The sequence below is a fragment of the Tripterygium wilfordii genome, chromosome 16 (genome assembly GCF_013401445.1).
Source record: "Tripterygium wilfordii isolate XIE 37 chromosome 16, ASM1340144v1, whole genome shotgun sequence".
Classification (NCBI taxonomy): domain Eukaryota; kingdom Viridiplantae; phylum Streptophyta; class Magnoliopsida; order Celastrales; family Celastraceae; genus Tripterygium; species Tripterygium wilfordii.
The window spans coordinates 7491405-7635583 of NC_052247.1; the positions used below are offsets into that span (position 1 = coordinate 7491405).

The 144179-nt window shown below is 38.3% G+C and overlaps 2 protein-coding genes, 1 long non-coding RNA gene and 3 other non-coding genes across 7 annotated transcripts; 2 read left to right on the forward strand and 4 right to left on the reverse strand.

Moving 5' to 3' along the window:
- Positions 1–29936: 29936 nt before the first annotated feature.
- Positions 29937–30042, reverse strand: LOC119981590. The gene has a single exon (XR_005464195.1). It is a non-coding gene; the product is annotated as a small nucleolar RNA R71 (small nucleolar RNA).
- Positions 30043–59569: 29527 nt separating this feature from the next.
- On the reverse strand, positions 59570–59675 carry LOC119981593. Its single transcript, XR_005464198.1, has one exon. It is a non-coding gene; the product is annotated as a small nucleolar RNA R71 (small nucleolar RNA).
- Positions 59676–65875: 6200 nt separating this feature from the next.
- Positions 65876–66982, forward strand: LOC119981371. Of its 2 annotated transcripts, none has more exons than XR_005464108.1 (2): positions 65876–66036; positions 66663–66982. It is a non-coding gene; the product is annotated as an uncharacterized LOC119981371 (long non-coding RNA). The 2 variants fall into 2 exon arrangements; XR_005464109.1 differs by having other exon boundaries at positions 66706–66982.
- An 18760-nt stretch (positions 66983–85742) lies between these two features.
- LOC119981167 (heavy metal-associated isoprenylated plant protein 39-like) lies at positions 85743–87120 on the reverse strand. Its single transcript, XM_038824211.1, has 3 exons — positions 86994–87120; positions 86346–86421; positions 85743–86260 (listed from the first exon to the last, which is right to left on the reverse strand). Exons 1-3 carry the CDS (start codon positions 87003–87005, stop codon positions 85920–85922), a joined length of 429 nt encoding a protein of 142 aa, XP_038680139.1. The 5' UTR covers positions 87006–87120; the 3' UTR covers positions 85743–85919.
- A 14623-nt stretch (positions 87121–101743) lies between these two features.
- On the reverse strand, positions 101744–101849 carry LOC119981578. The gene has a single exon (XR_005464186.1). It is a non-coding gene; the product is annotated as a small nucleolar RNA R71 (small nucleolar RNA).
- A 37760-nt stretch (positions 101850–139609) lies between these two features.
- LOC119980739 lies at positions 139610–142275 on the forward strand. Its single transcript, XM_038823535.1, has 5 exons — positions 139610–140115; positions 140232–140868; positions 140959–141522; positions 141759–141834; positions 142004–142275. The coding sequence occupies exons 1-5, from the start codon at positions 139610–139612 to the stop codon at positions 142273–142275; spliced, it is 2055 nt and encodes a 684-aa protein (XP_038679463.1).
- Positions 142276–144179: the final 1904 nt, after the last annotated feature.

The window sequence follows — 144179 nt, forward strand, 5'->3', positions numbered from 1 at the left end:
CCCTAACTAGTCTTGATCACGTAGGCGGAAGATCAGAGTTTGAGAGAGAGAGAGTTTACGTATATTATTTTGGTGTGTCAAATACAAAGGATTGACCTTCTATTTATAGGCTCATAAGAGATAAGAATTGATGTCTTCTAATTTGATGAGAAGTCTATCAAATCTCCCAGGATAATACCATTCAAAATCAAATACTTAATTTTGATTAATTCCAACTAGATATTATCCTTAATTATTAATTAAACAAATTAATTAATTATGTGGACGTTTATCCACAATAGAAAATTCGAATGTACGCACTCTTAACTTAGCACTCACTTACTCACTCTTGACACCCTACAACTCTATGCTTCACTCTTTCTCACTCTTAACTTGCTTCCCTCACTTGCACACACATCCTAGTTATACTAGATTATAGTCGGTGCTTTGCCGACTAAATTTTATAGACAACACATGAGAGTCAATGATAACACCATCTTCGATGTACCACTTCCAATCGAGGCTTCTTAAGCATTGACTCGCATCTTCTGTTCCAAATGAGTAGTCAGACTGAGTTGTCTTCTAAATTCAATAATCTTTGTGGCACTGAGTCTTTTGGTAAATAAGTCTAATATTTGATCATCTGTTCTGATTGCCTTCATTTCAATCTTTCCTTAAAGTACCTTCTCCCTATTGAAGTGATACTGGACCTCCACATGCTTTGTCCTTGCATGAAATATAGGATTTCCAGCCAAGGGTATAGCTAACGGATTCTCACAATATAATGGTATTCCATTGTCAATTGGCTGATAAAGATCCTCCATCAACTATACTAGCCACGTGATTTCCTTAGCTGCCATAGATGTCGCTCTATATTCAATCTCAATTGTAGATAGCGATATTGTAGGTTGTCTCTTACTACACCAAGAGATTGCTCCTGAACCAAGTTGAACACATACCCGATAGTTGATCGTAGAGTATCATGATCTCCGGCGTAATCAGCATCGCAATAGCCAACTATTTTGCATGCTTCACCTTTCTTATATAATAAATCATAATCAATTGTTCCATTGACATGCCTTAAAATTCGATGTACCACTTCCAATCGAGGCTTCTTAGGCTTCTGCATAAAGTGGCTTACTACACTAGCAGCAAATGCAATATTAGGCATTGTTTAGAGTGAGGTAGATTATACTACCTACCAGCTGCCAATACATGGCCTCCATTGGTATAGATATTGCCTTGTAGTCAAGCATCCCATATTTCTGTAACACGTCTTTTGCATATTTATGATGGCAAAGGAATAAGCCATCCTTGCTTCGATCTACCTCCAGTCCAAGAAAATGCTTCAATTCTTTAAATCCTTCATTTGAAATCAAGTACATAAATTTGCTCTAGTTCTCTATATCTAATCTACACTGTCTCCTTTGATGATCAAATCATTAACAAAGACTAGAACAACTGTCAATTTTTTTCCTTGATTTTTGATGAATGGGCTCAAGTTAGCTAGTGCAACTAAATAGCCGTTTTGGACTAAAAATTATGCAATACTGTCGTATCATGCTCTGAGTGCTTGTTTTAATCCATATAAGACTTTCTTCAACTTGCATACATGAGTAGGATGCACTTTGCTCTTGAATCCCCTTGGTTGCACCATATATATTTCTCGAACTAACTCACCATGAAGGAAAAAATTCATTACGTTCATCTGCCAAAGTTTCCATGACTTGTTAACTACAAGAGCTATCAATACTCGCATTGATGTAATTTTTACCATTGGACTAAATAATTCATCATAGTCTAATCCATACTACTGCAAGAATCCTCGAGCCACCAATCGTGCCTTATATCTTTTCACTGATCCATCAAGACGAGTGTTTACTTTATAAAACCATTTGCATGATTTTGGTTTGACATCCTTGCAGGGGCGAGGTAAGGATTTCAGACAAATGGAGCAAAAAAATTGTGCATAATTTTTTTCCAGACTAACCGCAAACCGCTACACCAAACGTTGAGTACCCGTCAACGGATCTGCTGACATAAACAGATCCGCTTAACAAAAGAACCTTCGGCTTATAGCGGGTGATCTTTTTTTTAAAATTTTTTTGTTAAAAATGTATGTGGGACCCACATCAATCATGATAAAGTTTATAAGTTTTTTAAATATTTTTGAAAACAGTGGGACCACGTTAAGGTTTATGTGCACAAGTTTATATTTTACTTAATAAATAATTGATTGTTATTATTGATAATATAATTATTCATTAAATTAATTTTACATAAAATAATGTTTATATTATATTAAGATTAAGATAAATATTATTATTAGATAGATTAGATTAAGACTAAAATAAAATAATAATGAAAAACTGAATTTATCTATAATAAAATACTTAAAATAACATAATATAAAATAAAATATTATTAACATTAAGATGATCATTTTATTTATAATTTATACTTAAAATTAATATTAATAATAAATTACAATTATTAAATTAAATTTATTGTAAAATTACAAAAATCATAAAATCTCGCTAGCGTAAGCTTTTAGTTCGTCAAACACCTCACAGCTTTAAGCTCAGTTTTTCCGCTAGCATTGAAAATTAATCCAACCGCTTTACCAAACGCATCGTAAGTGTTGTTTTGACAAACTTACAATTAACCTGTCATGCAATTAGGTTGTTACCGTCATTTGACTCACTTAGTCAGATTGTTATATTTGAGACTTGAGTGCTCAGAATCGAGATACGAAAAAGGGTAGAGAGCAATTCAACCAAGTTAAATGAGTCAGGGCTTTTGGTTTTTACGGATTTTGTAGGGAGGTTAAAGTGGGTTTTAAGAGTAAATTTAACAGACTTAGAACAAAATAAATTTAATGAGACAGATTTGGAAAAATAAAATAAAGGTGAAAGATTGAACGATAGATAGTATAAACGATATGTTTTAAAAACAATTAAGGGGGACAAAGTAGAAAAAAATGGTAATACAATGGTCTTTTCAGAGAAAAACTAATGGGGACCACTGCCCCCTTATAACACACATACCTCCGCCCCAGCGTCCTTGAGCTTAGGTACTAAATCCCATGTTTGATTTTGCTTTAGCTTCCAATTTCTTCTTCCACAGCCTTCTCCCATTTGATACCTTGGGATGCTTCTTCAAATGTTGCAGGCTCTCTTATGCTTTCTTCTTCGGCTAGAGCAACATTAATATACTTCGGATTAGGTTTTCTTGGCCTGCTACATTTTCTAGCTTACGGTTGAACTTCAACCTCTTCCAATTGGCTCGTGCAAACTTCTTTAGACATTCTGAGACTCGGCGATGACACCATCTTCAATAGGCTGTTGGCAGCCATACCTTGTTTCAAGGTACAGTTTGGACGAAGGTAAAATAGACAACAACAATTTGAATAACAAGTCCAATTAGATGCCTAAGCCACAGCTCATTGTCTTTAAGAGAGAAAGCAGTTATATATAGTGTTTGGGCCACCGAGTTGTAACAAGAGAAATCGAGCCCAAAATGTCAGAAATTCGGCTTTGTCTGAATCCGCGGCACGGTCTGAGTCATTAGATATGAGTCCAGCAGCAAAGTCTGGAGCTCATTCAAGGATAAAGTAAGTTAACCATATCAACGAGGTGGCAGAACAACATTTGGTTCGGCTCCTAAAGGGAGCGAACAATGCCCTTGATATTCCATAAATTTCAGAGCCTTTTAACGCCGTTAGGAAAGTGTACCATGTCTTATCAAGTGTCTTCTGATTGCGAGGCTGCATGCTTCGGCAGCGGAACCATGCTAACATTGTCTTGATTCTAAAAGTGGCAGGGGCTTCTCAGGTTGGTCAGTTGAGACCTATAAATTTGTGTAATGTCATATATCGTGTAATCTCAAGAATATTGGCGGATCGTTTGAAGATAATTATAGATAACTTTATTAGTCCTAATCAAGCAGCATTTATGCTAGGTTGAATTATATAGGAAAATGTGGTGCTTGCCCATGAGTTATTTCATACAATGAAGCAAAAAGGGCAAATGGAAGTCTAATGGCTATGGAGTTGGATATGTCCAAAGCTTATGACAAGATGGAATGGGCTTCATTGAAAGAAATGTTCATTTCATTTTACGGTATATTTCCACAATGTCTTTTTTCTTTTTTTCTGAATGGCAGCCCTTTAGGCTGGTTTTAGGCGCGTCGATGATATCGCAAGTGTGGAAAGCTAATATGATATCGCAAGTGTAGTAACCGATTTTTGTTCGGCTAAATTTTAAAAATTATAATAATTAAAAAAAAGAGATCAAAAAAGAAAGAACACAAAAACAAAAATAAAAAATTCAAACTCAAAAACTCGTTTCTTTGTTTAAAACCTATGAGTGTACAAACTTACAAAAAATTCAAGGCCTTTACATCCAAATAAGTCTAAATCTTGGCCCAACTACCCATCCAAGTCAAAACCCTAAAAAATATCTAGGGAATAAAAGAAATAAAAAAAAAATTAACATAATAGAAATAGGAGATGTGTGGTGTGGATCAAAAGGTAAGAAAAAGACGAAAAGGTAGGGTTTGTGGTTTCATTTGGTTTTATATAAAAGAGAAAGAGGAGGAATTTTTGGTTGAAAAAAGAAAAAGAGAGAGAGGGTCGCCGACAGAGGAGAAAAAAGAGAGAAGGGGAGGAGAGAGAAAAGAAAGGAGGAAAAGGGGAGGAGAAAAAAGAAAGAAGAAGAGAAAAAGGGCAGAGGAAAAAAAGAGAGTGAGTATTGTGGAGATTTGATTTTCATATTTGGGTCTTTAACTCCATTGTAAAGAGCTGGTAATTTCTTGTTCTCCTTTTTCTTCGTCTCTACTTTTTGTTTATCCTTTTTATTTCTATTGCTTTTGCTTGACTATGATTTAAGGTTTAGGTTTAGTTATTCAAGTATTCCATTTCAATTTCCATTCAATTTTGGTTTTGTTTCTAGATTCTTTTATTTGTATATTCCTTTGCTTGTGCTTTTGTTGTTTTTATTTGAGGTTTGGAAGGAAGAAAGTTGATGATTCTTGAAGGAGAAGGAAAAAGGTAGCTTAGGGATATTGGGTTTAGGGAAAAAGGAGAGAGTGGGCCGGGTAGTAGGATAATGATATTGGGCTTTAGGTTTAAGTGTGTTTTAGGCCGACAATGATTTTGTGTTGTATATTTATGGATCTTTGTTATATTATTGGGGTTTTGTATTAGGGTCTTTTTGTATATTTGTTTAGGACTTTTAAGTAGTTTGAGCTTTTTGGTTTTTGTTTTATTTCACATGTATTGGGCTCAACCCCATGTAAACTTTGTAATAGAGGATGTAAAATAGTAAAAATGCATACATAATACTTTTAGGGTGTTAGAAGCATATAAGCATTTAGGGTTTGATTTCGTGGATGATGAATGCATAGATTGCATGCGTAGGATTTTAATTTTCATATTATGTCATGATTGATAGATATATGTTAAGATTGTTTGTATATTGCTTGTCATACGTCATGAAAATAAAAATGCAACGCGCTAGTTTTAGGATTAATCCAAGCTGTCTAATCCTAATAAATGCACCAAGATTAATTATGCAATCCTTGTATTATGTTTAAATACCAAATAACCTTCAAGATATTGAGGTTCCATTGTGATTCATTCAGAATACTTGATTTTTGTGGAACCAAAACACAAACATGTTTTTAGGGATTAGGAGAATTTATTTGGGGTTCCAAAGGAGGGTTTAAAGATATTTGACTCATCCAATGGGTCCTAAATGAATTTTTTCTTTTCTCATAAAGAATTTGGTTGTAAGTATGGCTTGAAATGGATTTCTTCATTGATTGTGGATTCCTTTGGTGCATCAACTGAATCCCCAAAGTTCACGTTGATATCCCCTTTCAAAATTATCAAAACCCACTCCAAGTGGGATTTTTTATCCATTTCTAAACATTTTTCAACCAAGCCGGGAATGGCTTCAATGATCCCGTGCATCCCTTTTCAAAATCATCAAAATCCACTCCAAGTCGGCATTTTTTTATCCATTTCTAATCATTTTTGGCCAAGCCAGGAATGACCCCAATGATCCCGTGCATCCCTTTTCAAAATTATCAAAACACACTCCAAGTGGGATTTTTTTATCCATTTCTAAACATTTTTTGGCCAAGCCGGGAATGGCCCCAATGATCCCGTGCATCCTTTTTCAAAATTATCAAAAACACTCCAAGTGAGATTTTTTATCCACTCCTAAACATTTTTGCCCAAGCCAGGAATGACCTCAATAATCCCATGCATCCTTTTTCAAAATTATCAAAAACCACTCCAAGTGGGATTTTTCATCTACTCCCAAACATTTTTGGCCAAGCTGTGAATGACCCTAATGATCCCGTGCATCCATTTTCAAAATTATCAAGAACCACTCCAAGTGAAATTTTTCATCGATTCCTAAACATTTTGAGCAAGTTGGGAAAGCCCCAATGATCCTGTGCATTCTTTTTCAAAATTATCAAGAACCACTCCAAGTGGGATTTTTATCCATTTCTAAACACATTTTTGGTCAAGCCTAGAATGGCCCCAATGATCTCATGCATCCTTTTTCAAAATTATCAAAAACCACTCCAAGTGGGATTTTTCATCTATTCCTAAATATTTTTGGCCGAGCCGGGAATGACTCCAATGATCCCGTGCACCCTTTTTTTATTATCAAAACCACTCCCAGTAGGACATTTCATCCACTCCTAAATATTTTTGGCCAAACCGTGAATAACCCCAATAATCCCGTGCACCACTACTTTTTCAAAATCCAATTGTCACACCATTAATGGGTCAAGTCTCACTCAATTGAAGCATTGACTTCTAGCAAATATAGAAGCTCATTAAAATAATTGAGACATACAATCATTTTCTTAAAACAAATTAGAGCCAAATAGGAAAACATTTTTAAGGTAACCATTTACGGGAGTTATGGGGTGTTGATAAATTCTAGCTCCTAAAGAAGGAACAAGAAGGTTTGAGACTAAATCTCGTTTGATAAATTTTTATTTCGTACCTTCGAAATAATACTAGCTAGCTTATATAGCCTTCACTCTAGCAACATGCAACTAATTAGGAAACCAAATACTTAAAGGAATTCATACGTAATTATAGTAGCCTAATTACAAGGCTATCTTTTATTGGAAAGAACTACTATGCTAATTAATAGGTAATAACGAATTGGCTTCCTTGAATGGAAAGTCTTCCTTCAATGCAAAGTCCATGCTTCCATCAATTACTTGATTTGCGACAACCTCAGAATCTGTCAATTATTCTCTTCCTTGGGCAATATTCATGGCCTCATAACTATCCCCTACATGAATTGTCTGTCCACGTAATTCTTTGATCTTAAGTCTGCGAGCATGATTGTAAGCATTTTTCAAAAGCGTACCTTGATTCTCATCATTCCTCCCTCCATCAAGATTTTCCTTGTCCTCAAGGCTAAAAGTTGGAAACTGCAGCTTGATCATGGCAACATCTTCTCAAGTAGCCTCTTCATTTGCCAACGCATTCCACTGGATAGACACTTCCCACCTCATACGATTTCCATGCTTAATCTTCCGGTATTCTCAAGCTTTGTAAGGAGTTAGTATGATTCGCCCTTCTTGATCAACAGGTGGGAGAATTGGATCACTAATAATACCATCTCCTATGCGATGCTTCAACTGAGACACATGGAAAACCGGATGTATGTGTGCATCACTAGGTAAATCTAGCTAATAAGCTACTTCTCCTATTTTTTTAGGACCTGGTAAGGACCATAATATCTGCTACTCAACTTATGCAATGCTCGCTGAGATAGGGATTTTTGTCGATGTGGCTGAATCTTCAAATATACCTAATTTCCTGGCTCAAACTTTTCCTCACGCCTATGCTAATCGGCAAAGGTTTTCATCCTATTATTTGACTTCACTAAATTACTCTTAAGCTCTTTAAGCAATTCATCTCGTTCTTGAAGGTCTCTATCAACCTTATCATTAGGAGAGGACCCTTCGGTATAGCTAACCAGGACCGGTGGGGATTGGCCATATGATATGCCAATTATATTCATATAAGTGTGCATCCTTTTACATGAAATCTTGCATTGTTTAAGAGTTAATTCGAATTATATGCTGCTTAAAGAGTGTTATTTGCACATTTCAGGTTCCGGAGCATAAATGGAAGAAAAGCAGCTTAACGGATAGGAATGAGCAAGAAATTGGACTTGGAGGCAAAATCCGATCGATCGGCCCAAACTTCCGATCGATCGGACATTAACTGAGCTGAATTGGACAGTGGAAAATTCCGATCGATCGGGCCAAAAAACCGATCGATCGGCCAGAGCAGTCTCGCGAATTTTTAGGCCTTTAATTGTCCGAAATTAACCTAAAGTCAAGGAAGACCAGCTCAAAACGACATAATCCTGTGAGATAAACGACTCTGGGTCGTGGGGAGTATAAAAGGAATAAGTTGCTAGGTTTTGGGAGAGTTGGAACTTTGGAGGACATTCTCTCAAGCTTGGACGGCAGCACTTGGGAGCTCAAGCTGGAATTTCAGGGGTTTCATCTAATTTCTTCTCATTTCTTGTATTAAATGACTGCTAGTATGGATTTCAAGTTGTATTTCGTGATTATGAGGAACTAATCCTCTAACTAGGGGTCCTAATGGAACCCCTCTTTGAATGTTGAATGAACTTGATTGTTAGTCTTTAATCTCTCTTATTGTTGTTGATTTTCTATGGATACACTTATTGCTTTCAAATGCTTGATCACCATTTGAATGATTTTTAGCTTGGGTTGAGACCGGAAGGATAGGCCTAAGGTTGCAAGAATCCATAGAAAACATAAGTTGAATGAACCATAGAAATATAGGTTTATGACTTATGCAATTGTTAAGTGATTTTCATTGATCTTAATGGGTTTACAATGTACTAATCCGAGTGTTAGGAATAACCCGGATTTATATTGAAAACACATTCGATGTATCTAGGAATAGAACATTGAATAGAGTGGGAAATTGATTGTCAACAACTAATTTGAGAATTGAGAGTTAATGAATCAATGGAGTTCAATTGGATGAGAGGTGGTGAAATTAGGAACCCTAGTGCTTAACTTTCTTGGAAACTAAATTGTTAATTGTGGTTGGTTGATTGTTAAAATTGTTACTTACTTAGTCATCTTTTAATTACTTGTTAGCATTGCATAAACTATAATCAACAATTCGCATTGCCAATTAGTGTAATAATTATTTGAATCGACTTTAAATTGAAATTGCCAAAATATCCTCGTGGGAACGATACTCTACTCATTCTTTATTACTTGTGCGATTTGTCCGCTTGCGAATAATTTCACAACAAGTTTTTGGCGCCGTTGCGAATAATTGCACTTTGTTCTTGACTTGTATTCATTATGCACACAACGTGTTCGATGAAATGTCTCAACCATGTTTGAGTGCTTGCAATCATCACGTTCCACTTTTGATATGCTCTAGTGACCTGTATGAGTGTGTTCTTACCAATTTGAACTGTTCTTCACTATTGCAATATGCCCGCGCTCAAGTTCTCATTTTCATGCATAATGTGTTTAGTAAAATGTCTCACCAACCTTTCTTTGCTTGAAATTGCAAATTCACACACGTTTCTTTGTATGCTCACGTCCATTGCTCCATTATATACATATATATCATGTTGGGTCGTGCATTGAGGAATTTTGGTGTTTATTTGCCCATTATTGATTTTTGCGCACAGTTTCTGATGCGTGTGGTATTGGGTGAGATTATGTCTTCCACATTTGAGGTGCAGGGTTTGTTTGAATGATATTACTATTTTGAAATGGATGCCTGTGGGAACTTGAGCTTGTTAGCTGTATTCGACCTTGTTGTCCTTGTGTTCTCCATATTTTTGCATTGTGCTCTCATTTGTTTTCGTTTTTTGTAGAATGGGACGACGCAAGGCAGCTGAGGCGTCCGGTTCCACCACACCACCACCCTCCCCCAAGAGGGCGCGGGGCACTAAGAAGAAAACTTTGGCACCTCCGCGTCTGCGGCCATTGGAGGATAACTTTGCTTCTGCCCGTATTGAGCCAGATTGGAGGATTGATATTGCTATCATGATGCAGCAGCTGAACTTGTGGGCCAGGAATTATTTACATCGCGCCCGGTTAGATTTCTTATGGGACTATGCTCCGACCGCGATTGTTGCTTATCCCACCTTGATCCGGGCATTTTACCGTACTTTGCGCACGGTTGATTCCCGCGAGGGCGACGACGGCACCGAGCATTACACTGTGAGAATACCCAAGATAGACAGAGGAGCGGTTTCTTATACGTTCACTACTGCTGATATTTGTGCTGCTCTTGGCTATCCTGCTTCTTATTCAGAGGATCTTCCAGTCGGCCCTCCGGTAGAGGTGGATCACACTACCATGTTCCACACTTTAGTTCCCGATCTAGCGGTACGTCAGCGAAATAGGCATGCTGCCACGAGAGGCTCCATCCCCTCCCGCCTATGGGTTATTGACAGTATGATGAAGAAAAATTTAAGGCCCCATGGCCATAAATCTGAGAGACGCGGCCCAGCCTTGGAGTTCCTTTATTTCTTCCATCAGGAGTGCTGGTTTGATATTGGCTATTATTTTGTGCGCGCCATGCTGCAATGCACCACGGAGGTGCGTGAGGGGAAGAAGATGCAGTTGTTCTTTCCCCGGTTGATCACTCGTTTGCTCGGCCATTTGGGCCACCAGCTACCAGCCACCGGCGATGCTGCTCCTTTTCTTTCTGAGCTCTCCCCCGCCGACTGGAATCTGCGTACTGGTCATCTCCCTCCAGCTGTTGATCCGGCTGCTGAGCCGGCTGATTCCAGTCCCCCGTCCAGTCCGGCTGATCCATCACATGTTCGCTCTACTGAGGAGCGGTTAGAGGCCATTGAGATGTTTCAGATAGAGACACGTGACCAGCTGGCTGCTATTCGTGCTCAGCAGTCGGAGATGGTTGCTCTTTTACGCCAGCTGTCCATGCAGCCTTCTTCCGCGCCAGCTGCTCCTGCACCTGCTTCTGCTGGGCCATCCACTGTTTCTTTTCCATCCAGGCGTCGTTCCTTCTGAGATCGCCCAGGTTGTTTTGTTCCTCTCTTCCCTACTGTGTAGTCATAGTTTGAAACACTGAGGACAGTGTTCACATCCAGTGTGGGGGTGGGAAGGGAAAACTTTTATTAGATTATGTTAGTCCTTTTATTGTGTTTTTCTTCTCTTTTAGAACCTTTGAATTTTATGGTAGTGTAACTTTTTCTTTGGAAACTTTTAGTGTTTCTTTTCCCCTCTATGATGCTTACTATTGATGTGTTCATTGCATTGGAGATGAATTGATGAATTGTGGCTTAGAAAGTTGATATTGTTGCTTTTCAAAAACTTGTGGCCAAAGGATCAAATTGAAAACTTTTTGGTAGTGCACATCCATTATTTAGCAAATTGTGGAGACTTGAACCAATGTGAGTTTTTGAGCCATTCGTTTCTCAATGAGTGATATAAATCAACTCTATTGTTTTTATTCCGCTCACTATAATATTTGCTTGATCTCATTATTCTTCATCTCGGTTGCTTGCTAAGTACTCACTACATGACATTACATCCAAATCACTTTCATGTGGGAAATTCAATAGTGTTCTTGAAAGATGAGAGTAAGGCCATTTTTGGATCTATAAATATTTTTTTCCTTTCATCATATTTTATACATGCTATCCATTGCACCCTTTTTGAAGCCAAACACTGACCTTTTATTCATAACCAATTTCCCTGCTTCTTATTGTGGAGAAAGAATTATTTATGTTAAATGAAAAATTGGGATGATATATGCTGAATTTATTTTGGTCATCAAGGGAGTGTGGATGGATGTTGTAGTTTCTTTTGGAAGAAGTGTGGGGGGGTATTGACTGATAAAAAATAAGAAACAGGAGCATGCAATTTTATTGCTTTCAAAAAAAAAAAAAAAAAAAAAAAAAAAACCAATTGCAATTGCATGTGACTCTATATTTGTGAATTGATTGTGAATGTGAATTGATTGTGAAGGAAAGGGAATGATGGAAGAATGGAAAGATAGTGAAGTATGGAGAAAAATTTGAATGACATTTCTTTGTATAATGATCCTCCACTAATTCAAAATTCTATACCCTTTGCCCTTCTCATCTAGCCTTTACCCTACATTACAAGCTTTAAAAGTCCCACTTGATTTTGAGAATGCTTTGGGTTTGAACACAAGTTGGTGAATAAGGATGTTGGTCAATTGCTTGGTTAAGTGACATCTATTCATGAGATCATTTCAATTGTTTCTTAAGCTTTCATTGCATTATCGCATGTGGGAATTCTGATTTCTTGTTTACAATATTCTGCCCACATGCACTTGAGAGAAACACTTAGCCACTTCAGTGCGATTTTGCTTGCGAGTGAATATCTGTGAGGCTTGAAGTTGAAGCTAAGAACTTTGTAATGTGCTGTGTTTTCTGCTAGAGTTTGAATTATGATCCTAAGGCCACTTGACATTTTATAAAGATTATTGAGCTACAATTTTGTTGATGACACTCCTGTGGCTTTGAGCAACTTTCAATCCTGAGATTTTGGGGGGGGGGGAGTTTTAAAATTCCTTTTCTTCTTGACTCTAGAGTTACTCGAGGACGAGCAAAGATTAAGTGTGGGAGTGTTTGATATGCCAATTATATTCATATAAGTGTGCATCCTTTTACATGAAATCTTGCATTGTTTAAGAGTTAATTCGAATTATATGCTGCTTAAAGAGTGTTATTTGCACATTTCAGGTTCCGGAGCATAAATGGAAGAAAAGCAGCTTAACGGATAGGAATGAGCAAGAAATTGGACTTGGAGGCAAAATCCGATCGATCGGCTCAAACTTCCGATCGATCGGACATTAACTGAGCTGAATTGGACAGTGGAAAATTCCGATCGATCGGGCCAAAAAACCGATCGATCGGCCAGAGCAGTCTCGCGAATTTTTAGGCCTTTAATTGTCCGAAATTAACCTAAAGTCAAGGAAGACCAGCTCAAAACGACATAATCCTGTGAGATAAACGACTCTGGGTCGTGGGGAGTATAAAAGGAATAAGTTGCTAGGTTTTGGGAGAGTTGGAACTTTGGAGGACATTCTCTCAAGCTTGGACGGCAGCACTTGGGAGCTCAAGCTGGAATTTCAGGGGTTTCATCTAATTTCTTCTCATTTCTTGTATTAAATGACTGCTAGTATGGATTTCAAGTTGTATTTCATGATTATGAGGAACTAATCCTCTAACTAGGGGTCCTAATGGAACCCCTCTTTGAATGTTGAATGAACTTGATTGTTAGTCTTTAATCTCTCTTATTGTTGTTGATTTTCTATGGATACACTTATTGCTTTCAAATGCTTGATCACCATTTGAATGATTTTTAGCTTGGGTTGAGACCGGAAGGATAGGCCTAAGGTTGCAAGAATCCATAGAAAACATAAGTTGAATGAACCATAGAAATATAGGTTTATGACTTATGCAATTGTTAAGTGATTTCCATTGATCTTAATGGGTTTACAATGTACTAATTCCAGTGTTAGGAATAACCCGGATTTATATTGAAAACACATTCGATGTATCTAGGAATAGAACATTGAATAGAGTGAGAAATTGATTGTCAACAACTAATTTGAGAATTGAGAGTTAATGAATCAATGGAGTTCAATTGGATGAGAGGTGGTGAAATTAGGAACCCTAGTGCTTAACTTTCTTGGAAACTAAATTGTTATTTGTGGTTGGTTGATTGTTAAAATTGTTACTTACTTAGTCATTTTTTTTATTTACTTGTTAGCATTGCATAAACTATAATCAACAATTCGCATTGCCAATTAGTGTAATAATTATTTGAATCGACTTTAAATTGAAATTGCCAAAATATCCTCGTGGGAACGATACTCTACTCATTCTTTATTACTTGTGCGATTTGTCCGCTTGCGAATAATTTCACAACACCATACAAGTACTCAAATGGAGATCTTTTAGTAGAAGCATGAAAGGTCGTGTTGTACCAATACTCTGCCCAAGCCAAAAATCCTTCCCACTTCCGTGGGTTTTGATGAGTGAGTGCTCGTAAATATTGCTCGAGAGATCGGTTAGTAACCTCGTCTGACCGTCCGTTTGGGGATGGTAGGCCAAACTCATAGACATCTTTAACCCTTGTAATTTGAACAATTCACTCCAAAAATTACTAAGAAATATTCTATCTCTGTCAGTGATGATTGACCTTGGTATATCATGGAGCTTGATGATATGAGCCACGAACAACTGAGCCATTGATTTTACCGTATATGGATGCACCAAGGCCAAAAAGCGGGCATACTTTGTCAAACGATCCACCACCATCATGATTCCATCGAACCCATTAGAACGAGGCAATCCTACAATGAAATCTATCGTGATGTCTTCCCATACTCGTTTCGAAATAGGTAATGGTTGAAGAAGACCACTTGGCCTTCGCGAGTCGCTTTTTATCCGCTGACAGATATCACACGCTGATACATATCTCTACACATCCCGTTTTAACCCCTACCAGTAGAATACATGCGCGAACCATGCCCAAGTTCTATAAACTCCTGAATGTCCGCCTATGGTGGAGTAATGGAAATGGTGAAGGATTTTAGTTCGTAGCTCCTCCACCTCAGGAACTAAGACTCTACCTTTGAACTTAATCAACCCGTGTTGAAGCTCATAATCCAACATTTCCATGGGTTGGGCTTCCAATTTTGGTGAGAACTTCACACAATGATTACAGATGCGCGTGTGGTCCCGGATTTCGCTCCAAATAAGCCAATTAGGTCTAGTTATTGCATATAAAATGGGCCTGTCTTCTCTAGTGAAAGTGCATTTGCCACATGATTCTCTTTTCCAGATCTATAAAAGATCTCAAATTCATAACCTAGTAGTTTGGCAACAAATTTCTGCTGTTCTGGGGTGATAATTCGTTGCTCCAGTAGGTGCTTTTAATGGCACTGATCTGTCAGAATTTTGAGTTTCTGCCCAATTAAGTAAGGCCGCCATAATCGTACTGTCTCAATAATAGCCAACATCTCTTTAGCGTAGATCGACCAACCCTTCTTCTTGGGACCTAGTGCTTTACTGAAATATGCTAATGGTCTTTCTTCTTGGGTTAGCACCGCTCCTATTCCAAATTAGGTCCAGTTATTGCATATAAAATGGGACTGTCTTCTCTATGTGAAAGTGCATCAACCACATGATTCTCTTTTACATATCTATAAAAGATCTCAAATTCATAACCTAGTAGTTTGGCAACAAATTTCTACTGTTATGGGGTGATAATTCGTTGCTCCAGCAGGTGCTTTAATGTCACTGATCTGTCACAATTTTGAATTTCTGCCCAATTAAGTAAGGCCGCCATAATCGTACTACCTCAATAATAGCCAACATCTCCTTAGCATAGACCGACCAACCCTTCTTCTTGGGACCTAGGGCTTTACTCAAATATGCTAATGGTCTTCCTTCTTGGGTTAGCACCGCTCCTATTCCAAATTCACTAGCATCCGTGTGGACCTCGAAAGTAACTGTAAAATTTGGCATATCTAGAATGGGGGTTTGAGTCACAGCTTCCTTGAGTCTCTCGAATGCCCTTCCCCTTTTTTGGTCCAATGAAATCCTCCATTTTTTAACATCTCCGTGAGTGGCCGTGCAATGATCCCATAATGTTCTATGAATTTTTGATAATATTTGATTAGACCAAGGAAACTTGGTAGTGGTGAGATGCAATTTGGTTTTGGCCAAGATGTCATAGCCTTGATCTTCTTTTTATCTACTTGTACCCCCTGACGTGACATAACGTGGCCAAGGTATTCTGTCTCTTCTTGGGCAAAAGTACATTTGGATGGTTTGATATGAAATATGTGGAAATCCAAAATACCAAGGACTATGCGCAGATGTGCCATATGATCATCCCAAGTCTTTGAATAAATAAGGATATCATCCAAAAACACTAGTATAAATTTGCGAAGATGCTTACCAAAGATGGAGTTCATAGCAAATTGGAATGTAGATGGGGCATTGCATAACCCAAACGGCATTACCAAGTATTCGTAATGGTCGTGATATGTCCAAAATACGGTTTTATGGATATCCTTCTCATGGACTCGGATCTGATGATAGCTGGCGCATAGGTCTAATTTAGAGAATAACGAGCTCCACCCAATTCGTCTAGCATATCATCAATAGTTGGAATAGGAAATCGATCTTGTATTGTCGCTTCATTCAATGCCCTATAATCGTTATAGAACCTCCATGTTCTGTCTTTCCTTTTTACCAATAGTACGGGCGAGGAGAATGGGCTATTGCCTGGCCAAATAAGCCCATTACGCAACATCTCTGAAACCTGCTTCTCTATCCCATTCTTTTGGAAGTGTGCATATTGATACGGGGCCACGTTAACCGGTGTAGCTTCGTCTTTGAGTGGTATTTTGTGATCAAAAGCTCTTCCTGGTGGTAGAGTGTTTAGTTCCTTCAATACTGCCATAAATTCTTCTAATAATAACTGTATTGCCACGGGTACAAGTAAATCATATGCTATAGATTCGACGGTGTTGGTCGATGATGCTTCATGAATTGAGAAGCAGTGCCCGCCACCCTTGCATAATTTCTCCATAGCTTTGGCCTACACTGTTTTGGATTTACTTGGCAACTGCATCGTCAACTTAGCCCATCCATCTCCCCATACAAACTCCATGGTCATGTGATGATAATCGAAAATGACTCTTCCCAAACTTTCCAGCCATTGTATCCCCCAATATGATATCCAAACCTACCAGGGTGAGAACGAATAAATCCACAAAGTTGGATACCTTGTATCTTAATTTGCACGGTGTGACAAACTTCATCGCATACTAAGTGCTCTCCGTTAGCGACACGCACGTCAAATGCCTCAATTAAGTTAATTGGAAGATGGAACTTCCTGGCTACTGTCCCACTAATAAAATTATGTGATGATCCATTATCATTAAGAACGGACACGGGATGATTCTGAATGAATGCTTGGAACCTCATAGTTCTTGGCTCTTTTACACCCGTCAATGCATGCACCAATATCATGTGATTCATCTCTTGTTGATCTTGCTCTTGAGTTTTGTGATGCTCTCCTTCGTTTGCCATTATATCTGCTATCATTAGGTGTACTGATCATAAAAACTTAGGGTGTTTTGCACTTGTGTCCTGGAGTAAACTTCTCGGAGCAATTAAAACATAACCCCCTTTCTTTACGCTGTTGTATATCTTCCCATGAAAGCCTTTTAACTCCTGTTGGTAGCGGTTTGGTGATTGTACCAGTAGGTTTTGGGTATACAGACTTTGTTGTCTTTGAGGACTCTGGTGTAGTCATCATGGGCTTTCGTGGGTCGCTTCGTCCGTTTCTCTTCAAGTCAGTTAGATAGTTATCTTCTAATAGTGCTCGATCCATGGCCTTTCTCATTGTGCGGGGCTTACTTGCCTTGACTCCCCTAGCTAACTCAGGTTTCAAACCTCCCATAAAGGTCCTTAATAGAGCATTCTCAGACCAGTCATGAACCTAGTATGATAGCCGCTCAAACTCCTTCAGATATTCACGTAGTTCACCTGTTCGAACCCTTGCCAGCGTAACACCCTACCCTTCTTTTGGTAAATTCGTGTTACCCATTACCACCATAAATTGGCTTCTCCTTCAAGAAAAAAACGTGACATATTCCACCTTATCATCCTTAGGAATATCATGGAATTTGAAGTATTGATTGGCGCAGCTGAGCCACGAGATTGGGTCTTCTCCTTTGAAGGTTGGAAAAATCATTCTCGGTGTGCTATTGATGGGCAGTTTTATCGAATTACTTGTGGCAGTATGTCCTTCTTCCTTAGATGAACCCTCTCCTTGAGATCTAGACGAGGACCCAGGGTTGCTACCAGACGAGCGACTTGGAGTTCTTTGGGCAGTTTTTGTACTTTGGTTACTTCTGCTTCTTGACCCTAACCTCTTCATGATCGCCTCCTCGAGACGAGCCATCCGCTATTGGACATCATGAATTCCTGCTTGTACTCCTTGGTTGGGGTGCTGATAAATTCTAGCTCCTAAAGAAGGAACAAGAAGGTTTGAGAGTAAATCTTGTTTGATAAATTTTATTTCATACCTTCGAAATAATACTAGCTGGCTTATATAGCCTTCACTCTAGCAACATGCAACTAATTAGGAAACCAAATACTTAAAGGAATTCATACGTAATTATAGTAGCCTAATTACAAGGCTGTCTTTTATTGAAAAGAACTACTATGCTAATTAATAGGTAATAACGAATTGGCTTCCTTGAATGCAAAAGCTTCCTTCAATGCAAAGTCCATGCTTCCATCAATTACTTGATTTGCGGCAACCTCATAATCTGTCAACGATTCTCTTCCTTGGGCAATATTCATGGCCTCAAAACTATCCCCTACATGAACTGTCTGTCCACGTAATTCTTTGATCTTAAGCCTACGAGCCCGATTGTAAGCATTCTTCAAAAGCCTAGCTTGATTCCCATCAGGTGCCTAACACCTTCCCCATTCTCAATACACCCGCTTACCCATTTCCTTTTCTATGGAACAAAACGGGTGTCCAATTGCATCCTAAAAATCAATTGGTTGCGACTTCATCTTTTCGTGCCGGTTGCTTCAGCTGGCAACTTCACTGGGGACTTGGTTGTTGTACCAAAGGGTTTGAGCCTTTTTGTTTTGATGTTTTCTTATTTTGGTTCATTTGTTTACTTTGTTGTATAATTTTCTTTCAACATTGTGAGGAATTTAATGTGTTTGTTCATGATTGTAGATAAAAAGACAGGTTTATTGGTTTCATAAAAATTTAAATGTTTAAGTGTTGTTGAGGATATGGTATGATTCCTCTACACACACATCACTATTCACATGCACACAAATGGCCCGTAAAACCGGGTCCTACTAGTGATTAGTGAGGGTTGATCTTTGCTTTTGATGGATTTTGTCCTCACGTAAGCAAAGAAAGATATCCTCCTGGATTAACTTCCCTTTAAGATATTGGGGGATGGGCTCCACTTTTAGATATGGGGTGTGAGCTAACCTGATCCAGTGGTCTCTCGCATAGTCGCGTGGTAGTTAGACATGCCACCCATATGCACACTAGATAACCCCTAGATCTGGTTCGAGACCTTCAGAAGTTTGTAAGGACTTGACCCTGTTTAGGAACAATGGGAAACTCTCCTATCCTTAACTTTATTTACTTCCAGTACATTTATATACCTTTACCCTTACCCATCATTTACATGTTTATATATACTTGATCCATTAGTTAAATGGTACCTGTATAAATACATTCACTAAATCACACATGTTCATATATATCTTTTATGTACTTACCATGTATATATTAACTTAGGTTATACTCATGTGCATACTTGTTAATCGCCTATACATGTCCATATATACCTTTCATATACATTATTCATTACCTTTGCATATAAAATAATTCAATTATTTATGTACAATATTTCTTGCCCTTTTTCTAACATTGCTTGCATTTATACATCTATACTCATTCTTTTCATACTTTTATTCGTGCTTCCATGCATTCATACTTTTATTCGTGCTTCCATGCATTCACTAGGCACAATCTTTACAATTCAACAAGATGATGTTTACAGAAGCAGTGGGCTTTGGAAGATTAAAAAAGATGCACGGTTGCAATTTGACAAGATGATGTTTCCCCGTTGTTCAAGTATATTAAACTTAATTTTTTTGTATGCTTTGAATGAAATGAATAAAAGAATGAGGTTCTGCTTTTAATCATCTTGTCAAATTACAAAGATATTTAGGGTACACATAAATTCACAGTCATGCATAAGCATAAATAATAAAATTGGCCAACTAATAAAGATTGCTCTCATCGTTTAGGTGACAAGGAAGAAAGGGATAACACCAATTCACTCACATCAACGCCATCCTTATCACACAAGGTTACAATCGCGAATTGCTAGGACAATGAAAAATGATTAGTAAAAGGAGTTGATCCAGAGATAGAGTCAGGAAATTGTATATTTGAAAGAGCATATGGCCATGTTAATTAGCCAAATGTCATAGTTTATGAAGGGAAAGGCTACAGCTGAAAGTTCTTCATAGAAGGAGGATCCCATGTTCCTATCTTATGACAGCATGGTTATAAATTTGTCAGGGTGTGTACTAGCAGCTAACATCGGACTGACCTAGGATAGTGGTCTCCCATAATTTGATCCCCAACAGAAGATGTATGTTGTGCCCACAGTTGATGTAGAGGAAGAAGGGAAGGGTCTTACCTTAGAATAGTACAAGAAGATGGAGAAGTGGATGAATTCTAGGGAAGGATTCGAGCTGCTAGTGCTCTAAGACTTCAGAAGTTATGCATGGTGAAAGATTTGATCATTCCCCTCGATTTTAAGCTTTCTGCTTTCACTCTTTTTGATGGTACTGGGGTCACTCTCGATCACTTGACTATGTATTATCCAAGGATGCATCTGTTGGACAGGAATTTTATTCTAGGGTATAAAGAACACTGTCTATTCCATCTGCAACAGATCCAAGTTGTACTGTGATCTCAGTGATTGCTTCGTGCAATTTATCTGGGTCATGAGTACTTGCTTGTCTGCCCCATGACATATATCGAACACCTTGTATGGCATACTTTGAAACCATAAGTTGCCTTTTGTAGTTTTGAACTTTGTCGGTTGCTTTTTTAAGTCTCCTTTTGGTTTCCCTCAAAGCTTCTTGTAGAGATTCGATGGTTTTCTGGGGATCGTCTTCGTATACGTCTTCCCTTATAGGGGAGAGGTTGAATCTGGGATCATCTCCACCTTCTTCTTCTTTAGAAGTAGAACCTTCATCAGTTCTAGACCTTTTTGCAGGTGGAGAGTTAGGAGTATCCATCCTTGAAGATTTCTTGAGGAAGATATTGGTTTATGCTGATTCTTAGTTTTGAATATTTATACGAATGAAATATGAAGTGTTGGACTAAGACTCAGTGTCTAGGTCAACATTGTGTTTTTGATGATTGTGTATGATTGTATACTAAAATGTGTGTGAGCATGCTTGACTTGAACATATCCTAAAATGCTAGAAAACATGCTTAAATGGTTACTTGGTTAATTGTTTAATATCTTAATTGTGCATATACAAATGAAGGCTTATGTATATCTCTATGTGAATTTGGTATCTATATATTTTTGAGATAGTGCTGGAAATTAAGTTTTGGAAACAAACATACATGGACTAAGTTAGGGCATTAATCTTCTAATGATCATAATTTATCTTACTTAGGTCCAAATGACTTGAAACTTGAACCACATGCACACGAAGGTCTAATATATGTTCTAGGACTATAATCATGATAAATTAAGTGCATCACATATATATTTGGTCATATGCTTAAATTCCGCCAAAACTAGGTTTTACCTAATTTTGTGCATATGTGTTCTTTGTGAACGTGGAGAACCAAATGAACTCCGATTTAAATGAAATTTCGTGTGCATCTTAGTTTCATCACTATGAACATATTTGATTTAGTAAAGTTCAAGAGAAAAGGTCATTTACACTGAGTTTGTAAAATGACTTTGAATTTACACTTAGAATTTATCGGTTTCACTATTAGTGATCTAATTGCTTGGTTGAGTGACCAAACGATTTCCGATTGTTATGAAATTTTACCTGGACATTCTAATACATATAAAATGATTTATCATGCAGTAATATGAATTTTCTGGGTTGTTTTTCTAATGTAATTAATCTATGCGCTCCATATGAAGCTCCTTGAGCTTACATGCAATTGGGGAGTTCTACCTCCTATTTCTTTGTAGGTTAATCATCATTGTGGTCTCATATGACTCAGAATTCAGTATGCTCAAGTGAATTGAAGTCCGGTTTTCGAGTATGAGCTTGGATCTCTAGAAAACCAAGAAAAACCTATGTTCGTCAACCTTCCACTAAGGCATTTTGATTGATGATTGGAACTAGCCTTAGGGCTATATAATATGGATATATTGGTGCTGCCAAATTCAGAGTTTGAAGTCAAGATTGGAGGGGCATGTTTGGTCATGTGAAGGATCTCTTATCTTCATCAAACAAGATCTTGCACATGCTTCCTTTATTGAGGTCAATGATCAGATTTTTGTGAGAAGACAATTGATGAAGCTAAAGGACAAATGCAATGGTTGAAATTTGTAAGAGATGAGAAAGTATATTTTGCTACTAGATAAGACTTAGATTATGAAGATATTCTTGAAGACTACAAGCTCCAATGGTACACTAATCTATGGCTGAGATTGAATTGTTTTGAATTATGAATGGATCAGATTACAGAAGACTTGAAGGGTTAAGATGACCATTTAAAAGGTGAATCCAATGGTTGTGCATAAGACCATATTCTTGCTTGCAATTTTTGACTTAAAAGAAGATCTTACTTGATTTTTGGAGTCAAAGATGGTTGCAAGTTGCTACACATTTTGTAAGAAATCATTGGAGATACCAAGGCCAAGATTTGGTGTAAGTTTGATCACATGGTCAAAGATGACAAAATTGTTGGAGATACCAAGGTCAAGATTTGGTGCAAGTTTGATCAAATTGTCAAAGATGGCTGCAAGTGCACATGACAACTCAAATCTTGGAAAGCTAGACTTGGAAAATAATGCAAGTGCAACGGCTACATATTGTAAGGTCAAGATTTAATGATCTATTCATTAAATGGCCAAGATTTGCACATGTAATTGAAGGTCGAGATTTGAAGATGGAAAAAGATCCAATGGTGGAAATCACAAGAGCTTGGTAAATTATAAAGAGGGGTTCTTCCTCATTCCAACTTGGAGAAGCCAAAATTACATTGAAGAAATTCTTGTTCTCAAAGCTTCCAAGCTAGTTTGTGCCATTGAATCCAAGCTTCTACCCAAGCCACTCTAAAGGCTTCCTTACTATTTTGCTTTTGCAAAGAGGGAGTGCTTCTCATTTGGCTTCTTATTTTCAGATTCGAAAATCCTCATTATTCTTCATTTTCTATCCAACCCGTGAGGTGATATTGTGATTCTTGAGTGTTCCTCAACCCCATTGCTTAGTGCAAACCTTGAGTGAACCATTTATACCGAACACTTGTAAAAGTCCCTTCATTGGGCAAAAACCTTGTTGAGGTTGAGTTTAAGAGAGTGCTTGAAACCCTTGGTTGTAAAGTTTGAAGATTGTCTTGAAATCTTCAGTTTTAAGGGTGACCTAAAAACCCTTGTGAGTTTTGTGGAGCTCTTGAGAAAACCACATCCTTAGTGGAGGTTGAAAAATCCTAGGTTGGTGAACCTAGGTAGTAGATGTAGGAGAAGAGTCTCCGAACTACTATAAATTGCTGTGTGGACTTTCTTGATTGCATTGCTTGCTTGTTGATTGATTAAGTGTTTTGATTGCAGAATTTTCTGAACCACTAGTCTGTCCGTGCACTGTTCACATAGCTAAACTTTGAATTTTAATATGAATTTTTTATATAGTATTCATTAGGGTATTGTGATACTGCATACCAAATTTCATTGAATTCTGACTTGATTTGCTAGGTGAAATTTGAGTTGTAAAATCTGTGTGCAGTGTGTTGTTTGAAAAAATCTGTTTTTGCAATTCCTTGATTATTTGATAATTGATCATTCACCATATTGTATCACATCTTGCATTGAAATGAATATTGATTAGGATAATCATTAGAGTTCAAATTTGTGTGCTAATTGTTAATTGACATTGATTTCCTTTTAAATTATAAAAAGAGATTCCTATCAGAATTTGGGGACACAATTCACCCCCCTCTTGTGTTAAGTACGATCCATCAGCATCCATACGTACATTATGAGAAGATGTTAATTCACTTTTTCCAAGAGAGCCTAACAAGGGGTACGACTCGTTGGTTCACAAGTTTAGATCCGTCCTCCGTTGTGACCTGGGAAGATCTAACTAACCTATTTCTTAAAAAGTATGAGCACATTGTGGAGAAGGTCCCTACCATTTATGACCTTCAAGGTACTACCATGAAAGAAGGAGAGAGGTTTTGAGATTAGGCCCATCGCTGGAGGGACCTAGCATCTCAGATGCATCCCCCACTTGTAGAACAAGATCTGGTCAACGCATTCACCGATGTGCTTCGGGAACAATACACTTCAAAGATCGCTAGAGGGGGCATACAGGTTTAGGAGAAATGATTCGAGCCGAGGAACATATTGAACGGTGTATGTAGAGAGGAAATATCAGCATTAGTGTCCCAACTTTTGAAAAACCAGAATCCCAGAAGGGAGGAAAGATTAAAAAGAAAGAAAATGATGTGCACACCATCAATTATGGTTTCAATCCCATTTATAGCTCTCCTACTTCCGATTACAGACCATGAAACAATGCTCCCAGATTGTCTAGTCCATATAATCATTATTCGAGCCCAAATACTTACCAGTAGTCACACCAAAATTACCAGCCACCTCACCAGAATTACCAACCACCTCGCTAGAATTACCAAAACTTTGAAACCAACCCAGACCTCGAAGGCAACCTGAGCAATTTATCCCTATACCCATGACTTATGCCCAGTGTTACGCCAAGTTATTAGCCCAGTCAGTAATTGCACCTATTCCAGGAAGAGGACCCCAAAATCCACCTTATCCTCCTTGGTAAGACCTGGAGGCGACATGTGTCTATCATGGAGATTTGCCAGGACATTCAATTGAAGGTTGTTTGACCTTTAAAAGGATTGTGCAAAATATTATCAATTTTGGATGGTTGAATTTTGATGGGGTCAAGAAGCCCAATGTGACCCACAATCCTCTGCCTGATCATAGGAATGGAGGCACCAATGTTGTTGAGGATTCGGGTGAGTTTAAGAGGGCAATTGCTAAGGTAACCATGCCTTTGGGTTTGGTGTTGAATGCCTTGGAAAAGGAGGGATTTATCAAAAGAGAAGAATTGGACTTGATACTAAGGTATGATGGTTATGATGAGTCTAAGACCTACGAATTTCATAAGGGCATATGAGGACACTCTCTAGAAGGTTGTTTGCAATTTCAAAAAAGGTTACAAGTTTTGATTGATGGCAAGAAGATAGTGTTTGGGGTGACGTCAGGTCATTTAGAGACTGTCAATGTCATTAGGGATGAATTCTATAAAGGACTGAGGCCTAATGGGGCGCGCAAAGCTGATTGTTTTGTAATACTTTTTAGAAGAATGATCGATTGTCGAAAGTTCACTTCCTCTAAAGCATGCTTGTGCAGGTGACAAGGCTATTCCATGGATATATGAGAAAAAAGATCTTGAGGGTGTCGTGGATAACATTTCAGGAGTTAGTGGAATGACCCGAAGTGGACGTCTCTATTCTTGAGAAGAATCAAATAGTAACCCAGTGTTAGGAGCAGAAGATGAAAGAAAAAGGAAAGGAAAAGAAGTTGTTGGAGTAGATGAAATTTTGAAAGGTTCAAAGAATGATCTAATCGTATGTGAAGAAGTGAAGAAAGCAGTGACAAATGGTGAAATTCAAGAGTTTTTGAAGATTGTCCATCAAAGCGAGTATATGATTATAGATCAACTGAAAAAGACCCCTGCTAAGATTTCCATTTTGGAGCTAATTATGAGTTCAGAGCCACACCATAAGGTATTGTTTAAAATGTTGAATCAGGCTTATGTGTCGGAGAAGATATCGATAGAATCTTTTGATGGGATAGTGCGAAATGTGCTTATAGCTCACCTGTTGTCATTTATTGAAGAGGAGCTCCCAGATGAGGGGATGGGACATAACAAGGCACTGCACATTTTTGTCATGTGTAGGGGATTCGAAGTGGCAAGTATTTTGGTTGATAATGGGTCTTCGCTGGATGTCTTACCAAAAGAGACTTTTGATAGGTTGTTAATTGATAGATCCTATCTGAAGCAAGTACCAGAAGTGGTTAAGGCCTTTGACGGAACCGAAAAAGAGAAAATGGGGGAGATTGAGATCCCGCTAGAGATTGCAAAGGTGACCTTCAATGTTCCTTTCATGGTGATGGATATATCACCTACTTACAATTGTCTGTTAGGGAGACCATGGATCCATACCGCCGGCGCGGTCCCATCGTCTTTGCACTAAAGTCTCAAATTTGCTAATGAAGGAAGGGTCTACATTATTGAAGGTCAGTCTGAATGGATGGTAGCTAGCGTATCAAATTCACTCCACATTGATACACCATCGCAAAGGGATTGAAAGCTCATTTCAATCCTTTGAAATTGCCACTACTAGCTTTGTAAAGGAAGAGCAGCCTCTAATGCAGCCCCGATTGTCAAAGGTGGCTAAATTTATTGGTAGAATTATGTTGAAGATGGGATTTCGAGTAGGAGGAGGTCTGGGCAAAAAAGAGCAAGGGATAAAGAAGCCAATAACCATATTGAAACATGCTAAGCGCTGGGGCTGGGGTATAAGCCAAGTAGAGCTAACAAGATGCAGGCACAGGCTGAGAAACAGGCAAAGGGGACCGCTCATCTTGAGGGGCGAGAACTGGATGTTTAGAAAAAGCTGATCCACTCAATACTGGGGTAGTTTTGGGGGACTTGACTCTTAATCTTCATATGGATCAAGTTGGAATGGATCAAGCTGGGCCAACTTTTCGAGAGTTGTTCGAGCAGTTTAAGGAATTCCATGTTGTTGTTATAGAAGAGGATCGAAACTTTGCTGCTAAACCCTACCATGTGATCCCTCGTCCTCCAGGTTTTGAGCTCAACAACTAGACCAATTTGGAATTGCCAATTTCTATCAACAGTCTTCGAGAGTTATCTTCGTATGCACTACCATCTGTGGTCTAGCTCACGGCCACTGATTGAGTTTTTGTAATGAGCATGTCTTTACTTTACTTCGATGAATTTTCATAGTACGGCTTTTGCATGTTCATTATTTCTATGTTCCCATATTTTTGGTATTCTTGTTATGCTCATCATGAATAAAAGTCTTCATTCAGAATTCCCATATTTATTCACCTTTATTTGTCAATCACTTCGAAATTCCAAATCTCACACATTCCATTTTACAGGATTGAAATTGATGATAATGAAGAAGATAAACCTAATGAACCAGATTTTGGTGCACTCATTAACAATGTCGAATCTGACTCTGACGTCGAGGATGAATTTGAGACATCACCAGAAAAGTTGAGACAAATTAATCAAGAAGAAAAGATAATTCAACCGCACAAGGAAACGATTGAGGTTGTTAATTAAGGAATTGAAGCTCAGAAAAAAGAGGTTAGAATAGGTGTAGCTTTTGAAGGAGAAAATAGAAAAAGATTGATAGGTTTGTTACATGAATACCATGATATTTTTGCATGGTCATATCAGGATATGCCAAGACTCGACACGAACATAGTGGTTGATGTGCCAAATATATACATACATTTGTACATCCTTTACACATGAGTTCATCCCATTTTGAGTTGATTAAGAGTTGATATTGCCTAAGAAAACTATATTTGCATATTGTAGGTGCCAAGGCAAGAAAGGGAGGAAAAGAGTGCAAAATGAAGATTTGGACGAAACATTGCACGAAGGCTAAACTAGCGTGTTAGACTTCAAAGGACACTAAATAGAGTACAACGGTCTACTTTGAAGCTTTGGAATTGCTCAACTCTCTCTATAGACGAGCTTTTTACTTTTTGTGCAATTTCAACATAACTTGGTCTATTCGCATCTTTACCTCACGAAACCTTGCACGAAGCCTAAACTAGCATGTTAGACTTCTAAGAACACTAAATAGAGTACAATGGTCCAATTTGATGTTTTGGAATAGCTTAACTCTCTCCATGGACGAGCAATTCACGTTTTTGTGCAATTTCAAACATAACTTGGTCTATTTGCATCTTTACCTCGCGAAACCTGGCACGAAGGCTAAACTAGCATGTTAGACTTCTAGGAACAACAAATAGAGTACAACGGTCCACTTTGATGCTTTCGAATTGCTCAACACCCTCCATAGACGAGATTTACATGTTTTTGTGCAATTTCAACATAACTTGGTCTATTCGCATCTTTACCTCACGAAACCTTGCACGAAGACTAAACTATCATGTTAGACTTCTAAGAAAGCCAAATAGACTACAACTGTCCACTTTGATGCTTTGGAATTGCTCAATTCTCTCCATAGACGAGCTTTATAAGTTTTTGTGCAAAAATACCAAAAACATCGGGGAGGCAGATTGTATTTCCGATCGATCGGAGGTACTATTCACAGCACGCGTAGCTTCGTGAAAAATTTCCGAATTCATGTGTTTTTAAGCCAAAACGACCCCAACTTGTTTTGGAAACGACATAAGAGTTTGGGGAAGTATAAAAGGGCATAAAATAGGGTTTTGGGGGAGTTCTTGGAGCTGGGTTTCATTCTACCACCATTGGAGAGCTTGGAGCCACCATTGGAGCTTGGAGAAGAAGAGGGTCTACAAGGGGGTTTTCTTTCTCCTTTTCTATCCTAGTTTCTATGGTTGATTTCCTTTGTTTAATGATGTATTTTGCTTCCATGAGTGGCTAGATTTCTTACTAGGGTCTTAATGTAACCAAACCTTGAAGATTCAATAAACTCGGTTTCCTTATTTCTTGATTTCTCTCTCTCTCTTGATTGTCTATGGGTGTGATTAATGCTTTTGAAAGTTTGACCATCATTCAATTGATTTGTTGCCTAGATTGAGACCGGAAGCAGATATCTAGGGTTTGCCTCAAGCCATAGATGACATAGGGTGCATGAACCATAGGAATATAGGTTTGTGACTTATGCAATCGTTAAATGATTTTCATAGTTCTTAATGGGTTTTCGATATATTAATCCGATTGTTAGGTATAACAGGGATTTAAATTGAAAATACGTTTGATGTATCTAGGAATAGAACATTGAATAGGTTGAAAAATCAATTGTCATTAATAGAGGAATTAGGGATTAAGGGACCAAGGGAATTGAATTGGATAAGTGACGTGACGTTAAGTACCCTAGTGCTTTCCATCCTTGATTTCATACTTGTGTTTGATTTGTCTTTGTTCTTTTTAATTAGTTTAGTTAAAAATCAAAACAAACCAATCTCGAAACCTCTTCCCCAATTTGCATAATTGTTGCTTGTTTGACATTGATTTTTATTGCCAACACATCCCTAGTGGAAACGATAATTTACTCACCTCTTTATTACTTGTGCGATTTGTGCGCTTGCAACTAAATCCATATCAAGTTTTTGGCGCCGTTGCCGAGGATTGAGGCAATTGTTTTTTTGTGTCAAATTACGTTTTCAATTGTGTTAATTGGTTTTTATTTTTCTACAGAAATTACTTCTCTTGTATGAGCTTGGGAAGACGTTTTATTAATCCGGAATTAATTGCTATTGATTTGGAGATTGAAAGGACTCTTCTCAATCTTAGACGGGAGCTTATTAATAATCAAATGGAAGGGGTTGGATACAATCAAGGGCAATGTTGGTGATCTTGGTGGAGGCATGAATGCTAATGATGGCAATGGTAATGGTGGAGGTGCTAATGGAAGAAATGGTGGTGAAGCGGTTGAAAACCCTCCTAGGCAATTTGATCCTCGCTCTCTTGAGGATTGTGCTAGGCCTACTTGGGACACAAATCCTTCAAGCATCCGCTATCGTCCTATCGATGCTACTAATTTTGAGATCAAGCCGGCTATCATCAACATTATCTCTAACTCAGTGAATTTCTATGGTCTTCCCATTAAAGAGCCCAATGTCCATCTTCGCTCTTTCTTGCATGTGTGCACTACTTTTGGGATTAACGGAGACTCTAAGGATGCTATCTTGTTGAGGTTATTCCCGTTTTCTTTGAGGGACAAGGCTAAGGGATGGTTGATGTCTTTGCCTCCCAATTCTATCACCACTTGGGATGAGATGGCGGAGCAATTCTTGATGAAATTCTTTCCTCCGGGCAAGGTGATGCAAATTAGGGCGAATATCATGTCCTTTGCCCAAAAGGATCTTGAATCATTTTATGAGGCTTGGGAGCGCTTTAAAGGAATTATTCGAAGTTGCCCAGATCATGGTCTTCCGGAATGGGTGGTGTACCAAGCTTTCTATAATGGGTTGTGCATGCATACTAAGGAGACTATTGATGCGGCTGCGGGAGGTTCTTTTATGACCAAAAATCAAGAGGAGGCTCGGGAATTACTTGATAAAGTGGCCAAGACTACTAACTCTTGGTCCTCGGTGAGGGGGAATCAATGCAAGGGGGAAGTTGTAGAGATGATGAAGTTATGTCTACCTTGGCTATTACGGCAAAGAAGATTGATGCATTGACGCTAAATCAAGCTCAAGGGGTACATGCTATGCAAAGCACACCTTCCTACATTTCTTGTGATTATTGTTGTGGACACCATCCTACGGGGGAGTGTCTTATTGCTTCTTCTTCTAACTCTAGTGAGCAAGTGAATGCGATTGGTGGAGGTAATTTCAATCAACCCCGCAATGATCCTTATTCTAACTTCTACAATCCAGGATTTAGGAATCACCCCAACTTCTCTTGGAGCAATACTCAAAAATGTGTAAAATCCTCAACATCTAGTGCAGCCCCAAGAGAAGAAGAGGGATATTGATGAGATGTTCTCAAAGCTAGCCGGAGGCCTAGATACACTTACAACTCATTCCTCCCAATTTCTGACAAGAACGGAGCAATACATGAGCAAAACCGATGCCACTCTACAAGCTCAAGCAACTTTGATGCAAGACTATGGAACTTCTATCTGGAATCTTGAGGTACAAACGGGGCAAATAGCTAACACTTTGTCATATAGAGAAAGAGGTACATTGCCAAGCCAATCGGAGGTGAATCCAAAAGGGAAGGAGAAAGAGCAATCCATGGCAATCACTCTCCTGACTGGTAAGGTGGTTAAAAATGCTTCTGATCTAGATGCCGAAAAGGCAAAAATTTTGCAGAAGGAGGAGAACTACAGAAAAGAAGCTGAAAACTATCCAGGGGACATTTCTGATCGATCGGACCCCATCCCGATTGATCGGCCAGATGCAGAAAAGGGTGAAAAGTTGAAAAATATACAGCCATGATATGCAGTTGAGCCCGATTGGCCTGATAGTTCTCTTCCTGCACCTCCAGTCAAACCTTATGTGCCTCCAATTCCATTTCCTCAAAGGCTAAAGAGCAATAAGAAAAAGGATGATCAATTCTCTAAATTTTTAGAGGTATTCAAGAAGCTTCAAATGAACATCCCCTTTGTCAAAGCTTTAGAGCAAATTCCTTGCTATGCCAAGTTTATGAAGGAGATCTTATCCAAGAAACGGAGATTGAAGGACCATGAAAAGATACAGTTGACCGAAGAGTGTAGTGCCATTGTGCAAAGGAAGCTCCTAATTAAGCAAGAAGATCCGGGAAGTTTCACAATCCCGTGCACCATTGGAAACACCTTGATTGAAAGATCTTTATGTGATCTTGGAGCTAGCATCAATTTGATGCCATTGTCGGTTGCGAAGCAAATTGGAGTGAAAGAGATTAATCCAACCACAGTGTCCTTAGAAATGACGGATAGATCAATTAAATACCCTCTTGGCATAGTAGAGGATATCTTAGTGAAGGTGGGTGATCTTATGTTCCCGGTGGATTTTCTTATCTTGGATATGGAGGTCAATCCTACTACTCCCATAATCTTGGGAAGGCCATTCTTGAGCACCGGAAGAGCTTTGATTGATGTTGAAAAAGGGAAGCTTACTTTAAGAGGTGCGGGAGGTGACCAAATCACTTTTAAAGTATTTGACAGTAGAAGGCAAGAGGAGGTTTCTCAACAATGCCTCCAAGTGGAGCATATTGACATGGTCATTCCCGACACTATTGAGAAGGAAGCTCATTATATTCTGATAGAAGTTCTCCTAGGCCAAGACTCCAAAGTCAAGCATGAAGTTCCCAAGGCAGCCACCCAAGCTGAAATTGAAGTTCAAAAGTCTCAAGTTGAAGATCCCAAGGAGAAGAAAAAGTAGAGCAAGAAAAAGAAGAAGAGGAATACCAAGAAAATGAAGAAAAATGTCTTTCCTAAGGAAACGGTGGTGATGAAAGCTTATGCTCCTTACATGACACCTAAGCAATCAAATGTCAATCTCAAGAAGCCATCAAGGGGAGTCTACACCACAACCCTCAAGGATCCCGGTTGAATCCAAAAGGGAAGTCGGGCTGAAGACTTTAAATCAAGCGCTTTTGGGAGGCAACCCAGGTTTTATTACTCTATCTCTATCTTTTTATTTCTATTTTCACCTATTCCATGCATTGAGGACATTGCATATTTTAAGTGTGGGGGTGGGAATTTAGGTTTCTAGTTTTTGTAAAAAAATAAATTTTTTGACTTCAAATGCCTTATGCCATGTCATTCTTGAGTGTATTTGGATGAATTTTGTGATATTTGAAGCATTGATGGATCTTGCTATGGACATTTTTTCCAATTGAGTTTTCCTATCTTGAAAATTGTTTTGTCCATTGTGCTTTTGTGAATATGGAACACTTGATTGTGGGGTATGAAATATGACTTGACTTTGACATTTGTGGTTGTTTGAGATCAATTTGATTCTAAGTAGCACTACTTGAGCAATGAAAAAAAATATATAGAAAAGAATAGAAAAGAGAAAAAAAATTGTGTTTATGAATAAATGGTTTCTTTCATAAGTTTTCTGCTGAGTAACCGGGCCTCTTTCCTAGCAAGCAATGAGTTTCGCGTAAAAAGGTAGGAAATGAATGTTAGAGTGCCTTGGTGACTAGTTTAACCTCGTAGCCTTTTTGACTCGGGTAATTAGATCCGTTGGGATGTCTTAACACCTAGTGCCCTAAGCCAATTGGATTGGGAGTCATTGGTCGAAAGCTCATTACATGAGTCATTTAGAAAGCTTAAGGCGGTTGAGCATTGCACAAGTCACCTTTGAGAAGAAAAAGAAAAAAAATGTGAATAAGAATGAAGTTTGAATAAATGCTCAATGTATTTGCTTTTTGATTCTTATTGTTCTTGGAAGACTACATGGCCATTGTTTATGTCACTTTGAAGCCAAATATCAAGTGAAATCTATTATGTGCATCATATCTTGAATTTATAAGCAAAGTGGATGAGATAAGATTCTTGAAGGAATGCTTTTATTGGTTTGAATGCCCTAATGTTTGGTTTGTTAGTGTGGATAGGGTTGCCATTGTGAGTTCATTTTATACTCTTGTTGATGGCATGAATTTTGGCATTGAAGTTGTTTAATGTTTGTGGGTATCATTCTGGTAAACCCTCAGGAGACACAACTCCTCCTACTAGGGTTACCTAGGGGTTTAAAGGCTTGTGACACATGCTAAGTGTCATCGTGAGCCCTACGAAAGTGGCATAGATTAGTTACTTATTTAGAGTAGATCTTAGTTATTTTCTTTTTCATTTGAGCTTAACGAAAAATACTCTTTCCTTCCTCTATTCATTCTCAATTTGCGCGAGGACGAGCAAAGGTTAAGTGTGGGGGTTTTTGATGTGCCAAATATATACATACATTTGTACATCCTTTACACATGAGTTCATCCCATTTTGAGTTGATTAAGAGTTGATATTGCCTAAGAAAACTATATTTGCATATTGTAGGTGTCAAGGCAAGAAAGGGAGAAAAAGAGTGCAAAATGAAGATTTGGAGTCCATAACAGATTTCCGATCGATCGGAGCCATTCCCGATCGATCGGACCTGCCAAAATACCAAAAAACTCGGGGAGGCAGATTGTATTTCTGATCGATCGGAGGTACAATTCACAGCACGCGCAGTTTCACGAAAAAGTTCCTAATTCACGTGTTTTTAAGCCAAAACGACTCCAACTTGTTTTGGAAACGACATAAGAGTTTGCGGAAGTATAAAAGGGCATAAAATAGGGTTTTGGGGGAGTTCTTGGAGCTGGGTTTCATTCTACCACCATTGGAGAGCTTGGAGCCACCATTGGAGCTTGGAGAAGAAGAGGGTCTACAAGGGGGTTTTCTCTCTCCTTTTCTATCCTAGTTTCTATGGTTGATTTCCTTTGTTTAATGATGTATTTTGCTTCCATGAGTGGCTAGATTTCTTACTAGGGTCTTAATGTAACCAAACCTTGAAGATTCAATAAACTTGGTTTCCTAATTTCTTGATTTCTCTCTCTCTTGATTGTCTATGGGTGTGATTAATGCTTTTGAAAGTTTGACCATCATTCAATTGATTTGTTGCCTAGATTGAGACCGGAAGGAGATATCTAGGGTTTGCCTCAAGCCATAGATGACATAGGGTGCATGAACCATAGGAATATAGGTTTGTGACTTATGCAATCGTTAAATGATTTTCATAGTTCTTAATGGGCTTTTGATATATTAATCCGATTGTTAGGAATAACAGGGATTTATATTGAGAATACGTCTGATGTATCTAGGAATAGAACATTGAATAGGTTGGAAAATCGATTGTCATTATATATAGAGGAATTAGGGATTAAGGGACCAAGGGAATTGAATTGGATAGGTGACGTGACGTTAAGTACCCTAGTGCTTTCCATCCTTGATTTTAGGGGTGTTCGCGGTCGGTTTCAGTCTGTTTTTTGGGGTTTTTTTGACATAAAAGTAACCGATTAAACGGTCAGTTTTGATCGATTTTGTCAATTTTTTCGGTTTTTTATCCGTTCGGTTCGGTTTTTAGTAGAGAAATGTGTAACTTTGTATTATAAAAAACCGACCAAACATTTCGGTTTCCGTTTTTGCGGTCTTGTTTGAACAGCCCTACTTGATTTCATTCTTGTGTTTGATTTGTCTTTGTTCTTTTTAATTAGTTTAGTTAAAAATCAAAACAAACCAATCCCGAATCCTCTTCCCCAATTTGTATAATTGTTCCTTGTTTGACATTGATTTCTATTGCCAACACATCCCTAGTGGAAACGATAATTTACTCTCCTATTTATTACTTGTGCGATTTGTGCGCTTGCAACTAAATCCATATCAGTGATTCACAGATTGCCATTAAAGCCAGATTGTCCTCCGGTGAAGCAAAAGTTGAGGAGATTGAAGCTGGGGATGCTTTTGAAAACTAGAGATGAAGTAAAGAAGCAGTTTAATGCAGGATTCATTACCGTGGCAAGATACCCCGAATGGGTTGCAAATATCGTACCAATTTTGAAAAAGGATGGTAAGGTCCGGATGTGCGTGGATTACAGGGATCTTAATCGAGCGAGTAAGAAAGATGACTTTCCTTTACCCAAATTGACTAACTGGTAGACAACACTGCTAAGCATTTCGTGTTCTCCTTTATGGATGGATTTTCAGGTTATAATTAGATCAAAATGGCGTCAGAAGATTGAGAGGAAACCACTTTCATCACTTTGTGGGGTACCTTTTGCTACAAAGACATGCCATTTGATCTAAAAAATACAGGAGCCATCTATCAGCTGACCATGGTCACTCTGTTTCATGATATGATGCATAAAGAGATTGAAGTGTATGTAGATGACATTATTAAGTCAAAGTAAGATGAAGATCACATGATTAACCTTGAGAAGTTGTTCAAGAGGTTGAGAAGGCACCAGTTGAAGTTGAACCCGTCAAAATGCACATTCGGGGCAACCTTAGGGAAGTTGTCGGGTTTTATTGTAAGCAGAATGGTTATCGAAGTGGATCCAGACAAGGTGAAGGCGATTTTGGAAATGTCACCTTCTCGCATCGAGAAAGAACATGCTAGGGGCAACATGATTCATCTGGGAGGATAGAACATGCAATTTACTACTTAAGCAAGAAGTTCACCGGTTGTGGGACTAACTACTCCATGTTGGAGAAGACTTGCTGTTCATTGGCATGGGTGAAATATCGGCTCAGGCAATATATGTTGTATCACACTACTTGGTTGATCTTGAGGATGGACCCGATCAAGTACATTTTTGAAAAACCATCTCTTTCGGGGAGGATTGCGAAATGACAGATGTTATTGTTAGAATATGACATTTTGTATGTTACCCAGAAGGCGGTGAAGGGAAGTGCAATAGCGGACTACTTGGCAGAACAAGCAATTGATGATTTTCAGCCGATGAGTGCAGGGTTCCCAGATGGAGAAGTCTTGTCCTTAGAAATGGATAATCAGAAGAACCTGGGTAGATGGGTCATGTTGTTTGATGGTGCCTCTAATATCGTCGGTGGTGGGATTGGGGCTGTACTTATTTCTCCAAAGGGCAAAGTTACCTCGTTCACCGCTAAACTTTATTTTGAATGTACCAACAATGTGTTCGAGTATGAGGCATGTACCATGGGAATTCAGACTACTATTGATGTCGGGATTAAAAAGCTTCAGGTTTATGGTGACTCTCAGCTAGTGATCAGGTAGTTGACTGATGAATGGGAAACCAGGGATGTCAAGCTAGTCCCATACTATCAGCATTTCAAGGAGTTGATCAAGTTTTTCGATTGTATGGAATTTGATCATATTCCAAGGGAATAAAACCATATGACAGATGCTTTGGCCACTCTAGCAGCCATGTCTGATTTAGACGCCCGTGGTGAAGTTGAGGTTATCAAGATTGAGAAATATGAGGTTCAAGCACATTGTTTGAATATAGCCTGATGGAAAACCATGGTATTATGACATAAGGCAGTATTTTGAGAAAAGATAATACCCCCCAGATGCCTCGGATACTGACGAACACACCATGCGGAGGCTCTCAAGTTCCATTTTCTTGGATAAAAATGTGTTATATAAAAGAAGCCCCGGATTTATACTCCTTCGATGTGTGGACACGGATGAAGCCAAATAGATTATGGAGGAGATTCATGAGGGAATATGTGGTACTCATTCAAGTGGATATTCGATGGCAAGGAAGATACTGCAATTAGGCTACTATTGGCTAACCATGGAAAGGGATTCACTACAAGAACTGGATACTATTACAACGCTTTTTCAGAAGTGCAGACACTTGTTTATTATTACGGTGATTTTTTACGCAAGCATCGTAAAATTACAAAACAAATGCGATGCTTAGGAAAAACGTCATTACAATATTGATATATCAGCGCTTATATGAAAAGCGTCGTCGTATCAAAAAATAACGGCACTTGAAAACAAAACGCCGTAATAGCTATTCCATATAGCGATAACGATATGAAGCACCGTAACATTAACAATATTAACGGCGCTTAATTTCAAAAGCGTCATTTTTTGTAGTTAAATAAAATTTAATTTATAACACTTCAGATTAATTCTACTTCTATATATGTACAAATAAAAATCAGTATGAAACAATGAATACGATAGACTTTAAATCATACCAAAATATACACTTATTATATACGTTAGCCTTTTATTTACACACTAATAAGAGATAGATACATATAAAAATTTAGGGCTAACTTCGCACTATATAAGAGTAACTATGTACTTTATTTGTGCTATTTTGCAATGATAGATGCATTAGATCAATATTGATGTACAAAAATTAATAAGAGTTCTTAGTTTACGTCTAGGTCAAAGTCTACATAAGGGTTTGCGGTTTAATTAACGTAAGGGCTATGTTTAGGGTTTAGGATATTTGACATTCAAAGTTTAGGGTTTATGGTTTGGGTACTATAAGAGTTGTTTGTTTTCAGTATCTATATGTTTACATAAGGGTTTGTTTTAATTTCTTGTATAGCACTAAGGTTGTAATGTTCAGGTTTTAGGATTTAGGGATTGACATTTAGGGTTTGAGATATGAGTACATAGTACATGTACTAATTTAATAATTTAGAAACAATATATATAATATTTCTTAAAATATCAATGATAACAAAATTTATTATTACCTAATAGTTAAAATTTAAAACCTAATTAATCAAGAATTCAAGATTAAATGAAAAATAAGTTGATGTTAATATTAAACGACGCTTCTGTTGTAAAGGTCGTCGAGATTCACCTATAACCTACCTGTTTGGGTTTAGAACCTAACCAAAAACATGTTGAGCCTAATGGTTTTAGAACATGTGCAAGGCCCATTGTGCGACCTATTATGATTCGGATTGTTATGGCCCATAAGCCCATATTATTGAAGAAGAGAAGCCCATTTGATGAGTAACTACCAGGTAGAGTAGTGCTGAGAGTGGCCCATGAAAAGTGGAGGAAGTTATGGCAGTTAACATAAGGTGGTCCAGGTGGCAGCACATGAGAGAAATGAGGAAAATTGTTGTGAGAAGATGGTAGTAACTTCCAACTTACAAAACATGGAGTAAATCAAGGATAACTGCAACAAGATCATGGTTTATGGAGGAGGATTTCGTGCAAAGTAGATAGTATAAAAGCTGGTAGACAGACAGAGATAAAGGACACACAAACAACCAATCAAACAAACAAACTACTCAAGCTCAAAGACAATTTCAACTTTCAAGCTTCCTAGCATTCTAGCATTTCAATTAAATCTCCAAATCCTTGTCAATTTCAAGCTATGTCGTTCATTCCAAATTTTCTTGTATTTATTTCCTGTCAAGTTTCAATGCCAACCATCGTTGTGTAAATTGTTCTTGGTGTCTATCTATTTTTCTTCATTCCAATCTCAACAAAGCGCACTTCAGTGGAGTTAGGGAACCTAGAACTATTGAGGTCCCAAGATAGTTCGTTCAATTGTCTAGATAGAAGTCTTATTTACATTCGGTTCATTTCATTCACATTAGTGTAGGAAACTATAAGCCTTGGCACACCTGCAAATCATCATCACCTTGGGCCACATTTTGGTGACAACAACCTTTTTTGACACACCCAGTGCGACTAGAGAAGCAAAATCTCAAACTACCATGTCATCGCGCACTCGTTTGTCAGGAAAAGAACCAATTGCTGGGGAGAATCTGCAGGAGGAAAACCCACTGGTAGAAATGGAAGAGGTTGCCAATGATGGTAGCACTGAAGAAAAGCAAGAGCTCATTGAACGACCAGCTGGCTTATATGATGAAGCCGCCATTTTGTTTGAACATTTGGTCAAAACCATCAAAAATCTGAAGGTACGTTCTAACCAAACAATTGAAGATGCTATGAAACAGGTGGAGCGAAAATTGGAGCAGAAGTTTGAAGATATGACTATGGGGGGGCAATTCCTATCACAGAAAGGAGCAAACTACCAGGCTGATGGTGGCTATAGCAAGTACACTCCTCCCCCAATGCGCTCTCCATCTAGTAATGGTCAGAATTTCAACGTATGGGAATACTAATCCTATGAATAATCCAACTGCCTATGCAACCACTGAACCTGCTGGACCAGGAGGCAACGTTGCTGCAGGAGTGGATACTGCTCGTAGGATTCAACCTATTATTCCACCACAAAAACCACCTGTTGATCTGGAGATTCTCAGACAGTTAGTTTAAGATTTATATGGCCACAGCCATAGACAGGTTGGTCAGCCAGAGTATCACAAACCTTATCCAACTGTTGTGGATAGGGAGAATCCTTACCCAAGAGGATTTAGAGTACCTGATTTCACTTTATTCTCTTGAGAAGAAAGACTGTCCACCGTGGAGCATATTGGTCGTTTCACTGTGCAATGTGGCGAATTGACGAACTATGGCAACTTTAACAACCTTCGTCTCAGGTTATTTCCAAACTCTTTGACAGAAGCTGCTTTTACTTGGTATTCCACAATACCAAGAAATTCGATCCACACATGGTGGGAGATGGAACGGTCATTTCATACTCAGTTCTTTAGAGCCGAACCAGAGGTGTCTGTGGCTGAATTATCCAGATTGGTGCAGAAGGCAGTTGAAACCACCGATGCTTATATTGCTCGTTTTAAAAGGCTGAGAAATAGATGTCGCATCTATCTGTCTGAGTCAGAATTTGTCAAGATGGCCCAGCGAGGATTGGACATTAAATTGCGCAAAAAGTTCCAAGGTATGGAATTTTATGACTTTTATGAGATGGCAGCAAAGGTAGCAGAGTATGAAGAATTGTTGAAAGAAGAAAGTAGAAGAAAGAAATCTTCTATGGGAACTTATTACCAAGAGATGGAGATGGCTACTGCAGAGGTGACTTCAGAAAAGAAAGTGTGGGTTTGTCCCGCATTATCCAAACCAAAAGCAACTGAGCCAACAAAGAAGCATCCCATGGGTGGTAACATCAATTACACTTTTGATGTTACGAAAACGAAGGAGATTTTTGATTTTTTATGGCAAGAAAAGTTTGTTACATTTCTAGCTGGACACAAAATACCGTCTCAGGAGGATATGAAAGGGAAGGAATATTGCAAATACCATGACCGATGGTCCCATACCACCAACAACTGCTGGACTCTGAAGAACATGATTCAGGAGAAAATAAACAAAGGTGTCCTACGATTCCCTAATAAGGAGTCAATGCTGGTAGATGAAGATCTATTCCCTCCGGTGGCAACCACAATGCATGCAATTGATGTAGATCTTTGTGACTACCTGGAGCTTAAAAGGAAATTGAAGGAGAAATCTCAGGTATGGGAACCAAAAGCTCATAATTCTCAAAATTTTCAGGTCCACAAGGAGAAGAAGGGATGGAAACCGCTCTATGTGCAACCACCAGCTAGCACCATTACCAACAGATGACAATTGGTGAAACATAAGAAGTTTCCAGCACCTCTAACCAGAACTCAGTTGAGGAGAAAGCAGAGGCAGTATGCTGCATATATGAGGAGTTATTACAAGTCTCCAGTGGTTCAATGTAGAAACTGAACATGGATTCGCAAAGAAAAGAAACAAGAGGATAATCATCAAGTGAAAAAAGATCAACCACCTGCAAAGGAATTCATGGTGGGAGCAATTCAGGTACCATATGAATGTTCTACTACTACTTTAGTTTTGCCAGCTGCTTGGCAGACTAAGAAGCACATAAAGGAAAATCAAATGCCAAAGCTTGACCGGCTAGGGAAGGGTGATCAACCTCTCAGTTCAGTGATGGTACAGATAGTGGATGAAGAGACCCCCAAAAGGGTTATCTTGGAGAAACCTTCAATCCAAATGTCACAGCACATCAAGCCACTGTATGTCAGGCAAACCAATTGACAGAGTCTTAGTTGACAACGGTTCTGCAGTCAATACCATTCCACGATCGGTTCTCAAGATGCTAGGTAAGAAAGAAGATGATTTAATTCCAACTGACGTGACTATGGTAGGCTTTACAGGTGAAGTTACTAAGGCAGTTGGTATACTGCCAGTGGAGCTGACTGTCGGGCAAAAATCTTCCATGACTGCCTTCTTTGTCATTGACAGTCAGGCCAAATATCAAGCTCTATTGGGAAGAGATTGGATTCAGTCCAATTTGTGCATTCCATCTTCACTACATCAGCTCTTGGTGTGCTGGAGAGGAAATGATGTAGAAATCATTTGGGCAGACAACCAGTCATTCAAGACTACATCAGACCAGGTGGAAGCTCGCTATTACCATGCCCAATGTGGACCAATCCAGTTCGAAACCAAGAAAGAAGAGATGCAGAAAATTACAAGACAATTATTGCAACCAACGACCATTGTTCCTTATAGGCCGAGGGGGTTAGAACCAATCATTGAAGAAGATCCATGATGTGGTCGAAGGAAGAAGAGAAGATAGTGGCGGCTGCAATAAATAAGATTGTAGTACAAGCTGTCATTGATAGAATTGTAACAGAAGAAATTAGTGAAAAAGAGATGATATTAGAAAATGATGGCTGTTTAGCCACGAATAATAAAGGGGAGTTGAATTGGAATGATTTGCAAATAGCACCGACCAAATTAGATGATTTGAAAGCCGAAACCCAAGATCCTTTGGAAGAAGTGAACTTAGGGGGGCAAGAAGAGTCCAAAGTTACCTACATTAGTTCTACCTTGGATCCATCTATCAAGGTAAAACTAATAGCTTTACTTCACGAGATTCGTGATTGTTTTGCTTGGGATTACCAGGAAATGCCAGGATTGAATAGAAAGGCGGTAGAACACAGACTGCCTATCAAGCCAGGATACAAACCATACCAGCAACCATCTAGAAGAATGTCTTCAGAAGTGGAGTTGCATGTCAAAGAAGAAATACAAAAGTTGGTTAAGGCCCGCTTCATACGGCCAACCAGGTATGCTGAATGGTTATCTAATATTGTACCGGTAGTCAAGAAAAATGGCAAAATTCGTATCTGTGTCGATTTTCGTGATTTAGACACTGCTACACCTAAAGATGTGTATGTTATGCGAATTGCTGATATGCTGATAGATAGTGTGTCTCAACACAAGTTATTATCTATGATGGATGGTTACTCTGGATACAACCAGATATTTATTGCAGAAGAAGATATTTCAAAAACGACATTTAGATGTCCAGGAGCATTAGGGACATATGAATGGGTAATGATGCCCTTTGGCCTAAAAAATGCCGGAGCAACCTACCAACGGGCAATGAATGCTATCTTCCATGACATGATAGGCACGAAACTGGAAGTTTATATTGATGATATCATTGTCAAGTCAATCAAGGCCAATGACCATGTGGCCGATCTCAAACTTGCATTTGAAAGGACGAGGCAGTACCAACTAAAGCTCAATCCTTTGAAATGTGCCTTTGGAGTTAAAGCTGGAAACTTCTTGGGATTTTTGGTCCATCAAAGAGGCATTGAGGTTGACCAAAACAAAACCAAAGCTATATGCCAAGCTCAACCACCGAAGAACAAACAACAGCTCCAAAGTTTCCTTGGTCAGGTAAATTACCTTAGAATATTTATTTCTAATCTTGCAGGTAAGACCAAGGTATTCTCAGAGTTGTTTAATTTAAAGAAGGAGGAGGCATTCAGATGGGAGTCAAAACACGAAGAGGCCTTTCAAACCATCAAGGCCTACCTAAGAAAACCTCCAGTTCTCTTGCCACCCACCAGGCACAAACCATTGAAGTTGTATATATCAGCCACTGAATTAGGTGCCTACTAGCCCAAGATGATGATGGTGGAAGAGAAAGAGCAGTCTACTACCTGAGTAGATTATTGACAGATACTGAAGGATGATACTCTGTGGTGGAGAAGCTCTGCCTTGCATTATATTTTGCATGTACCAAGTTGAGGCATTACTTGCTTCAAACTAAGGTGTACGTGATCTCAAAGATGGATTTGATCAAGCACATGCTAACCAAGCCATTGTTGACAGGAAGGATAGGTCGATGGTCACTGGCCTTGACAGAATTCAACCTCAAATGGAGACCACAACAGGCAGTCAAAGGACAAGTACTTGCTGATTTCCTTACGGACCACCTATGTCTGGAAATTCCTGAGACCTTACAAGGCATGATAGACGCGCACACTACACCAAACTTTGAAGATGAAGGTGAATGGGTGCTAAAATTCGATGGGTCTAGTACAGAGATGGCTACTGGAGCTGGGGTAGTCATTCAATCTCCAAGAGGTACAAAAACCACCTTAGCTTTTAATTTGGATTTTGATTGCACTAATAACCAGGCAGAATATGAAGCACTCATCATTGGCTTGGAGATTTTGCTTGAACTAAAAGCCAAAAATATTCTGGTGGTTAGAGATTCTCAATTGGTGTTAAAACAACTGGCTGGAGAATTCAAATGTGCTAGTTTTACATTGGCACCATACTACAGTACAGCCTTGCAATTGCTTGATGACTTCCAGGAGGTGGAGTTGAAGTACATTCCACAAGATCAAAATCATGAGGCCAAGGGATTGGCCCAACTAGCTTCTGGTGGAAAGACGATCTCATCCATCTATCAGAGAAAGAGGCATGGCAGTTGAATGCCTAGCTCTTGACGATCAGATGGAAGATTGGAGGAGAGATATCATTAACCATCTGTCATATCCCAATGATCCAGCATCCAGAAAGGTCAAAGTGATGGCATAGAGCTATGTCATGATCGAGGGTGAACTCTTCAAAAAAGGAGCTGATGGTTTGTTACTTCGATGCCCTAGTTTTATTGAAAGTATGAAAATAATGCAACAGGTACATGAAGGTATATGTGGTGCACATCAAACCGGTCCAAAGATGAGATGGTTAATCAGGAGGCACGGCTATTATTGGCTGACCATTCTGGAAGATTGCATTAAATATGCAAAAGGCTGTCAACAATGCCAAAAGTTTGGCAACATTCAAAAAGCACCAGCAGCGGATATGCATCCTATCATTAAACCAAGGCCACTCAGAGGGTGGGCACTTGATATCTTTGGAAAAATCTTTCCTGCCTCATCTAAAGGTCATCATTTTATTTTGGTGGCTACTGACTATTTCACAAAATGGGTAGAGGCAGTACCCCCTGAAAAAGGTCGAGCAAGCAGAGGTAGTAGATTTCATCAAAGAACACCTTATTTTCAGATTTGGTATTCCAGAAACCATCACAACTGACCAGGGGACAATGTTCACTGGAGGGGAGGTCAACGCATTTCTGGAAGACTATGGAGTCAAATTGCTCACATCTACTCCATATTATACTCAGGCCAATGGGCAGGCAGAGGCTTCAAATAAGGTGATCATTTCTATCTTACAGAAAACTATCAAGGATAATCCCAACGCATGGCACAAGATACTACCAGAGACTTTATGGGCCTGTCGCATATCCAAGAGAACAACTACTACAACTAGTCCTTTTGCCCTCACTTATGGGCATGATGCACCTATGGAGCTGGTAGTTCCATCTTTGAGGATCATGAAACAACATGGTCTATCTGCTGGAGAATATTCAGAAGCAATGAACATGGAGCTGGAACAGTTAGATGAAAGTAGGATGGAGGCTCTAAACAGGATGATAGTCCAAAAGAAGAAGATAGCAAAGGCCTACGACAAGAAAGTGAAGAAGAAAGTGTTCCATGAAGGCCAAATGGTGTGGAAGGTGATCCTACCACCAGGAATCAAGGATAGAGAGTTGGGCAAATGGTCCCCAAACTGGGAAGGACCCTTCAAAGTCCATAGAATTCTCAAAGGCAATGCATACTGGTTGCAGACATAGATGGTCAGTCACATAAGAGATTTATCAATGGCAAATACTTAAAGCCATATTTCCCAAGCATTTAGGAATTCACATCTGTAATGGCATAAAGAATGTAAAAACAGGCTATTTAGCCACAGCCATGAGTTGGCCTTAGTGGCCGCATATTCTGAATAAAGAGATTAGATGGCCATGGGCCACACAAAAGAAATTGCAAATAAATAGTTAGCAATTTTAAAAAAGAAAATATCCAAAAAAAAAAGGCCAAACAATGGCCAAAACTAAGTACCAGCGGAATAAATAAGCTAAATTATTTCAAAGAAAACAACCAAGGCCAAATAGTGGCTAAAATCCATAAATTAACTCAGCATATGCTTTAAGGCCGACCAGGTATTCTGATGAGCTTGAAGACGAGCTTGAGTTAGATGCAAATCTGAAGACCAAGCTTGAGCATTAGGTAGTCGTGACTTGATAGAAGAACCCAGAGTATTGAGGCTTTGTTGAGCCTCTTGGAATTTTTCCTGCACCTGGCTTCTTGCATCATATTGCTGCAAAATCTTACCTTTCAAACCTTGGATTTTGAGCTCCAAAGCTTCAATTTCTTCTTGAGCAGCAATAATGTCCTTCTGAATCCCAAGGTCTTCAGCAGCCAGACTTTTAGAATTGGCAAGTAAAATTTCATAAGCAGCTCGGTCTTTAGATAAACCTTCCAACTTACTAGATAAAGTCTGTTCCAGAGAATAGTCTTGATGAAAAGTAGTGGGTAGATGATGCAAATCATGCTCCAAACGTATAAGCCTGCTTTTACTCTCTGGAGCTATCTGAGGATCTGTCAGCAAAGTCTTCACATGCTTCAAAGCTTCCTTACCATCTGATTCTTGAACATCTAGAAGGTTTGTCTCAAAAAGCTGGACCAATCTATTGGTTGCATGCTGCAGTTCTTCCTCAGTTGGCATTTTACTAGCAAGAGGAGGTGGAGTCAGGAAGGAGAAATCCAGACCTGCTAATGGATTTATCACATTGGTTGGAATGATGGAGGTAAGTACTTTGAATGATGTCGCTGCCTGCATAAAGTACTGTTATAAGTATCAAAAAATTGTTCGTGGTAGTGGAATAAAGAAAGTGAAAGATATCAACTTGAGAAGAGAGAGGAGTAATTGAGCCAGAAGGTTGGTTAGAAATTTTGGGAGTGATAATTGGCTAATCTGATGAGGGAACTCCTACATAGCTGGTGAAAATCTTTTCACTCTCATCTCCAGAAGCTTCACTATCATCATCTCCTAAAATAGTAACAGGCTCTGAACTGGATTGAGTTGTCTTCTTGATTCTAGTAGAAGATCGTTGAGATCTTCTCATAGCCATCACCCTCTTATGAGTTTTTGGCTTCTTCTTGGGGGAAATTGGCTCATTTTTAATGTTCAATTTTCTAGAAGAAATTGGAATAGCAGGAATAGCTGCATAGCATATTGCCAGATCAAAATTTCATAGACAGACAAGCAAATGAAAAGGAGGTAAAGAAACATACCAGGTGTAACATCTGCAATGTCTGCCTCAGATTCAGTATTGAGAGTAGGAAGTGGATCAAGTGGAAGTAGACTTGTGTAATATCTTTCCCTCCAGGATAGATAGTCAGAAGTACTATCAAGACTGAATGGTGGCAGCAGTTGGAACACAAATCTCCTCAAAGCGTTATAATTGGCAGCCACCTGGTTTTCAATCCTTTCTCTGGACTGAACACTAGTCCTCTCTTCTCCAGGAGGGTTGTAATGGAAAAGACGGTTAAGAGGCACATTTTGGGTATAACCCAACTGCCTAGCACAAAGTTGAGGATTGTAGGTCTCAAAGCCACAAGTAGGGTTCATAGGATTATCAATATTGGCATCTTTATAGAGATACCTAGGTGTAACAAGACTGGCCCAGAAATCAAGAAGGAGATGGTCCATTACCATAGAGATGGTAACTTTTGAAGACAACAATGGCATCAAAGGACCACCGGGCAAAGTATCAGTAAACAAGAAATATTCAGAATCAGGTCGATCTGAAGGCAAGGATAAGAAGAAATTGAAGACTTCTACAAAAGATCTATCACTAGTGTAAGCTAAGACAAATTGTCCATAGGAAGTGAATTTGGCAGGTAGTTGATAACCAGGAGAACGTAGAACAGGGAAATAAGTGAACAGTCAAGGCTGAAGAATCCAATGGCTGCTAGAAAAACGATGGTAAAAGGGTTTCTCAAAGGTGAGCAAAGAAAGACAGTGATAGATACAGCCTAGCCAAATACTACCCAAAACTACATTCTGACCTTCCGCTAGGGCACATGCAAGGGGAAGATAATCTTTGGCAGGTTGATTTGCAAAGGTACCAAAGACATACCTGCATAGCAAACACCACAAGAACAGAGCATGCTCTTTGAAGGTAGGTTCCCCAAGATGTTTTGAGGAGCTTAAACTCTGGTAGGAAAAAGTTTTCTTTTCCTCCGTTAGTCCTACCTCGACAATCCAGTTAGGGCATATATATCCCTCAACGTGATGGTCATATGACCACCGGGAAAGACAAAAGAGTTTGTCGAACGAGACCAGAAACAGCAGGCCGCTGAAATCAAAGATGGGTCGAAAGGAATTGGCTCAAAGGTCATGTCAATAAGCCGATCAAGTCCCTGCTTCATCCATTGCACACCGAAGGTGGTTCGAAGTCGATTGACCCAGTCTCTCCATCCCAGAGGCAGTTTGGGCCAGGAACGATGTCGTTTCAATAGAGGTAACTCTTTTGCATGATTGGCAAGGAGTTCTTCACGAGAAGGTGATGAAAAGCTTGTCAGTTTTTTGGGTGAAAGATGGGAGTCAATAGGAGCAGTATTTGGAAGGAAAGAAGCCATTGTTTATAGAAGAAGAAAGGAGAAAGTTAGGGATTTCTCAAACAAATCAGGAGGTAAAGAGGCGTGTTGGAGTAAGGGATTAAGAAGCAGCAGCTCAAATTAAATGAGGTAAGTGAAGAGTTTGAATTTTAAATGAATTTTATTTGGTGGTAACTAGCATATGAGAAGGAGGCACGAAAAATCAGCTTGGAATCCAACTTTGAACAGTTGAATTCAGGCTGGGGGGGCAATTGTTGGCACGAAAAATATGTTGAGCCTAATGGGTTTAGAACATGTGCAAGGCCCATTGTGCGACCTATTATGATTCGGATTGTTATGGCCCATAAGCCCATATTATTGAAGAAAAGAAGCCCATTTGATGAGTAACTGCCAAGTAGAGTAGTGCTGAGAGTAGCCCATGAAAAGTGGAGGAAGTTATGGCAGTTACCATAAGGTGGTCCAGGTGGCAGCACATGAAAGAAATGAGGAAAATTGTTGTGGGAAGATGGTAGTAACTTCCAACTTACAGAATATGGAGTAAATCAAGGATAACTACAACAAGATCATGGTTTATGGAGGAGGATTTCGTGCAAAGCAGATAGTATAAAAACTGGTAGACAGACAGAGATAAAGGACACACAAACAACCAATCAAAGAAACAAACTACTCAAGCCCAGAGACAATTTCAACTTTCAATCTTCCTAGCATTCTAGCATTTCAATTACATTTCCAAATCCTTGTCAATTTCAAGCTATGTATTTATTTCCTGTCAAGTTTCAATGCCAACCATCGTTGTGTAAATTGTTCTTGGTGTCTATCTATTTTTCTTCATTCCAATCTCAACAAAGCGCACTTCAGTGAAGTTGGGGAACCTAGAACTATTGAGGTCCCAAGATAGTTCCTTCAATTGTCTAGATAGAAGTCTTATTTATATTCGGTGCATTTCATTCACATTAGTATAGGAAACTATAAGCCTTGGCACACCTGCAAATCATCATCACCTTGGGTCACATTTTGGTGACAGCAGAATCATTATTCGATTTGTTTCAATTTTTCTCCATTGATGTCCTGTTTGGTTGCCGAGGGAACACTGGATTGAGTTTCCCTGTCACTTTTGTATCTCAAGAAACAATAAACGCCTACTCGCTTTCGTGCTGGAATGGAGCTATCTAGATTCGTGTAATTATTAACTTTGTGAAGGGGGGTTTGGGAAATCTTTTGGTGTCTTTGTTTAGCTGTTTATTGCGATGAGCATTTATGGATTCGAATTTCGAGGTCTTTTGGCTAGTGTGGCATTTGGCTTATGCAACTATTGACGACCATAACGTCTGCCTGGTTGGGCATTTGTTGATTTAGTTTGATCTCCACAGTTGTACCTTTAACTTCGTTTGATTTTGCCTGTCTTTATGAAAATTTATGTAGTGACGGATTGTATTGATGTTTTTGTGTTTGGTGTTCGTTTGGGAGACTGTGTTTGCACTATGGGATTACTTTTTTATAATTGACAGCTTTATTTTGCTTAACCAGAGCAATAAGGTCTATAAGGATCTAATTACCTTTTTCCGTCTTGTAGATCTTTCTTCACTCCTGAAGCTAAAAGGAGATCGTGTTTTGCCTCCACTTGCATTTGAAGATTTTTGATATCTGGCATAGCATTAGAAGTGAGTATATTTTGATTTCTGATCAACATCATTGTGAGCGTATTGTCGTTCAAATGGACTAATCCAAGTTGTTTGAGTTCATTGAAACTGTGCCTTCAATTCCAAATTTTCAGTGGGCATATTTGGTTATCGCAAACCTTTTTGTTTCTCTATCACAGTCTGATTGTTATTCATGGCTATAGGGTATATGTATCCAGAAAGCCAAAAGCCAGCCTTTAAGTCGTAAAAGAAAGTTTTTTTGCAGTGTTAAAAGGACATTAAAAACAGGAATAGAACTACATTTGTAAGGAAACTAGACTATGATGATTTATGCTACTTCATCTGTTAAAATGGGAAGTGCATCTTTTGCTCTTGTACTAAATTGAAATGAAATGTCCATGGATAAATCATGAATATCCTGTGACGTTCTTTGCAATTTGCATGTTTGTGAGGTTCTTTGCATTCTTCAATTACTGCCTAAATTTTAAGAATAGTGTTAAATGGCATGGTGGACTTTTGATATAGTATTGTTTTGGATGTAACTTCAGGAATCAAGGGAGAGTGAATTGGACTTTTATTCTTTAGCATATGAGAAATTGCTTCCACTACCAAGCTTAATCATCAAAAGCTACTCTCTGGGTTTCATTTCTCATTCTTGCTGTTGCCATTAACTGGTGTTCTTGCTCAATCATCCATGCTCTGAGTTGTAATTTGGTATGCTTTAAATGATTTAAATTCCCTCTATTGCAGTTCCAATATTTTTTTACTCATTAAGGCACAAAGGTGGTTATTTTTTAGCATAGTTAGGTGCTTTTCTACTGGTGCTTGGTTGGTCTGGTAGTTTTGGCAACTATGAAGAGGTTAATAAATTGAATTCAAATCTCAGTTCTTATTAGAGTTTCTTGTGCAGGTTTTGTTTTTGTTCTCTTTTAATGATCTCTAATATGTTTATGTATGATTTCAGCTGACTTTTAAAAAGATTTACAGGCATGACGTCACTGCGATCAAGATCAGTTGATAACGGATCGCCTTCCTCGCATTCAGAACAAGCTTCTCTGCCTAATACTGGAGCAAGCTCTTCTAACCCAAGTTGTTGATATCAATTTTGGCACTTGTAAGTTTTATATATGGATTTTGAAAACTTGTAAGTTTTTCTATGTAGATTTTGGGACATTATAAGTTATGGAGAATTGAAGCATTTGATTGTGTAAATCTATGATTGTTTTTCTGTGGAAATCTATGTTGGAAGCATCTTTCAATTGTTCATTTCAACTGTATATAACAATGAATTAAATAGGGTGTTCAAAGAGCTTTAATAGGGTGACCACCCAGCAAATTCTATATTTTTTTTGTATAGGAAAAATAATAACGGCGCTTTGAAAACGTTGTTATATAATAAAATAAAATTTTAATAAAACGATTCACGGTGCTTACGAAGCGTCGTAAAATAAAAAATAAAAATACATATGCGGCGTTTGTTAAGCGCCGTAATAGAGTAAAATAACAGCGCTTACCTCACCAAGGAATACCAATACTAGCATTTAATTCACGACACTTTTTGTTGCTTTTACGGCGAATTTGTAAGCGTCGTTATTTCTTTCTTAAACGGCGTTTCTAGAAAAGCATCGTAATAACATTAACGACGCAGTTATTAACGACGCTTATTCGGCGTTTCACAAAGCATCGAAGTATATCATTTACGATGCTTTTGTAACTTTTGCGGCGCTTTAAAAGCGCCTATGTTGTCCCTACTGTTGTAGTGATTGTATCAACTATGTGGTCAGATGCCACAAGTGCCAAATTTCTGCTGATAAGACTCATGTTCCAGTAAACCCTTTACATGTATTAGCGGCCCCATGGCCATTTTCGATGTGGCGTATAGATGTTATTGGCCCCATCGAGCCCAAGGCTTCCAACGGACACCGTTTCATTCTAGTTGCAATTGATTATTTCACGAAGTGGTGGAAGTAAATTCTTATGCTAATGTGACAAGTAGTGTTATCGTTAGATTTTTGAGAAAAGATATTGTATGTCGTTATGAGGTTTCTGAAAGGATCATTACTGACAATGACACGAATTTCAATAGCAAGATAGTAAATGACTTTTGTGAGTAGTTCAAGATCAAACACCATAATTCGTCTCCTTACCACCCCAAGATGAACAAGGCTGCTAAGGCAGCTAACAAAAATATTAAGAAGATTATTCAGAAGATGACGGAGAATTACAAAGATTTGCTTGAAAAGCTTCCTTTGCTTTATATAGGTACCGGACTTCTGTACGCACTTCCACTGGCGAAAGTCTTTTTTGGAACAGAGGCGGCTCTTCCCATTGAAGTGGAAATTCCCTCACTAAGAGTTGTGGTAGAGGACAATTTGGAGGAGACTGTTAGGATGTTCCTAAGATGTCCATTTTAGACCACATGTTTAGTCTCACGTGACTTGCTCTTTAGGAATTATATTAGTTGTGGGAGTTATATTACCCCTCTTATGTCTTTTGTGGAGAACAATAAAAAATCTATTATACTATTTTACTTTCACTGGCCTGTATTTGAGAGAAGATCTTGAATCCAAGAAGCAGTTTTGTATCATCTGGTATCAGAGGCAGGTTCATGCCGTCGCATGGTATTAACTCGCAAACAGAGGAGGAACATGGAATAAAATCTAGTCAAGATGATGGAGACAATCGATCAGTGCTTTCACAAGTTGGAGCAACAAGTTGATTTGTGCTTTTAAAAGTCAGAACAACAGATCTAGCAGTTGATTGCCCTGGTTTTGGGGTTGGATGCCAAACTAGGTAAGGATTCAGTGTGTTCCCAAGAGTTTCAAGCAGAGGATGACGTGAAGAAATCGGTGTTCAACTGGGACCGACCTTCGAACTTAGTGTCTGATCTGAACCATCACTCAGATGGTGCTACGATTCCAAAGGGAACTCATATGGATTTTCTGAAGTTTGAAACTGGTGATCCATTTGAGTGAATCTATTGTGCAGAGCAGTACTTTGATTTCAACTTAACACAGGTAGATCTTCGGATAAGGTTCTCATCCTTCAATCTCGAGGAGAGGCCCTACAGTGGTTTAAGTGGATGAGCAAGGTGGTCAAATGAAACTATTGGGGAGACTTCACACAGGTGATTTTGACTGGTTTCGGTCCCAGTCAGTACGAAGATTATGCTAAAATCTTGGCAAAGCTGCAATAGACAGGCTCAGTGAGGGATTATCAAAAGGAATTTGGGAAGTACTCAAACATGGTGGAAGGTTTGCCTGAGTCCTTTCTAATAAGTTGATTTGTAGGAGAACTCGTGGATGAAATAAGGGTTGAGGTCAAGGTGTTGAGACCTACCAGCTTAATTTCCGCCATTGGGTTGGCTCGATTTGATAAAAGACAAGCTCAATTCGAAGAAGGGGAAAGAACCCAACAACACTGCCTCCGATCAAGCTCTTATCATCGACAAAAATGGCTAAAAGAAAGAAGAAGCAACTGTGTTACAACTGTGATAAGAAATGGGTAGCGGGACACAAATGTAAGCAAAAAACGTTGTTCTTGTTGGAGGAATGCAGTCAGGAAGTGGGGGTAGATAGTTAAGGGTCTTTGCCGCCGATAGTATTGGAAGAGTCTACTCAGGAAGGTGTTCTAGAGGCGCTGCACATATCGGTTGACGCCTTGGGGGGTTATGTGACTCCGCAAACCATGCGAGTCACAATCCTTATTAAAAATCAACCTTTCACAGCCTCAATCTATTCTGGCAGTACGCATAAATTCCTTCATCCACGCTGGTTAACCAGGCTTGGTTGGAAGTTGGAGAAGGTTACTAACATGGAACTTCAGATCGCTAATGGTGGAAGTATGCTCAGTTCAGGGTATTGCCTGGCCTTATCCTTGCACATCCAACAGTATGAGGGTACCGTTGATTTTTATCTTCTGAAACTAGGAGGATGTGATGCTATTTTAGGAATGGCATGGTTGAGAACTCTTGGCCCAGTGTTGTGGTATTTTGATAATATTCAGTTGCAGTTCACATGTGAAGGGAGGAAGGTGAGCATCACATGCCTCAATTCTAAACCGATTAAGTTGATAGAGGCTCACCAGATGGAACAAATCCTAAGGGGTCCTGAACCTTTGGGTTTCATGGTAGCATCTGTCATTACAAGCTGGCATACCATGAATCAGTTCAAGGGTGCTCAGCAATTTCAGTTGGATACTGACGATTCATTAGAGCCTTCTCTTCAAGACTTGATCTAGAGGTTCAAGGGGATTTTTGAAGAACCTACAGAGTTGCCCCCAGTAAGAGCTATTAACCATCCGATTCCCACCTTATCAAGGAGTTCATCGGTGAATATGTGCCCTTATCGTTATGCTCACTTTCAAAAGGTAGAGATAAAGCGTTTGGTTAGTGAAATTCTCAAATCAGGGATCATTCGATCTTCTAGCAGTCCCTTTTCGTCTCCAGCACTCTTGGTGCATAAGAAGGATGGTACGTGGTGATTTTGTGTCGACTACAGAGCTCTTAACAACATTACGATCAAAGGGACATTCATAAGAAGGTGGTGATTCTGTGTTTTCTAAATTGGATCTCCGGGCGGGTTACCACCAAATCAGGGTGGATGAAACAGACATTCATAAAATAGCTTTTCGAACTCATGATGGTCACTTCAAATTTTTGGTGATGCCATTTGGCTTGACAAATGCTCCGTGTACCTTTCAACATCTCATGAATTCAGTTTTCTTGCCTTATCTTAGACACTTTGTGGTTGTGTTTCTGGATGACATTTTGATACATAGTTTCTCATGGGAGCAACATTTGCATCATTTGGAATTGGTGTTTATGAGATTGCAGGAGCATAAATTGTCTGTGAAGGCTTCCAAATGTTGTTTTAGTGTTACTCGGGTGGAGTATTTGGGCCATGTGATTTCGACGAAAAGGGTCACTGCGGACCCAGTAAAAATACTAAACATGATAGATTGGCCAACTCCAAAGTCTCTAACTGCGTTGTGAGGTTTTCTCGGACTCACTGGGTACTATAGAAAATTTGTGAACAACTATGGCAAGATTAGTGCCCCTCTCAATGCCCTGCTGAAGAAAGGGGGTTTTATCTAGTTTGAGGAGGCGGATCAAGCCTTTGAGGCCTTGAAATAGGCAGTGAGCACCACCCCAGTGTTGGCTTTGCCCGACTTTACGAAGCCCTTTGTTTTGGAAACAAACACTAGCGGGCAGGGTTTAGGTGTCGTTTTGTCTCAAGGAGAGAAACCAATTACCTTTGCCAGTAAACATCTAGCCCCGAAGCACTTGGGACTGTCCACTTATGAAAAGGAACTTATGGCAGTGATCTTTGCAGTTAACAAGTGGAGGCCATATCTGATTGGGCATAAGTTCATTATCAAGATGGATCATGAAAGCATCAAACACCTTCTGGGGTCCCGAGCTCACACTCCACTTCAGCAAAAGTGGATCACCAAACTTTTGGGGTATTATTTTGAAATTGTGTATCAAAGGGGAATGGAAAATATAGCAGTAGATGCGTTATCTCGAAAAATGGACTCTAACATCACCCTAAATGCTTTGTCTTATGCTTTACCTACGTGGTTGGAGGAACTGAATAGAGACCTGGATACAAATTCGTGGATTATAGAAAGGAAAGATAAGCTCCAACAGTCTACCTTCATGGATAAAAATTACTCAGTCAATGATGGGTTCTTGAGGTATAATGGACGTCTGGTGCTCATCCCTACTTCTATGTGGCGATAAAAATTATTAAATGAGCTACATGATAGCCCAGTCGTGGGTCATGAAGGTTACAACAAGACCATTAATAGGGTGCTCTAAACTTTTTATTGGCCGGGGGTTTGATCATTTGTGAAACAGTACATAGCTGAATGTGATGTTTGTCAGAGACAGAAGTATGAAACCCTCAATTCTCCTGGGCTATTGCAGCCTCTACCCGTACCTGATCAGATATGGACGGAGCTCACGTTAGATTTTGTGGAGGCCTTGCCAAATTCTCATGATTACACGGTTATAATGGTAGTTGTTGATCGCCTCTCAAAGGCAGCTCATTTTGCAGCACTGGGACACCCATTTACTGTGGTATCCGTGGCACAGGCGTTTATAGATACCGTCATTAAACTCCATGGAATGCCCAAATCTATTATCAACGACCGGGACAAGGTATTTGTGAGCAAATTTTGGGCGGAACTTTTTATGTTACAAAGCACCCAGTTGAAATTTAGTTCAAGGTATCATCCGCAAACTGATGGTAAGTTGGAGGTGGTTAATCGCTGCCTCGAAACATATCTGCGATGTTTGTCGGGTCAATACCCAAGGAAATCAATTCGTTGGTTGTTGTGGGTGGAGTACTGGTTTAATACCTCGTTTCACAGCGGTACTAAGATGACTCCTTACGAGGCTATGTACGGAGGCCTCCTCCCACCTTATTGTCATATGAACTTGGTACTGCTAAGGTAGTGGTAGTGGAGAGTGAGTTGAAGGATCATGATCAGTTGTTAAGGCATCTAAAGTCTAATTTAGTGGAGGCCCAAAATAGGATGAAATAGCTGGTCGACAAACACCGTACGGAGAGGAGATTTGAAGTGGGGGATTTTTTGTTCCTCAAGTTACAACCTTATCGACAGCAGACAGTAATTCAACGTGGCAACATGAAGTTGGCTCCAAGGTATTATGGCCCCTATGAAGTGTTAAGCAAAATTAGTGTTGTAGCTTACAAACTCAAGCTGCCCACTAGTTCTCGAGTACATCCGATGTTTCATGTCTCTTGTTTGAAGAAGATGGTTGGCCAGAAGGTTCTCAAAATGCAAGATCTACCCAAGTTTACTGAAGAGGCCAAACTGACGCTTGAACCTATGCGCGTTTTGGAACAACGAAAGGTCAAGAAAAGAGGTCGAGAGCTGAGAGAGTGATTAGTTCAATGGCCAGGCTTGGCTGCGGAAGATGCTACTTGGGAAGAGGCAAACAAGGTGGGTGAGTTATTTCCCCATACACAATCTTGGGGACAAGATTGCTCTTCCAAGGAGGTGGGAATGTTAGGATGTTCATGAGATGTCCTTTTTAGACCATATGTTTAGTCTCACGTGACTTGCTCGTTAGGAATTGTATTAGTTGTGGGAGTTATATTACCCCTCTTATGTCTTTTGTGGAGAACAAGAAAAACCTATTGTACTATTTTACTTTCACTGGCTTGTATTTGAGAGAAGATCTTGAATCCAAGAAGCAGTTTCGTATCAGAGACAAAATGGGTCTGAACTCGATATGAACATTTAAATTTTATTCAGGAGAGAAGATTGGGGGGACTTTGTAGAGGATAATTTTATCAAAGACAAATGATAAGAGCACACTACAAGAAAGTGCGTCCTCATTGTTTCAGAGAGGAGGATTTAGTACTAAAGATGATTCAACCGCCTCAAAAAGATTTTCGCGGAAAATGGACTCCCACCTTTAAGGGACCATATGTTGTAAAGAAAGCATTCTCTGGTGGATCAGTAATTTTGACAAAGAGCGATGGCAATGATTTGCCTTACCCAGTGAATGTCGATGTTCTCAGGCAGTATTACATGTTAAAAAAATCCTGCTAGAGTGAAAACACTCACGGGCGCTTCAATTCTGGCTACAAATTCATGTTGCGGATTGTTTGAAGAAAGATGGTTGGGACATGGGTCTATTGAATTGGTGAACGGTGTCTGAGTTGGTTGTTAACTTGTCTCACATTAAGATAGGTAGGGGTGCAGAATCGACTTCATAGTTGTCAGATTTAAGGAAGATCAATTGGACGCGCGCCCAAAACTGAGGCAGTTTTTGGTGCGCTCTTTATGTTATCTTGTATTTCACCCTGCGAAGGTTTTAGTCCGTTAAACAGAGGGAGAAGTTTGTTGGCAGATATGGGAGTTTCAGATTTGATCATTGTTAAGTGGGTGTGTACACTAAAATTGGGACAGTTTTTGGTGCAATCTTTGAATTATCACATATTTCATCTTGGAGAAGTTTGATTTGTCTTTCTTTTCTTTGACCTCTCTATATTCTTGTACATATCTTAGCCGGGAATGACTCCAGTGATCCCGAACAATTTTTATAAAAAATCTCTTTCCAAAATTTAGCCAAGCTGGGAATGGCTCCAGTGATCCCGAACACTTTATATAAAAAATATCTTTCCAAAATTCAGCCAAGCTGGGAATGGCTCAAGTGATCCTGAGCACTTTTTATAAAAAGTCTTTTTCCAAAATTCAGCTAAGCCGGGTGTTGTGCTAATTATATACATATAATTACACACCCTTTACATTGTATTTCATGGTTCTTTGAGTAAATTGAGGAACAATATTACCTAAGAATTGTATATTTGCACATTGCAGGTGCCTAGGAGCATATCAGACGGAAACGAGTCAAATCGGATCAAAGATTGAAGAAAGGAGAAAATAACAGCAGAGGCAAATCCCGATCGATCGGAATTGGATCACGATCGATAGGGCCATGTAAAGTTCAAAAATTCCAAATTGTATTTCCGATCGATCGGAGTTACTATTCATAGCACAGCAAATTTCGTGAAAAAACTCCGAATTCAAGTGGGTCCGAACCAAAACGACCTCAAATTGTATAAGAAACGACATAGGAGTTTAGGGAGGTATAAATAGGTAGTTTTTAGGGTTTTAGAGGACTCTCTCACACATTCTACCACAATTGGAGAGCTTGGAGAAGAAGAGGGTCTACAAGGGGGTTTTCTCTCTCCTTTTCTATCCTAGTTTCTATAGTTGATTTCCTTTGTTTAATGATGTATTTTTCTTCCATGAGTGGCTAGATTTCTTACTAGGGTCTTAATGTAACCAAACCTTGAAGATTCAAGAAACTTGGTTTCCTTATTTCTTGATTTCTCTCTCTCTCTTGATTATCTATGGGTGTGATGAATGCTTTTGAATGTTTGGCCATCATTCAATTGATTTGTTGCCTAGATTGAGACTGAAAGGAAATATCTAGGATTTGCCTCAAGCCATAGATGACATAGGGTGCATGAACCATAGGAATATAGGTTTGTGACTTATGCAATCGTTAAATGATTTTCATAGTTCTTAATGGGTTTTTATTTATTAATCCAATTGTTAGGAATAACAGGGATTTATATTGAAAATACGTTTGATGTTTCTTGGAATAGAACGTTGAATAGGTTGGAAAATCGATTGTCATCATAGAGAGATGAATTAGGGATTAAGGGACCAAGGGAATTGAATTGGATAGGTGAGGTGACGTTAAGTACCTTAGTGCTTTCCATCATTGATTGCATACTTGTGTTTGAATTGTCTTTGTTCTTTTGCTTTAGTTTAGTTTGAAAACAAAACCAATCTTGAATCCTTTTCCCTAATTTGCATAGTTGTTACTAGTTTGACATTGATCTTGATTGCCATTATATCCTCGTTGGGAACGATAATTTACTCATCTCTTATTACTTGTGCGATTTGTGCGCTTGCAATTAAATCCATATCAAGTTTTTGGCACCGTTGCCGGGGATTGAGGCAATTGGTTTTTTGTGTCAAATTAGGTTTTCAATTGTGTTAATTGGTTTTATTTTTCTGCGGAATTTATTTCTCTTGTATGAGTTTGGGAAGGCATGCTCTTAACTCGGAGTTGATTGATATCGATTTGAAAATTGAGAGGACTTTTCGCAATCTTAGACGGGAGCTTATTAATAATCACATGGAAGGCATGGGAGACAATCAAGGAAGGGGGAATGTTGGTGAGCTAGGTGGTGGTTTAAATGCTAATGATGGCAATGGTAATGTTGGAGGCGCTAATGGAAGAAATGGTGGTGAAGAGGTTGAAAACCCTCCTAGGTAATTTGATCCTCGCTCTCTTGAGGATTGTGCTAGGCCTACTTGGGATACAAATCCTTCAAGAATCCACTATCCTCCTATCAATGCTACTAATTTTGAGATCAAGCCGGCTATCATCAACATTATCTCTAATTCGGTGAATTTCTATGGTCTTCTTAATGAAGAGCCCATTGTACATCTTCGCTCTTTCTTGCATGTGTGCACTACTTTTGGGATTAATGGAGCTTCTAAGGATGCTATCTTGTTGAGGTTATTCCCATTTTCTTTGAGGGACAAGGCTAAGGGATGGTTGATGTCCTTGCCTCCCAATTCTATCACCACTTGGGATGAGATGGCGGAGCAATTCTTGACGAAATTATTTCCTCCGGCCAAAGAGGTGCAAATTAGGGCGGATATCATGTCCTTTGTCCAAAAGGATCTTGAATCATCCTATGAGGCTTGGGAGCGCTTTAAAGGAATTATTCGAAGTTGCCCAAATCATGGTCTTCCGGAATGGGTGGTGTACCAAGCTTTCTATAATGGGATGAGCATGCATACTAAGGAGACTATTGATGCGGCAGCAGGAGGTTCTTTTATGACCAAAAATCAAGAGAAGGCTCGTGAATTACTTGATAAAGTGGCCAAGACCACTATCTCTTGGTCCTCGGTGAGGGGGAATCCAAAGTAAGGGGGAAGTTGTAGAGATGATGAAGTTATGTCTACCTTGGCTATTATGGCAAAGAAGATTGAGGCATTGACGCTAAATCAAGCTCAAGGAGTGCATGCTATGCAAAGCACACCTTCCCATACGTCTTGTGATTATTGTTGTAGGCGTCATCCTATGGGGGAGTGACTTATTGATTCTTCTTCTAACTCTAGTGAGCAAGAGAATGTCATTGGTGGAGGCAACTTCAATCAACCCCGCAATGATCCTTATTCCAACTTCTACAATCCGGGATTTAGGAATCACCCCAACTTCTCTTGGAGTAATACTCAAAATGTGCAAAATCCTCAACATCTAATGCAGCCCCAAGAGAAGAAGATGGATATTGATGAAATGTTCTCAAAGCTAGCCGGAGGCCTAGATGCACTTACAACTCATACCACCCAATTTATGACAAGGACGGAGCAATACATGAGCAAAACCGATGCCACTCTACAAGCTCAAGCAAATTTGATGCAAAATTATGGAGCTTCCATCCAGAATCTTGAGGCACGAATGGGGCAAATAGCTAACACTTTGTCATATAGAGAAAGAGGTACATTGCCAAGCCAATCAGAGGTGAATCCAAAAGGGAAGGAGAAGGAGTAATGCATGACAATCACTCTCCGGACTGGTAAGGTGCTTAAAAATGCTTCTGATCTAGTTGCCGAAAAGGTGAAAATTTTGCAGGAGGAGGAGAAGTGGAGAAAAGAAGCTGAAAAATATCCAGAGACAATTTTCGAACGATAGGGCCTTTTTGGTGAAACTTTACCCAAGGCTAATTCCGATCGATCGAAGCCCCAACCGATCGATCGGCCTGTTCCAGTTCCTGTGAAAGTGAAAGATGCACAACCACGATATGCAGTTGAGCCTGATTGGCCCGATCTCTCTTCCTGCACCTCCAGTCAAGGCTTATGTGCCTCCAATTCTGTTTGCTCAAAGGTTAAAAAGCAACAAGAAAAAGGATGATCAAAGTTCTTGGAGGTATTCAAAAAGTTTCAAGTGAACATCCCCTTTGTCGAGGACTTAGAGCAAATTCCTTGCTAAGCAAATTCCTTGCTATGTCAAATTCATGAAGAAGATCTTGTCCAAAAAGAGGAGATTGAAGGAGCATGAAAAGATACAACTAACCAAAGAGTGTAGTGCCATTGTACAAAGGAAGCTCCCAATCAAACAAGAAGATCTAGGAAGTTTCACAATCCCATGTACTATAGGTAACACTTGATTGATAGATCCTTGTGTGATCTTGGAGCTAGCATAAATTTGATGCCATCGTCAGTTGCTAAGCAAATTGGGATGAAAGAGATTAGTCCAACCATGGTGTCTTTGCAAATGGTGGATAGATCTATCAAATACCCACTTGGCATAGTGGAGGATGTCCTAGTGAAGGTGGGTGATCTTATGTTCCCGACAGATTTTCTTATCTTGGATATGGAGGCCAACCCTACTACTCCCATAATCTTGGGAAGGCCATTCTTGAGCATCGGGAGAGCTTTGATAGATGTTGAAAAAGGGAGGCTTACTTTGAGAGGTGCGGGAGGTGACCAAATCACTTTTAAAGTATTTGGCAATAGATGGCAAGAAGAGGTTTCTCAACAATGCCTTCAAGTGGAGCATATTGACATGGTCATCCCCGACATTCTTGAGAAGGAAGCTCCATATATTCCGGTGGAAGTTCTTCTACGCAAAAATTCCAAGGTTGAGCATGAAGTTCTTAAGGCAGCCTCCCAAGCTGAAATTGAAGTTCAAAAGTCTCAAGTTGAAGATCCCAAGGAGATGAAAAAGAAGAAGAGGAAGACCAAGAAAATGAAGAAAAATGTCTATCCTAAGGAAACGGTGGTGATGAAAGCTTATGCTCCTTGCATGACATCTAAGCAATCAAATGTCAATCTCAAGACTTTAAACCAAGCGCTTTTGGAAGGCAATCCATGTTTTATTATTCTATCTCTATCTCTTTATTTCTATTTTCACCTATTCCTTGCATTGAGGACATTGCATATTTTAAGTGTGGGGGTGGGAATTTAGGTTTTTCTAGTTTTTGCTTGAAATAAAAATTTTGACTTCAAATGTCTTATGCCATGTCATTCTTGAGTGTATTTGGATTTGTGAGCTTTGAAGCATGGATGGATCTTGCTATGGACATTCTTTCCAAGTGAGTCTTCCTATCTTGAAAATTGTTTTGACCATTGTGCTTTTGTGAATATGGAACACTTGATTGTGGGGTATGAAATATGACTTGACTTTGGCATTTATGGTTGTTTGATATCAATTTGATTCTAAGTAGCACTACTTGAGCAATGAAAAAGAAAAAAATATATAGAATAGAAAAGAAAAAAAATTTGTGTTTATGAATAAATGGTTTCTTAAATAAGTTTTATGCTGAGTAACCGGGCCTCTTGCCTAGCAAGCAATGAGTTTCGCGTAAAAACGTAGGAAATGAATGTTAGAGTACCTTGGTGACTAGTTTAACCTTGTAGCCTTTTTGACTCGGGTAATTAGATCCGTTGGGGTGTCTTAACACCTAGTGTCCTAAGCCAACTGGATTGGGTGTAATTGGTCAAAAGCTCGTTACATGGCTCATTTAGAAAGCTTAAGGAGGTTGAACATTGCACAAGTCACCTTTGAGAAGAAAAAAAAAGAAAAAAAAATGTGAATAAGAATGAAGTTTGAATAAATGCTCATTGTATTTGCTCTTTGATTCTTATTATTCTTGGAAGACTACATGACCATTGTTTATGTCACTTTGAAGCCAAATATCAAGTGAAATCCATTATGTGCATCATTTCTTGAAATTATAAGCAAAGTGGATGAGATAAGATTCTTGAAGGAATGCTTTTATTGATTTGAATGCCCTAATGCTTGGTTTGTTAGTGTGGATAAGTTTGGAATTGAGAATCCATTTTATACTCTTGTTGATGACATGAATTTTGGCATTCAAGTTGTTTAATGTTTGTGGATATCATTCTGGTAAACCCTCAGGAGACACGACTCCTCCTACTAGGGGCACCTAGGGGTTTAAAGGCATGTGGCACATGCTAAGTGCCATCGTGAGCCCTACGAAAGTGGTGTAATTTAGTTCCTTACTTTTGCATTAGTGTTAGTTGTTTTGTTTTTCATTTGAGCTGAATTGAGAACTCCTGTCCTTTGATCCTTAGTTTGCTCGAGAATGAGCAAATGTTAAATGTGGGGGTGATTATTATGCTAATTATATATATATATATATATATATATATATATATATATAATTACACACCCTTTACATTGTATTTCATGGTTCTTTGAGTAAATTGAGGATCGATATTACCTAAGAATTGTATATTTGCACATTGCAGGTGCCTAGGAGCATATCGGACGTAAAGAAGTCAAATCGGATCAAAGATTGAAGAAAGGAGAAAATAATAGCAGAGGCAAATCCCAATCGATCGGAATTGGATCCCGATCGATCGGAATTGGATCCCGATCGATCGGGCCATGTAAAGTTCAAAAATTCCGGATTGTATTTTTTGATCGATTGGAAATATTTCCGATCGATAGGAGTTACTATTCACAGCACAGTAAATTTCGTGAAAGAACTCCGAATTCAAGTGGGTCCGAACCAAAACGACCCCAACTTGTATGAGAAACGACATAGGAGTTTAGGGAGGTATAAATAGGTAATTTTTAGGGTTTTAGAGGACTCTCTCACACATTCTTACACATTCTACCACCATTGGAGAGCTTGCAGACACCATTGAAGCTTGGAGAAGAAGAGGGTCTACAAGGGGGTTTTCTCTCTCCTTTTCTATCCTAGTTTCTATGGTTGATTTCCTTTGTTTGATGATGTATTTTGCTTTCATGAGTGGCTAGATTTCTTACTAGGGTCTTAATGTAACCAAACCATGAAGATTCAATAAACTTGCTTTCCTTATTTCTTGATTTCTCTCTCTCTCTCTTGATTGTCTATGGGAGTGATTAATGCTTTTGAATGTTTGGCCATCATTCAATTGATTTGTTGCCTAGATTGAGACCAAAAGGAAATATCTAGGGTTTGCCTCAAGCCATAAATAACATAGGATGCATGAACCATAGGAATATAGGTTTGTGACTTATGCAATCGTTAAATGATTTTCATAGTTCTTAATGGGTTTTCGATATATTAATCCGATTGTTAGGAATAACAAGGATTTATATTGAAAATACTTTTGATGTATCTAGGAATAGAACATTGAATAGGTTGGGAGATCAATTGTCATTATACAGAGAGGAATTAGGGATTAAGAGACCAAGGGAATTGAATTGGATAGGTGAGGTGACGTTAAGTATCCTAGTGCTTTGCATCATTGATTACATTCTTGTATTTGATTTGTCTTTGTTCTTTTGCTTTAGTTTAGTTTAAAAACAAAACCAATCTCGAATCCGTTTCCCTAATTTGCATAGTTGTTACTAGTTTGACATTGATCTTGATTGCCATTATATCCTCATTGGGAACGATAATTTACTCATCTCTCTATTACTTGTGTGATTTGTGAGCTTGCAATTAAATCCATATCACCGGGAATGGCTCCAGTGATCCCGAGCACTTTTTATAAAAAATCTCTTTCTGAATTTTAGCCAAGCCAGGAATGGCTCTAGTGATCCCGAACACTTTTTTATGAAAAATCTCTTTCCAAATTTCAGCCAAGCCGGGAATGGCTCTAGTGATCCCGAGCACTTTTTATCAAAATCTTTTCAAATTTCAGCCAAGTCGGGAATGGCTCCAGTGATCCCGAACACTTTTTATCAAAATCTTTACAAATGTCAGGCAAGCCGGGAATGGCTCCAGTGATCTCGAGCACTTTTTATCAAAATCTTTCCAAATTTCAGCCAAGTCGGGAATGGCTCCAGTGATCCCGAGCGCTCTTTATAAAAAATATTTTTCAAAATTCAACCAAGCCAGGAATGGCTCCAGTGATCCCTAGTACTTTTATAAAAATTCTCTTTCCAAAATTTAGCCAAGCCGGGAATGACTCCAGTTAACCCGAACACTTTTTATAAAAAATCTCTTTTCGAATTTCGGCCAAGCCAGGAGTGGCTCCAGTGATCCCGAACACTTTTTAGCAAAGTCTTTTTAAATTTTAGCCAAGCCGGGAATAACTCCAGTGATCCTGAGCACTTTTTAACAAAATCTTTCCAAATTTCAGCATAGCCATTCGGTGATCCCCAGCACTTTTTTTCAAAATCTTTCTAAATTTCAACCAAGCCAGGAATGACTCCGTTGATCCCGAGCGCTTTTTATACAAAATCTTTTTCAAAATTCAACCATGCTGGGAATGACTCTAGTGATCCCGAGCACTTTTTATCAAAATCTTTTCAAATTTCAGCCAAGCTGGGACTGGCTGCAGTGATCCCAAGCACCTTTTATAAAAAAAAAAACTTTTTCCAAAATTCAGCCAAGCCGGGAATGGCTCAAGTGATCTCAGGCACCTGTTTTGAAAATCGAAGGTCAAAATCTTTGAAATAAAAGCATTCTCTCTCATGTTTCAGTTTTTCCGTAAGAAACTCGGTTGACTACACCATTGTCTGTCTTTTATTCCATAAAAGACATACAAAGGGGGGAAGTTGTAGTAATCGATTTTCGTTTGGCTGAATTTTAAAAATTATAATAATTAAAAAAAAGAAATTAAAAAAGAAAGAACACAAAAAAATAAAAAAAAAATCCAAACCTAAAAACTCTATTCTGTGTTTAACACCTATGAGCCCACAAACTTACAAAAAATTCACGGTCTTTATACCCAAATAAGCCCAAATCTTGGCCCAACTACCCACCCATGTCAAAACCCTAGAAAGTCAAAACCCTAGAAAATATATAGGGAATAAAAGAAATAAAAAAAGAAAAAGAATTAACATAATAGAAATAGGAGATGTGTGGTGTGGATTAAAAGGTAGGAAAAAGACGAAAAAGACAAAAAAGGTAGGGTTTTTGGTTTCATTTGGTTTTATATCAAAGAGAAAGAGGAGGAATTTTTTGGTTGAAGAAAAGAAAAAGAGAGAGAGCCGCCTACAGAGGAGAAAAAGGAGAGAGAAAGGAGAGAAAGGGATGAGAGAAAAAAGAAAGGAGAAGAGGAAAAGGGAAGAGGAAAAAAGGAGAGAGTGAGTATTGAGGAGATTTGATTTTCATATTTGGGTCTTCATCTCCATTGTTAATAGGTGGTAATTTCTTGTTCTCTTTTTTCTTCATCTCTACTTTTTGCTTATCCTTTTTATTTCCATTGCTTTTGCTTGACTATAATTTAGAGTTTAGGTTTAGTTATTCGAGTATTCTATTTCGATTTCCATTCAATTTTGGTTTTGTTTCTCGATTCTTTTATTTGTATATTCTTTTGCTTGTGCTTTTGTTGTTTTTATTTGAGGTTTGGAAGGAAGAAAGTTGATGATTCTTGAAGGAGAAGGAAAAAGGTAGCTTAGGGATATTTGGTTTAGGGAAGAATGAGAGAGTGGGCTGGGTTTTAGGATAATGATATTGGGCTTTAGGTTTAAATGTGTTTTAGGCTAACAATGATTTTGTGTTGTATATTTATGGGTCTTTGTTATATTATTGGGATTTTGTATTTGGGTCTTTTTGTATATTAGGTTAGGACTTTTAAGTAGTTTGGGCTTGTCAGTTTTTTTTTTTATTTCACATGTATTGGGTTCAACCCCATGTAAACTTTGTAATAGTGGATGTAAAATAGTACAAATGCATACATAATACTTTTAGGTGTTAGAAGCATATAGGCATTTAGGGTTTGATTTCGTGGATGATGAATGCATAGATTGCATGCTTACAATTTCAGGAATGGAAAGTTTCTCTCTGAAGGCCACATCCGCTGCTTGCAGGCGATTGTAGCCCTTAAATCTGGAGCTTGAGGCCAGGTCAAGTGAGTTTGAACTCGAGTGTTTTCTGGAGGTGGAGGTGAATCTATCTGTTTCAATCTTGGTCGGTGTTTTTAGGTTGGTGCTTTTGGCTACTATTGTTGGTGAGTACAAACTCAAAATAAATAGACACAATGATAAAGCAGAAAGCTAGAGGTAGAGAGGAAGGAAGGGATAGAACTGAGGTTGTTAGAATTATTTTTTTGGGTGTAATTAATATAATTAATACATTCATTATCAATGATTAATATAATTAATATATTAATTCAATATAATTAGCTCTTTTTGTAGAGGCCATTGAAAATTTCTGTATAATGAACTATGTTTGAAACTTTAAAAATTTTGTCAAAATACAACACGTTCCCTTTTGTGGTGCTATAATTTCAACGTATTTTAATAAAAATATTCTTACGATGGATATAATAATATACAAGAAAATCAAATTTTGAGAGGATATTTTTATAAAGGTATAAAGCCCAAGAACTCATTTGATGAGAACAAATGGTATACATAGCACCACGTTTGTTAGTTAACAGTCTGCAAAATTACAAACCCACGAAGAATTTTCTTAGAAAATGTATAAAGCCCAACAACTCATTCTGTGAGAATAAACAGTACACATAGCACCATGTTTGTTAGTTAGCAGCCTAGAAAGTACAAACTCAAGAATAACATATTTTAAAAAAGTATAAAGCTCAACAACTCATTCAATGAGAATAATTGGTACACATAGCGCCTCGTTCATTAGTTAGCAGTCTAGAAAATTAAAAAATTCAAGAATAACATCTTTAGAAAAAGGTATAAAGCCCAGAAACTCATTCGGTGAGAACAAATGGCACACATAGCACCACGTTCGTTAGTTAGCATCCAAGAAAATTATGAAGTCAATAATAACATCTCCAGAAATATAACTCCCAGGAACTCGTCAAGATTTACACTTCTCTTTTTTACGAGAAACCCTTATTCTTCCATACTTTCTCATCCCTCTCTCGTCCTTTTGAAAATCTACCATAACGTAGAGCGTTGGCATGAGGTCATTTCATTAGATGAGGGTTCTCTTTCGTGTCATCAAAGTGGGAAGAAGACGACCATAGGAAAAGGACTTCAAGAACGGGAATAATCAATCAATAGAATCACTAGATGAGAGTATCCAATATGCCCAAAAGGTGGACAACTTTATTTGCAGAATGATATGTATGTGATACAATCCATGAATCGAAATCAGTTAGCTGATTTGGGATTTCTCCCAGAATGGATAGCCAAAGAGGTAAGTATCCCTCATTAATTTGAATTGATTTCACAAGAGCATGATATTACCATTTAAAAAACTAATAAAATTAATATATGCAATCCCTTGACTAAAACAAATTTTTTAGAAGATTAGTTGATCCATCTACAATAATTTTCACTTTAATTCTTCTGATCTTCCACCGATATAGATAAAGAAATTGTTTAATTAGGGTATACTATTCATTAAGTTACTAATTCTTTGTTTTGTTTTAAGTTACAATTATTTTTTTGGGTCATAATTTTTTTAAACTTGGATGTAGGTTTCTTAATTTGTATAAGAATATATATAAATATAAGGCATTGTTTTTTGAGTTGGGGAATTAGGTTTTTCAATTTGATCAATGATGGCCATAGATTGCTTGATCTTTCCTTGTTTGGGCCAGGTTTGGAATTTGGGACAATTAAGCTAGGCCTAAACCATCTAGCCATAGCTTATCTGTCTAATACTATAGAATCAAATTTGTTAAGCCTGGCCCATCATGAAATTTGATCACCTTTGTTATTGGGGTAACAAAATGAATCAACACATACATTAAAAGGGTCAAAATGGACTAGAGCACATGAGTTACCCCAATAAATGGGGGAAACTTCATTATGGTGGACCACTTTTGGTAAATTAATGCTCTAACGGGTATACTAAAATGGTGATGGGGTAGTTACATACCCCAAAGTTGGGTTATGTACCTCCAACTCCTAAATCAAAAAATAAATTTATTCTCTCCCTTTTCTCTTTTATGTTATAATGTATTAAAATATTTGTCTTGGTGTTAAAATTGATGATATGATTTGAGTGGTGTTAGAATAGAGATCCCCTAAAATAATTTTTGGCTAAAATAGGGGAAAAAAAAACATACGGTTGGATTTGCTGTAACTTTTGACACTGATGATGATTATGGTTAAAAGGACACTTGTCATTACATGATTGGTCTAAATCCAAAATGCTTGATACTCCACTGCACTTCTGAAGAGAATTTTCCTATTGAACATGCTAGCGAAAAATGATAGAAAATTACTCCTACAGATCATGCAAGTAGAGAATTAGCTCGTTTGGTGGAGTTTATGAGTTAGTTTATAAGTATAGCATATAAATTAGTCATATAAGCTTAAAATAAACCCCTCATAGGAGGTTATATGTTTTGAATAATTCTTGAGACCCCGAAAATATTTTCTCCATTTTACCCCCAATCAATATGAAGTGTTAGATGTTAAGTGGGTCATTCACGTGTGCTTATAATCAATAGTTATTTCACATGACACATACATTTGAGAGTAAATGGGGGTCTGTAACATTACTCACATGTTTTTATCCACGTATTGTAATTAATATAAACTATGTCAATTTTAAAATATATGCTCTACCGGACATTTTTGACAGCTTATAAACTGACTTTTTCTCCCAAATATATCCTTTGTCAAACATTTTTGAAAGCTTATAAATTGATTTATTTTTTCCAAATATACGCTCTACCTACCAAAAATTTATAACAGCTAGAAACTAACATGTTTTTCCAAATATATGCTCTACCAAGCATTTTTGACTTCTCATAGATTGATTTATTTTTTCGGAATATTATTGATAGGTTATGACATTTTTTTCTAAATATATGCTCTACCAAACATTTTTTACAGGTTATAAATAGACCTTTTTTTTTTCAAATGTATGTTCTACCAAACATTTTTGACAACTTATAAATTGACTTTGTTTCCAAATATATGATATACTAAACAATTTTGATAGCATTTCTTCCAAATATATTTCTACCAAACATTTTTGACAATTTATAAACTGACTTATTTTTCCAAATCTATCATATACCAAACATTTTTGACAGCCAAATAGTTTTGACAACTTATAAACTAACTTATGTTTTAAATATATGATCTACCAAACATTTTTGACATCTTATAAAATGACTTTTTTTTTCAAATATATACTCTACCAATAATTTTTTACAACTTACAAACTAACTTTTTTTTTTTCAAATATATACTCTACCAAACAACGCCATACTAGGAAATTAAATTGTCAAGACTACGTGTCATTCACTAAATTATAATTCCTTCTTTTTTTTATGAAAATAGTACAATTCAGGGAGACAATTATTTTTGGTAATGTTTGAAAATATCAGACAAATAGCCTGTATCATTTCTACAAACAGATTCATTTCCTCCTTCATTATTGTTCGTTGGAGGACTTGAATTCTGAATATTATTCAAGGTTCCATCGATATTCAAGCCCTCCATACCTGTCGTTTCACAGTATTTGATTTCCTTCTCTTTGGGCAGCTATAAGGAGGAAGTGTGTTGTGATGTACTCCCTATGACAGTATCAACTCCTTTTGGGCCGACCATGGCTATATGACTGCGAGTATCACTATCGCGCTAATACTTATAATTGTATAGACAAAGGAAGAAACATTGCTCTCAAACCAATGCGGCCTATCAATATCAACAACTCCTTCGAAGTCATGGGCCAAGAACCGCCCCTCGAAAAATCCTCAAGTCCTTACCATGACTCAATTTGAAGAGGCCTATAGTGAATCACAATGGTGCCTCTTCTAATAGTCCAACCATTTTATACCACTTTGGAGCCTTATGATATTCAACATCTAGAGCTACAAGGGCTTTTGGAAGAATTTACTGCTCTATTGTTGGATGACCCACTTGATCAGTTACCTCCCAATGAGGTCTATCTAGCACGCTATTGACCTTGTTCTAGGCTATGGTTTACCTAACCTCCCCTCATACAGAATGGGACCCCGAGAATATGAGGAATTGAGGCAACAAGTGGAGAGTCTCCACCAAAAGATTTTTATTAGGGAAAGTACCAGTCCTTGTACCATTCCAGCCCTCCTTACCCCGAAGAAGAATGGCACTTGGCGTATGTGTGTGGAAAATCGGGCCATCAACAAAATTACTATCAAGTATCGGTTTTCTATTCCCCGACTTGATGACCTTATTGACCAACTTGGTGGAGCTTGAATATTTTCTAAGTTGGACCTCAAAAGCAGGTATCACCAAGTGCGTATTCGCCCGGGGGATGAGTGGAAGACGACTTTCAAGACCCGAGATGAACTTTATGAGTGGTTGGTAATGCCCTTTCGGGTTATCTAACGCCTTGAGTATTTTCATACGGTTGATGAATCACTCCTTTCGAGCACACGTCGGAAAGTTCATTGTTATTTACGTTGATGATATTTTAGTTTTTAGCTAGACAGTTGAAGACCATATGATGCGCTTGCGGCTCAGCTTTCAAGTTTTACAAGGTGAAAACTATTTGTTAATAGGCAGAAGTGCTATTTCATTCAAAACCATGTGGCTTTCTTAGGTTTTATTGTCTCTGATCAGGGAGTTGAGGTAGATTTGGAAAAAATTCAAGCTATAGTTGATTGGCCTACTCCAACCAGCTTGCATGATGTAAGGAGTTTTCTTGGCTTGGCCATGTTCTACCGTCGGTTTATCCGCAGCTTCAGCTTTGTTGTGGCTCCCTAGCTGAGTGTCTCAAATCAGATACTTTCCTGTGGACTGCCACGAAAACTACAACATTCATGGATATCAAACAAATGATGACAAAGGCCTTTAATCTTCAAGTGTCCGATTTCAATCAGATCTTTGAAGTGTTTTGTGAAGCCTCACACATCGGGATTGGGGCGTTCTCAGTCAGGTGACCCCATCGCTTTCTTCAACGAAAAGCTCAATGAGTACCAAAAGCGCTATTAAGCTTATGACAATCGAATTATATGCTTTGATCTATACCATAAAACATTGAAAACATTATTTGGTTTATCGAGAGTTTGTCCTCTTCACGGATCATGATTCATTGAAGCACTTATAGTGGCAACGAAAACTTAATGCTCTATACGCTCGTTGGTTTGACTTCCTACAATAGTTTACTTTTGTCATTAAACACAAAGCGGGTAAGGAGAACCACATAGCAGATGCCCTCAGCCATTGTGCTCATATCTTGGTCACCTTTGAAGCCACTGGTACGTGTTTGATCATTTTCCCAACCAATACGCCTCAAACACTGACTTTGCTGAAGTTTGGGTGACTCTAAAAAATGGTGACACTACTCCAGGGAACATCTATGTTGCGTAGGATGGATTCTTGTTTTGCGGGTTGAGGTTGTGTGTACCGAGTGGTTCCATCCATGAATTTATGATCCATGAGTTACATGATAGTGGATTAGCTGGACATTTTGGAGTTGATAAGACTATTTTGCTGGTTGAGGATAGGTTTTATTAGTCATATCTCTGGCCATATGTCACCAAAGTGGTGAAGTAGTGCCGCACTTACCAACTCAACAAGAGAACCAAACGGAACACCGGGTTGTACACTCCTTTGTAGGTTCCGTATCATCTATGGGAGCATCTAAGTCTTGATTTTGTCCTAGGATAGCTGCTGGTTGTGTCTCTATTATGGTAGTGGTGCACCGATTTTCAAAGATGGTTCATTTCGTCGCATGGGACGTCTCCAGTGTAGCTTCTTTATTCCTAAAGGAAATTATGTGTCTTCATGGCCTTCCTTTGAGTCTAGTGTCTGATCGTGACAGCAAGTTCGTGAGTTATTATTGAAAGACCTTTTGAATTAAACTGGGAACAAAACTTAAATATTTAGAGGTCTTTCATCTAGAGTTCGATGGGCAAACGAAAGTGGTAAACTGTAGCCTCGATAATCTATTAAGTTTCTTGGTTAATGGGCAGGGTACTTCTTGGGATATTATACTTCCCATGGCTGAGTTTGCGTTTAAAAGTTCCTCCAATAGAACAATTGGTTGTTCCCCGTTTGAAGCAGCTTATGGCCTCCAACCAAAGGCACCAATTGACTTGCACCTCCTTCCAAGCAACCTTAGGCCGAGTGAGTTAGCTATAGAGTTTGTAGAGCATCTAAAATCCACACATGTTGAAGTCAAGCGACGTATTATGGTGAGCAATGATAAGTATAAACACCAGGCAAACTATCATCACCGTCGTGAAGAATTGCAAGAGGGTGATTGGGTACTCATTCGCCTACAGGCTGAATGTTTCTCCTCGAGCTCCTATCACAAGCTGCACACTCGAAGGTCTGGTCCGTTTCAACTTAGGAATAGGTTGGTGGATTTACCAGCACATTTGAAAATCTACCCCATCTTCAACATTGAAGACATTACTCCATGTGATCCTCCCACTGAGCCAAACTTGCCAGCCCAAACCTTCCCCAATCACAAACTCAGAGGATCTTTTGACAGCAATACTAGACCACCAATTTGTATCCATCCGACGAGGAGGTTACGATAAGTACTTGGTGTCATGGCGAGACAAACCATTAGGAGAAGCAACTTGGATGATAGACGACCAGTTACAGTTAGCTTGACCAAGGCCTTTGGAGTAGTTTCTTCAAGGTATATCGTCGGAGGTGAGTTCTCATAGCAAGGCAGGATTGACGTAGGACAAAGCCCACGACTCAAGTCCAGTAGGCCTTGACCATTGAAGCTCTGTGTGGCCTAGTTCCTTGGTGGGTTGTCACTATTTAAGTAGTGTCCTCGTAATCTTTCAGGGAACTTTTGGTGAATGTAAAAGCTTTATGTTATTTCCTCTATTAGGGATAGAGTTCTTGGTCCTGCCATCTACTGTTAGTGATTCCAGTTTGTTGGAGAGTGATTCTCCTCTCTTGAGAGGGATTCTCAGGTGTTTGTCTTATCTATTGTATCGAACTACTTCGGTGGTGTTATTATATAAAGATATCAGTTGTTATCGTATTTTTGGTTATCCTTCTATTTTGCTTGCATCACCCTTCCCTCTGATCCCACTATTAGTCCCTCATACTTCTCTAATGTGGGAAGCTTAAAATTGCGAGGCATCTCGGCCTTAAGAATCTCATATACCAGGGTGTCAATGAGCTTTCCCATACTCTTTCTAGGGTTTTGTCCTTTGACAGACTCTGGTCATCTTGTTCATTTCTTCCAAGTGGTTTCCATCATCATTATATGTACCTCGGGTGTTCTTTTTAGTATTTTCGCCAATGGTACCATCTCAATTATCCTTCTTAGTAGACTACTTCGACTATCGAGAGTGGGAACTTCTACCGAGGTATTATGTTAAATGGAGGAACTTGGTTTTCTCCGGCAGCTCGGTTCCTTTGTGATTGTTGGTTTGCCATCATCATCTCAGTCAAGAACTCCACTTGTTGAAAGAGCTATTGAATCTTCTCATCGGTAAATGGTATGTTAGGTTGCCCAGTCTGATGATTTGGTTGCCCGACTTGAGCATTGAGCAGCTTGGCCTAACTTTAACATTGGGCAGCTCGGCCTGGACATAGGGTTACTCGATACCTTCACTTGTGTTAGTTGTCTCATTCTGCTTGAGTCCGCCCGTTGCCCTTGGGTGTTAAGATTCTCAAGATCATTAGCATGGTGATTGGTTAGTGAAGTGGTGTTATTCCTTCTTGATTTGGCCATTGTCAGTTTCTTTTAGGAAGTTAACCTTCCTTCCCACAGACGACGCCAAACTGATGATGTCGTAAATAAGGCTGAACCTATTGGACGGATCAATTAGGCAGACCGGGCAAGACGTGCTGATTTCTTTTATTACTAGTGGATATTCTCCTTCCATCCTATATAGAGAATGAACATAATATAAGATATAGTAGGCTCTTGAGGGTGTGCTCGAGGGACCTCTCCGATGCTCAAGTCAACACATAACTTTGCAAAAGAGGGTGGCTCATTCCTCAGAGTTCTTCCTCTCAATAAAAGCTTTTGAAAGTGTAAGAGTCAAAATATCTACCTAATACTTGAGATCGCCTTTTTATATGAGCTGAAGTATTCTTATCGTAGTAGAAGTAGGACTATCTCTTCTTAGTCTTTAAGGATTTCTGATATTTTAGATTCTATATGTTTTCCTCTCCAAAGGGGAGTCAGACTATATCTAGAGTTGGTATTCTCTTTAGGACATTAATTTCTTTGTGCGGATGTATATCTACCTCGAGCGATGTCGAGGAGTCTAACTCAATCAGTACCGAGGTGTTTGTCTTGGTAAGTACTGGAGTGTTTATCTTGGTTAACACTGTACCGAGGTAACTCTATTGTCCCTCCTCCAAGATGGCCTTTAGATAATACGTGGTTGTGTCTTCTTGGTATTAGTATTTTGGTAATATCAAGATTCATAAACTTTAGGCATGACTTCCATTTTTTCTTTGTCTTGTATTCTTATAAATGTTGAATATATTTCACTCATACAAATTCACTTATATAATTACATTGATACCATTATGTATCCAGTAGATTGATCACATGAGGACTCCCTCGTGTAACTTTATATGAGAACTTTTAATCTCAACCATTAGACTCATTCAATGATTGAAATTAAAAATAAATTTTTAAATGATTTTACCAAAGTGCTCATATTTTCTTATTCTCTTTCTCACTCCTCTCCCTCTCTCTTCTCTGTCGCTTCTCTCTCTTCTCTGTCGCTTCTTTATTGACCCGTTTTCCTCCGGTTGTCTATTTGTATACGTCTACATAATTCGTACCCTACATTGCTTTGCTATTGATTTCTGGATTTTGTGTGAACTAGGTTTTTTGAATTAGAATGACGGCTAAACAGTGAACGCGGAGTTAAGCATGAGAATCGACAGCCCCTAGAGAGGGAAGAAGGGGTTCCGATTGCAGCAGCATATTATGGAGAGGTTTCCAATTGTAGACAAAGCAATTTGTGGAAGCAATAATGGAAACGGCAACAGTACCAGCAATGGGCTCAATTCGAAGTCTATAAAGATTCCAAAAACACAACTAAAGAAGAAAATTATAAAGAAGGTAAAAAGATTGGTTCATGTGAAGGTGGGAGTGTTGAAGAAGGGAGAGACAATTAGTGAGGGGCATTTTAGTGATGGTCAAAGAGAAAGTTACTTTTAATCACAACCATTGAATGATTCTAATGGTTGAGATTGAGGGAGTCTTCATGTGAAAAGCCCTATATGTATGCATATTACATTGGAGAAGAGGAATTGGAAGCTCGTGTCCTCATGTACACTTGATGAATTAGTTATGATTCCCGTATTATTATTTAGCACTCCCCCTCCCTAGCGTCCACCTAAATGAAAAATCTGGTCTCACCACTAAAGTGAGTTGTCTCGAACGTTCTACCACAATAGCTATTTAAAATGAATTAAGTATTCAATAAGATTAAGCTTAAAAGTATAATTTTTGTTAGGGCAAAAACTAATGAGCTCTTGGTATAGTGATAATCACTCTTTAGGATTTCGAATATGTTGAACATTTGAATATTTTACACACTAAAATTTAGAAATATTAAAGTAAAATATGTTCATAGAAAACTTATTTCACCTAGGGAAAAAATCCCACATTGTTAATGTAACCCCCCAAGTGATGGAATATACATTTAAAATGAGTATCATTGACTAAGAGATCTTTGAAAGCCACGAGGCCTACAAGTTGTGCACACTTGAGCTCCGTATGAGCTGCCTAGCTTTATGTGGAGTCATGTGTAGGTTTGGATCAGGCGCGGACAATATCGTACTTGTTAACGTGTGAATCATGTGTGGACTCATTCCCCGCGTCTAGAGGGATAAGGTTACTTAGACCCTTTTTTTTTTTATTGAGTATTTAGAGGACTAGGAATTTAACGAATCAACCCTAAAATTAATTTATTTTACGTTTATGTTTAAAGTATAAATGATCCTCACACATCTACTAACACTTGGCAACTTGGGCTCCACATTTCGCAATGAGCAACAAACCTCCAACTGACACGTGACAAGAGCACAAGAGCAGGATGATTTTATTCCTAATGTTGGTTCATTTTGCCAATTTTCAGGTGATTATTAACCTGAAATCTAGGAATCAGTTGCTGGAGATCAAGAGTGTCTAAAAATCAATGTCCAAAAGGTTACAAATGGGGAAATTATTGTCTAATGGTTTATCCTCTTTTAAATCAGCTTGTTAAAGTATAACCAAGTTTGTAGCATAATTATCTCAAAGGAATTCCAAGAGAAGTCCGAGTTTGTTAGCTCTACGTCCCTAAATTTTCCCAAACACGTTTTCAGTTGCTACAGAATACTAAGAAGCCAAGGACACGTTCGTCTTGTATTTCGAAGAATAAGACATTTTCCCATGACCTTTCATATAGGAGTATCAACAAAATGATGACTATTAGCCATGTCTCGATAATTTGAAGCACGAAGCTTGCAAACCAAGAAGGTGGAGCATACCACAACCTCCTAGAGCACCACATCCACCTTGAAGAAGGAGCACAACTAGAGATATGCTACCATCATCCCTATTTCTTGGAGTTGGTTATGGTTATTCAGAATTTTGACCTAGCAACTTAAGCAACAAGCAAGATGGCAGTTCCCCACGATTTCTCACGTTTGCACATGTCAATAACATGCATAGGGAACAGGAGTTGAAGGTCATCAAGGTCACCAATGGCACTATAAAAGAAGAAGGAAGAGAAGTCTATAGGCACCCCACGTTAAACACAGATTCCATGTCAAACACAGACTCTGCATCTACATATCTTTACTACTTTCTTAGGCAAACACTTCGGTCACTTATCTGTTCTATTAGCATGGCTCCGGTCAGCTAGTTTCTAACTTAACCCTTTACTTTTCAATGCCTCCACGGTTTTGTTTCGTTTTACCTTGTAAAACACGGTAGATACATTCCTGGATGTATTCCTTTCCAATGAGATGCGTTCCAGCAATGTGTTGTTTTCCATTTGTTTTCAATAGAATTTCTTTCATTCCGGTGATAGTCTTTTGTCTTATATTTTCCCAAATTGGCACGATACGAATTCTAAGTCCTTTTACTAGAAGGCAACCTCGAATCAGTAGACACTATATGTTGTCGATCACAGTTCTTCTCAAGTGCAAAACTAACCTCAATAATATTTGTTGTCCAGATCGATTATTAGAGCCAAGGTTGGTAAATGGTCCATCACCTTGATAGAGTTCTCTTTCGAGTATATACCTCAGAAAGTGGTGAAGGGACAAGCACTTGTAGACTTTCTTGTTGATCATCCTTGTCTAGACATTGAAGAAACAAAGTCTCTCGAGTTAAGGACATTCTATATATCCTACACTCCCTATGAAGATTATGGTAGAAATACATGAAGGCAGTTGTGGAGCTCATCAAGTAGGGAGAAAGATGAGGTGGCTTATAAGAATGTATGGATATTATTGGCTTTCTATCTTGGCAGATTGTATCCAATACTCCAAGGGATTCTAGCCTTGTCAAATACACGGGTAGATTGAACATGTACCAGCTATTGCCATGCAAGTAGTTGTGAAACCATGGCCATTCGAAGAATGAGCTATGGATCTCATTGGAAAATTTTCCGCACCTTCTAACAAAGGACATCATTTTATCATAGTAGCTATAGACTACTTCACAAAATGAGTGGAGGCCATTCCAACAGGATGTGATCAAGGTCATCAAGAAGAACATCATTCACAAATTTGGACTTCCCCAGCATGTTATGGCAGACCGAGGCACAGTCTTCTTCGGTGATCAGGATGCGGTCCTTCCTATGGAGATGGTAGTCAAATAAAACAGAGTAGCCTTGCAGAATCAATTATCTCTTGTTGATTATTTTCAGGCCATGATGGCAGAATTAGAAAGTGTAGATGAAGCCAAACTTGCAGCCTATGGCCATCTTTAAGTTCAGAAGCAGAAGGTTGTGAACGCTTACAACAGAGGAGTGCAAGAGAAGACATTTGCTATAACAGACTTGGTACGAAAAGTTGTTCTTCCAATTGGCCACAAGGATTCAACATATGACAAATGGTCACCCACTTAGGAGGGACCCTATCAGGTGACATAGGTGAAGAAAGGTGGAGTCTACTAATTACAAGATTTGGATAAGACCCAACAAAAGCACCCCATAAATGAAAAGTATCTTAAAATGTATTATCCTACTTTGTGGGAAGTTATGGATAAACCTGTTTTGAACTAACCTTTTATCCTGTAGAAAAGTCAAAAAATACTTTTATCAAGAATAAATTTCATTCCTTCAAGAATCCAAGCTAGTGCCAAATCTAGACTACCATTCCACATTTAGAAAATTCATACAAATATCCAAAAATAGAAAAACACAACCAGTAAACCTAGAAAATAGAACCAAGCATCCAAAAAGTTACCAGGATTGTTCCACCGAACACCACTGGAAACTTGGGAAAAAAAAGAAAAGCAATAAAACAATCCAAGACAAAAGAAGTCTCGAAATTATTCATGGGTTATCATAGGAAAGACCTGTACCTTCGACACGTTTCGGTGCAGTGGTGTCATCACTAGCAGGAGGAGCATCTTCAGTTAGTGTGTTAGTAATTGGAGAAGTAGTTTATTCAAGAGAGATTACCAATTCATCACAAACTTCATTTAGCAAATTCCACTAGGCAATAGAAGCTGTGGTATCGACCTCAATGTAGTTCTTCTCATTTGCAATGGAGAAGGCCATATCATCCAACTGGGATACCTTAGGGAAGACACTTTCATAGTTCATAAGAGTGGCAACATTCCTCAATGAAATAGCTACAGACACGGTTCTTTTTTATGACCTCAGCCATTGTCATACTCTTGATTTGACAAAAAGATTTGTTAGCCACATTTTTTCCAAACTTCTAAAGAATAGGAGGAGTTCTCAAAGAAAAGAAGTCATGGGAGGAGCTTGCAAAGAAAAGAAGCATTCAACACTTGCACCAAACAGTCAAGTAAAATGGTGTATTGCAGAAACTTATCAAAATCATTGTATCAATTTACTCTAGGGTCGGGAGTCACAACAACCAGAAGCTCCTCCAAGTCTTGTGCAAACTGTTGATTGATGTATTCCATCCACCAATGTTTGTACTCCAGATTGGCTTGGTCGCATTCAACAAAGGAGGAGGTTTTTGTAGAGGTTATGATAAAAGCAGAGATAAAGTAGATGTGTGTTAATATTTCAGCTGATCACAGGACCCTGCCCAAAAAAATATTCTCAGAAAAGGTTGGGGTCAGGGGAACCATCTAGACATGGCCAAACTATAGGGGCTTGCTGAGCAATATTGTAATTCTCCACCCCACATTTGTTGTTAGGGGGGATTCGATGAAGTAGTTGAGGAGGTCTCTAGAAGATAAAAAGTTAGTACATAGAGGAATGGCATTTTTAGCATCTTCATCAAATTCAAGGTCTATAGGGTTGACACTAAGACAACCAAGAGCCTAATTGTGGTCGATAGGGAACCAAGAAAAGTCGTTAGTGGCAGTAAAATCTTGATAGAAGTAAGAAAAATAATCCATGAACTCCTGATCCAGGGGAGATACACCTTTGTATTGAAGATCGAAATAGTCAAGGTCAAAAGAACTAGGATTACGCTCAGGCTAACAACACTTGAAATATGCCCAAAGTCGAGCTATATGATTCGAAGGAGATAGGACAACTTTCAAAGCTTGACTCAATGAAAGACCGCATAGCCATATAGACAAGAGCCAATACCATGGAAGTAAAGGAGTGTATAATACTATGAGCCTAACATAGGGCAAGCTGGGTGAAGTCCTGGGTTATTTTGGAGGAGCTGACGCATAAGACAAACTTGTGAAGCCAGAAAATTAGAAACCTATTGTGCACTTCTTCAGATGCAGTTTCCTTGTGCTCAGCATATGTCTTCAGCAAGTAGTAATAAGACGAATTTCATACCTTGGGATAGGAGAATGAGAAGGAGACAGTGTAAAGAGTTTCTATGGCATAGTATGACTATGGACCGTCAAAGCGTATACCCAAAATGAAGGCAAGGTCCTCTAGGATAGGACTCATGAATCCAACCCGAAAATGGAAGGAGTTGGTTTCCACGTCCCAAAAATGAGTTGCAACGCAAAGAAGTGCTTTATCCACATGGAATTTAATGAATAAAACCTAAAATTAATTTATTTTATTTTTGTGTTTGTACTGTAAATGATCCTCACACATTTGTAGACATGTGACAATTTGGGCCCTACATTTTACAAGGAGTAACCAACCTCTAGCTGACACATGGCAAAAGCAGGAAGATTTTATTTCTATTTTTTTCATTTTGTAGATTTTCTGGTGGTTATTAGCCTGAAATTCAGGAATCAGTTGCTGGAGATCGGGAGTGTCTAAAAATCAATGTCCAAAACGCTAGATATGGGGAAATCATTGTCTTAACGGTTTATCCTCTTTCAAATTAGTTTGTTAAAGGAGAACTAAGTTTGTAGCAAAATTTTCTCAAAAGAAGTCGAAGAGAAGTTGGAGTTTGTTAGCCTTATGTCCTTAAATTTTCTCAAACATGTTTTCAGCTGCTACACGACTCTAAGAAGCCAAGGTCATGTTCATCCTATATTCTAAAGAAGAAGACATTTTTCCACAGCCTTTTGTGCAAGAGTATCAACAGAATGTCGAGTGTTAGCCATGTTTCCATAATTTCAAGCACGAAGCCTACAAGCCAAGAAGGTGGAGTATACCACAACATCCTAGAGTGCCCACATTCACCCTAAAGAAGGAGCATGACTAGAGAGATACTACCATCATCGCCATTTGCAGGAGTTGATTGCGGTTATTCAGAATTCTAATCTAGCAACTTAAGTAACAAGCAAGACGGCAGTTCTCCATGGCTTTTCACGTTCGGACATGTCAAGAACATAACTAGGGAACAGAAGTTGAAGGTCACCATCAACACTATAAAAGGAGAATGAAGAGAAGACTATAGGCACCCCACATCTATATATCTTTACAGTTTTCTTAGGCAATGACTCTGGTCACTTATCTTTTCCATTAGCATGGTTTCGGTCAACTAGTTTCTAGCTTAGTCTTTTACTTTTCAAATTCTCTACGACTATGTTTCATTTTACCTTTTAAAGCACGCCAAATGCATTCCAAGATGTATTACTTTTCAATGAAATTCCTTATGCATATTAGCAATGTGTTGTTTTTCATTTCTTTCCAATAGAAGTTCTTTCATTCCGGTGAGAGTCTTATGTATCCTGTTTTTCCAGCTTGACACGATATGAATTTTAAGCCATTTTTCCAGAAGGCAATCTTGAACCAGTAGCCTTGTGTTCTTAGCATACATACAATCCATTTGTTGAAGATGTTAGATTTGGTGCAAACCCCTTATCAAAATCTTTGGACTAACAGTAAGTCCCTCGCACATCTGAACACACATCATCCATAAGCCAAACACTCATATCCTCAACAATCGGATTTAGGATATCTCTTGTCTAACACAGAATACATCGAACAATTTGATAGCCTGACATGATTTTAGATCCTAACACTATTATATTAAATTTGTTTGTTATTTTTACACAAGTTCTTTCTCACCCTTTAAAAAAAGAAAAAAAAAAAGAAAGGGTTTCTGTTACCACAACTGTTAACAATAAGTGTGTTGAGCTCATCTTGCATCCCCGATATTAAAATTTTGATGTAGGCGGTGGATTAATGTAATATAGTAATGTCACCTTAGAGTACCAAGCCATTATGTTGTTATCATAATGTGAGGGATTGGGATGAACAATCTTAAGCAGACAAAATATTAGGTAGATGTTGGTGGACTAACGCCTATTGTGACCTAATATTAATATTAATCCAATAGAATATACGTGGTCTTCCTGCACTTTTATTAGTTTAGACCAATAAAAGAAACTTTGATGTATCCATCATAGTTTCGTGATCATTTATATAAGCGTCAAATAAAAGAAAATTACTGTGCTTTGTAATTAATCAAAGTTAATATAAAGTAATGATTGTTTGCAAGTGTTTGACTGGTTCGTTTATTCATTATTAAAATTTGTTAACTTATTAAAACATGGTTAAGCCAATCTGAAACTAATAACTATTAATTCTTTACTTCAATTGGCTGCCATGGCAGTACCAATCTTTTACCAAGTCATCTTGATGCCATATAAAAAAAAAATATTTTCTTTGATGTCATCAAAGGTGATCTCGTAGCTAATCAGCCGACGGTTGAACGGCAAATGGTTAGTACGTAAGGGACGGTTCACCTACTAGAGTATGGGTTCAAGTCCTACCCCCTCTCAATTCCTCTTAAATAAAAAAAAATGGTGGTCTCGTAGGTTCTACCGGTAATGCTCATGAAAACCCAAAACTTCATTGTTATTTTTATTTTTTTGGCTCAGCAACCTAAAACAATATTTGGAGGCTCCGCAATTCGTTTGAAATTGTAGAGTCTACAATTAGAATATAATAATTTGGGAGGTGTGCCACATCAAATCATATTTTTATTTTTATATTTTTCATACTTGTCTGACTTTTTCTTCATCATTAGATGTGAGTGTGACCGAACCTCTATTTTGAGGTCCTAATACCATCTAATTAGGAGGTTCTAGTGTTTATAGTAATGCATTTGTGTTTAAATAAAGTAATTTTACCCTTATAGATGTTTCCCTTTGGTTTTGCAGGAAATCGGGCTTAAATGACTGAATTGAGAACTTTTGGAGCTGATTGAAGAAGCTGGAATTTTCTAAGTGTCCGGACACCTGTCTGGACAGTGGGTGTCCGGACACCTCGAGAGCCGTCCGGACACTTTCTTCACAAATCGAGACAGAGGCTCATAAAGTTGGAGTATGCATGAAGTGTCCGGACATCTGTTCGGACAGTGGGTGTCCGGACACCTAAGGAGCTGTCCGGACACTTATCGCGAATCTACAAGTTTCTGCATTGAAATTTCAGGGGTATTTGGGGAAAATCATGTATGTAACCAATGGGGAACGATTTTATAAGGGTAGTTAGGTATTTTCTATTGTAAAAGGAGGGGAAAACCCTAAGATTTGGGGGTCCTTTCTCATTCAAGGATTACATAACATCTAGCCTTCATAGTTTTTCTCTCTCTATCTCTCTCTAGAGTTTTACTTAGTTCTTGTGATTTTGATTGGCAAAATTGGTTTTCATCTATAAAATTGATGTTTCTTTTCATTATGATGAGTGGCTAAGTTCCCTTTCTAGTTTCTAGTCCCAAACGGTGGGTGCAAGGTTTCGATTACTCAAGGTATGTTCAAAGAATCGTAGCTTCGATTTTTCTCTTTTAATTTCGTGATAGTTGTGTGATTGGATACAGGAGAATGACATATTTGATTGTATTCTTGGATTGTCTAGTCTAGGGATTGCATCTAATATGTTTGATTGAGAATTATTAAATCCATTGCATGATTTCCTTAATTAATTGAGTTTTCCATTGCATAGCTATTAATTATGTGTATTGATGATGGGGTTTTGGGTTGGTTTAGGAATGTGCATGGGAGAGTTATGGTTAATTGATCTTTGAGTGTGAAACTAGGGTGTTAGCCAAGCCAAGCCCCAAGGGGGAACATTAATCCATAATATTAGGTGCTTATCCCTTTGTGTTCATCGTAGATTAAGAGACCCGATGGCCTGCATGTATGAATTGAAGTCTTATATCCTAATTCTCTTTGCATATGCATGATTGATAGTATCACGCAATGCATTGTGTATGGTTGTGTGTGTTTGCAATGATACCTTGAGTATGAGAACCGAGTAACCACCGGGACGGATTAGAGACTAGGTTTTTAATTAATTGTTTTAAATCCAAATCGTGCTTACTTTGATTACAAAATTGCTCATGCTACCGAGTCATTCGGCCCATTTCATTTACTCGCTTTTATTTGATATTCATTGCGTTTATTAGTGTTAACTATTCATTTGCATATCATTCACTTCAAATTTGCATTGCTTCCTCGTGGATCGATACTGGACTCACCGGTTTATTACTTGACGATACCCTACACTTGGGGTAAGTACACACACACTTTGGTGTCGGTCAGAGTGGTAGACTCTAAGAAATTACGGAACCCTCAAATCCAAAAAACAATGTTGTAAAGAACAATTGATCCTTAACCTTAAAAAGTTAAAACTAGTCTTCAAAGTCAAAAGTGACCTTATTCTGTTGAAGGAGTGGGGAAAATTTAATTTACTGCCTTATGAAAGAAGAAGCCAATTGATAGGAAGTGAAGTTAAAAACATGGGGCTTAGTCTTTACGTTGACCCCAAATGGGTGGTAACGGGTGCACATAGTTTCTTCGAAAGAGGTTCAGCCGTCTAGGTGTGTTGACGTTTTGCAATTCCGGGGAGGAGGCATGCATTCTTTTTATATTCTTGTATGCTCTAGAGACTTCCTGTGATGTAGAAAAGTCCATCCAGTTTGAGCCTCCGTCCAACAATATTCGTTGTATATTCTTCTTTTTATAATATTTGATTATAATATGATATTATTTCCTCCGTCCAATAATCATTCAACTCATTTTGACTGGTTCAGATGTTTGAGCCTCACAATTACATGAGTACATGACGTCATTGGTTAATGCGAATTGGGTGACTACTTTTATTGAACACCTCGTGTATTGATTAGTAGCTCTCAGTCTGACAAGAGTTGTCGAAACTCCCTAGGACCTAAAAAATCATTCACAAGTTCCACTGCATGAGAATAAATCTCGGAAACTCCATCCACAATAAAAAGAAATCTGGTTTGTTGATGACATGATGTTTTCCTTTTATTAAAATCTATGTCAAACAAATAATCATTCATCTTCCTTTTAACAGCTTCGAGATTGAGCCTGATAATCACATGAGTTCATTGGTTTATCGAACACTTGTGGTGCTCGTTTATGGCCACATATACATACACAAAAACAACCTTTATGAAACTCCAAATTAAATGACGTCAAAATCAAGCATCAGAAGAAATCTTGTCAATAAAGTAACAGCTGAAATGGGTTTTACCTAAAAATTTATCTGCGTTGCTTTCTCCAAAATGTATACAAACGTTTCTCACTTTCACACACCACATTGATGAACTATACAAAACCCAGCAATTGTTCTTCATTTCTTATCTACATCATCTAATCAACTAATATGTAGTCTCATGCACAATCAACAAATAACACAAGAATTTGGGTTTTCTTCATAAACCACAGGACGGGAATAGTAGGTCGTATAAGGATTATTGTATGATTGGTAGGCGTGATAGGCTTGGATTGCCTTAGCAAGCTCTTCTTCTTTCTTTTTGTCATCCTCCTTCTTCGCACCACCACCACCGCCGTCTTTCTTCCCCTCATCCTTCTTGTCAGTCTTCTTCTCCTCCTTTGCCGGCCCGACTGTCAGAATCTCTGTGTGCCATAATTTTCTCAATTTGTTCACCACATCAACCGGATCAACGAAGCCGACCACTGTCAACTTCTTGTCTTTCATGTCCATAGCGATTGAATCAATCCCTACAAGAATTCCAAATTTAATTTGAAACATGATGGTCAAAGTTTTTTTCCTTATGATAGGACAAGATTAGTCAATACTATATACCTGCGAGGCCGGAGACTGCTTTCATGGCTTTTTTCTTATCTTTGTCATCATGTAAATCCAATTTCAGTACCACTTTCTGCGACAAAGCAGTAGACAGACATTAATTAAAAAACAGAGGACTCTGTGAAGGCCTTGAAAGTCGAAATTCTCAAAGCAGAGACACCAATTGTTAGATTCTTTAACAGAGTTTTTGAGAAAAACCCCATCAAAATTTCTGGTCAAGAACTGATTACAAATCAAAAACACAGCTTAAACTGTTATGTACGGTTTAGGTCACAATTAATCAAAGATGGTTCTACCAGAGAGAATTGGATTCCAAAAACATGAAAGAAAAGTCTGTTAAAGCCATGAAAGTTGAAATTCCCATAGCAGAGTCACCAACTTTTAGATTATTTAACAGAGTTTTAAGAGAAACCCAATCAACATTTCCGGTTAATAATTCTTTAGAAGCAAAAAACATAACTCGAAACTAGTAAAAGATCTACCAAATAAAATAACAAATAAAAAAAAGAAGCAGAGAACTTTGGAGGAAAACACCCATCAGAATTAAATTACGAATTTAGAGGACAAACAAGTCAATTGATCACGAAATTGCAAGGAAACTGGGGCATACAAGAAATCGATTAGTTGAAGTGAAGAGAATTTCACCTTCATTTCCATTGTGTCAGAGCCTGTGACTGTGTCGCCTAAGAGCAAGAGACCAAGAGACAGAAATGTATGACGAAATACGAAAGACAATGGAAATGAGCAATAATTATTTATAAAGAAACAAGAGCGCGTTGAAAGGTCATAAATAGTAGAAAATTTGAGAAATGAAGAGAGAGAAAGAGAGAACATGTGGAGACTTCCGTGTTGTACACGATAACAATGTAAGGACAAAGTAGTAACTAATCAAGAAGGGTAAGGGGTAGACTAATGTTATAAACTCTTGGAAATAAGACCCTCATTTTATCAAAATTTATGTGACATATGAAATAATCATTGATTATAAAGTTGTTTGTACCAAAAATAAATCCTACAAGTCCGCTAACATGTGGCAAGATGGGACCCACAATACACAAAAAGCAACCAATCCCTTGATGACACGTGACGGAGACAAGGAGAATTTTATACTCACTGGTGTTCATTTTGCAAGTTTATGATTGGTCGCTGGTTTGAAATCCAGGGATTAGTTTTCAAAATCAGGGTTGTACAAGATTTGCTGACCAAAAGGCTACAATTCAAGGAGTATTGGTCCTAACGGAGAAATTCTTTTCAATCGTGGTTTGTTGGATTATTGTCTAGATTTTAGCAGGATTATATCAAAGATGGAATTGGAGAAATGGAATTTTGTTAGCTGAATAACACTTTTATCTCAAACATGTTTCCAGCTAAGGCACGACTCCACGAGGCTCAACCCATGTTCATCCTGCACAACTCAGAAATTCATATTTTTACATGATCTTTCGTGTAGAAGTAGCAACGAAATGATCGCCATGAGTCATGTTCCCATATTTTCGACCATGAAGCCTGAAGACTCGCGAAGCAGAAGCTACCACGACTTCCAGGAAAGCCCATTTCTTTTATAAAGAAGAAGCACGACTAGAGAAATGTTGCTTTCATTCCCACATTTAGAAGAAGGCTGCGATTACAAAGCCCACTAACCCAGTCACTCCAACAAGCAGCAAGATAGTAGTCTTACCACGATTCCCATGACATCCCACGACATATCCTTGAAGAAGAACAAAAGAAGTGCTCATCACTTGGCACTATAAAAGAAGAAGAGGAAGAAACAACAAACTACCCCCGCGTCTAACACAGACCCAACGTCTTCAATCCTTTATTTGCTTTCTTAGGCATGGCTCTGGCTACTTAATTTGTTATTTAGCATGGCTCCGCGTCAACTAGTTCTTAGATTTACATTGGAAAAAGCCCCCATGACAATGTTTTAGTTTAAGCTTGTAAAGCACGCCTACATCCCAGGATGTATCTCTTTTCAATGAAGATCCTAATGCATTCCAACAATGCGTTGTTTTTCATTTCATTCCAATATGAGCTCTTTTCATTCCGATTATTAGTCTTCTGTTTTCCTGCTTTTTTCCAGATTGACACTTTAGGCATTTTAAGTCATTTTCTCGGAAGGCACACCTCGAGCTAGCAGCTTGTGTTCTCTAACTGCGCATAGTTCGTTTGGTGCAAAAGTTAGATTCAGTGTAGAATCCTATAAACCATCCTATGAAATCCTTTGGACTGACAGCAAGCCCTGACACACATGCAAATCCAGCACCCATATCCACAAAACTCCTATTCCCAACAGCCAAAATTGTGAGGTCTCCTGTCCATAGTAGAAGACGACAAACAAAAGTATAAACACATATGTGAGATTCACTTAACATAACACTTCACATTGATTGAAGAAAAAATGGGAGTCATATTTTTAAAGTCTCAAGCATTATTCTAAGAGGTATCTCCAAATCTATCGAGAATATTATCATTTTGAGTCTAGACCCAAAAACTTTATTTTAACATACAAATACATACATTCAGATTTGCAATAATATATGTTACTATTATTTTTTAATCAGATCCGATATGAATATAGACCCTAAGTGGACGTAAACCTCGGACTGTCAAAACAGTCCACACCATGTTGACTACGAGTAAGACTAAGCCAAAGTCCATGCAAATAGGGATTCGAAAGTGGACAAGCCCATGGAACCAAGATTCCATATGAAAATTCCAGTTGATTGATTCGAACTTCCGACCTTAGGCAGCGCAAGCCCTAAATAGGCTATTGCAAAGTGATTTAAACCATAAAATCATAAAGTGTTTTTTGGTAAGTCCTAAAATCATAAACCCTAGGTCTTGAATCTTAAATCCTAAACCTTTTTGATAATCAAGACTTGTCCAGTCCAACATATCCATGTCTAAACCAACACATTAATAGAGCTATCCATGAATAGATAGGTAAATGGGTTAATAATGATAAAAGAAAAAAAAAACTGAAATTATTGGAGGTAGTCACCTAACCTTCAAAAAGTTTTATGTGAATTGGGAATCAAAGTTTTACTATGAACCCCTACCTTATTTAACTTTAAATTGCCCTCTAAAAGAAATAAGGAATAGAAGGGGCATTTCGTTGGTGTTTTGAGAGGGAATGAAGGTGAGATGAGGATGAGATTAGTATATTCTTTTATTTGGTTATTTTTGGAGGATGGAATCCCAAACTCATTCCACCCTCTATTCTCCCTTGTGGAGGATAGTCAAGCTCATCAAATTAGTGAGAATGACTATTTTCCACAAGGGAGAATGAGTTTTGATGTGTAAAAAAAATTTTTACACTTGTTATAAAATATTATTTTATTTTCTAAAAAGAAAAAAATGTTAATATGGAAATTGTACTATTGATATTCTCTCACCCATGCTCACTCATTATTTTATACCAAATATGATCATACTCATCTCACACTCACCTTGCACTATCTCCTCCTCATCTCATGCTCATCTCACACAATTATGAACTAACGGGGCATTTGGTTGGCATTTTAAGGGGGGAATGAGGCCAGTCGAGGGTGAGAACCACTCATTCTCTTGTTTGGTTGAGTTTGGGAGGGTGGAATTCCAAACTCGTCACACCCTCATTCCCTCCTTATGGAGATTAGCCAAGCTCACCAAAAGGGTGAGATTGGTTAATCTCCACAAAGGAGAATGAGTTTTGATACTCAAAATACTATTATACCTCTTATCAATAAGTAATCATAACCATTAAATTAATCTATTCTTATTTTTATGTACAAAAAATTGGGTAATATGGAAATTGTACAATTAAAATTCTAACACTTATACTCACTATTCATTTAATACCAAACATGGTAATGTTCATCTCACACTCACCTCACACTCATACTTATTGGATTAACAACCAGATGCCCCATAAAGATGTGCACTATTTGAATGTAATGACGCAAAACAAGAAGTCAAATTACTCGATATACAAAAGAGAGTCAAGTTAATCGCATAGGAAATGGCCTTTTTAAATAGAAAGTGACAACCAAATCTACCTGGACCAAGTCCTTCTGGTATGCTTGTTGCCAACAAGTCAATTCAGTCTTTTTCTTTGTCAAGAGATCCTATCTATTGACCTTCTAATAAATATTTTTTCGCAACTGGAGTCACGACGCAGACCGGCGATAGGCTCATTTAAAAAAGGAGATGGATAGAAAAATGATGAAAAATGTTTAGAGTCGACATCAATTGATATGAGTGCAATTGGACATTAAAAATGTGGTCTACAAACCAGAAAATGGGTAAGGGAGTCTATTGAGTATGGGGAAGGCGTTAGGCACTTCACAACTCTCTAAAAGGTTACTTAGATTGATCTATGTGTTTTTTCTTGAAAATTTGTTGTATGTCCCAATTTGTTTTAATGAATTTTTCATATACCCGAAAAATCATGTATTATCAAATGGGGTGGAATGTTTTCCATTAATGTTAGACCAAACCTTTATTTTGAAAATCCCATTTTGATGGGTTTTATTGGAAATTGATGAAAAACCCCACTTTGAATGGGTTTTGAAATTTTAAGAAAGGGTGCATGAGATCACTATGGTCATTCTCGGCTTGGCGAAAAATGTTGTTGTGATTTTGAAAAATATTTGGTGGAACTTGCAAAAGGGCATTAGGTTTTATACCAAGGGGACTTCCACAAATGGTATTTTAATTTAAAAAGATAACATAATTAAAGTCTAGGCAGGAGCTGAATGTCATCAAGTCCTCCTCCTAATTAACTTTAATTAAATTACCATTATTTTTACGAATACAAATGATACTTTAGTTTGAAGAGATAACATAATTAAAGCCTAGGCCAGAGCTGAATGTCATCAAATCATCATCCTAATTAACTTTAATTTAGGTATCTAATAAATTAAATTACCATTATTTTATGGATACAAGTGATACTTTAATTTGAAGAGATATCATAATTAAAGCCTATGCAGGAGCTGAATGTCATCAAGTCCTCCTTCTAATGAACTTTAATTTATGTATCTAATAAATTAAATTACCATTATTTTATGGGTACAAAGGATACTTTAATTTGAAGAGATAATATAATTAAAGCTCAGGCAGGAGCTGAATGTCATCAAGTCCTCCTCTTAATGAACTTTAATTTAGGTATCTAGTAAATTAATTTATCATTTGCTTTTCGTTTAGATGAATATATCATAATTAAAGGCTAGACAAGAGCTGAATGTCATCAAGTCCTCCTCCTAATTGACTTTAATTTAGGTATCTATTGTTTTTCGTTATTTTGTTAAAATGGAAATTTAGTGAAGATATGGTTGTTGAATGGACAAATTTGTAAAACTAAGCATACAACCTAACATATAATTAAGCATTGCATTCTACATAATTTATCAACTACTCCTACTCCTGCATATTTGATATTCTAAATTTACCAACCCCTAAACATGCATACTAATCACATTAAACATGCATAAAACTAAATTACACTACTTTACGCTACTTTTTAATTATTTTCACTACCCTATTACATATTTACATTTACAAAGATATACATGCAAAATAAAAAAGATAAAAATACATACAAATAAAATAAAAATACAAACATGGCCCATGGAGCCTATATATTGCTCAAACCCAATCCAATCTCCAAATAAGCTCTCCAGCCCCAAATGAGGTCAACCCGGCTCAAAGGAGTCAAGCCCGGTCCAAGCCCAACATGAAATATAAGATTGGGGTCAAAATTGGACATCCAAAAATCGAGATTTTAGTAACTCATTCTCATATTAAAGATTCACACATACAAACACAAATCTCAGATTGAACATAGCATAGCATTTCAAATCAGATTTGAATCATCAAAGTTCATAGTCGGATGGAAACATATTGGCCTCATTACAACATATCAAATAGCATAGTTCGTAGTGAATCATCAAAGTTCAAAGTTCAATAGCATAGCATAGCATATTGGCCTCATTACAACATATCAAATCCAAACATCACCGTAGTGAACCAGCAGGAAGCAAACAAACATGAATCATACTTCATTCAACTCAAACATGTACCACACATTACATACATAAGAACATAATCTAAAACACAATTGAACATATTCTAAGAACCCGAGTAAATTCATGCGGAACCTCAGATATTCAACCTCAACAAAACCGACTATGCGAATCATATTTAATACACCATGGAGTAAAGTAACAAACACAGCCACAGAGGAACCCTAAGTTAGAAATAGAACCGAAGGCATAGAAACAAAGAAAGACAAGAGTATGTACAAGCTTTTACCTTCTTAGATTAATAAAGACAGAGAACCCCAAGCTAAAGAAGACGAAATCCCCTTCTTCTCCTCTCTTTTACTCGGTTCCTTCCCCCGTTCTTTCTCTGTTTCACTCCCTCTCCCGATTTCCTTTACATGACCCTTCTCTCTCGGTTTTCTCCCCTAATTTCTTATGTGTTCCTCCCTTTCTTTCTCACCAAAAAACCTTTTTTCTTTCCTAGCTTTTTTGTGGTGTGTCGCCCCCTTCTTTCCCACACCAAAACCCTCTTTTTGGGTTAATAGCACTTTTGGTCACTGAAAGATTTTCAATGTTTCAATTTGCACACTGAAAGATATTTTGTGCCAATTCGATTCACGTAAGATTCAAATTGTGTCAAATTATAAAATCGCGCAGATTTGCAGAGTTTTGGGCAGTCAACGTGCCCATGTGGCATGTTGACCGTTAAATGGGCTTGACATGGCAAACGGTGTTAACGGAGTTAGAAAAATGATTAGCTGTATAGATTTTACGTGCCTAATATCCATTAACCCTAAAACACCCAAACCCAATATTTCACATTCACACTCTCCATCAACACTCTCTCGTGAGTCTCGTTAACCCTCAATGCAGAGATTCCCAAAAACTCGAATGCCACTCTAGATCACCACGCTCTCTTTCGACGATCTTTCTCCGTTTTAGGTAACTGGTTATCGTTTAATCGATTGATGTGGACGTGGTCGATTTTGTTGCTTTAGTTGTGTTCTATTTTGCTCGTTTTATGCCATTTTCCTCTGTTTTTTCCTCTAATTTTGGTACTGATTAGGTAAACCGGTGAGAATGTAGCCTGCTCTGAGAAGACCTATCACAAGGTCAACAAACAAGCTCAAAAGATTTGTGCAAAATCAGAGCGCTAGTGGAGTAGTTAATCTGAATGATAGTGATGATGAGGTTCGGAATATTGTAATGGAAAGTTTGGAAGGCAGCGGAGATGGTGCTGATACTGGGGTAGGGAGCGGTGATACTAATGCTGAGGGTTGTACTAATGATGGGGGTTCTGGAGATGTAGGTTTAGATGATGGGGTAGGGAGTGGTGATACTAATGTTGGGGGTTCTGGAGGTGTAGGTGTTGAGGATGGAGAGGAAACTGGAGTTGATGGTTCTAATGAGGAAGAGGGTATCAATGATGTTTATGTATATGATAATGAAGACATTTTATTATATGAATCAAATAGTGATGAGGAGGTTAGAAAGATTGGTCGTGCCAATCCAAAATATAATGACAAGGTAAGTGGGAAGGAGTTTGAATTTGAGCTTGGGATGGAATTCAACACACTGAAACAGTTCAAGGATGCTGTGAAAACATACTCAATTGAGGGTGGGTACCAAATAATTTTTGAAAGGAATGAGAAGGAGCGATGTAAGGCCAGATGTAATTTAGGTTGCCTTTGGATGATTTGGTGCTCTAAAATCAATGGGCAAGCCACTTATCAGATCAAGACTTATGTTAATGAACACAGGTGCAGTAGGACTCTGGACAACAAACATGCCAACAACTCATGGCTTGCTTTGAGGTTGGTTGATAAGATCCAGGATGAACCTAAAGTCAGTGCTGCAAATTTGGTTGTATATGTTAAGGAAAATCTTTCTTTGGATATTTCAAGACCCATGCTTACAGAGCAAAGAAGAAAGCCTTATAAATCATAGATGGTAACCATCAAGAACAATATGGCAAGCTAAGAAGTTATTTAGCAGAGGTTGTAAGGACCAATATAGGCAGTACATGCAACATTATTCTTGATAGGAACAACCCTGAGGATCCTGCAGTATTTAAGAGCGCTTATATGTGCTTGGCTCCATTGAGAGATGGATTTCTTGCAGGTTGTAGGCCATTAATTGGTTTGGATGGATGTTTTCTGAAGACATCATATGGGGGGCAGCTACTTACAGCAATATCTCAAGATGGGGCTAATGGAATATTTCCTATAGCATGGGTAGTGGTAGAAAGGGAAAATGCAGATTCATGGATTTGGTTTCTGAGGAACCTGCTGCAGGACATTGGAGGTTTCAATGTAGAGAGGTGGTGCTTCATTTCTGACAGACAAAAGGTAATGTTTTGAACATGCTTACATTGCATTTGAATAAATATGTAAGACACTCAATCTAGTTGTTTTTTTATAGGGCTTGGTGTGGGCTATAGAAACACTATCTACTGAAGCTCAGCAAGTAATAGAAGATAGGTTCTGTGTTAGGCATATTTATGCCAATTTTAGCAAGAAACGGCCAGGAGCTCATTTCAGAAAGCTTGTCTTCGAAAGTTACTAAAGGTAAGAGACAAACCCCTAACAACAATGCTGGAGTGGATAAGGGCAGAGGCAATGGATAGGCATGTTAAGAATCGGATTAAGATGAGAAGGAAACAAGGTAGGCTGGTACCAGAGGTACATGATAGATTGAATAAAGCATTCAACAAAAGCAGGACATGGACAGGAAAATGGAGTGGAGATGCTCAACACTCCATTTTTCAGGTTTCAAAAAAACTAGAGCAATATGTTGTTAATGTTGGGTAATCTTCATGAAGTTGTAGGGAGTGAGACTTAACAGGGATACCTTGCACACATGCCGTAGCTATAATTGGTTGGCTGAAAAAATCCAGTAGACTTTGTGCATGTTGCCTATACAAGGGAAACTTACATGAAGATTTATCAGCACAATGTAGTACCAACTAATGGACAGAACTTGTGGGTATTCGAAGGTGCTGACAAGATTATCCCTCCTCCAATGCAAGTTTCAGCTACTGGAAGACCAAAGAAAAAGAGACGACGAGAGCATGATGAGAATCAATCTGGCACTAGATTGAGGAGAAGGTACCACAAAGTAACATTCACTAAATGTGGAGGAATTGGGCACAACATCAGATCTTGTAAAAACCTACCATTGGAACAGGTGACTTCATTTACATACTATAACTCTGCTTGTTTTATAGATAAATTTATGATATATTTGATTTGCAGCAAGCCACTGAACATATGGGTCCTACTGATGTTGGGAGAGGAGCCACTGGTAGAGGAGGTACTGGTAGTGGAGCTGTTGTTAGAGGAAATGCTGGCAGAGGAGTTGCTGGTCGAGGAGCCACTGGTAGAGGAGTTACTGGTCGAGGAGAAGGGAGTTCTGGACTGAGTTCACAACCATCTACTGTTGGTAGAGGAGTAGGGAATTCTGGACTGAGTTCTAGATTGAGTTCACAAACATCTGCTGCTGCCAACAGTGTTAGTCCCAGTAAAGGGAAAAAAATTCATGCTATTAGGAGTAGTAAATATATAGTTTCAACCATGTAGGGAGCAACATCCATTCCAAGGTACACTTCGATGTTGAATCAAACTCAAGAATCGATCAATCATGAGAGAAAAAGTGCGTAGGGATTAACTATGTTTGTTTTGAACTATATGGCTTATGTAGCCCTCTTTTGATACACTATGCACTGATGCTTATCTACCCTTATTTAGGACTTTATGCTGCCAATTTGATGTCACTTATTTTGGACATTATATTGTATTGTGAACATCTGTATCTCTATTGCACTTATATATGTTTTCGATAATTTTGCTGTTTAAATATGTGATTTGAAACAAGAATGATCTTTCAGTGTTCGATTTGGTACATAAATTGACAGTTTGAATACATATAATGGTTACTTACAACAGGTGTCAGGTGGAGATTTGTCCACATTAGTTTTATATTTTATGTAATGCATTAATTCCACGTGGAATTAATTTTACCAGATTTAAAATAAAACTTAATGGTCAATATGTCACATGGGCACGTTGACTGCCCAAAACAGGACAAATCTGCCCGATTGTGTAATTTGACAAAATTTGAATCTTTCATGTGTCGAATTGGCACAAAAAATCTTTCAATGTACAAATTGAACATGGAAAATCTTTCAGTGTGCAAAAGTGCTATTAACCCCCCTCTTTTTCTATCTTCTTTTACCCTTTTACCCCTTAAACCCTAGTTTCTCTTTCTTTAGAAACCCTAAGAAACTAACTTTTTTTTTTTCTATTTTTCGTTCTTTTTGCAAAACCCTAGAAGGTGCCACCTTTTCCTTTTTAAGGTTTTATTTTTAAAATTTTAAATTCTCTTATTTTTAGATATTTTCTAGGGTTTAGTTGTATTGGGCTTGGGTTTAAATTTTTATGGGCTTATGGTCCGAGAAATGGGCTTTTGAATTTTTGAGGGCTTGTGGGCTTAAGAACGGGCTTTTGAATTTTTTTTGTGTTTTTCTATTTTTTCTATTTTGTATTTTTTGGCCAGGCGAAAATCGGTTACTACATATTTCTATTTCAACCACAAATTAGTCCTTTTTCATTTTCATTTTGGTTTTGTTTTTGTTGGTTATAGCTCATTTCGATAAGCATTGGAAAAGTTTTCGTGTGGTATTTGACATGTAGACTTCGGACTTATGTTCCGGAGACTAGTGTGTGAACTTGCGTGTTTTGTTGGGGGATTTTATTTGCCCATCGCTATGTATCTGTCCGATGTCTTCCTCGCTCTACATGAGATGTTAAGATTCTGTCAGTTGGGGATAACAGTGTTTGAGTTATGGACAATGCATGTGTTAAGGTGTATTAGGACTTGATGTCAGTCCAAAGATTAAGATATGGGATTGCACCAAATCTAACTTGTCACCAAACGATTTGTGTGCAGTCTGAGAACACAAGACTACTAGTTCGAGATTGCCTCACTAGAAAATGACTTAGAATTTGAAAAGTGTCAAGCGGAAAAAGTAGGAGATAGAAGAGTAATACCGAAATGAAAGACCTCATATTGAAATGAAATGAAAAATAACACATTGCTGGAATGTATCAAGAATTTCATTGATTGAGAATACATCATGTAATGTATTGACGCATGCTTTACAAGCTAAAACATAAAGATAGCCCTGAAGGCTTGAAAAGTATATGGCTAATAAAAAAAACTAGTTGACCTGAGCAATACTAATTGTAAAGATAAGTGATCAGAGTCATTGCCTAAGAAAGTAGTAAAGGTTTGTAGATGTGGGGTCTATGTTTGACGCGGGGTGAATGTAGACTTCTCTTCTTCCTCCTTTATAGTATTCATGGTGGTCTTTATCTCCTGTTTCCCTGGCACTTCCTTGACATGTTTTGTCGTGGGGAGTTGGAGAAAACAACCTTCCTACTTATTTCTTGAAATTGTTGGGTGAAAGTGCTTCATAACCGCAATCTCTTCTTAGTAATGGGGATCATGGAGAGAACCTTAGGGTCGTGCCCCTTCTTCAAGGTGGATGTGGGAGTGCTAACCTGCATCTTGCTCCATCTTCCTGAATTGTAGGCCTTATGCTTGTAATTGAGGAAAAATGGCTAACTGCCCATTTTGATAATGCTCTTGTACAATGGATTGTGAAAAAGTGTATTCTTCTTCGAAGTGTAGGACGAACATGACTTTGCACTCCGTTGACGTGCATTCATTGGAAACATTTTTTGAGAGTACTCAAGAACATCCAGGCTACAAACTCTGAAATCTCCTATACTTCCTTTGCGATTATCCAGCTAAAATCTTAGTTCTCTTTCAACAAACTGTTTTGAAATAGGATAAACCGTTATGACAATAAATCTCCTTATTTGTAGCCTTTTGGACACAACATTTTGGATAATCCTGATATCAACAATTAAACCCTGGATTGCAAGTCACATAACACTAGAATATTGACAAAATGAACAATTGTTAGAAACAAATTTTTCTGGTCCTTGCCACATGTCAGTTGGAGATTGGTTGATCCTTGTCAAGTGCAAGGTCCCACATTGCCACGTCTCATCAGGTGAATGAAGGTTATTTACAGTACAAACAATGTTCCCTTCAAACATTGTTCTTATTTAAGGAGAAGGATTTGAATTTTTTAATTTACGAAATCACCCCTAAAATGCGCAACCCTTTGAATTTCAAAAAAATCATCCTAAATGCCAACTAGTGAAGAAACATGTTGCCAACTTTTTTTACTGCAGACGATTCACCTCCATAATAAATATGACAACGTTAAACCATTTTATCTTCTCTCTTGCTTGTTTCCCTTCATTTTATCATGTGCACTATTGCAAACACACATCTCATCCCAACGTGCATAATGCCACAAATCATCCACGTCTAACCAACAACATATGACAATCTGGATTTATCCTCGAAGGTCGTGGCACTCAAATATCTTGAAATATCAAATGAGTAACATATAAGGGGATAAATCGCAGACAATGATACCTCATACTATCAAGTGGGTAACAGATAAGGGGATAAATTTCAAGCAGTGATACTACAAGAAAACATAAACAGAGAAGGATGAGAGACACGAAAGGTGAGATATAGAGATATAGGAATGGGTGCAATGATCAAGTTATATTTCTCTTGTATTACAAACGTATAGATAGACAAGTACATTAGTTAGACTTATTTACAAAAACAAAACAATATAAGGTATGTACAATTAATCTCATATATTACACACTTAATTGTCCCGTAGTACTAGCAGGTATGATGCTAATCTTGAATCCTCTAATGCTAAATAAGTGGAATGAGCGTGATTCTTGGAGTCAATGGTAATTGAATGTGATCAACTGATTTCATGGAGATAATGAGTTGATTGAACCTGTTGAATGGAGAGAATCATGAATCTCTTAAGGTCTCATGATTCTCTTTACCCTCCCTCAAGCGTGATGGAGCAGTGCGAAGATTAAGCTTGGACCTAAGAAGAGAAAACTGATCACGATTGAGACCTTTAGTGAAAATATCGACAAGTTGATGTGAGGAAGGAACATAGTAGGTACGGAGAGCCTTTTGAGCAATTAACTCACGAACAAAGTGATAGTCAATCTCAATGTGACGAGTGCGAGCATGAAAGATCGAATTGGTCACCATATAAATTTCTAAAATATTATCAACATATATACATGGTGCAGATTTGAGTGGAATACCAAGTTCACAGAATAAATACCCAAACCATCTAATTTCAATGATAGTGGTGACAAGAGCGTGATATTCGACTTCAGTACTAGACCGAGAAACAATAGATTGTTTCTTGGCAGTCCATGTGAGAAGATTAGGACCAAAAAAGACATAGGTGCTAGTTGTAGACTGATGTGTCAAATATATACATAAATTTGTGCATCCTTTACATATAATTTCATCCCATTTCGAGTTGATTAAGAGTTGATATTGCCTAAGAAAATTATATTTGCATATTGTAGGTGCCAAGGCAAGAAATGGAGGAAAAGAGTGCAAAATGAAGATTTGGACTCCAGAAGTGATTTCCGATCGATCAGAGCCATTCCTGATCGATCGAACCTGCCAAAACACCCAAAAATTCATGGAGACAGATTGCATTTCCGATCGATCGGAACAATGTCCGATCGATCAGAATTACTATTCACAGCACGCGTAGTTTCTGAAAAGTTTCGAATTCACGTGTTTTTGAGCCAAAACGACCCCAACTTGTTTAGGAAACGACATAAGGTTTGGGGAAGCATAAAAGGGGATAAAATAGGGTTTTGGGAGTGTTCTTGGAGCTGGGTTTCATTCTCTACCTTGGAGGCCACCGTTGAAGCTTGGAGAAGAAGAGGGTTCACAAGGGGGTTTTCTCTCTCCTCTTTTATCTTAGTTTTCATGGTTGATTTTCATTGCTTGATGATGTATCTTGACTCTATGAGTGACTAGATCTATTTTCTAGGGTCTTAATGTAACCAAACCTTGAAGATTCAATAAACTTGGTTTCCCTATTTCTTGATTTCTCTCTCTTATTGATTGTCTATGGGTGTGCTTAATGCTTTTGGATGCTTGATCACCATCTAAATGCTTTGTTGCCTAGATTGAAACCGGAAGGAGATATCTAGGGTTTGCCTCAAGCCATAGATGACATAAGGTGCATAAACCATAGGAATATAGGTTTGTGACTTATGCAATAGCTAAATGAGTTCCATAGTTCTTAATGGGTCTTTGATATATTAATCCAATTGTTAGGAATAACAGGGATTTATATTGAAAATACATTCGATGTATCTAGGAATAGAACATTGAATAGGTTGGAAAATCAATTGTCATTATTGAGAGATCACTTAGGGATTAAGGGACCAGGGGAATTGAATTGGATAGGTGAGGTGAAGTTAAGTACCCTAATGTTTTCCATCTTCGATTACATACTTGTGTTTCATTTGTTCTTTGTTCTTTTTAATTAGTTTAGTTAAAATCAAAACCAACCACTTATCCTTTTTACCCAATTTGCATAATTGTTGCTTGTTTGACATTGATTTCTATTGCCAACACATCCCTAGCGGAAACGATAATTTACTCATCTCTTTATTTCTTGTGCAATTTGTGCCCTTGCAATTAAATCCATATCAAGTTTTTGGCGCCGTTGCCGGGGATTGAGACAATTGTTTTTTATGTCAAATTAGGTTTTCAATTGTGTTAATTGGATTTTATTTTTCTGCAGAATTTATTTCTCTTGTATGAGCTTGGGAAGGCGTACTCTTAACTTGGAATTGATTAATATCGATTTGGAAATTGAGAAGACTTTTCGCAATCTTAGGCGGGAGTATACTAATAATATCATGGAAGGCATGGGAGACAATATAGCAAGGAGGAATGTTGGTGAGCCCGGTGGGGGCATGAATATGAATGATGACAATGGTAATGGTGGAGGTGCTAATGGAAGAAATGGTGGTGAAGAGGTTGAAAACCCTCCTAGGAATTTTGATCATCGCTCTCTTGAGGATTGTGCTAGGCCTACTTGGGATAAAAATCCTTCAAGCATCCGCTATCCTCTTATCAATGCTACTAATTTTGAGATCAAACCGGCTATCATCAAAATTATCTCTAACTCGATGAATTTCTATGGTATTCCTAATGAAGAGCCCAATGTCCATCTTCGCTCTTTCTTGCATGTGTGCACTACTTTTGGGATTAACGGAGCTTCTAAGGATGCTATCTTATTGAGGTTATTCCCATTTTCTTTGAGGGACAAGGCTAAGCGATGGTTGATGTCCTTGCCTCCCAATTCTATCACCATTTGGGATGAGATGGCGGAGCAATTCCTGGCGAAATTCTTTCCTCCGGCCAAGGCGGGGCAAATTAGGGCGGATATCATGTCTTTTGCCCAAAAGGATCTTGAATCATTTTATGAGGCTTGGGAGCGTTTTAAAGGAATTATTCGAAGTTGCCCAAATCATGGTCTTCTGGAATGGGTGGTGTACCAAGCTTTCTATAATGGGTTGAGCATGCATACTAAGGAGACTATTGAATCGGCCGTGGGAGGTTCTTTTATGACCAAAAATCAAGAGGAGGCTCGAGAATTACTTGATAAAGTGGCCAAGACCACTAACTCTTGGTCCTCGGTGAGGGGGAATCCAAAGCAAGGGGGAAGTTGTAGAGGTGATGAAGTTATGTCTACCTTGGCTATTATGGCAAAGAAAAGGAGTGCATGCTATGCAAAGCACACCTTCCTATATTTCTTGTGATTATTGTTGTGGACGCCATCCTACGGGGGAATGTTTTATTGCTTCTTCTTCTAACTCTTTTGAGCAAGCGAATTCCATTGGTGGAGGTAATTTCAATCAACTCCGCAATGATCCTTATTCCAACTTCTACAATTCGGGATTTAAGAATCACCCCAGCTTCTCTTAGAGCAATACTCAAAATGTGCAAAATCCTCAACATCTAGTGCAGCCCCAAGAGCAGAAGAGAGATATTGATGAGATGTTCTCAAAGGTAGCCGGAGGCCTAGATACATTTACAACTCAAATCTCCCAATTTATGACAAGGACGGAGCAATACATGAGCAAAATCGATGCCACTCTACAAGCTCAAGCAAATTTGATGCAAAATTATGGAGCTTCCATCTAGAATCTTGAGGTACAAATGGGGCAAATAGCTAATACTTTGTCATATAGAGAAAGAGGTACATTGCCGAGCCAATCGAAGGTGAATCCAAAAGGGAAGGATAAGGAGCAATGCATGGCAATCAATCTCCGGACAGGTAAGGTGGTTAAAAATGTTTCTGATCTAAATGTCGAAAAGGCAAAAATTTTACAGGAGAAGGAAGAGTGCAGCAAAACAGGGGAGACCCAAGTTGAAAACTGTCTAGTGGCCATCCCGATCAATCGGACCCCATCCCGATCGATCGGCCAGCTGCAGTACATGATGAAAAATGCATAAATGAGAAAGATGTGCAGACTCGATATGCTGTGGAGTTGGATTGGCTCAATAGTTCACTTCCTGCACCTCCAGTGAAACCATATGTGCCTCCAATTCCATTTCCTCAAAGGTTAAAGAGCAACAAGAAGAAGGATGATCAATTCTCTAAGTTCTTAGAGGTATTCAAGAAGCTTCAAGTGAACCTCCCCTTTGCCGAGACCTTAGAGCAAATTCCTTGCTATGCCAAATTCATGAGGGAGATCTTATCCAAGAAGTGGATATTGAAGGAGCATGAAAAGATACAATTAACCGAAGAGTGTAGTGCCATTGTGCAAAGGAAGCTCCCAATTAAGCAAGATGATCCGGGAAGTTTCACAATCCCGTGCCCTATAGGTAACACCTTGATTGAGAGATCCTTGTGTGATCTTGGAGCTAGTATCAATTTGATGCCATTGTCGGTTGCGAAGCAAATTGGAGTGAAAGAGATTAGTCCAACCTCAATGTCTTTGCAAATGGCGGATAGATCAATCAAATACCCACTTGGCATAGTGGAGGATGTCTTAGTGAAGGTGGGTGATCTTATGTTCCCGGTGGATTTTCTTATCTTGGATATGGAGGCCAATCCCACTACTCCCATAATCTTGGGAAGGCCATTCTTGAGCATCGGAAGAGCTTCGATTGATGTTGAAAAAGGGAAGCTTACTTTAAGAGGTGAGGGAGGTGACCAAATAACTTTTAAAGTATTTGCCAATAGAAGGCAAGAGGAGATTTCTCAACAATGCCTCCAAGTGGAGCATATTGATATGGTCATCCCCAACACTCTTGAGAAGGAAGCTCCATATATTCTGATGGAAGTTTTCCTATGCCAAGATTCAAAAGTTGAACATGAAGTTCTCAAGGAAGCCTCCCAAGCTGAAATTGAAGTTCAAAAGTCTCAAGTTGAAGATTTCAAGGAGAAGAAAAAGAAGACCAAGATAAAAAAGAAGAGGAAGACCAAGAAAATGAAGAAAAATGTCTTTCCTAAGGAAACAATGGTGATGAAAGCTTATGCTCCTTACATGACACCTAAGCAATCAAATGTCAATCTCAAGAAGTCATCAAGGGGAGTCTACACCACAACCCTCAAGGATCTCGGTTGAATTCACAAAGGGAAGTCGGGCTGAAGACTTTAAACCAAGCGCTTTTGGGAGGCAACTCAGGTTTTATTGTTCTATCTCTATCTTTTTATTTCTATTTTCACCTATTCCATGCATTGAGGACATTGCATATTTTAAGTGTGGGGGTGGAAATTTAGGTTTTTCTAGTTTTTGCTTGTAATAAAATAAAATAAAATGCCTTATGCCATGTCATTCTTGAGTATATTTGGATGAATTTTGTGATCTTTGAAGCATTAATGGATCTTGCAATGGACATTCTTTCCAATTGAGTTTTCCTATCTTGAAAATTGTTTTGTCCATTGTGTTTTTGTCATATGGAACACTTGATTGTAGGGTATGAAATATGACTTGACTTTGGCATTTGTGGTTGTTTGAAATCAATTTGATTCTAAGGAGCACTATTTGAGCAATGAAAAAGAAAATAATAGAAAAGAGAAAAAAAATTGTGTTTATGAATAAATGGTTTCTTTCACAAGTTTTCTGCTGAGTAATCGGGCCTCTTCCCTAGCAAGCAATGAGTTTCGCGTAAAAAGGTAGGAAATGAATGTTAGAGTACCTTGGTGACTAGTTTAACCTTGTAGCCTTTTTGACTCAAGTAATTCGATCCGTTGGGGTGTCTTAACACCTAGTGCCCTAAGCCAACTGGATTGGGAGTCATTAGTCGAAAACTCGTTACATGGGTCATTTAGAAAGCTTAAGGAGGTTGAGCATTACACAAGTCACCTTTGAGAAGAAAAAGAAAAAAAAATGTGAATAAGAATGAAGTTTGAATAAATGCTCATTGTATTTGCTCTTTGATTCTTATTGTTCTTGGAAGACTACATGGCCATTGTTTATGTCACTTTGAAGGCAAATATCAAGTGACATCCATTATGTGCATCAATTATTGAATTTGTAAGCAAAGTGACAGAGATAAGATTCTTGAAGGAATGCTTTTATTGGTTTGAATGCCCTAATGCTTGGTTTGTTAGTGTGCAATTGAGAATCCATTTTATACTCTTGTTGATGACATGAATTTTGGCATTGAAGTTGTTTAATGTTTGTGGGTATCATTCTGGTAAACCCTCAGGAGACACAACTCCTCCTACTAGGGGCACCTAGGAGTTTAAAGGCTTGTGACACATGCTAAGTGTCATCGTGAGCCCTACGAAAGTGGCATAGATTAGTTGCTTATTTAGGTTTGGTCTTAGTTGTTTTATTTTTCATTTGAGCTTAACGGAAAATACTTTTTCCCTCCTTTATTCATTTTCAATTTGCTCGAGGATAAGCAAAGGTTGAATGTAGGGGTGTTTGATGTGCCAAATATATAGATACATTTGTGCATCCTTTACACATAAATTCATCCCATTTTGAGTTGATTAAGAGTTGATATTGCCTAAGAAAATTATATTTGCATATTCTAGGTGCCAAGGCAAGAAATGGAGGAAAAGAGTGCAAAATGAAGATTTGGACTCTAGAAGTGATTTTCGATCGATCGGAGCCATTCCTGATCGATCGAACCTGCCAAAACACCCAAAAATTCATGGAGACAGATTGCATTTTCGATCGATCGATTAGAGTTACTATTCATAGCAAGCGCAGTTTCCGAAAAAGTTTCGAATTCACGTGTTTTTGAGCCAAAACGACCCCAACTTGTTTGGGAAACGACATAAGGTTTGGGGAAGCATAAAAGGGGATAAAATAGGGTTTTGGGAGTGTTCTTGGAGCTGGGTTTCATTCTCTACCTTGGAGGCCACCATTGAAGCTTGGAGAAGAAGAGAGTTCATAAGGGGGTTTTCTCTCTCCTCTTTTATCTTAGTTTTCATGGTTGATTTCCATTGCTTGATGATGTATCTTGACTCTATGAGTGGCTAGATTTATTTTTTAGGGTCTTAATGTAACCAAACCTTGAAGATTCAATAAACTTGGTTTCCTTATTTCTTGATTTCTCTCTCTTATTGATTGTCTATGGGTGTGCTTAATGCTTTTGGATGCTTGATCACCATCTAAATGCTTTGTTGCGTAGATTGAGACCGGAAGGAGATATCTAGTGTTTGCCTCGAGCCATAGATGACATAAGGTTTATGAACCATAGGAATATAGGTTTGTGACTTATGCAATTGCTAAATGAGTTCCATAGTTCTTAATGACTTTTTGATATATTAATCCGATTGTTAGGAATAACAGGGATTTATATTGAAAATACGTTCGATGTATCTAGGAATAGAACATTGAATAGGTTGGGAAATCAATTGTCATTATTAAGAGATGAATTAGGGATTAAGGGACCAAGGGAATTGAATTGGATAGGTGAGGTGAAGTTAAGTACCCTAGTGTTTTCCATCTTCGATTACATACTTGTGTTTGATTTGTTCTTTGTTCTTTTTAATTAGTTTAGTTAAAATCAAAACCAACCACTTATCCTTTTTACCCAATTTGCATAATTATTGCTTGTTTGACATTGATTTCTATTGCCAACAGATCCCTAGTGGAAACGATAATTTACTCATCTCTTTATTACTTGTGCGATTTGTGCGCTTGCAATTAAATCCATATCATAGACCTTCGATCATCGATAGACCCAGCCCAATCAGCATTGAAAAAGCTTCGTAAATCGAAGTCAGTAGTCTTATGGAAGACCAAACACTGAGTGATGGTGTCGTTAACATACCGAAGAATACATTTGACAACTTGAAAGTGAGATGTCCGAGGTTTTTGCATGAATTGACAGACTTGATTAATGGCAAAGGAAATATCAGGTCAAGACAAAGTTAGATACTGGAGGCCACCCACCATGCTTCTGTAGAGAGACAGATCAGACAGGGGATCACCATCCATGCACGAGAGTATCAGAAGGTAATAGTGTAGGACATGGTTTGCACTCAGCCATATTAAACCATGTCAATAAATCAACTGCATATCTTGTTTGAGAGAAGTACAATTTATTGGAAGATAGTTGGATTTCCATGCCAAGAAAAAAATTGAGTTCACCCATTCTGCAACTATCAAAAATAGATCATAACTGTTCAAGAAAGATGTCAATATTGCGTGAGTCAGATCCAGCCACAATAATATCATCTATATAGACCAAAACATATATGGTAGAAGATGATCAGCGACTAATAAATAGTGAAGCATCCGAGTGACTATGGGTAAAGTTTTGAGCATGAAGAAAAGAACTGAGGCATTGGAACCAAGCCCGAGATGCCTGCTTAAGGTGATAGAGAGCTTTATGAAGACAACAAACATACTGAGGCCATGGTGCATCATGAAAACCCGGGGGTTGTTTCATGTACACCTCTTCTTGTAAGTACCCATTCAAAAAAGCGTTGCGAACATCAAGATGTTGAAGTGGTCAATTATACGAAATAGCAAGAGCCAAAATTGTCTGGATAGTGGTTGGTTTAACTACCGGACTAAATGTTTCTACATAATCAAACCTTCTTTTTGATTGAATCCCTTGGCTACAAGGCGAGCCTTGTAACGGTCAATTGAACCATCTGCTTTTCGTTTAACTTTGAACACCCACTTGTATCCCACAACATTCATACGAGAAGTGGCAAAAACTAAGGACCAGGTGTTGTTGTGCATGAGGGCATCATATTCCTCTTGCATGACAGCTTGCCAGTGACCATATTTAGAGGTCTGAGTGTAGCTGGTGGGTTCAATGGACAAAGGATTAGATTGCTCGACAAAGAGTGCCTCTGATAAAGAATGAGGGCTGGTTGTGGAGTAGAGTGGCTTTCTTTTCGGGCCAAAGAGAATGATGGATTTGAGAGATTTGAATTTTTTTTGGAGGATTGGGTGTTTCTGGAGAATTTGGATAAAGAGATGGATCAATAGTTGTCGAAGTAGGACAAAATAGGAATAGAGGCAGAGGGTGAATTCAGGAATTGTGGTGGTGACTCTGGGTCTTGGAGATTTGGTAGTAGAGAAGAGGAGGTTGACACGTGTAGTGAGGAAGATGTTTGAGTTTCAGATGGAGGTAGTAACTCTGACAAGGGTAAGATGCTTTTGGATGCTTAATCACCATTTAAATGTTTCGTTGCCTAGATTGAAACCGAAAGGAGATTTCTATTGTTTGCCTCAAGCCATAGATGACATAGGGTGCATGAACCATAGAAATATAGGGGCGTGACCTATGCAATCGCCAAATGGTTTATCACAAATCTTAATGGATCTTTATCTCTTGAATCCGAATGTTAGACATAACAGGGATTAGGGATAGAGATACTTCCGATGTGACTAGACATAGAGCATTGGATAGGTTAGGGAGATCGATTGTTATTATTGAGAGAGGACTTGTGGAATAAGGGACCAAGGGAGTTATATTTGATAGGTGAGGTGAAATTAAGTACCCTAGTATTTTTCATATTTGATCTAAACTCGTGTTTGACTTGTGCTTGTTTTAATTGCTTTAGTTTAGTCAAAAATCAAAACCAACCATTAATCGTTCTCCCAATTTTGCATAGTTGTTGATTGTTTGACATTAATTTTGATTGCCAATACATCCTCGTGGGAACGATAATTTACTTATAATTTTATTACTTGTGTGATTTGTACGCTTGCAATTAAATCCATATCAACCACCACTACCGTTGGACTCCTCTCACTGAGACGCAAAATGCCCAGTCAGATATGCCCAACACGGGCACGAAATATGGTTTTTTAAAACAGTAACACTGGCCAACCAATGTTATTGTTTCAAAACAGTAACATTGGTCGACTAATGTTACTATTTTCAAAAAACTTCAGATCTATCTGATTCCGACGGCGGTTCGTCATACCACTATAACCGTTAGATTCCTCTCATTGAAGCACACAATGCTCAACCATATACGGTCCAAAACGGCCACCGAATATGTCCCTTTTAAAATAGTAACATTGGTCAGCTAATGTTACTATTTTAAAACAGCAATATTGGTCGGTCAATGTTATTGTTTTGAACAAACTTTAGATCCAGCCAATTTAGATGGCGGTTCGCCAAACCACCACCATTGGACTCCCCTTATAGAGATGCACAATGCTCAACCATATCTGGACCAAAACTACCACCAAAAAAGGAGATGAGAGAGAAAAAGATGTAGTAATAAGAGAGAGATGCAGTAAAAGAGAGAGAGATGCAATGATGAGAGAGATGCAGTAGAGAGAAGATTTAGTGAGATGAGAGAGAGATGTAACATAGAGAGAAAGTAACAAGAGAGATAAACCATATTAGATCTTAACCTCTTTGAAAAAAGGGCAAAAAAAGGAACTAGATAAAATTTAAATAATTATAAAAAATAAAAATATACTTATGAGGGATAAAGTTTTTTGGAGTTGACCTAGATATCTAACAATTTTGAAAGTGGTATTAATTTGTCATTTTCTACACTTGAAATAAATTTAACACGAACCTTTCCCCTTTAAATAAAAGATAATGTCATTTAAGTACTCACTTGACAAATGTTGGACACAGGTTCAATTAAAATTTTGTTTTTCATATAAGTACCTATTTTCCGCAGAAGTGTATCTTTTAAAAATTTATATTTACAAATCTCATATTTGCCATTCTTTTTCAATAGGCATGGATCTAAGAAAGACCTACATCTAAGACACCTCCCCTCCATTTTCACCACCACTACCATCCGCCTCCATCTCCACCATCGCCACCGTTGCACCTCCACCAATGTTGCACATCCACCATCATCTTCTTCCTTTTTTTGTTATTCTTCTTCTTATTTTTGTTCTTCTTCGTCTTCTTCTTCGTCTTCTTCTTCGTCTTCGTCTTCTTAGATATGAGATGTAATATGAGATCGTGATGTAATCTTAGTTCAGATCTGAGATCATACATATATGAGATCGTATAGTTATAAGTTATTGTTTTAATGTTGCTATTTTGAAAATGTAAGATTATACAATCAAATAATTCAACTTCTTTTCTTAATCCTCTTTATTTTGAAACTGTAACATTATAAAATCAAACTATTAGCAGTATATGATGTGGATGAGCTTTTTAATGTTAATGTTAATGTTTGAAACAGTAACATCACCATGTTACTATTTTGAAAAAAATAATATTAGACTAATATTTACCTACATTATAATGTTAATGTACTGACATCCTATTTTTTAGGGTCATTTGCTATGGTAAGAAATATGACAAGGGTAAAACAGTAACTTGAACAAGTTTGAACGATTTGGAAGACCTTGACAACTTTTTTTTTTCAAATCCAACACCTAAGAAAATCCTGAATTAAAATCTTATACCCAATATCTACGCCTAAATGAAAGTAATGAAGAATAGAAACAACAAATCTAAATCTTTTTAAGTTTTGAATTGTGAAACATAGATTTAAAGAGAGAAATACGAGAAGAAAGAGAAGAAGAAGAAGAAGAAGAAGAAGAAGAAGAAAGAGGAAAAAAAAGAAAGAGAAGTGAGAGAAGAAGAAGAAAGAAAGATGCGAAGAAGAAAGAAAAAAGAAGAAAGAAGAAAGAAGAAAAATAGATCAAGAGAGAGAGAGATGAGAAGAAAGAGAAGAAGTAGAAAGAGAAAAAGAGAAAACAGAGATAAGAAGAGAGAGAAGAAGAAATAAAGAGACAAAGAAGAAAAGAGGAAAAGAGGAAGAAAAATAAGAGAAAAATAGATCTATAGAGAGAGAGCGACGAAAAGAAAGATAAGAAGAAGAAGAAGGATAAAAAGAAGAGAGAGAATAAGAGGAAAGAAAGAGATTTGTAGGAGAAAGAATGATAGGGTTAGAAAGGTAATTGGACATTCAATGGGTACTTTTATGTCCATGTATTTTTTTTTTTGTTGGACCTAGATGCCCAACTCTAATGGGTATCGACTTGGCATTGTCCCTATAAATAATCCACTTTAATATCAAGTTTAAAACCTAGCCCAAAAGTTTAGTCTTCTTCTACCTTTCACCGAGTTTTCCCAACCAATTTCATCGAGTCACACCACCTATGACTCGGTAAGATGTAATCCTCCACCTGTGGTGTGGATCAAGGCCGCCTCCGATGGAGACAAGTCCAATCCAGGCTGGCGAACCATATTGAAGTGAGGCCCAACCATGGTAGGAAATTCTCAAGTGCCAAATCCTTGGTAACCGTAAAATACTCATACCCATATACAACAAGGTGAGTTTCTAACCTAAGTCAGATTCCTCTCCGATGATGCAATGGTGAGGCCACTCCAATTTCCTTAACTACCACTTGAATTCAGATCACAAAACAAGAAACCAAGAAAAATATCAACCCGTGTTCATCCGCAAATCACCCAAATCCCATATATATACGTATAATATTTGTGTGCTCACCTTAATTGTGAAATCCTCCTCTAAGAAAACTCTTTGATTCTAGTCCACCTCCACCCGAATCAATCCTCTTGGTTTTCCCTTGTTTCACATCAATATAAAAATGAATGTCATCAATTTTTCAACTGAAACTATCCAAAGTTACTATTCGTAAAGAGATAGAAAGGATCCAAGATTACCTCTCGTATTGTCCTATGCCGGTGAGACAAATCGACACCATGTGATTTTCAGCTGCTGCTATAGCCTATATGTATTTTCTTTAGATTTATCAATAAAGAGAGAATGAGACGTATATATATACGGTATACTAGGTTTTAAGTATTTCTCCTATATTATAAATTGACCCACTAGTTTCCTTACTTTAGCCATTCCCCCAAAGGTTTTTTTTGTTTCAATTAGCCTCCTATGGAAAGTTTGGGGTTTTACAAGTAATATCATTGTCTTAAGAACAATGAAATTTATTTAAACCGGTGAGATTTTCAATCATAACTTTAATTTCTTTAAGTTTCAATCATGATAAATCGTATTAACCGTGTACGATGTTCATATGAAATTTCATAGCAAACAGAGTACATATGATCACTCAAATAAGTAATATAATTGTTTTATACGAACAATGAAATTTTTATAATCAGTGAGATTTTCAATCACAATAGTGAAAGTTACTTAAGTTTCAATCATGATAAATCACAATAAGCATGTAAGAATATTCATATGAAATTTTCATAACAAATGGAGTACATATGATTGCTCAAACAAGGAATATCACTATTTTGATAAGAATAGTGAAATTTTATTGTTTCGTCTTATTTCCATAGTTTTCTAGAGCTTCCTGTCAAGATCTCTAATTTTCACACATATCGATTTCATAAGATTTTCTTTATTAACCACATAAAACGACTCATTCCCCTTAGAATTTGACAAAAATCGAGGTTTCAAATTTTTTCTTTATTTTTCTTCCACGACATCTCTAACAAATCAAATAATACATCCATACCTTCTATAATATTTTTAGATTCATCCAGAAGTACAAATCTAAAAAAATGAATTGAAAATTCAAAGAAAATAAAAAAATCAAAGAGAGACATATTCATGATTCGAAATAAAATAAAGATTGAAGAGAGAGAGAGAGAGAGTTCGATCTTGGAGAGGGAGAGAGAAGAGAGGCATGAGGTAGGAGATTAGAGAAAATTGTTTTAGAGTTATTTGTCTTATATAAGGGTTTTTTGTCCAAATAAATTTCAATAACTTATTGGAGTATTCAAAATTAAAATGGCTCTAGTGGTCTAGAACCTTTTAGTGACGGATTTCTTGGTAAATCTCCCAAAAAATCCTTAATGTGACTGAAAAAATTTGACAGAAATTGGGCATGCATGTGGCGATTCTTTGGACATCCCCGCCCCTCTTTAAATATGTATCAAGATGTCAAAATGTTGTACGGATTTGGTTTGCATTCTCTCGTATGGTTGCGTTTGGACTGTTGGTTGCGGAAATCAATTTTATACTTTAGTATAAGGATATTGGGACCATCTTAACAGAGGCATAAATAAAAAATTTTACGAAAATGTCCAAGCAAAACATATGACAAACAAACTATTCAGAGATACTTAGGGTGCGTTTGGTAGACAATTTTAATAGTAACATATATTGTAGCATATATTATAGATAATAAATGGTGGCATATATGGTTCCTAAAATGTTAGTAGGTGTTTGATGCTGCTTCTGTTTGTAGCATATATTGTGTTAAAATTGTTGTGCAAATTTCTTGCAGAGATATTATGCATTTAAGTTGTAATTTATCTAATATTAATAAAAATATTGAAATTAATTTTAAGATTTTTAATTTTTGAAAATTTGGTTCACTTTATCATTCAATTCAAACTAAAAAATATCTCATAATTCATTATTAATTTTCATTTTCAACAAAAATAGAAATCTCATTATCTCTTCAACTGACCCCTAGCATCCTCTGTATCCTCTACCGTCTCACATCCTCTTTCCTCTGCATCCGGTGTCATGTTGCTCGCTACTTTGGCTATACCAATGCTGGTCTGGTCCTTAACGACTCCAATCGCTTTCCGGATCGTGCTTGACGCCATCTCGACGATTGATCAAAATCAAACCCCAAGCTCAACTAATCAAGATTTGATCGGGGAAATAAAACCTGAAACCAAAATCAAGTCCGGTGATAGTAGGGAAGAGCGACGACGGTTGGAGGTTAAGGATCGAGCTCATGTATGGTGAGGACACTCGTGATCAAGGTTTGAGACAACGTCGTTGTGAAGATGGGTTGAAGGTGTTGTTGCCGATTATGTGTCAAGAAGGAAGAGAGAATAAGAGAGAAGGTGAAACAGACGAAAGACTTTTTGAGGGTATTTCGGTAATCTTGTTAACAAATGGTCCATTTGAGAATGCACAATATATTGTGCTGAAATTGTCTCAAAATTTGTGCAACGAAATTACTGTTTGATTGCCTAAAACCATAAATGGTTATTGTACAATATATAGTGCACCATTTGTACTAAGCAAAATTTATGGATCCGAGTAGTAATTTAAAATTTTAGAATTGATTATAAAAGAGTCTCTCGTCATTTCCGACGCTGTTTTGTTCTTTTATGGTTTCCATTCATGTCATTCAATAATATTCTTAATGGTACTTTTTGAAGGAAAAACACAAGGGACAACTACTAATAGTGAAAGATGGAAGCCAAGGTCTGCTGTTTATTTAATTTGTTATTGTTAAATTTGGAAGTTTCAATTATAAATTTCACTGTTCTATAGAAGAGTGAAATTTCTTGGTTTGCACAAATTTCTTTACTGTAACAAAACTGTGAATTTGAATGTCACAAAAAAGTTTCTCATGAATTCTGTCATCATATGAAACGCAAATTGAAGGATAAATTGATGGGGTCAATAAATGGATTTCGGGAGGGATGATGTTTAAATTTTGAGAATGTGCATATGCACCAATGGAGGAAATGTTTCATGTAAAATTATTTGAAATGAAGGAAGAATGTGGTAGAATGGTTACAGATTTCTTAAACGACATCCCGTCTAATCATAATGTGGCGATGTTGGCAACGTTGGAGTGACCATTGATGTGCCATTTATATACATGCAATTGTGCATCCCTTTAAGTCAATTGAACATTGATTTGGCCTAAATACTCATATTTGCACATTTCAAGTGTGAAGGCACAAACCAAAGAAAAGAGAGCCAAAATCAGAAGAAATTGAAGACAGAGACTTTTTTGATCGATCAAGGTTGGAGCCTGATCAATCGGACCATGTTGCTGAAGTTTGAAAAAGAATACCAAAGACTTTCCCAATTGATCGGACACCATTCAAAGCATTGCACAAATTTCACGAAAAAAGCCCCAAATTCAAGTGGGTCTGAACCAAAATGACACCAAATTATTTTATAAACAACAAATGGATTTTGGGAGTATAAAAGGGCATATGAGAGGGTTTTTGGGGATTCTTAGAGGCTAGGGTTTTGGAGCTCTCAAGGAAGAAGCCATTGAAAACTTGGGGAAGAAGGGGGTCTTTCTATTTCTCTCAATTTTCCTTATTTTGATGACTATAATTGATTCTCTTATGATGTATTTCCACTCTATGAGAAACTAACATTCTAACTAGGGTCCTAATGGAGCCCTACTTTGAATATTGAATGAACTTGGTTTGTTATTCTTGATTTCCTCTCTTACTGTTGATTATCTATGGATGTGTTTAACACTTTTGAATCGATTTGTGCGTTTGCAATCATTTTCCAACAAGTTTTTGGCGCTGTTGATGGGATTGAGGCAATTTTGATTGGTATTGATTTAGGTTAACTCTAGTGCTAATTTGAATTTAACTTTCTTGTTTTTGTAGGTGATTATTTCTCTTGTATGAGTTTGGGGAGAATAACTCTTAGTTTGAATTTGGCAATTCTAGATCCGGAGATTGAGAGGACTCTTCCCCAACTTAGACGTGAGCAAGCTAATAATTTAGTTGAAGGTATGAATGATAACTTGAATGGGCGCAATGGTGTTGAGCCCGAGGAGGGCTTGAATGGTGCTAATAGAGCTAATGAGGTTGATGGGCCTCCTATTGTTGAGAGAGTCGCTCCTAGGCAAGTCGACCCTCGTTCTCTTGAGGAATGTGCTAGGCCTACGTGGGACACAACTCCATCTAGCATTCGATGTCCTCCTATTAATGTCGCCAACTTTGAGATCAAACCAGCTATCATCACTATGATCTCTCACTCGGTTATCTTCCATGGTCTTCCTCATGAGGAGCCCACTCCTCATCTCTTTACATTCTTAGATATATGTGATACTTTCAATGTCAATGGGGCTTCTCGGGATGCTATTCTATCGAGACTCTTCCTCTTCTCACTGCGGAACAAGGAAAAAATATGGTTGAATTCATTGCCCCTCAACTCCATTACTACTTGGGATGAACTCTCCATCAATTCTTGAAAAAGTTCTTTCCTCCTCGAAGGGTACAAAAATTGGGAACGATATCATGGGTTTCTCCCAATATGATATGGAATCCTTTTGTGAGGTTTGAGAACGAATGGCTTGAACATGTCTACCAGGCAAATGCTTGATGCTATAGTAGGAGGTTCTTCTATGAAAAAGTCACAAGATGATGCCCAAGCATTACTTGACAAGATAGCCAAGACCAATAATGGTTGGCCAACGGATAGGCTTCCCCAAATGCCAGAGAATTCGAGGGACAATGATGTGATAACCACTTTGGCTGATATGGCAAGGAAGCTTGATGCATTGACGTTGAATTCAGCTCAAGGTGTGAATGCGATGCAAGGGATGTCTAGTTTGTGTTGTGACTATTGTAGTGGTAATCACCCAACCGGACAATGTTTGATTGCTTCTACTTCCTCCCATGCCAAACAAGATAATGCTATTGGGAGAGGGAACTTCAATTGGCCAATGAATGATCCCTACTAGAACTATTACAATTCGGGATACAAGAACCTTCCCAAACTCTCTTGGAGCAATACTCATAATATTTAGAATCCACCACAAAATTTTCAGCCTTAAGAGAAGAAGAGGGATGTTGATGAGATGTTTGCTCAATTGGCGAGTAGCTTGAATACCCTCTCCAATTACACCAAAAAATTCATAACCAACACCGATGCCGCACGACAAGTTCTAGCCTCCTTACTTCAAAACCAAGGGGATTCCATTCGAAATCTAGAGGTCCAAGTTTGACAATTGGTCAATGCTTTATTGGGTAGAGAGAAAGGTGGTTTACCGAGCCAAAACGAAGTCAATCCAAAAGGAAATGAGCAATACTTTGCCATCACTTTGAGAAATGGGAACTTGGTGGAGACTGCAATTGATCTAGATACTGAAAAAGCGTAGAAACTGAAAGATGTAGAGTTGCAGAAAATTGGAGCTAAGAAGGAGGTTTAGAGGCAAACTCTGATAGATTATACCCCAATTCCGATCGATAGGGCTAGTGCAGATAGTACAACAAAATTCTAAAAAGGGAAAAAATGGACAGATTCGATACATAGTTGAGCTTGATTGGCCCGATAGTTCATTAACTACTCCTTCTGTGAAGGGATATTTTCCTCCCATTACATTTTCACAGAGATTGAAGAATAACAAAGTGGTGTTGGGATTATGTCCTAAAAACATACCATGTATGATGACAGTTCTGAGATTTATTGATAAATATTTAATATTCCATTTTGTGTATTAGATGTCTTTTCATTTATGTATGAATGTTTCATCAACGTCTAGGGATGCTATTTGTAGTAATCTTGGATACTTAGGTACACTTTATGTGTGAGTATAGACAGACACAAGATTCACTATTACATCCAAAATAAATTAGTCACAACCAAATTAACAAAGCTAGACACTTTTTTGATATAGGTTGTAGTACATGGACATTTCCAAATAGGGGAGTGGTTTGTCTTGACTACTCAAGAGGATTCTCGAATTGGTGTACTAGTGTATGTAAGACAACATACATTGACAGAATTACATAGGAAATAACAACCAGAAAGTACTATCAATGAGTTGTTCATCATATAGCTGTGGGAGTACGATATCCCTTAAGCTTGAGTAGGTCAATACTTTCTGATGCAACAAGGCCCGCACACGCCCAAGGAAAGGTGGGTACACCACTAACAGAACACACAGGCCCACATGGACAGGGGCCAAATCCCTGGGCCCAAGCACCATCATAAGATTGGGCCTAACTAGCCACTAGAAAATCGGTTGACTAATGTTAGGTTTGCCCAACTTATAAACTAGACATTGAACCCCTTCACTTCTGATGTGGGATTCCTGCATCATTTCCTTCCACTTAGAATGTGCACACCCTCATGCACTTGACCCACTGGCGTGCCACACAAACCAATGCTAGCCCGTCACACAGACACAGGCACACTCTCGAACACAGGGGGCAAATCTCCGGGCCCAAGCACAGCAACAAGATTGGGCCTAAGTAGCCACTAGAAAACCGGTTGACTAATGTTAGGTTTGCCCAACTTATAAACTAGACATTGAACCCCTTCACTTCCGATGTGGGATTCTTGTACCACTTTCACACTTATAGCGTGTGCGTTTTGATTCATCAATGAGTGAGACACGTACTATTGTTGATATACTCGATGGATTGGATGTATGCCACTATGATATGGGAGCACACCTACAATATAGTCATTCATGTACTTTCAAGTTATGGAAGTGTAAGCACCCACTTGAAAGGTTCAAATTAATCTACTCAAAAACTGTGCACAGTGATCCTTATGGATCAAACTTTGATATTTAGATTGATTGAAGAGTCAATCTAATACGATTAGTGAATAGATACAAAGGAACCGAGAGCTCAGGGGAAATATGGACTTTGGAGTGTTTGATAGTACACAAACTTTCACTCCAACTTATTGGGTGTTGCATGGAGTATATATTCGTACACATCTCACAGATCAGGGACATGTTTCTAAATAAGAGAAGTCTCGATGTAAGTATCGTACATCTTTAGGAGTTCATCCATAGTTCAAGTGGTGTCAGATGAACAATGGATTGAAATATTATTACTAGTCATAGGGCTTGATGGTAAAAAATAATATTTTACGAGCCTAACTTTGTATGTCATACGGATTCTCCCTGGTAACCCCACTTTAATCTCTTGTCCTATTTAAGGAAGATCGGCAAAATTCACCATATCACAATGGTTATTGGGATATTTACAAGAATAGAATTTGTATAACAAATAGTTATAATTTTATTGGGTATTAGTTTTCCAAAGATAACCCTAAGATAAAATTATGTTTGTTAAGATGTACAAAATTATTGTAATTGTATTTATGATAAAATAATAAGTCTCGAAATTTCGATTTAGATTGTAAAATAAATATTTTACATAATCGAAATTAAAGTCAAGAATGGACTATGGACCAAGATAATATTTGAGCCTTGAATTCTTGAAGGATTAGCGAAGTTAGTGCCATACCATGCCTTGCGTTGCTTAATGAGAAAACATAAATCGGAGGCTCCGTTCAAGGTAGGTCTCTCTTTTTTGTCTTCTAATTCCAATAGGTTCGGGACGTACAAACCTAAGAGGCTTGTTAATTTTTTTTATATATATAGATATACTCTCTCATATATATATAGACAGAGACATATATGCTCAAATAGAGCTGCCACTTTTATATATAACCACGAGAGAGACAATCACTAGACCGTGAGAAAGAAAGACAAAATTCTAGTAGTGCCGAGTGACAAATCCCATGACAGTTGAGTGTTAGTTATGGTTCACCACCAATCGGTGATTCTTTGCTTTGCTCGTATGCAAGGAGACTAAAGGGAATATCAAAGAAACGGCGTAGGCATTCCAAGTTGGTAGAGATCAAGACGGTGATTCATGCGTTCAAGAAAAGAAGAAAGCGTAGGACCTAGGTATTGAAGAGGTTGGTAGTTTTCTAAACCTTTTTGATGCTATGTTTGTGTGATTAGATCTAGAATTAATTTTGTATGAATATAAACCTAGAAGCATGCTAGGATTATTTACTAAGATTAAAACGAGATCTAATATGTTTTTATGCCATGTTAAAAATATTATTTGTAACCAAATAAATTTTTAGAAGCATGCTAGGCAAACATGATGGGGTCGTGGGTTACATAAGGGTTGTGGAGCATCGTTCGTTAAATTTTTGATTTGTACCTATGCTAAGACGATCCTAGAAAGCTTCCGCTGCGTGTCTAAAATTAGTTTTAGCAACCAACAAATGGTATCTGAGCGAAACTTAGTATTTATTAACTCAAATTTAACACAAAGATTCATTAGAAAAATAATTACGAGCTAAAATGGTGCCTAGAGTGTGCGATTTATTTTATGAATGTTTGGATGTCAATAACACTTGTTTTACAGTCTTAAGATACTGTACTAAGCTGGTAATTAATTATATTAAGTTTTTTTGTTTTGGATTGTAACCTATAGGCTCATGTTTAGAGTCTATGGGATATTTTTTGTAAAGCTGTTTTTTTCAGATTTGTAGTTTCTTAACTTTGTAAATTCATTAGAATCACTTGTAAGCCTTAACCAAGGCATAGGACTTTTTATACTAGTACTTAGTGATGTTATGAATGGAATAGCACGAAGAAATCACGAAGAAACGCAGCTGAAAAATTGCAGCAACCAAAGCATGTTTCGCACGCAATAGATTTTCCAGATTTGTGCTTGGAGTGTTCCTATGGGGTAGTTCGGTTTGTAACTCAATTTTTGGGTAACCGAAATATTTTCTGGACTTGGGACACCCCTGGAAAGCCTCTGGAAGTCGCACACACAGAGTCATGGTGGAGATCGACGTGAAGAAAAAGCCTCAACCGTAGAGGAGGGCCACGACCCAACTTGGTGCACAAGGCTAGGGTTTTTCCGTAGTGTTCAAGTAGCGTTTGGAGATGGCTATCAACATGTCGAACATCATGAAGACCAGCTTAGATACAGTATCATGTGTGTTTATATTATGCTTGTTTATTTTGCTTTATTTAATTATGTTTTTACTTATGGGTGAATGGATGCCTAATTAAATTGGCATGTCATATAGACAAGCCTTGGCACCGGGCTTATTAGGAATCACATTGACATATAATAAGCTACATGTAATTACGTGATTGGACAAACTTACGTGACATAATTTAATAGATTAAAGATTTAGGTTAAACACTGATCGGACCTCTATTTTGAGGTCCTAATGGCCTTTAATTAGGATGTTCTAGTACTTAAATGATGTATTTATGTTTAATTTAGTTAGTTTTACTCTTATGATTGCCTCTCATTAGTTTTGCAGAAAATAAGATTAAACCGATAAAGTTGGAAATGTTCGAGACTGAAGAAAAATGCATAGAGATGAAGAATTGTTCGGACACCTTCATTGGATATCTGGACAGTTGATTCGAGGGGCAAAAAGGTCAAAAAAATTTGAAGCTACTGCCCAAAAATGGAAAGTTACACAAACTGTTCAGACACCTATTATCTGTCTGGACAGTTGGATCTAGAAGCTTTAATCATCCACACAGATTTCTGAACCGTCCGGACAATTTCCCAATTTATGCATTCCGATAATAGATAATTAAGCTGATTTTTTTGGTATTTCTAAAATATAACCAATAGGTGAAGTTTTGCAAGGGTAGATAGGTAATTGCAGTTGTAAAAATAGGAGAAAACCCTAAGATTTGGGTTTTTGCCTCATTCATTCACTCTTGAACATCTAGCCTCCATTGTAGTTTCTTTCTTTCTCTCTCTAGATTTTGTCAAGCTTCTTGTGATTTTGATTATAAACACAGATTTTCTTCTAAAAAATTGATTGTTTATCTTCATTAAGATGAGTGACCAATTTCCCTTTCTAATTTCTAGTCCCGAACAGTGGGTGTGAGGTTTCATTGCTCAAGGTATGTCTAAAGAGTCGTAGCTTCGATCTCTCTCTTTCGATTTTGTGATAGTTGTGTATTTGGGTGCATGAGAATAGCATGTTTTTTTGTGTTTTTGGATTCTATAATCTAGGGATTCAATTTAATATGTTTGATTAGGAATTGTTAATGCCCAATGCATGATTTCCCCAATTGATTGAGTTTTTATTGCATAGCTATTAATTGTATGTATTGACGATGAGATTTTGTGGAATTTATGGAATATGCTTGATAGAGTTATGGTTAATTGGTCATTGAGTGTGAAACTAGGGTGCTAGCAAAGTCGAGCCCCAAGGGGGAAGTTAATCCATAAAATAGGTGCCTACCCATTTGAAGTCTTCATGCCCAATTTCCTTTGCATATGCATAGTTAATAGTATCGCACAATGCATTGTCTATGGTTGTACGTGTTTGCAATGATACCTTGAGTATGATAACCGAATAGCCACTATGATAGATTAGGGACTAGGTTTTTAATTAATTGTTTCAAATCAAATCTTGTTTAATTTTGATTACAAATTGCCTATGCTACAGAGTCATTCGGCCTTCTTTCTTATTTGTGTTTATTTTGATATTCGTTGCGTTTATTAGTGTTAGCTAGTTGTTTGCATACCATTTACCACCATATCTACATTGCTTCCTTGTGGATACGATACCGAACTCATCGGTTTTATTAGTTGCAGATACCCTACACTTGGGGTAAGTACACACACTTTTGTGTCTGTCAAAGTCAAAGACGGAGCTGGGTGGCTTGTAGATGCTAGCTATATGCTATTAAACGCCATAAAATAAGGAAGGAGCACGGTCACGCTTCAAGGGTAACTTTGTTCCTCCCTTTTACTTGCTTTCTAGTGTAGTTGCTGAAAAGAGAGAAAAACATACCAAAAACAATGGTGAGGAGAACTTGACGGATGGGATTAACTTAGGTCCTGTGGGCGATGGATGCCACTTTGTTTGCTGCGTGATAGTGATACGTTGCTTGAGAGAGCTTTGTATACTTTTCTTTCTATCACTACTTGCTTACATCCTAGTGTGTTATTTCTCTTTGAGCTTATTGTTGTTCTACTCATATCTTTACTACTTTTCTTGCTTGATATTGCTCTTGGTTGTTAGTTGATTGAAAATCTTGTGTTACTCGACTTGGTTGATTGCTATCTTCTGTGCTACTTGCTATCTTTGTTTGTCATGATGTCTCAACCTAGACATAATGTTAGTGGGAGTGGATCAAGTAGAGATGGGAGAGATGGTGACATAAATGTGAGTGATGCAGGGAGTGTACATGGGGGTGATATGAATCTTGATGCATTATGTCGCCTTCTGCAACATTTGAATATTGATGAATCCAATGCCAGGGCAAGATGCCCAAAATGTGTCAAATGCTCAAGTTGTGCATGCTTTGTAAAATGCGGATCAACCACTCCAACAAGACTGCGGCACAATATGCCCCGCAAAATGTCTATCAACCTCTCAATGTGCCTCCTGCACATCATATGCCTCCTCCATACAATTATGTGCATCCCATGTATTATCAAATGCCACAAGTGCCACAATATGCTCACTTTGGGCAAAACATTCATGCCCAAACCCAAGAGCATCGCACTTTGTGGAAGCTCACACATCCCGCAAGGCAAACTCAACCTTCTTGCATCATCATGCCACCGAACCAACAAAATATGAGCCTTAAACCTTCCATGTTCCAAATGATTCCCAAATTCCCTGTAATGGAATCGAAACAACCATACTCACATGTGCGTGATTTTGAATCGGTGTGTATTACTTTTGGTGATGTCACATGCACACAAGAAATTTTAAGACTCAAATTTTGAGAACTTGCGCCCCCAATCCATTGCGACTTAGGTGGCAATACAAGAAGAATTTCTCAATAAATATTTTCCTTCCCACCTTACCATATCCTATCAAACACAAATCATGAATATGAAACCTTCTACCAAGCTTGGGAGATGTTTAAAGAATTGTTGTTTATGTGCCCTCATCATGGATTTCAAAAATTCCAAATTGTGAATTTCTTTCACAAATATTTGACTCCATCTTGGAAGAAATTGGTTTCAACTATAACCCAAGGTGGCTTTTTAAATAGGGATGTCAATGAGGCATTTACTTTCTTTGATGGGTAGGCGGAGGAATCCCGTTCTTGGGAAGCTCCTCCACTAACTCGACATGATGTTGTGCCAAGCTCTAGTGGCAAGTTTGTTTTGAATGACAATGATGATGTGCATGCTAAACTTGCTTTGTTGTCCAAGAAATTGGAATCCCTAGAGTCCCAAAAGGCCCCTATAAATGTGGTTGGTGTTGAGGAAAATATTGCATGTACTTTGTGTGAAAGTAGGGATCATAGAACGGATGAGTGTAGTGCCCTCCCGGCTTGCAAGGAAGTTCTATTTGGGCAAGGTTATAGTGGGAACAATTTGCAAAATTTTAGGAAGCCATACCCTACCAATAATCAAGGCACAATTCTTACAATGAGAATTACCTTGGAGGAATCATCAAAACTTTGGGTGGAGGAATGATGAGAATGTTCAATCCCAATCACTCCCCAATCCACCCCAACAACAATTGCCTCCTCCAAGTGTTACACAACCAACCCAACAACCTTACATTCCACCGCCTAAGAGGTCTCTTGAAGACACTCTTAACATTTTCATGCAAGCTCAAATAGGGGAGAATCAAACAGGTCAGCAAATGTCAAGAACAAACCAATGGTGTCATTGAGGATATTAAGAGTCAAATCACTAAGGTTACTCAAGCTCTCACCACAAATTAGAAGGGTAAATTCCCAGCTCAACCCTACCCCAATCCATCCAAACAAAGCCAATGTGGTAGAATCTACTATTGGGGGGGGGGGGTGAGTGGACATGAACAAGCCCAATCCATCCTCACTTTGAGGAATGGACGCATTGTGGATAGGCCCATACCAAATGAGAATATTGATCAAAGTGATGATGTGCAAGACCTTGGTGATAGTGTGGGGAAAAAAGACAAAGGAAATAGTGGAAATTAAGAGAAAAATATGCAGGAAAATGGCCCCTTTGATGCAAGTGTCCAGAAACCTAACTTGGACTGTTTGGACACTTCATCCAGAAATTCAGAAAAAAATGAGAGCATACCAAGAGAAGAAGAGTATATCCCAAAGTCACCCTTTCCTCACCGATTAAGGAAGAAAACTAATGAGGCTCTAAATAAAGAGAACATTCCTCTACTAAATCCAAGTTCCGTAAGGATTAGTGTACCGTGAAACATAAATTGAATGTGAAGGCGAAGGCTTTTCTTACGGAGCAAGCAAGCTCTATCTTACAAGCCACCACTCCACCTAAATATAAGGATCCCAGTTGCCGTACCATTCCAATGGTCATAAGGAACCATAGGATTGAGCAAGATTGTTGGATTTAGGTGCTAGTATTAATCTCCTTCCATACTCGGTCTATCAACAATTGGGACTAGGTGAGCTTAAACCTACAATAACTACCGTGCAATTAGCTGATAGATCGGTTAAGATTCCAAGGGGAATAGTTGAAGACGTACTAGTTCAAGTGGATGAATTCTACTTCCCGATTGACTTTGTGGTTTTAGATACTCAACCCCTCCCTAGCTTTAGCAAACCAATTTTGGTCCTTTTAGGAAGACCCTTCCTAGCAACCTCAAATGCTTTGATCAATTGTAGGAATGGAGTCATGGTGTAATCTTTTGGAAATATGACCATAGAGATGAACATTTTTAATGTGTCTAAGCAAATGGGAGAGTTTGAGGACATTAGGGAAGTAGATTGAATCCATTCATATGTTGAGGAGAACTTAGAGAAAACTCTTGCTAAGGATTCGGTAGAAGGTGTGCTAGCTTTGAGCGAAAAAGGTAGTCAATTCTTAATTGAGGAGGAGGAGATTAATGAGGTTTTGGAGTCTTTCTCTATTCATAGCATAGGACGATTCAACCCACCCATTGAGGAATTAGAACCTTTCAAGACTAAGCTTGGATCATCTCAAGAGCATCCATCGACACCGGTGTAGTAACCGGTTTCTGTCCGGTCGAAGAATAATTAATAAAAACAAAAATATACAAAAATGCAAATATTCAAAATTCAAGAGCCCGTGTCATAGGCCCACATGCTTACACAAAAATTCAAAGCCTATTTCATGGACCCACAAACACATAAAAATCCTAAGACCAATTTCTTGGACCATAAGCCCATAAAATTCAAACTCAAGCCCAATACAACAAAACCCTAGAAAATATCTAGAGAATAAAAATAAATAAATTAAATGGAAAATTAAAAGTGGAAAAGACTAAAAAGAATAGCCACCTTGGTTAAAAGGAAAGAAAAGGTAAGGACAAAAAGGACAAATTGAAAGAACTAGGGTTTTAGGAGATGGGGTCTCATTCTCTCTTAATATAAAAGGAAAGGTAGCATTCTTTGAGAGAGGGAGAAAAAAAGAGAGCAGCCGCATAACAAGGAAAAGGGGGAGGCGGCACAAAGAGCCAAACAAGAGAGAAGAAAAGAAAAAAAAGAAAAAAGGAGAAAATCGGGAGAGGAAAAAGAAGAAGAAAGAAGAGAGAGCAAAGCCACCGGAAGAGGAGAGAAACAGATAGAAAGGAGCCGCTGCACAAGGAATCTCGATAGAGAAACAGGGCTAGCAGAGGGAGCCGCACAATCAGAGCAAAAGAACATAGTGTAGAAGAAGAGCAAAATCAGGAGAAGGTAATCGGCATATTATTTCATTCTATTTTCTTCATTATCTCACTGGTTCCATTTCGGGGTTTTGCTCCCGATTTTGTTTCTTTGAATATTGTGTTGTCTGTTTCTGGTGTACTGCCGGCTTGAATTCTGAACCTTATGCTGTATATGGTTTAATTCCTCTGAAAGATACATGATTCCATCCTTGCATATTTTCAGTTTTGAAATGAGCTTTGTTTGCTTTCACTTTCCATACTAGAATCGGTATTGAAATAGTTTGCATTCGGTTTTGATTGAATGGAGATGTTGATTTTATTTAGATCCGTTTAGATCTTGTTTATTGCTTCGGTAAGTGACTGTATTCGGTTTGAAGGTTTGTGTGTTGCTATGAGTTATTGAAATGATTAAGAAGTTCTAAATGATTCACAAGTCTGAGTTGAAGCCAGTTTGTATTTGGTTTGGTTCACAAGTCTGAGGCTGTGTATGTTCTTGATGGTAACATTAATCTTGCATTTAGGATTGTACTCATGGTTTTGTGTTAATATGTTTACGGCTTGACGATTGTCCTTGGATTTATCTTACTTGGTGAATCAATTTAGGATCTGAGTGTTTTTGACATTAATCTTGGCGTATTTTATGGTCCTTTGCTTAATAATGTTGTTCGTGCAAACTTGATATGGAAGCCCCTCTCCTTTCCTTAGCTAATTTTGTTTGGATAATTATCTTGAAACTTTGAAATAAATTATTATGAAATGTGTGTTTGATTTAATTTGAATCTTGATGTACATATGAGAATCCCATTTGACCATTCTTATGTTTGATTTGTTGCGTTTGGATCGGGCTTGGGACCATTTGGGCCGGAGGACATACTTAGAAGATTTGGACCGGATTTGAGCAATGGGCCCCATGGGCAGTATTCCAATTGTTGTATAATATTTGTATTTCTCATTTTATATTTGTCATGCATAATTGTAAAGTGTAGGCCTTGTAATAGTGTAACAAAAATAGTGGATGTAAAATAGAAAATGCATACATGATATTCTAGAATGCTAGAAGCATATAGAAATTAAGAAATGATTTTGTGAATGATGATTGCATTAGAATGCATGCTTAGGACTTTTATTTCTCACACTATGCCATGATGCTTAGACGTATGTTAGGATTGTTTGAATGCCATGAAAATAAATGCAACGCGTTAGTCATTAGAATTAATCCAAGCGTCTCACTTTAATAAATACACCAAGATTAATTTACGGAACCTTTATGTTTTGTTTAAATACCAAGGAGCCTTCAAGATATTGGGGTTCCATTGGCATTCATCCAAAACATTTGGATTTCGTGGACCCGGAAAGCGAATATGTTTTTAGGGATTAGGAGAATTTATTTAAGGACCCAAGGGGGGGTTTAAATTTATTTGGTCCGTCCGATGGGCCTTAAATGGATTCTTTCTTTTCTCATGAAGAGCATAATTTTGAGTAAGGCTTGAATTGAACATTTCTCCTTGATTGTGGGCCCTTTTGGTACATCAACCAAGTCTTCAAGAGTCCCTTTTCCAAAAATATCAAAACTCACTCAGAGTGGAATTTTTCATCCAAACTAAGCAAAACAAACATTTTTGGCCAAGCCGGGAATGACCCCTATGATCCCGTGCACACCTTTTTTCAAATCATCCAAATCCACTCCAAGTGGAATTTTTATTCATCTTTGGCCAAGCCGGGAATGGCCCCAATGATCCCGTGCACCCTCTTTTCAAATCATCCAAATCCACTCCAAGTGGAATTTTTATTCATCTTTGGCCAAGCCGGGAATGGTCGCAGTGATCCCGTGCACCTTTTTTCTTTAAACCACTCCAAGTGGATTTTTCATCACATTCACAATGAGATTTTCAAAAACGAATTAGAGCCAAATAGAAAACCATTCAAAGGTAACCGTTTTCGGGAGTTGTGGGGTGCCTAACACCTTCCCCATGCTCAACGGACCCCCTTGCCCATTTTTCTCATAGACCAGAACGGATGTCCAATTGCATCCTAAAAATCAATTGGTGGCGACTTCATTGTTTTTCATGCCGGTTGCTTCAGCTGAAGTCCCTAGTGAAGTCGCCAGTTGAATCTATCAATCTTTCTCTATCTCCTCCTTCAAAAGTTGCACCAATCCTAACCTCCTTTTTCTGATCTTCAGTTCCCAAGTTAACAACCTCAGTAATTTCTTTGTGCGGCTGAATTATCTTTTCTTCTTGATTAACTTGTCTCAACATTTCTGGCGATATCTCAAATTCATCCTCAATGTCGGAGTCAGATTCAACATTGTTAATGGGTGCCCCAAAATCTGGTTCATTAGGTTCATCTTCTTTATTATCATCAATTTCAGTCCAGTTAAAATGGAATGTGTGAAATTTGGAATTTTGGAAGTGCTAGATGAAATGAAGTGAATAGATGTGAGAATTTTGAACAAAGATTTTTATTTATGATAAGCATAGCAGAATCATCTGAAACATGAGAACATGCAAAGGCCATACTATGTGAATTCATCAAAAGATAAAGTAAAGACATGCTCATTACAAAAACCCAATCAGTAGCCGTGAGTTGGACCACAGATTATAGTGCATATGGAGATTACTCTTGAAGGCTGTTGATAGGGACTGGCAATTCGAAACTGGTCCAGTTGTTGAGCTCAAAACCTAGAGGCCGAGGGACAACATAATAAGACTTAGCAGCAAAGTTCTGATCCTCCTCTATAACAGCAACATGAAAATCTTCAAACTGCTCACACAGCTCTCCAAAATTTGCCCCAGTTTGACTCTTTTCAACTTGATCAACAGGAAGATTAAGGATCAATTTCCCTAGAATTGCCTCTGCATTGAGTGGATTGACCTTTTCCAAGAATCTCCAAACACGAAACTGTCATAAAGCCAGGGGATTGACTTTTTCGGGACATCCAGCTCTCGACCCTCAAAACGAGCGATTTGCTGCATGAAAAACAATGAAATTACTAAGGTTGTTAACTTGGGAACTGAAGATCAGAAAAAGGAGGTTAGAATTGGTGCAGCATTTGAAGGAGGAGATAGAGAAAGATTGATAGATTTGCTGCATGAATACCAAGATGTTTTTGCATGGTCATATCAGGATATGGCAAGACTTGATACGAATGTAGTGGTCCATAGACTGCTATTAAAACCAAATTGTCTACCAGTGAAGCAAAAGTTGAGGAGATTGAAGCCGGAGATGCTTCTAAAGATTAGAGATGAAGTAAAAAAGCAATTTGATGCAGGATTCCTTGCTGTGGCAAAATACCCCGAATGGGTTGCTGTGGTAAGGTTCGGATGTGCGTGGATTATAGGGATCTTAATCGGGCGAGCCTGAAGGATGACTTTCCTTTACCCCAAATTGACATACTGGTAGACAACATGGCTAAACATTTTACGTTCTCCTTCATGGATGGATTCTCAGGATATAATCAGATCAAGATGGCACCGGAAGATCAAGAGAAAACTACTTTCATCACTTTATGGGGTACCTTTTGTTACAAAGTCATGCCATTTGGTCTAAAAAATGCGAGAGCTACTTACCAGCGAGCCATGGTCACTCTGTTTCATGATATGATGCATAAAGAGATTGAGGTGTATGTGGATGACATGATTGCTAAATCAAAGGAAGATGAAGATCACATGATTAACCTGGAGAAGTTGTTCAAGAGGTTGAGAATGCACCAACTGAAGTTGAACCCCTCGAAATGCACATTTGGGGCAACCTCAGGGAAGTTGTTGGGTTTCTTTGTCAGTAGAAGTGGTATTGAAGTAGATCCGGATAAAGTGAAGGCGATCATGGAGATGCCGCCTCCTCGCACCGAGAAAGAAGTTAGAGGTTTCTTGGGGAGACTCAATTATATTGCGAGGTTTATTTCACAGTTGACAATCATGTGTGAGCCAATTTTTAAGTTACTTCGGAAGAATAACCCGTCAGAATGGAATGATGAGTGTCAAAGTGCTTTTGAGAGAATCAAACAGTATTTACAAAATCCGCCAGTCTTGGTGCCTCCGGTTGCTAGAAAGCCGCTTATCCTCTACTTGACTGTATCGGACAATTCGATGGGGTGTATGTTAGGGCAACATGATTCATCTGGGAGGATAGAGCATGCGATCTACTACTTGAGCATGAAACTCACAAGTTGTGAGACAAACTACTCCATGTTGGAGAAAACTTGTTGTTCATTAGCATGGGCTGCGCATAGGCTCCGACAGTATATGTTGTATCACACTACTTGGTTGATCTCGACGATGGACCCGATCAAGTACATTTTTGAAAAACCATCTCTTTCGGGAAGGATTGCAAAATGACAGATGTTGTTGTCAGAATATGACATTTTGTATGTTACCCAAAAGGCAGTGAAAGGAAGTGCAATAGCGGATTGCTTAGCAGAGCAGGCAATTAATGAATCTCAGCCGATGAATCCAGGGTTCCCAGACGAAGAAATCTTGTCCTTAGAACTGGAGAGTCAGAAGGATCCGGGTAAATGGGTTATGTTATTTGATGGCGCTTCTAATGTTGTCGATAATGGGATTGGGGCTGTGCTTATTTCTCTAGAGGGCAAAGTTACCCCGTTTACTGCTAAGCTTTATTTCGAATGTTCCAACAATGTGTCCGAGTATGAGGTCTGTGCCATGGGAATTCAAGCTGCTATTGATGTCGGGATTAAGAAGCTTCAGGTTTATGGTAACTCTCAACCGGTGATTAGGCAGTTGTGTGATGAATGGGAAACCAAGGATGCCAAGTTAGTCCCGTACTATCGACATATCAAACAGTTGACCAGGTTTTTTGACTATGTGGAATTTGATCATATTTCAAGAGAAGAAAACCAGATGGCAGATGCCTTGGCCACTCTGGCAGCCATGTTTGATCTAGACCCTCGAGGAGAAGTAGAGGTCATCAAGATTGAGAAGCGTGAAATTCAGGCACATTGTTTGAATGTAGTGGCAGAACCTGATGGAAAACTCTGGTATTATGATGTGAAGCAGTATTTGGAGAAAGGAGAATATCCTCCAGAGGCCTCAGATAATGACAAACGCACCATCCGAAGGCTCTCAAGCTCTTTTTTCTTGGATAAAAATGTGTTGTATAAGAGAAGCTCTGGATTTGTACTTCTTCGATGCGTGGATACAGATGGAGCCAAACAGATTATGGAAGAGATTCATGAAGGAATATGTGGTACTCATTCGAGTGGATATTCAACGGCAAGAAAGATATTGCGGGCAGGCTACTATTGGCTTACAATCGAAAGAGATTGTATCAACTATGCAATCAGATGCCATAAGTGCCAGATTTATGCTGATAAGACTCATGTTCCAATAAACCCTCTACGGGTATTAGCAGCACCATGGCCATTTTCGATGTGGGGTATAGATGTTATTGGCCCTATTGAGCCTAAAGCTTCCAACGGACACCGCTTCATTCTGGTTGCAATTGATTATTTTACAAAGTGGGTGGAAGCAAATTCTTATGCCAAAGTGACAAGTAACGTTATCGCCCAATTTTTGAGAAAAGATATTGTATGTCGTTATGGGGTTCCTGAAAGGATCATTACAGACAATGGCACGAATTTCAATAGCAAGATAGTGAATGATTTTTGTGAGCAGTTCAAGATCAAGCATCAAAATTCATCTCCTTATCGTCCCAAGATGAACGGGGCTGTTGAGGCGGCTAACAAAAATATCAAGAAGATTATTCTGAAGATGACGGAGAATTACAAAGATTGGCATGAAAAGCTTCCTTTTGCTTTATATGGGTACCGGACTTCTGTGTGTACATCTACGGGTGAAAGTCCTTTTGCTTTAGTATATGGGACTGACGCGGTTCTTCCCATTGAAGTGAAATTCCCTCGCTAAGAGTGGTGGTGGAGGCCAACTTGGAGGAGAGTGAGTGGGTCCGAACTCGTTATGAACATCTAAATTTTATTGAGGAGAGAAGATTGGGAGCACTTTGTATAGGGCAACTCTATCAAAGACGAATGATAAGAGCACATCACAAGAAAGTGCGTCCTTGTTGTTTCAGAGTGGGGGATTTAGTGTTAAAGATGATTCAGCCACCTCAAAAAGATCACCGTGGAAAATGGACTCCTACCTATGAGGGACCATATGTTGTGAAGAAAGCATTCTCCGGTGGAGCAGTAATTTTGACAAAGATGGATGGAGATGATTTGCCTCACCTAGTAAATGCCGATGTTCTCAGGCGGTATTATACGTAACCAAAAAAAAAAATCCCGCTAGTGTGAAAACCCGAAAGGGCGCTCTATGCAAAAAAAACAAATCCCGCTAGAGTGAAAACCCGAAAGGGCGCTCTAGGCAAAAATTAGGGACAAAAAGAAATTTTATTGGAGTGAAAACCCTCCCGGGCACTTTAATTATGGCCGCAAGTCCGATTCAGATTGTTTGAAGAAAGGAGATTGAGACATGAGTCTGTTGGTTGTTAACTTGTCTTGCATTGACATTGGTGCGGAGTACAGAATCGACTTCCTAATTGTTGGGTTGGAGGACAGTCAACTGGACATGCACCCAAAACTGGGGCAGTTTTTGGTGCGGTCCTTATGCTATCATATATTTCACCTCACGAAGGTGTTAGTCTGTTAAACAGAATGAAAAGTTTGTTGGCAGAAATGGAGGACCCAAAGGCAGCCTCATACGAGTCAGATTTGATCATTGTCAATTGGGTGCACACCAAAACTGGGGCAGTTTTGGTGAAATCTTTCAATTATCACATATTTCATCTTGGAGAAGCTTGGTTTGTCCTTTCTTCCTTTGACTTCTCTACATTCTTGTACATATTTTCGTCTAAAATGTTTTTCGATTGTCACCCATCCTTTTCAATAAAAATGGCGAAGAAATTCATTTATGCAGTTTTGTCACTTGTGACATCTTTTTTCATATCCCAATTCAATTCTCGTTCCATATTCCAAAAAATTTATCATTTGCATTCAGCAATTGACGTGCATGGCTATACTATTGAATTTATCATTGACAAAGTTTTGACAGAAAATATGAGGAGTGCATTAGGACATTACTTTTGACAGGAATTTGATTGGATTTTGGCATCCTAAGCTGGAAAGAATTTGAATGAAAAACTTGTAGCCGAGGTAAGCATTAGCAGGAAAGAGAAGATCATATTCATAAGATGTGCACAATAAAATGAATAAAGAAAATCCAAATGAACTGACAGCCTTGAACTCAAAAGTTGGCACACATGCAAATAGGCAAAGAAAAGGAAGAGAGATAGTTGAAGAGTTGGGTTTGGAATGAGTGACGGCCTTTACTAATCAGCATAGAGAAGATGCATTGACAATCCAGAGTCAGAAAGTCAAACCCTACAAAGAAGCAGATTTGTTCTAGCAATTCGCAACTGTACGCGTGATTGAGGATGGCAAAGCCTTGAGAGAACATGCATTCACTCATTACTGAGACATTCATATTTGAACAAAATCGGTCATTACATGCATCATTGTTGCATATGGTTTGTATTTTTTGTATTATGGCTAGTTTATGCAGAAGGTGCAGCTTGGACATAGTCATTTTCCTCAAATCAAAACATATCACTTGCTCGAAACATCTTTCTGTTAAGGTGAGATTACAAGAACTCCTGAATACATATCTTGAAAAAAAATCGTTTTCAGCCAAGTCGGGAATGGCTACATTGATCCCGAGCAACTATTCTCAAAACAAAAAAAAATCATTTTCAGCCATGCCGGGAATGGCTACAGTGATCCCGAGCACCTTTCAAAACAAAAAATCTTTTTAGCCAAGCCGGGAATGGCTCCAAATGATCCCGAGCACCATAGCCAAGCCGGGAATGGCTACAGTGATCCCGAGCACATATTTTAGCCAAGCCGGGAATGGCTACAGTGACCCCGAGCACAGATATCAGCCAAGCCGGGAATGACTATAGTGATCCCGAACACAGATTTCAACCAAGCTGGGAATGGCTACAGTGATCCCAAGCAATTTTTTCAGCCAAGCCGGGAATGGCTATAGTGATCCCGAGCACAGATTTCAGCCAAGCTGGGAATGGCTACAGTGATTCCAAGCACTTTTTTCAGCCAAGCCGGGAATGACTACGGTGATCCCGAGCACTTTTCATAGCCAAGCCGGGAGTGGCTACAATGATCCCGAGCACCTTTCCTCATCCTTCCCGTACGAAACTCGGTTAACTACACCTTTGTCTGCCTTTTATTTCATAAAAGACATACAAAGGGGGGCAGCTGTAGTAACCGGTTTCTGTCCGGTCGAAGAATAATTAATAAAAACAAAAATATACAAAAATGTAAATATTCAAAATTTAAGAGCTCGTGTCATAGGCCCACATGCTTACACAAAAATTCAAAGCCTATTTCATGGACCCACAAACACAAAAAAATCCTAAGACCCATTTCTTGGACCATAAGCCCATAAAATTCAAACTCAAGCCCAATACAACAAAACCCTAGAAAATCTCTGGAGAATAAAAATAAATAAATTAAATGGAAAATTAAAAGTGGAAAAGACCAAAAAGAATAGCCACCTTGGTTAAAAGGAAAGAAAAGGTAAGGACAAAAAGGACAAATTGAAAGAACTAGGGTTTTAGGAGATGGGTCTCATTCTCTCTTAATATAAAAGGAAAGGTAACATTCTTTGAGAGAGGGAGAAAAAAAGAGAGCAGCCGCATAACAAGGAAAAGGGGGAGGCGGCACAAAGAGCCAAACAACAGAGAAGAAAAGAAAAAAATGAAAAAAGGAGGAAATCGGGAGAGGAAAAAGAAGAAGAAAGAAGAGAGAGCAAAGCCGCCAGAAGTGGAGAGAAACAGATAGAAAGGAGCCGTTGCACAAGGAATCTGGATAGAGAAACAGGGCTAGCAGAGGAAGCCGCACAATCAGAGCAAAAGAACATAGTGTAGAAGAAGAGCAAAATCAGGAGAAGGTAATCGGCATATTATTTCATTCTATTTTCTTCATTATCTCACTGGTTCCATTTCGGGGTTTTGCTCCCGATTTTGTTTCTTTGAATATTGTGTTGTCTGTTTCTGGTGTACTGCCGGCTTGAATTCTGAACCTTATGCTGTATATGGTTTAATTCCTCTGAAAGATACATGATTCCATCCTTGCATATTTTCAGTTTTGAAATGAGCTTTGTTTGCTTTCACTTTCCATACTAGAATCGGTATTGAAATAGTTTGCATTCGGTTTTGCTTGGATGGAGATGTTGGTTTTATTTAGATCCGTTTAGATCTTGTTTATTGCTTCGGTAAGTGACTGTATTCGGTTTGAAGGTTTGTGTGTTGCTATGAGTTATTGAAATGATTAAGAAGTTCTAAATGATTCACAAGTCTGAGTTGAAGCCAGTTTGTATTTGGTTTGGTTCACAAGTCTGAGGCTGTCTATGTTCTTGATGGTAACATTAATCTTGCGTTTAGGATTGTACTCATGGTTTTGTGTTAATATGTTTACGGCTTGACGATTGTCCTTGGATTTATCTTACTTGGTGAATCAATTTAGGATCTGATTGTTTTTGACATTAATCTTGGCATATTTTATGGTTCTTTGCTTAATAATGTTGTTCGTGCAAACTTGATATGGAAGCCCCTCTCCTTTCCTTAGCTAATTTTGTTTGTATAATTATCTTGAAACTTTGAAATAAATTATTATGAAATGTGTGTTTGATTTAATTTGAATCTTTATGTACATATGAGAATCCCATTTGACCATTCTTATGTTTGATTTGTTGCGTTTGGATCAGGCTTGGGACCATTTGGGCCGGAGGACATACTTAGAAGATTTGGACCGGATTTGAGCAATGGGCCCCATGGGCAATATTCCAATTATTGTATAATATTTATATTTCTCATTTTATATTTGTCATGCATAATTGTAAAGTGTAGGCCTTGTAATAGTGTAACAAAAATAGTGGATGTAAAATAGAAAATGCATACATGATATTCTAGAATGCTAGAAGCATATAGAAATTAAGAAATGATTTTGTGAATGATGATTGCATTAGAATGCATGCTTAGGACTTTTATTTCTCACACTATGCCATGATGCTTAGACGTATGCTAGGATTGTTTGAATGCCATGAAAATAAATGCAACGCGTTAGTCATTAGAATTAATTCAAGCCTTCTCACTTTAATAAACACACCAAGATTAATTTACGGAACCTTTATGTTTTGTTTAAATACCAAGGAGCCTTCAAGATATTGGGGTTCCATTGGCATTCATCCAAAACATTTGGATTTCGTGGACCCGAAAAGCAAATATGTTTTTAGGGATTGGGAGAATTTATTTAAGGACCCAAAGGGGTGTTTAAAGATATTTGGCCCGTCCGATGGGCCTTAAATGAATTCTTTCTTTTCTCATGAAGAGCATAATTGTGAGTAAGGCTTGAATTGAACATTTCTCCTTGATTGTGGGCCCTTTTGGTACATCAACCAAGTTTTCAAGAGTCCCTTTTCCAAAATAGAAAATGCATACATGATATTCTAGAATGCTAGAAGCATATAGAAATTAAGAAATGATTTTGTGAATGATGATTGCATTAGAATGCATGCTTAGGACTTTTATTTCTCACACTATGCCATGATGCTTAGACGTATGCTAGGATTGTTTGAATGCCATGAAAATAAATGCAACGCGTTAGTCATTAGAATTAATCCAAGCCGTCTCACTTTAATAAACACACCAAGATTAATTTACGGAACCTTTATGTTTTGTTTAAATACCAAGGAGCCTTCAAGATATTGGGGTTCCATTGGCATTCATCCAAAACATTTGGATTTCGTGGACCCGAAAAGTGAATATGTTTTTAGGGATTAGGAGAATTTATTTAAGGACCCAAAGGGGTGTTTAAAGATATTTGGCCCGTCCGATGGGCCTTAAATGGATTCTTTCTTTTCTCATGAAGAGCATAATTGTGAGTAAGGCTTGAATTGAACATTTCTCCTTGATTGTGGGCCCTTTTGGTACATCAACCAAGTCTTCAAGAGTCCCTTTTCCAACAATATCAAAACTCACTCAGAGTGGAATTTTTCATCCAAACTAAGCAAAACAAACATTTTTGGCCAAGCCGGGAATGGCCCCAATGATCCCGTGCACACCTCTTTTCAAATCATCCAAATCCACTCCAAGTGAAATTTTTATTCATCTTTGGCCAAGTCGGGAATGGCCCCAATGATCCCGTGCACACCTCTTTTCAAATCATCCAAATCCACGCCAAGTGGAATTTTTATTCATCTTTGGCCAAGCCGGGAATGGCTCCAATGATCCCGTTCACCCTCTTTTCAAATCATCCAAATCCACTCCAAGTGGAATTTTTATTCGTCTTTGGCCAAGCCAGGAATGGCCGTAGTGATCCCGTGCACCTTTTTTCTTTAAACCACTCCAAGTGGATTTTTCATCACATTCACAATGAGATTTTCAAAAGCAAATTAGAGCCAAATAGGAAAACATTCAAAGGTAACCGTTTTCGGGAGTTGTGGGGTGCCTAACACCTTCCCCATGCTCAATAGAACCCCTTGCCCATTTTTCTCGTAGACCAGAACGGATGTCCAATTGCATCCTAAAAATCAATTGGTGGCGACTTCATTGTTTTTCATGCCGGTTGCTTCAGCTGGCGACCTCACTGGGGACCTTGGTTGTTGTACCAAAGGGGTCGAGCCTTTTTGTGTTAGTGTTTTCCTATTTTGGTTCATTTGTTTTTTTTGTTGTTCGTTTTTCTTTCAACATTTTGAGGAATCTAATGTGTTTGTTCATGATTGTAGATAAAATAATAGGTTTTTGGTTTCATAAAATTTGAGTGTTTGAGTGTTTGTTAAGGATACGGTATGATCCCTCGCACACACATCACTATTCACATGCACACAAATGGCCCATAAAAACCGGGTCCTACTAGTGATTAGTGAAGGTTGATATTTGCTTTTGATGGATGTTGTCCTCACGTAAGCAAGGAAAAACATCCTCCTGGATTGACGTCCCTTTAAGATATTGGGGGATGGGTTCCACTTCCAGATATGGGGTGTGAACTAACCTGATCCAGTAGCCTCTCGCGTAGCCGCGTTATAGTTAGATATGCCACCCATATGCACATTAGATAACCCTTAGATCTGGTTCGAGACCTTCAGAAGTTTGTAGGAACCTGATTTTGTTTAGGAACAATGGGGGATTCTCCTATCCTTAACTCTATTTATTTCCTGTACATTTAAATTCCCTATACCTTTATTCCTCATTTACATGCTTATATGTACTTGATGCATACCTGTACGTATACATTCATCAAAACACACATGTACATCTTTTATACATTTGTCATATATGTTAGCTTAGGTTATGATCATGCACAAGTATAATGACCCCTACATGTCCATATATACTTGTACATTTGTTAATTATCCATACATGTCCATATATACTTGTATATCTGTTAATCATCCATACATGTTCATATATACTTATACATTTGCTAATTATCCATACTTGTTCATATATACTTGTACATTTGTTAATCATCCATACATGTTCATATATACTTGTACACTTGTTAATTACCCATACATGTCCATATATACTTGCATAATTGTTAATTACACATACATGTTCATATACATCTTATACTCATTCTTTTCATACTCCTATGCATTCACTAGTCACATTCTTTGTCATTTGATAGACTAAGAAATTCACCTAAAATTCACAGTCATGCATGAGCATAAGTAATAAAACTGATTAATTAATAAAAAATTTCTTTCATCATTTAGGTGGCACATAAAAAAGGAAAAGCACATGTTCATTCATATCACCGTCATCCTTATCGCACCAGATTACAATTGCGAATTGCTAGAACAATAGAGAACGAACAGCAGAAGGAACTGATCCAAAGGCAAAGCCAAGAAATTGCAGATCTAAAAGAACAAATGGCTATGCTGGTTACTCAGATGTTGCAATTCATGAAAGGAAAAGCAGTTGCAGAAAGTTCAGCATAGAAAGGAGATCCCATGCATCAATTATATGACAACACGGCAATGAATTTCTCAGGATGTGCACCGATAGTCAGGCCAGCTCAGGATGGTGGATTTCCATCATTGGATTCCCAACAGAAAACATATGTCATGCTCGTAGAGGTTAAAGAGGAAGAAGGAAAAAGTCTTACTGTTGAGCAGTACAAAAAGATGGAAAAATGGATGAGTTCAATTGAAGGATTTGGGCCTGTTGGTGCTTTAAGCCCACATAAGCTTTGTTTGGTGAAAGATCTGATTATTCCTCCTGATTTCAAGCTTCCTGCTTTTACTCTCTTCAATGGTACTGGAATTCCTCTAGATCATCTGACCATGTATTGTCGGAGGATGCAGCCATATGTTCACGATGAGAAGATATTGATTCACTTTTTCCAAGAAAGTTTGACAGGGAGTGCAACTCGGTGGTTTACAAGCTTAGATCCGTCTTCTGTTGAGACCTGGGAGGATCTGGCTAATTTGTTTCTGAAGAAGTATGAGTATAACATGGAGAATGTCTCTACCATCTATGACCTTCAGTGTACTGTCATGAAGGAAGGAGAAAGTTTTTGGGATTGGGCCCATAGATGGAGAGACTTAGCATCCTAGATACACCCTCCGCTGGCCAAACAAGATCTGGTTAACGCATTCATCGACGCACTTCGAGAGCCTTATACTTCAAAAATTGCTGGAGGGGGACACGCAGGTTTAGGAGAAATGATCCGAGCAAGGGAACGTATTTAGAGATGCATGCAGAGAGGAAATATCAGCATTAGCGTCCCAATGCTTGAGAAACCAGAATATCAGAAGGGAGGGAAGATGAAAAAGAAGGAAAACGAGCTGCATACCGTTAATTATAGCGGCAATCCCACTTATGGGTCTCCCATTTCTGATTACAGGCCGCGAAGCAATGCTCCCAGGTTGTCCAGTCCATATAACCACTACCCAAACTCAAATTCATACCTGCCACCTCAGCCTTCTTATCGACCATCTCAGCCAACTTACCAACCACCTTATCAAGTTTATCAACCACCTCAGCAAAATTACCAATTACCTCAACAAGCTTACCAACCACCTCGCCAAAATTACCAAAACTTTGAAAATAACCCTAGACCCCGAAGGCAGCTTGAACAATTTACTCAAATACCCATGACCTATGCCCAATGTTATGAGAAGTTATTGTCTAATTCAGCTATTGCACTATCCCGGGAAGAGGACCCCATAATCCACCTTACCCTCCTTGGTATAACCCTGAGGTGACATGTGCTTATCACGGGGATGCGTCTGGACATTCAATTGAAAATTGTCTGACCTTCAAGAGGATTGTGCAAAATATGGTCAATTCTGGATGGTTGAATTTTGATGGGATCAGGAAGCCCAATGTGACCACTAATCCTCTACCGGATCATGCCAATGGAGATACTAATGCCATTGAGGGTTCTGGTGAATTTTGGAGGACAATTGCAGAGGTAATTATGCCTTTGAGTTTGGTGCTGGATGCTTTGGAAAAGGAGGGACTTATTAAAAGAGAGGAGCTGGACTTGACATTGAAATATGATGGCTATGATGAATTGAAGACTTGTGAATTTCACAAAGGCATTCGAGGACATTCTCTGGAGAGTTGTCTTCAATTTCAAGCAAGGGTGCAAGATTTGATTGATAGCAAGAAAGTAATATTTGGGGTAAAGTCAGGGTGCTCAAGTGCAGTCAATGTTATCAGGGATGAATTCCATAAGGGACCAAGGCCTGGTGGGCGGGCAAAGCCAATTGTCTTGCAGTACTTTTTAGAGGATCAAACGATTGTAAAAAGTCCACTTCTTTCAAAGCCTACTTACGTGAGTGATAAGGCTGTTCCGTGGGTATACGAGAAAAGTGATCCTGGGGTTGCTGTGGGTAACATCTCAGGAGTGAGCAGGATAACCCGAACTGGACGAGTTTACTCTCGAGAGGAGTCAAGTGACCCAGTGTCAAGAACAGAAGCCGAAAGGAAAAGGAAGGGAAAAGATGTCGTAGGAGCAGAAGAGAATTTGAAAGATTTGAAGAAAGATCAAATTGTATGTGAAGAAATTAAGAAAACAGTGACTGATGGAGAAATTCAGGAGTTTCTAAAGATTGTCCGTCAAAGTGAATATATGGTTGTAGACCAGCTGAAAAAGACCCCAGTAAAGATTTCCATCCTAGAATTAATCATGAGTTCGGAGCCACACCGTAAAGTGTTGTTGAGAATGCTGAATCAGGCCTATATGCCAGAAAAAATACCGACAGAATCTTTTGACGGGATCGTCGAAAATGTGCTCGCAACTCACTTCTTATCATTCACTGAAGAGGAGATTCCAGATGAAGGGATGGGCCATAACAAGGCGTTGCATATTTCTGCCATGTGTAGGGGTTTTGAGGTGGCGAGTATTTTGATCGACAATAGATCGTCGTTGAATATCTTGCCAAAGGAAACTTTTGATAGATTGCCAATTGATGGATCATATTTGAAGCAAGTACTAGTAGTAGCTAAAGCCTTTGATGGAACCAGGAAGGAGATAATGGGGGAGATCGAGGTCCCACTGGAGATTGCAAATGTGACCTTCAATGTGCCTTTTATGGTGATGGATATATCGCCTACTTACTGTTGCTTGTTAGGGAGGCTGTGGATCCATACTACTGGCGCGGTACCATAATCTTTACATCAGAATCTCAAATTTACTCACGGAGGAAGAGTTTACATTGTTAAGGGCCAGTCGGAATGGATGGTGGCTAGTGTCTCAAACTCACTCCATATTGACGCGCCCCTACAGGGGATTGAAAGCTCATTCCAGTCCTTTGAGATTGCTACCGCTAGTTTTGTGAAGGAAGAGTAGCTTTTGGTGCAGCCCCGTTTGTCAAAAGTGGCTAAGTTTATTGGAAGAATTATGTTGAAGATGGGATTCCAACCAGGAGGAGGTTTAGGCAAAGAGGAGTAGGGGATAAAGAAGCCGATAGCGGTATTGAAACAGGCTGAGCGCTGGGGGCTTGGGTATAAGTCAAGTAAAGCTGATAGGATATAGGTCCAGGCTGAGAAACAGGCAAAGCGAATCGCTCGTTTTGAGGGTCGAGAGCTGGATGTCCCAAAAAAGTCAATCCCCTGGCTTTATGACAGTTTTGTGTTTGCAGATTTCTTGGAAAAGGTCAATCCGCTCAATGCAGAGGCAATTCCAGGGACATTGATCCTTAATCTTCCTGTTGATCAAGTTGAAAAGAGTCAAACTGGGGCAAATTTTGGAGAGCTGTGTGAGCAGTTTGAAGATTTTCATGTAGCTGTTATAGAGGAGGATCAGAACTTTGCTGCTAAGTCTTATTATGTTGTCCCTCGGCCTCCAGGTTTTGAGCTCAACAACTGGACTAGTTTCGAATTGCCAGTCCCTATCAACAGCCTTCAAGAGTAATCTCCATATGCACTATAATCTGTGGTCCAGCTCACGGCTACTGATTGGGTTTTTGTAATGAGCATGTCTTTACTTTATCTTTTGATGAATTCACATACTATGGCCTTTGCATGTTCTCATGTTTCAGATGATTCTGCTATGCTTATCATAAATAAAATTCTTTGTTCAAAATTCTCACATCTATTCACTTCATTTCATCTAACACTTCCAAAATTCCAAATCTCACACATTCCATTTTAACAGGACTGAAATTGATGATAATGAAGAAGATGAACCTAATGAACCAGATTTTGGGGCACCCATTAACAATGTTGAATCTGACTCTGACATTGAGGATGAATTTGAGATATCGCCAGAAATGTTGAGATAAGTTAATCAAGAAGAAAAGATAATTCAGCCGCACAAAGAAATTACTGAGGTTGTTAACTTGGGAACTGAAGATCATAAAAAGGAGGTTAGGATTGGTGCAGCTTTTGAAGGAGGAGATAGAGAAAGATTGATAGATTTGCTGCATGAATACCAGGATGTTTTTGCATGGTCATATCAGGATATGCCAGGACTGGATACGAATGTAGTGGTCCATAGACTGCCAATAAAACCAGATTGTCTGCCAGTGAAGCAAAAGTTGAGGAGATTGAAGCCGGAGATGCTTTTAAAGATTAGAGATGAAGTAAAAAATCAGTTTGATGCAGGATTCCTTACTGTGGCAAAATACCCCGAATAGGTTGCAAATATTGTACCAGTCCCAAAGAAGGATGGTAAGGTTCGGATGTGCGTGGATTACAGGGATCTTAATCGGGTGAGCCCGAAGGATGACTTTCCTTTACCCCAAATTGACATACTGGTAGACAACACGGCTAAACATTTTGCGTTCTCCTTCATGGATGGATTCTCAGGATATAATCAGATCAAGATGGCACCGGAAAATCAAGAGAAAACTACTTTCATCACTTTATGGGGTACCTTTTGTTACAAAGTCAAGCCATTTGGTCTAAAAAATGCGGGAGCTACTTACCAGCGAGCCATGGTCACTTTGTTTCATGATATGATGCATAAAGAGATTGAGTGTATGTGGATGACATGATTGCTAAATCAAAGGAAGATGAAGATCACATGATTAACCTGGAGAAGTTGTTCAAGAGGTTGAGAAGACACCAACTGAAGTTGAACCCCTCGAAATGCACATTTGGGGCAACCTCAGGGAAGTTGTTGGGTTTCATTGTCAGCAGAAGAGGTATTGAAGTAGATCCGGATAAAGTGAAGGCGATCATGGAGATGCCGCCTCCTCGCACCGAGAAAGAAGTCAGAGGTTTCTTGGGGAGACTCAATTATATTGCCAGGTTTATTTCACAGTTGACAACCACGTGTGAGCCAATTTTTAAGTTACTTCGGAAGAATAACCCGTCAGAATGGAATGATGAGTGTCAAAGTGCTTTTGAGAGAATCAAATAGTATTTATAAAATCCGCCAGTCTTGATGCCTCCGGTTGCTAGGAAGCCGCTTATCCTCTACTTGACTGTATCAGACAATTCGATGGGGTGTATGTTAGGGCAACAAGATTCATCTGGGAGGATAGAGCATGCGATCTACTACTTGAGCAAGAAATTCACAAGTTGTGAGACAAACTACTCCATGTTGGAGAAAACTTGTTGTTCATTAGCATGGGTTGCGCATAGGCTCCGACAGTATATGTTGTATCACACTACTTGGTTGATCTCGAGGATGGACCCGATCAAGTACATTTTTGAAAAACCATCTCTTTTGGGAAGGATTGCAAAATGGCAGAAATTGTTGTCAGAATATGACATTTTGTATGTTACCCAAAAGACAGTGAAAGGAAATGCAATAGCGGATTGCTTAGCAGAGCAGGAAATTAATGAATCTCAGCGGATGAATCCAGGGTT

Excerpts from the sequence above, each read along its gene's own strand:
- LOC119981167 (XM_038824211.1), bottom strand. Across the intron at positions 86,261-86,345 it reads AGCAGTCTCCGGCCTCGCAG|GGATTGATTCAATCGCTATG; the intron begins GTATATAGTATT and ends GAATTCTTGTAG.
- LOC119980739 (XM_038823535.1), top strand. The coding sequence starts at position 139,610 with ATGCAGAGAGGAAATATCAGCATTAGCGTCCCAATGCTTGAGAAACCA. Across the intron at positions 140,116-140,231 it reads CTCCTTGGTATAACCCTGAG|GAAGCCCAATGTGACCACTA; the intron begins GTGACATGTGCT and ends TGATGGGATCAG. Across the intron at positions 141,523-141,758 it reads GGATCCATACTACTGGCGCG|AATTATGTTGAAGATGGGAT; the intron begins GTACCATAATCT and ends GTTTATTGGAAG.